General features: G+C 34.3%; 3 protein-coding genes across 4 annotated transcripts in view; 1 reads left to right on the top strand and 2 right to left on the bottom strand.

Moving 5' to 3' along the window:
• Window positions 1-4,576: 4,576 nt before the first annotated feature.
• LOC147079477 (uncharacterized) lies at window positions 4,577-68,466 on the bottom strand. The gene is made up of 19 exons (XM_085941383.1): window positions 68,205-68,466; window positions 65,879-66,059; window positions 64,163-64,325; window positions 60,268-60,396; window positions 57,954-58,092; window positions 57,528-57,619; window positions 56,081-56,211; window positions 54,397-54,586; window positions 53,332-53,413; window positions 53,002-53,130; window positions 51,748-51,929; window positions 46,918-47,090; window positions 45,814-45,979; window positions 44,022-44,188; window positions 42,752-42,890; window positions 40,701-40,821; window positions 39,389-39,505; window positions 37,694-37,771; window positions 4,577-4,813 (listed from the first exon to the last, which is right to left on the bottom strand). The coding sequence occupies exons 1-18, from the start codon at window positions 68,352-68,354 to the stop codon at window positions 37,727-37,729; spliced, it is 2,496 nt and encodes an 831-aa protein (XP_085797509.1). The 5' UTR covers window positions 68,355-68,466; the 3' UTR covers window positions 4,577-4,813; window positions 37,694-37,726.
• A 5,937-nt stretch (window positions 68,467-74,403) lies between these two features.
• Window positions 74,404-89,890, top strand: Arp3 (Actin-related protein 3). The gene is made up of 9 exons (XM_085941364.1): window positions 74,404-74,565; window positions 74,644-74,824; window positions 77,315-77,471; window positions 79,848-80,005; window positions 82,486-82,634; window positions 83,999-84,141; window positions 84,999-85,243; window positions 88,170-88,253; window positions 89,641-89,890. The coding sequence occupies exons 1-9, from the start codon at window positions 74,522-74,524 to the stop codon at window positions 89,734-89,736; spliced, it is 1,257 nt and encodes a 418-aa protein (XP_085797490.1). The 5' UTR covers window positions 74,404-74,521; the 3' UTR covers window positions 89,737-89,890.
• Window positions 89,891-97,086: 7,196 nt separating this feature from the next.
• The window catches only part of Nulp1 (Nuclear localized protein 1), a 14,341-nt gene continuing 4,184 nt past the window's right edge, over window positions 97,087-107,243 (bottom strand). For both annotated transcript variants that reach the window (XM_085941357.1, XM_085941350.1), the window contains exons 4-10: window positions 106,841-107,034; window positions 105,698-105,792; window positions 104,473-104,639; window positions 103,505-103,919; window positions 102,597-102,756; window positions 101,376-101,604; window positions 97,087-97,336 (exon numbers count right to left, since the gene is read on the bottom strand). In XM_085941357.1, the coding sequence (XP_085797483.1) occupies window positions 97,262-97,336; window positions 101,376-101,604; window positions 102,597-102,756; window positions 103,505-103,919; window positions 104,473-104,639; window positions 105,698-105,792; window positions 106,841-107,034 (1,335 nt within the window). In that variant the 3' untranslated portion in view covers window positions 97,087-97,261. The remainder of the gene's footprint in view (window positions 97,337-101,375; window positions 101,605-102,596; window positions 102,757-103,504; window positions 103,920-104,472; window positions 104,640-105,697; window positions 105,793-106,840; window positions 107,035-107,243) is intronic.

The raw sequence follows: 107,243 nt of genomic DNA, 5'->3' as shown, positions 1-107,243 counted from the left end.
AAGAATGGCAGAGGAAAATATGTAGCTAGAGCCACAGATAATATCCATACAGCCGAAAGTAAAGGAGTCTCAAAAGGAAATTTTGGACTCTCCACCATGAGGCCGTACTTCAACTGATGCGGGACCCAAACAAGATAGACCCACTCTCAAGTCTGCATCTATTACGTTTTGAAAATGAATTATAAGTTATGTGCTGCTAAAATGCGAATATATTGAGTGAATCCAACAGAGGTGAAAAAATAATAAAACAAATTTCATCAAATATACGAGGGTGGGTCAATAATTCCTTAGAAAAAAGCATTAAAACAGTTTTTATTTTTGTATTTTTTTTTTATTTCTCAACATAATCTCCTTGGAGCTCAATACACTTGGTTAGACGTTTCTCAATTTTTTTTAAACCGTCAGAAAAATAAGTTTTCGGAAGGTCCTCAAAATAAGCATTTGTCCGATCGATGACTTCTTCATTTGAAAAAAAATGTTGTCCACTTAGCCATTTTTTTAAGTTTGGGAAAAGGAAAAAGTCACTGGGGGCTAAATCTGGCGAATACGGTGGGTGGTCGACCAATTCGAACTTCAATTCTTCAATTTTAGCCATTGATCGTAAACATGTGTGAACACGGGCACTGTCCTGATGAAAGAGGATTTTTTTCCTGTTTAAATGAGGCCGTTTTTCTTCAATTTTGTTTTTTAGCTGGTCCAATAAAGATGCATAATAATTCCCTGTTATTGTTTTTCCTTTTTCCAAATAGTCAACGAAAATAATTCCACGTGCATCCCAAAATACAGTAGCCATAACCTTACCAGCTGATTTTACGGTTTTCGCCTTTTTTGGACATGGTTCGCCTTTCGCAATCCACTGCTTTGACTGTTCTTTCGTCTCGGGAGTATAGTGGTGTATCCATGTTTCATCTACAGTCACAAAGCGACGAAAAAATTCATCCGGATTGCGTTGCATGAGCGACAACAGGGCTTTAGAGGCCACCACCCTATTGCGTTTATTGTCGACTGTGAGCAAACGCGGCACCCATCTTGCAGAAATTTTTTTCATGCCCAATTTGTCATGTAAAATAGAAATGACGCTACCTTTTGAGATCCCTGTAACCTCAATTATCTCACTCAACTTTAATCTTCGGTCACTTAACACCATATCTTTTTATTGATCATTTCTGGTGTAGTCACCTCTACAGGACGTCCTGAGCGTGGTTCATCCTTTGTTGATGTACGACCACGTTTAAATTCATTTAACCAGTTATAAATAGTTGCAAGTGAAGGAGCAGATGTGCCGTGAACTAAATCCAACTCATTTTTTATTTCCTTTGCTGTTAACCCTTTTATATTAAAATGTTTAATAACAGCTCTAAACTCAATTTTCTCCATTTTTGTAAACAAGCAAATTTTTTTTTTTAAATGTACGAGAAACACACAACAACCCGACCAATCTGATTGAAACTTCGCAGCATACTGAATCGGTAGTGCCGCTGCATGAAAACAAACCGCTTACAGTACTAGTCGCGCCACCTGTCGGCTTTTCTAAGGACTTATTGACCCACCCTCGTATTTATATAAGTAATTGTCGCGATGAATTATCATAATACTATTTCAAAATAGAAAACATCCGTGACAAAAATGTTCAATTATTCTATAATTATTAATGACTGTACAAGCGTTGAATTTAAGAAACAAGCCTGCAGCCGGACTTATTTGCACTTGATGAACTTTTGAGGGCCTTAGTTGAAATTATCAGTATTTTCAAATTATTTGTAAAAAATCACTAGTTCTACAATTATTATGATCAATAAATATTTTTAAATGTCAACATAATAAATGTAGGTACCTATGTAGATTTTTGCTATAAAATTATATTTTAAAAAGATTTTAATAGCTATATTTATTGATAAGCACCTATTTCTGTTTTTTTTTATGTTTAAGAAATACCGGTATTAATACGGTATTCAACAAGAAATACCGAAAAGCCGGTATTGAAATTTTCATTCGGTATTGCAATCCCTAATACGAACAGTGAATAATTTTATTCACAAAACATTACCAATAAACTTTTCCCAAAACCAAGTTACAAGTGTGCAGTCAAAAACTATAAAAACAAAAGCAATTCCACGCTATGTCAATGTTCAGTACAACATTTCAAATAAATCAAATAAAGATACTGAAGGGAAAGGGTAACATGAGCCATTGAAATTTGAAAGACAAGTAGATATATTATATGAAACATAAAAGACAGATAGATATCTGATATATTATGCGGCCATTTAAATTTCTAAAACAAATAAAAAAAACTAACGCAACCTTTTACGTATTAATTAATCTCAGGTTACGCCAACGGTGTCAAAAAGTAGCTATTACCTGGCAGCGAAAGCGGGATGCCTCCACTATGAGCAAACACACATATTATCTGTTTGACTCCTGACTATCACACTAGTCAATTCTTAACTGGGCACGGTGGATTCGCCACTATCATTGAGCTTGGGCTTGTCACCCGACCAACATGTCCATGTGGCGGAGAACTACAGGATACAAACCACATCCTCTGGGAATGTCTGAGAATGTGCTCCGAAAGAGAAGAGATGCTCAATTTGGTCCAACCAGCTGTTGGGCCTATCAGGCCGTCTAACCTGGTACCACAAAGGCCGACTAGACTTTTTAAAAATTTGCAATGTATTATTGCGGACGTGAAGATCTCTTCACATAGTTTTGTATGGCCGTATGTAAATTAATCAAAACCATTTATTTTTGTTATTTCTCCGTGCTCTTCTCTCGCATGGGCACTTTGATTAAATCATGTCTCGGTAAATTCAGTCAAAACACATTTGAGTGGATGGCAACCTCAGTCTTGGGCATCTGCTCCCGAGACATTCCCAGGCATAAAAACAGCTGCTGATGCTTCACATCAAACGTAAGGCGTCGTGATTAGGGAATCCAATCCCAAGCCAAAATCTTGATCCCAGGATTTCAGGATTACAATTTGACGATCCAGGGATCCCGGGATTGGCATTTTTTTCAATAGTCAATATTTAATTTTTATATATACAAATAACGTTGAAAAAATCGGTCAAAAATAAATCTAGTATAATTATTTATACTATTTAAGACATTGGTTTAATGGAGTAAATAATATTGGAATATAAATAATAATGTGAAAGTAAAACAGTTGTGAACCTATTTTGTTGACAATAAATACTATACAACAAGATTTAAGTCATTAACACATTATTCTGAATATGCCCAAAGTAATACCAAAGCATCAAGTGTTTCGTCATTTGATCTGGATCTAATTTTGGTTAGTACCCAGGCATATTTTCAAATTTCAATTGTTATTATTTTAAAAGGAGATAATAAATAAACATTTTATTAATGACAAATGCATTAACTTCCCGGATGTTATGATAGAAATGCATTTTACATCCATTAAAACATTATGAATCACCTTAAAAGAGCAGTACGTTTCTTCAAAATGTTTTTATTCCTATATCGTAATAAATACGTCAATTAAAAATAAGTGGCATAACTATTATGGAGCATTAATACATAAAGATCGAAGAAACAAACTAAAAATAGAATGGAGTTTTGAATTTAGCTGTTATAGTTATTATTACATTATTTGAATATAATTAACTATTTCTTTTATTCAACGAATAATTCACAAGATTTAAGAATGTACCATTCTGATTATTGAACATACATAATTTTGAAAAACACTTTCTGAGAGAATATATTATAACCAATAGAAAAAATCTTTGTTGAAAAAAGAAAGCCACCCCGGCCGGGACTCGAACCCTGCATCTCCCGGGTTTACGCCCCGTCCGTCGCATTTACCAATATGCTACGCAGTGACATACTAATTGCGACAAATTTTAACTATTGGCCTTTTCAAACACCCACTCATCAGTGTTCTTCGAAATCAAGCTACTTTGGCAATCGGTTTTTGTTTTTATTAATCAAAGGAGATACCTATTACTTCAATTACTAACCGACGTCGTGGATTTCTCCAATATTTTTTATGATGTAACTTACTGAACTTGCTAATAATTTATAATTAACTATATAGATAACATGTATCGATACTTTTGTTGATACTTGAAAATATCATTACTTTTTTTCCAATATGAAGTACTTACATACTATGGACATTGTTCGGTACAATACGGATAAGTACCAAGCATCAATACTTTTTCTTTCAATGACACCCCTTCTCAAGTTGTGTTGGGTTTTTGAATTTCTAATACCTAGTCCAGACCAAGATAGATCTGACTATAAACAATTGAATATTGTATAAAACTGTTTAGTATTCCACCGCGGAACGGATATGCAAATGTATTGACAAATAACGTAATAATGACAATGCGGTAGCTTTGAGTATATTATCTATAATGTTTGTGGATGTGTTAATTTCAAATAAATGTTCGTGAAACAACACAAAATGGATGTGTTTTTATGGATAGATATATCTTGGTCTGGAATAAGCATAATGTTGATATAAAACATCTGATCTCCTAGTGCCGTTATAATAAATATGAGTACTAATTAGGATTCAAAAGGATGGTAAACAAAATAAATATCTACACACATTTAAAATTAATAATTTTATTAACGGAATAATGTCCAATACCTTCTCTATATGTATTTCAATAATTTATAATCTTACAAGTAAATACACAAAATACGTCCTACAAAAATTGTTCAATAATAGAAAACAGTACTTTGTACAAACATATTTTTCTATTTGTGGTGATCCTTTACCCATCTCCAATTATCTTCTTTCTTCACTGGTTGCACCATCACATGGATTGCAGAGCAACTACAAAAATCGTTTTTATTATCCATTGCAAATTAAAATAAAATTAATAATTTATTTATTGTGTAAGGGTAAATATTTTTAAAGAGCCAAATGTAAAATAATGTATCAACAAGCTAACAAGAATATAAATATCACTCAAAGATCATGCAAAAAATGCATTGTGAAATTTAGTTGACATTGAAAGAATCAAATTTTGAACAGACTGATGCAGATATTTTTGTAAATTTGTGTGTAAAAATGTTCCATTTTCGAAAATATTATTATTGTCATAGTTTTATGCAATAAATAGATCAGGGGTCGCCAATTTGTTTGTTGTTGCAATCGATTTGTTACACTTAAAAAATAGTTGCAAGCAATTTGCAGAATGTCACAAAAAAACTATGCTAAGAAAATATTAAGTATAATAAAAATTAAACATAACTGCATACATTCGCATTATACATGGACAGGTGCATATTAAACAAATGATAATTACTTATTACATACAATTAAAAGTTTATATGACCACATTTGACCCTCTGCCAGACTTCCATGGCAAACCAAGCACCGACATAATAATTAGGCATGACGCTATTAAATTTATAAAGTGTGACTCGCACAAAGAATACCCATGCAAGTAAATCTGACCACATATTTCATGTATGCCGAACAAAAAGTGAATTGAGGCTGAATGTAAAATTATTGTGATATGATTTATGATTTGTTTATAAAAAGCAGATACATCAACATAACAATGAACATATTGGCACTTATTTCAATCATTTCTAGTCATGGGTGTGAGTTCACAGAAGGTTTAATGTTATTATGCTGTTTATAGATAAAACTTAAAAAACTTTCGCAAAACATTATGAGGACACTCAGACACACCGGTGCACGATGGCAGATCAATTGAAAAACACCACTCTAGTTTTTTGTCCATATGGAACATATTCCCACAGCATATTATATAAATTTGATTTAAAAGGAATATAGGTAGGTACTGAACAGATTGCTGCTTTTCAGTTTTCTATTAAAGTGAATAAATAAGATATTGCCAAATTACGAGTACGGGCGCGATTTCTTGGCCATTCCTCCCCAATACACAGTATTATTTCAACAGTTTGGACATAATATAAACACAGGTCAATAAATATGACAAATGCACATTTTTACAAAGAAAACTTGTGAAATGGTTAAATTACACAGTCAAGAATCAACGCAAAATAATCAAGAATCGAAAAAAAAAATACTAATAAAAATTGTTTTTAAGAAAAACAAAAAAAAATACACACTTAAAAGACAAAAAACCAATTTTAATATATTTGTGTATTATGGCGCATTGGCCAATAGCCGTAATGCCATAATACTTTCTGGCTTACAGTTATTTAAATCCGACTATTATGTACCCACAAAAATTTATAGTAAAGTACACTCTCAGTAATCCGCCGATCGATTATCCAACAACTACTATAATCCGCCGTTATTTTTACTAGTTGAAAGCACAAAATCAAGCTCTATAATTCGCCGGTATTCGATTGTCAAATTCAATAGTCCGTCACGGACAAGTATACAACGCAGAGACGGGCTTATTTTGGAAACTTCTCCTTTGTAAAATGTACGTTCATCGCAAAGAAAGTATTGTGCCAGGGAGGAAAGTGCCCAAAGACCGCATCACAATTATGCCGTGCTCCAATGCAACCGGGACACACAAACTGAAGTTTTTGGTGATAGGGAAAGCCAGGAATCCTAAGCCATGCAAGAATATTTGCCTCACTGAACAACTGGTTGTGTCAAGTGATTTACTGTTTAATATTTAGTTGATAAACTTTGTTTATAAATATGTATAATTTAGTAAATACTTGATTTTGATTATCAATAAAACCGTAATTTGCTAATACAAATTTCTCAAAAAAACTATTTTTTTGAAATAGGTACCTACCTGTTTTAATTTTTACCACATGTTGTATGTATGCACTATAATCCGCCGCTTTCACTAATTGGACACTTGTCTGGTTTTTGGGGTGGCGGATTACTGAGAGAGTACTGTATAACTTTAGCTTTTTTCCGAATCTCAACATTCAGTTCCCAATCAGTTCAGTTTGTTAGCGGGGGGGATAAATGCTCGACTGCAAACATCGGACATGTGCCAGTAAATCCAATGTGTGATGACGCAATGACTAGTGACCCCATGCGTAACTGTTAATACCTACTGTTGTTGAAAATTTGTTGTCGGATGAATATAATTAGTGTCAAAATGATATTGGCAACCCCTTACCTTCAATATGTATCCCGAAATTTCCATAAAATACACTGAAAAATCATGGATATTATAACAGTGATATTTCTTTACAATCAAAACACTGATTTCTCAATTAACGATTCAAGACAAGCTAAAATTAATAACATGATATGAGGAATTTAATGACAGACAATAGCCAAGCAAGTCATCAAAATGAGGAATGCTTATAGGTACACCATCATAAATCGTCTGGTGTTCAAATTTATAACTAAGCTCACCACAGTATAAAAGCTATTGACAAAAAATGTTAGCATGTGACACCCTCACCCAGCGGACAACTTATACTGGTGGATCTATAGTAAAAATGTGTAACATATTGTGTCAAAAGTGAAAAATTCCATATGGATAAATTTTGAAAAGTTGTCAAAAATAATCTAATAATTGCAAAATTTTTGAGAAAAAAGCCTAATAATGACACATTTTTTGACCCAGAGTTGAGGATATTTTGAAAGTTAAAATCTTTGATATCTTAGAATTCGAATTTTATTGTTCAAAGTATTATTGTTTGATATTTGTATTGTTGACAAATGACAAATTGTTGAAGCAGTTAATGGAATAAAGAACAGACAGAACATAGTGGATTTACAGCCATATAATAATATATCCCTTAAACAAAACCAGGATATTCAAAAATCTGCCTAGATATTCTCCTAATGAAGATAAGGATTATAAACAAATTAATCTGAGCTTACTGTCATTTTTAAAACAAAGTATACAGCCAAGCGCAAAAACAAAAATGATTTCTAATAAACAACTGCCGAGTGCTGATTGCACCAGATTGCCCAGTTTCATTTGAAGAACTTGATTCCTTACCTCAAATTAAAATACGATGAGTGAAACGCATTGCCAAAACAACTACATCAGAAAACAAGAAAAATTTGCATTAAACATTGCACCACCGATCACTAAAAGACAAATAACAATACTACAGGAGATCGTAATACCAAGACAAATAGTATTGAATAATCATGAGTTATTGTCGTTGAAGGAGTTTGTTCAAATGTTATGTTACGTACACATAAAACGAGAAGCAAGGGATTGTGAAATATGCCGTAAATCATTTCACTGGCACTGTATCCCTGACAAAAATAAATAAAGCATTTCTGATAGTGAAGAATTTGATTTTGTTGTATGTCACTATGTATGTTTATTTTTAAAATGCAATTAAACGCCGTCTAAAGCAAACCATAATAGATATTAGATAAAAAATGTTCAGATAGACAGAAGTCTATAACATATCTAAAATATGACATTAAATCAAACATGATTTCAGATATTTTAGTTAGAAGAATATTTTTTATCTATTATGGTTTGGTTAGACAGGGATTAATTGAATTTTAAAAAGTCATCTTCAATTTGTATTCTTAAATCAATGAAAACAAAAGTGTGACTGACAAAGCTAAGTATGCACTATTTGTGTCGAATCTCCACAGCCTAATTCCACCCTTCGGCACTAGTATAGGAGGTATAGACGCTAAACCGGATGTCACGGAGAGTTAAAACTTTCGAGATGTGGTTGGCTGTCTAGATACATCCTCAAAATTCCCTGGAATAAATTTTTGTCCGCGTTGGCGTTGTATCTAAACCAGTAAACTACAGTACCTCAGCCTAACTTGATTCCAGTTTTTGATTTCGCCGCATAAAATCGTATATTAAATATTGCACCATTCATAATAATTGTTATTGTGTATGTATATTGGAGTACAGCAGTGTATCCTGATAAATCTTGGTATTCTTTAAAGTATTTTTTTTTCATTCAGACGTTATTCGGTAAGCTCAGATTAATTGGTAAGTGAATTATTGAAATAATTTTGCACGCTTTTTTTCAGTAACAGAACATTATTAAATTATGGTAATAGAAAATGAATTACAACTTCCCTTTTTATGTTTCCTTTAACCAAAGAAAAAACATCAGATTTAAGTATCTATTAATATTATTGATCGACTGAGAAATGAAAAATAATAATAATTGTTAAATATAGGCTACCCACTCCCCTATAAACAATTTTACAACCCCTGGTATACATACATACTATAAAATGCCCACTAATAATAATTGCAGTGTAGCCATGTACCCTACAATGTTGAAAATATGATCGTCTAACTTTTATGCAAATGTATAGAAAATAAGAGGTGGGTAAAACGAATGAAAATATTGGAATTTAAAAAATACTTCTGAATCTGAATTTCATAGTAAAAAAGCATATGAGATAAACCTCTAACAAAAATGATAGTCTCTTTATTTCACACTGCATCCATAGTATATTCCAAAATTATGGGTATTTTCTCAACTTAAACTTCATTTCACTATGGTCATCAAATTATTTACATTTTTAGATTTAAAAAAAATCTATTTATCTTGACATGTATGAATAATTTTTTTTTGTTGAGCATGATTCATTTTGAAGATATAATTGTAACAAACTTTTCATATTAATACAAGGATCAACGCATATATTCCATACACAAGACTTCTATTGGCGGTTATCGAGGGTAGTTCATCATATGTTTGAATTGAGGTATTATAATTCTTACAATAAGTTAGCCATCTAAACAGTCGAAACTGTCTATCTCGCTTTAAAAGTTAGCACGGCCTAGAGAGGTACTGTTAAAACATAGCACTTATTGTAACAATTACAACAAACTTATTGTAACAATTACAACAAACTTATTGTAAAAAATATGAAAAACTACCTTTAATAGCCGCCGATAGCAATCTTGTGTATAGAATATATCGAGAGTATACTGACAGAACGCATTATTTCAGTTTTTGCTGTTTTTCTGTTTTAAATGCCAAAATGTATACAATTTTACGCTCTACGTCCTGGTAAAACGCACAAAGGCATAGGATATAATGGTGAGAAAATAGAAACATTATTAAATCAGATTGTTATTTTTTAATTCTGATAGAAAGCATGATGATGACCTAATGCGTTCTGCGTATACAAAATACAGGACTTGTAACATGTCGTATACTGTGTTTGCCATAAAGGTTGCTCTTTATAAAAAAATGAAAGTCCTTTTTGCGATTATCTCAGAACTTGTTTTAATTAGTTAATGCTTTCTGTCAGTATACCCTCGATATGCGCAGAATTGGAAAAAAAGTTATATAGAATTTCTAAAAGTGATGTTCAAATTAATGGGGTTATACTGTGTTACTGTGTCATATTATAAATACATAACAAAACTAGCTTGTTGAATCTGGTGTGTGTAAATTTTACAATAAAATACATATAATCATGTATGTACTCATGTATACAGTAATAAATAATTGAACTCATAATATAAAACACCTAAAGGTGCTGTGCTATAATGACAAAAAGTTGATTCTTTACATCAGTGGTATATTATTTTCGCTTGCGCACATACAAAATTCACAACAATACATATATATTGCAATTTACATAATGCAGCATAAAATATTAATTGAAAATTTAACATTGTCTTGATAACCATATTTTTAGCTCGGTTAAAAAAATTAAGAATGAGATTTGTGAGTACAGTAATACTCCGGATAGGGCGATTCGTACTTGGGTTGTTGCATGCTCACGTGCGTGTTGCTAATTTAAATGTTTATAATTAATACTATCAACCGATGGCACTTGATAAAACTTGAATTTAAATTTTAATGGATAGTATTCCATTTGAGTCGTTTTTGGAACCAGGTTTCGCCTTTCGGCAGCATCTCTAAGCAATATGCGCTCTCACCAATAGTAAATACGTACTGGCAATGAATACAATTAATTCTAACATATATAATAAATTAATACAATTAAGTAGGTAAATTTAAATTTTTATTTAATTATAACCTACCTATTAAGTCAAGGGTCAAGTACAAAAATAAAATATAACAAACAAAATTATGAATAGTTGAAGTGTTTGTAAAAAATCCCTACCTGAGAGATAATTAGATACCTAATCACTAATAATACATTCAATAGGCGTATAAATTGTCAATTGGAAAACAACGGTACTGGGTAACTAACGCATTGGGAATTTATGGAGTTCATTATTTATTTATTTATTTAGAAAAGAGTATTATGGCTTTACAGCGATTGGCCAATGCGCCATAATACATAATAAATACAAATTTTAAAAATGACTTAATTACAAATAACAACCAATATAACAAGAAAGTATGTGCTTATGTAGATATTAAAGTAAAATGACAAATACAATTATAAATTTAACCTATTTAACACGTCCACAAACATGATAAAGATAATAAAAAATAAATCAACCTTTACGGTGCTATAAGTTAATCGCACGATACACAGCATCATGAAACATCACAATCGTCCTGCGACGGGGTATCATGAAGACCGCAGAGTTACGAGTGATATTGGTGGGAACATAAAAATTAATATTTGCCAGTATATACGGATTTTGTATGGCAGCAAGTGAGAGGCCGCAAATTTGTTAGCAAAAATAAACATTTTTTTTTTTAAATACATTGCAAGTTTATCATAAACACTTACCAATCATATGCTAAATGTCTCATTATTGGACCAGTATTCTTTCGAATTTTAAATTATTCAAAACAAACACCTGAGGCTGGCATTCTGTCTTCAAAGAAAGGCGAATAAGTTCGCGTTTTTAGTATTGTTAGTTTTTAGTATTATTAGTTTTAGTTTTGAGTACTTCGGTAGATGAACTAGCCGGCGAGGGAACAGGAGTCCAGACTATTATAAAATTAATTATAGAAAATATCTAATGCCGTGTTTACATCAATTTGTTCATATCAACTGTGTTTAGGAAAAAAGGCGTAACGCTCGATTTTTCGAAAAGTGCTTTTATTAGATATTAACAATGTATACAACTATATACACGTTCTGTAAAAAGTAAGCGGCAAATGAAAAATTATTATCTAAATTCATGTTTAAATTGAGCTTTAATTAAGTTTTAATTTCAGGAAAAAAGCATTAACCCTCAATTTTAATGATTTTTCTGTAATAACTTCTTTAATTATTGTTAGATCGAAAAGATATTACACAAAATCATCAATCATCATACACCCAATGTATGTGCATATTTTGTTTTTAATATTGAACCAAAATCATTAAAAAAACGTTTTTTGCCCCTCCTGTAAAATTTGTTCTGTGAGGGTTATGCCCTTTTTCCTAAACACGGTCGATATAAAGAGGTCCAATCTGTAGTATGCTAAAAAATTTCCATTTGAAAAATTCCATTGTGGATTATTATACCCAGTAGCGGCTCATCCATATGCACTGCGGAACTGCAGCACCCCCAAGCAAATTGAGAGAAATGGAATATTATAATATACATAAATGTATGTATATTATATGAAAATATCAATATTATTTAAGCGTGAATTAAGCTCGCCCGCACACCGATATATCAAATAATAATCATACACCGAGGTACTGCAGTACCGTTTTCAAGCGAATATGCTCGAATTGGCACAGGAGGGTTGCTGGGAGCTTGATCGGTACTGCAGGCCTGACAGTGTATCGCGCTTCCTGCGTTCGTACGTGAGCATGCGCGCAACAGCAGAGGAAAGAAATATAGCTTTAATGATTTATTAACATTGTTAAAATTTATTTCTGCAAGCAATTTATGCAAAGTTCTTTATTTCAATTACTTATTAATATGATTAATAATTTATATTTAATTTTGATGTGAATAGTAAAATATAATCCAAATAAACATTTTTTTTATTTTTAATCAACCGCAGCACCCCCAGATATCTTATCCACGAGCCGCCACTGATTATACCTATTCAGTGGAGGAATCGACGTATCATTTCTGTGCGATATATGCTTAAAGATACAATTGTGCAAGTAGAAGGATGATAGGCATCCTCAGGAACGAGAGGCTCGTCACATGCACTGACCACCGTGCAACCAACGTTAGATAGCACCAAATCTAGCGTACGGCCGAAACTATTTTTTACAGAAGAATGTTGTTTTAGGTTAAATAAATTATTGAAGCTGGTATACTCAGATTCAATCATACCAGCAGAATACAAATTAAAATCTCCCAAAATAATTAGTTTTTTGTTGGGCAATACCAAATTTTCTATAATTTGAAAAAAAATCACTATATGTAGTTGCTGAGCTGCCGGGAGGAAAGTATACAGCGGCCTAGTACAGTAAACCAAAGTTAAAATTTACCTTCAACAAATTAAAATCGAAATCAGGTTCACTCTAATTTGATCCTAGTGGATATAAAGTTTTTGTGGATAGTGCTACCCCATCTCTAATTGCTAACAAAAACCCCCACCTCGTCTACCATTTCGACGGTCTGTTCTATGCACAGAAAATTCACTGCCAAACAGCTCGTTGGCCGATATGGTATTGTCGAGCCATGTCTCGCTAAGAGAAATTATCGATGGACGTGCACAAAAAATACCTTCTTTAACCCATTGGTGACAGGGTGAAAAGGCACAATGATTACTAAAATTAATATAACTTATTTATTATTCATTTAATTCAAATAAATCCTTTAAATATTGTATATGTATAAAGTATTGAATTCTTCTATTGTTTACTTATATTTTAAGTTAATTTTGTGTATCAGTGGAATCAAGAAAACATGTCAATGTTTTTGTGTTTTTTAGCCATTTTTTATACGAAATGACAAAGGTAAAAAGACTATGACACAAGTAAATGATAAAATAAAGACATACTATAACTGGAGCAAAATATAGTACTTTTTAAGATATTTAGAAAATGGAGGGTCATTATTTGTTTTTTACTCACTCAAATGCCTCATACCTACCAAATTGATCATTATTTTGACAAATTTAAATAAAAATAGATTTTATGAATCAAATACTTCTTAAAAAATATATCAGACTCTATATAACTAACTAACACCATAAAATGACAGCTAAGTCTATAATCAAGTAATTGTAACTTTTAAAAAAATCAAATTATGATTAAAAATGTTTGACTTTGACCATGTCCTGCATCCTGTAACAGCGGCGCCAAATTGGTGCCGATTGTCTACAATGAGTAAATATATTTACTTTTGTCTTTTGACCATGTCCTGCACCCTGTAACAGCGGCGCCAAATTGGTGCCGATTGTCTACAATGAGTAAATATATTTACTATCGTCTTTAAGCCTCTTACATTTTGATAATAAATCTGGCATGACCGAGGTGCGGGGGTTGTTGCATGTTTGTTATGAGCTAGTCACACTGTGGATGGGTGAGGGATTTCATTTGAGTAGTCCGTCATTGATAGCTCCCTCTGTTCCACATACAGGCGAGCCGGACATGTTGCACAACGGGTCGGGTGGTCATATGGCCGCTTGTGGCAGTGGCAGGCAACGCATTTTGGAGAGGCGTCCTTCACGAGGCAGTCCGCACGGTCGTGGCCTGGTTCGGCACAGTGGGAACATGTGGCGTCTTTTGCCGAGCATTTTTTGGCCATGTGCCCATATGAGTGGCATTTATTACATTTGGTTACCCCCAGATGGTTCTGGAGTGGAAAAGAGTCCCACCCCATGTACAGCCTGTCATCCGCAATGAGAGCAGACCATACCGCAACAGGTACATAAGTGACATAATGGCATCTGTCCTGGGACCCGTCTTGTGGCTGAGGCGTACGGCCTCTTCAGGTAGGCCCATCTACTCTCTCGTAGAGTTGTAAATCACCTCCCGAAGCTGGGGTTGTGTAGTTGAAGCCGGCATATTAAAAATGATAACGCGAGGCTGCTTTTTTCTCGCAAGTCCAACTCTCAGGGCAGTCTCCGAGGTCCCCAGAGCGGTGACGATACGCTTGGCCCCGTCCTCAGAGCGGGGGTGTACAATAACACCTCTGTTTTTGACGTTTCTTATTGCCGTTATTTGTACCCCAATATCCCTGGGATTAAGGGGACTTCTTGAGGCTCTTGAGGGAGATTCTTTTGTCATTTCCAAGTGCTTTTCTCTTTCTCACATAGGAAAGAAGAGGACTCCAAGCCTTGGTGCTAGCGGCAACTGCGAAGGAAATGCTGGTCCGGTATGGCAGGTGCCGTGAATGGCGCTGCTGCCGGGCGCTGCCGTCTTCTAAATGCAGTAGCCCAGGTGGTAGTAATAGGGGGAGCAGTGATGGTAGGCTAATAATTATGGATTTATAAAGTGGCGAGTGGAGAGTTTTCGTTTACTCACTTAAATCAGCAATGGCCAGGTTTTGATTTTCGATATTTGATTGTGTCACAAAGTTGCAACTGCAGGCCTTTAATCTCGCATTTCTGCGCTACTTTAATTTCCAGCTTGGCCATGCATAAATTCTGCCTTCCAACGACCTCGGAAAGGCTTAGTAGGGCATTATATAGAATTTCTTTAGAATCAGCCTGTTTGCCCCTAAGGGAGGAGTGCACTTCCTATAAGCGCGTTTGAATGTCATCGTAGATGACATTATTGTCAGGCTCGGTTGTGAGTCACTTTCGACATCAAATTTACCCTGGGGTGCAGGCTGGTGGCTTCTTTGTTACGTTCTTTATTGCTTTGGCTCTCTTTCTCCATCTTCAGCGGTAGAGGCCTTATTTTTTTGTGATTTAGTGGTCTTTGGTAAGCGTTCCTTTTTTGACCGCTCGCAAACGCGTATTCTGATTCCAGAAGCAGTGTTCGCAGGGCCTGAAATGTCCGCTAGCGATTCCCCACGAGAAGGGGTCCGCTTGAGCGACATAATACTATGCTTTTGCTGCCAATATGGTTTAAGTGTCTGAACGGTTGGTACATAAGTTGTTGCAAGACCACTTAGTTTTACCAGAGGTCTATATAGGTCCTTATAACTAAACACAAATTACGTTATTAAATTGTTGCCTTAATCCATAATAATAAGAAATTACACTATTACAATATTAAACTATCCCGTTTGGTTATAAACTATGAAATAATTATTAATAAATATAAGATGCACTAAATCGAAACACTTTGTATAACGTTAACAAATTATTACGAAACACCAAATTTAATAACTAGCTCAACACTAATTGAGCGTAGTTATACGCAAAGCAGCCATTCCACACCAACTTCACTCAGAGATAGAAGCACTTTTATATAAAGTGTGTTTCTTTAAATCCACAAAGCCTGTGTATACTGTTTATATATTTTGAATGATAGATGTTATATATATATATATATATATATATAGATATCTCTTCTCGTTCTAAGTTGATCTTACGCGACGGCACACCAGGTATTTGTTGAACATTTTGTAATTGTTGATCTACCCTGATTTGTTGCTCCATTGCCAAAGATGACATACGAAATTGATCCATTTGGAGCAACAAAAGTCTCGATCTATTAATAGAAGCCCCGCCCATTTTCCCCTCCCATATACATTTTACTCTTTTAGCTTCTGTTGATCCAATTTGAATGAACCAATCAGAGGGCTTCTTGTTCGGCATTGGTTTGAATGCATGTGACGCATTTGTTTACTCCTAAAAGATTCGTTCAAGAACATTTTTATGATTTGCACTCTAATGAAATCAATACAACCGCGCAACTAATAAATAGATATTTGCGATTGCAATTTTCAAGAGAATCTTCGCTGAGATTTATTCTATCAGGGGTCATCCATATATTATGTCACGCTCTAGAAGGGGTCTAATTTATTATAATGTGATGATTTCTGACGAATGTGGCGGGGGAGGACATAATAAAAACAGAGTGGTAAAGGTTGTGACGATAGGCGGGGGGGAGGGGGGGGTGGGGTGCTAAAATAGCTAAAATCATGTGACGTCGTATATGAACGGCCCCTTACAGTTTACTTGATAATTTGACTTGGTAATTGTTCTAAGAATAAATGGGAAAGGCTGATGTGGGTTGACACCAGTAGCGAAGAGCGGAGGTAGGCTGTAAAAATCCGACATAAATAAGACATATTATATTAACTAATAATTGTTCTAAATATAAATAAAGTAGACTGATGTAGGTTGACACCAGTAGAGAATGGTGGAAGTAGGCTGTTAAAATTAGCCACAAATAGTGCACACTCAATTTTGTTAACTAATAATAAATTGTTCTTAATACAAATACGGTAGACTGATGTGGATTGACAACAGTAGCTAAGGGTGGAGGTAGGCTGTTAAAATCCACCGTAAATATTGCACACCGGTAGCGATGGGTCGAGGTAGGCTGTTAAAATCCACCATAAAGAGTGCACACCAATAGCGATGGGTGGAGGTAGGCTGTCAAAATCCGCCATAAATAGTGCACACAATTTTTTTTTAACTAATAATTTTTCTAAATATAAATAGGTAACAAACTGTTTTGAATGTAAATAGGGTAGATTGATATGGGTGGACAACAGTAGCGAAGGGCGGAGAAAGGCTGTTAATATCCGCCATAAATAGCGCATATTAACTTTTCCTAAACTAATAATTGTTAGTTATGGTGTAGCGATGGTTTCAGGTAGGCTGTTAAAATCCACCATAAATAGTGCACACTGGTAGCGATGGGTCGAGGTAGGCTGTTAAAATCCGCCATGAATAGTGTACACTAAAGTCTGTTAAACTAATTGTTCTAAATATGAATAGGGTAGACTGATGTAGGTCGACATCAGTTGCGAAGGGTGGAGGTAGGCTGTTATTATCCACCATAAATAGCAAACATCAAATATTGTTGAAGTAATTGTTCTAAATATGAATAGAGTAGACTGATATGAGTTGACACTAGAAGCGAAGAGTGGAGGTGGGCTGTTAAAATCAGCCATGAATGGTGCACACTAAATTCTGTTAAACTAATTGTTCTAAATATGAATAGGGTAGACTGATGTAGGTCGACACCTGTCACAAAGGGTGGAGGTAGGCTGTTATTATCCTCCATAAACAGCACAATTAAATATTGTTAAAGTAATTGTTCTAAATATGAAAAGGGTAGACTGATATGAGTTGACAGCAGTAGCGAAGGGTGAAAGTAGGCTGTCAAAATCCACCATAAACAGTGCACACCAATAGCGATGGGTGGAGGTAGGCTGTCAAAATCCGCCATAAATAAATAGTGCACACAATCTTTTTTTAACTAATAATTTTTCTAAATATAAATAGGTAATAAATTGTTTTAAATGTAAATAGGGTAGATTGATATGGGTGGACAACAGTAGCAAAGGGTGGAGAAAGGCTGTTAATATCCGCCATAAATAGCGCATATTAACTTTTCCTAAACTAATAATTGTTAGTTATAATGTAGCGAAGGTTTGAGGTAGGCTGTTAAAATCCACCATAAATAGTGCACACCGGTGGCGATGGGTCGAGATAGGCTGTTAAAATCCGCCATAAATATAGTACACTAAAATCTGTTAAACTAATTGTTCTAAATATGAATAGGGTAGACTGATGTAGGTCGACACCAATCGCGAAGGGTGGAGGTAGGCTGTTATTATCCGCCATAAATAGCACACATTAAATATTGTTAAAGCAATTGTTCTAAATATGAATAGAGTAGACTGATATGAGTTGACACTAGAAGTGAAGGGTGGTGGTGGGCTGTTAAAATCAGCCATAAATAGTGCACACTAAATTATGTTAAACTAATTGTTCTAAATATGAATAGGATAGACTGATGTAGGTCGACACCAGTCACAAAGGGTGGAGGTAGGCTGTTATTATCCTCCATAAACAGCACAATTAAATATTGTTAAAGTAATTGTTCTAAATATGAATAGGGTAGACTAATATGAGTTGACAGCAGTAGCGAAGGGTGAAGGTAGGCTGTGAAAATCCGCCATAAATAGTGCATACTAACTTCTGTTAAACTAATTGTTCTGAAATATACCCTATAAATATAAATACCCTATAAATAGTGTAGACTGATGTGGGTTGACACCAATAGCGAAAGGTGAAGGTAGGTTGTTAAAATCCACCAGAAATAGTGCACATTAAATTTTGTTAAACTAATCGTTCTAAATATAAATAGGGTAGACTGATGTTGGTGGACACGAGTAGCAAAGGGTGGAGGTAGGCTGTTAAAATCCTCCGTAAAAAATGCACACCAGTAGCGATGTGTGGTGGTAGGCTGTTAAAATCTGCCATAAATAGTGCACACTAAATTCTGTTAAACTAATTGTTCTAAATATAAATAAGGTATATGAATGTGGGTTGACACCAGTAGCAGAGGGTGGAGGTAGGCCGTTAAATCCACCCTGAATAGTACACACTAAATTTTGTTAAACTAATTCTTCCAAATATGAATAGGGTAGACTGATATGAGTTGACACCAGAAGCGAAGGGTGGAAGTAGGCTGTTAATTCCGTCATAAATAGTGCACACTAACTTTTGTGAAACTAATTGTTCTGAATATAAATAGCCTAGACTGATGTAGGTTGACACCAGTAGCGAAAGGTGGAGGTAAGCTGTTAAAATCCACCAGAAATAGTACACATTAAATTCTGTTAAACTAATTGTTCTAAATATGAATAGGGTAGACTGATGTTGGTCGACACCAGTCGCAAAGGGTGGAGATAGGCTGTTATTATCCGCCATAAATAGCACACATTAAATATTGTTAAAGTTATTGTTCTAAATATGAATAGGGTAGACTGATATGAGTTGACACCAGAAGCGAAGCGTAGAGGTAGGCTGTTAAAATCCACCAGAAATAGTGCACAATAAATTTTGTTAAACTAATTGTTCTAAATATAAATAGGGTAGACTGATGTTGGTGGACACCAGTCGGGAAGGGTGGAGGTAGGCTGTTGAAATCCACCGTAAATATTGCACACCAGTATTGATGTGTGGTGGTAGGCTGTTAAAATCAGCCATAAATAGTGCACACTAAATTCTGTTAAACTAATTATTCTAAATATTTATAGGGTAGACTGATGTAGGTCGACACCAGTCGGGAAGGGTGGAGGTAGGCTGTTATTATCCGCCATAAAGAGCACAATTAAATATTGTTTAAGTAATTGTTCTAAATATGAATAGGGTAGACTGATATGAGTTGACAGCAGTAGCGAATTGTGAAAATTGGCTATTAAAATCCGCCATAAATAGTGCACACTAACTTCTGTTAAACTAATTGTTCTGAAATATACCCTATAAATATAAATACCTTATAAATAGGGTAGACTGATGTAGGTTGACACCAATAGCGAAGGGTGAATGTAGGCTGTAAAATTCACCAGAAATAGCGCATATTAACTTTTCCTAAACTAATAATTGTTAGTTATAGTGTAGCGAAGGTTTGAGGTAGGCTGTTAAAATCCACCATAAATAGTGCACACCGGTAGCGATGGGTCGAGATAGGCTGTTAAATCCGCCATAAATATAGTACACTTAAATCTGTTAAACTAATTGTTCTAAATATGAATAGGGTAGACTGATGTAAGGTGGAGGTGGGCTGTTAAGTTTAGACATAAATATTACACAATAAACTTTGTCAGTCATGCTTATTTGTATTAATTGAACAAATAATACAAATTGCACATAGTGATGGTAAGTTTTTAAAATTCAATTAAACCATGCATATACCAAACCATAATTGGAGGTAGGCTTTAAAGATTTGAAAAAATAATGCACACTTTGTCAGTCATTTTTATTTGTTTTCATTGAACCAAGAATACAAATAATTACAGATGGTACCTACCTTTTGGTTAATTTTTAAAAATCAAATAAACCCTGCCTAAACCAAAACATAATAGATAATAGTAAAAAATACTCGTCATATGGACAGTGTGGTAAAAGGTTGTGACAATGGGGGAAGGGGGCTAAAAAATAGCCCCAATCATGTGATATCATAGGATGGACGGCCCTTTAAGAGCTGTAAAAATATCCCGATCACTTGATAATAATTTTGTAAAAATAATTGTATCTAAGTACTACTTAAATATAAATAGGGGAGCGTGATGTGGGTTGACACTAGTAGCGAAGGGTGGAGATAGGCTGTTAAGATCAGCCATAAATAGTGCACATTAAACTTTGTTAGTCATACGTATTTGTTTTCATTGAACTAAGACTACAAAGTGTAGATAGTGTTTGTTACTTTTTATTATCTTTTCTGTGGTTTTTAATATTCAATACATTCCATACAAATTATTACGTATTACAGAACAACTCCAATGGTACTGTTCGGTTATACGGAATACAGCGGAAAACGCATTTTGAAAATAGCCGATAAACTGGATTATTTGTTAGGTTAACCTTAATTAACCTAACAACTAACCTTTAATATTACATTATTGTAATGAATCTGTGATCTACCTACATTGACACAGAAACTTAAACATGTGAGCTAGAATAGATTGGTTCTAAGCAGGCGATATGTACCGATTCTGTATTCAACGTAAACAAACATGTATGACTGAAAAACTGCAGTATTTTTGTCGGATAGCCCATAGCATACTTAAACTATTATGGTTTGGTTTTGGCAGGGTTTAATTGAATTTTAAAATCTGACCAGCACCATCTGCAATTTGTATTCTTAGTTAAATAATTAAAACAAATACGTTTGACTGACAAAGTTTACTGTGCACTATTTATGTCAACTCTTAAAGCCTACCTCTACCCCTCGCCACTATAATACACCCATGGTAGCTGACTTGGTAGAGTGGTTGTATGTAAAAAATGGGTTCAATTCCGTGACTGGACAAAAAATACATTTTGTTTTTTAAATGTGTGTTAATCCAACGTAAAGACCAAGATTGGCTAACAAGTAGTAATATTCATTATTCGTTAAATGTTTGTGGATAATCTCCATTCTGTGCAGCCAATGTGTTCCGGACTGGAGCAATAATGTTAAGTACTAGGTACCTATATAAATAATATGCTGTTTATTAAGAAATACACTCAGTTGTATTATTAATAGTTAAGTAATAATATTTTTTTAATGTCTAAGAGGTTTGTTAAACAATAATTTTTGTGCACATATTAATAGAACTAAGTGAAAGTGGGTAGGAGTAAAAAATAGCCAAAACATTAAATTGTGCTTACAAAGCATTTCTTGTCTACAAAAAGGTCGGCAGTAGGTATAACACCTAATAATTGTTTATGTTTAATGAGTTTTATGACCCATTTATCAAAAATGGTCCGCTTTTATGACAGCTCGGACATTTCAAGGAACCATAAAATTAAAATAAAACCAATGAATCAATCGACACAAAATTTGTATAACTTTATTTATTAGCATTTTATTCTTCATCATAAAACATATTATTATTAAGTGGTTGTATACAACATGTTTATGCTTATAACTACAATAATTAAGCAGGTAAACACTTATTAACATATTTTTATTGAAGACAATAGATAAGACCAATAATTAAGAATCCAAGACTCTGTATGTATGATACACAAATTTATAATTTATAATTGTAACTGGACTTAAAAAGGAAATGTTGTTGAAAAATTATCGCATGTAACTAGACTTGCCAAGATGAAAACTGATAAATTTTGTTTATAGGTACTAACTTATTTGTTTTAATCAACATTATTTTTTAGATAGCCGTTAAGAATATAATACTTATTATAATGGTAAAAAAACAGCAATTACCTACTTACTACATTGTCATAGAACATAAAATATTATTATAATCAAGCTTTATTTTAATTTGTTTTTGTAAATGTTATTGACATAAGTATTTAACTGCTCCCAGGAGCGTTTATGTAGTGTAGGTTCTTTCTTCAAAACTTCTAAGCATTTTGCTTTTCCTGGATTTTTTTTCTTTAAAATATTTTTTCACAATTTGAATTTCTTCTTTTGTCCATTTCAAGTGTACCTTTTTCCTTCTCTTCGGTACTTTTTCTTCTTCTTCAAAGTCATTGTTTTCACTTGTGTCAGAGATCAGGCGTAGACGTTTTTTTTTATTGAATTAAGTCTACAATTTACAGATGGTGTTGGTTGTTTTTAAAAACAATTAAACCCTACCCAAACCAAATCATAATAGCTTTAGTATAGTTGTTTGATTTAATAAAATACAACATTTTTTTGTAGTAAGTACTTATTCCACTGAGTTTCAAAATGTCCCTCTGAGGCGGACGAAACCGGTCCAAATTTATTTATTAAAGTGGAATAAGTACTACAATTTTTTTTAAAAAACAACAATACAATGCAGTTTTACCATGCATTGACAGTTAACAAAATAAAAGCTTTAGTATACTTTGGGTGATACGAAAAAATTATGCACATTTTTTCATTCATACTTATTTGTTTTCGTTGGATTAAGAAAACATATTACAGATATTGTTGATTAATTTTTTAAATTTATTAAGCTCCGCCTAAACCAACCTATAATAGAAAAAATATTATTCTATCATTAATATTAAAAGTTATTTATGATTTTAATTGCATGATTTTAAATATTTTATAGATATACGAGTATTTTTTGACTATTCTCTATTATGGCTTGGTTTTCGCAGGGCACCTATAACTGAACTTTAAAAACAACTTAACCAACACTATCTGTAAATTTTAGTCTTATTTTAATCAATGAAAACAAATACGTATGACTGACAAAGTTTAGTCTGCACCATTTATGGCGGATCTTAACAGCCTACCTCTGACCTTCGCCACTGCTAGGTAGATACTTCTTAAGTGGAGGGATCGTGTGTTTCATTGACAGTCTGGTGAATAAGTGTGTTTGAGATATTGTTTGAAATAAATAACAATACGTATTTAATTTAATTAATGAATATAATTACTCACCTCATTTTTTTTTTCATTATTGCTCAAAGTATCATTATTCATTCATTATCATTGCCATTGGTTTTGAAGTTCGGCGAGGATGTTTCAGCGCCTTGATACGGCGTCATATTTCGAGTTAGAATAATAATCATGTACCTACCTAATAGATCTAATATCTATATTGTCGTTAATTTTCTACAAACACGTATTTAAAAAAACACAACTTTTCAGGAGAGGCAAATAAAAACTTTATTCACTCAGTTTTTAATTCAGAAATAAATTTTCTTCTATGAAATATCCATTTAGAATAGTTACAGATATTTTCCTGAAAAAAAATGTTATGTTTCTTCAATCTATCGCACTATACTTTCGACCGATCAGTCATATTGTCGGAGATACGAGAATGCTTTGCAAATTTACTGTGAGTCATTCCACAATATTACTGCAGTAAACACGTATCTTGACGAGAAAGTGCTTCTGTATAATCATCTGTCGGAGTTCAGTATTCTGTATAGTTACAAACACCTAACTCAGGATACGAGTTTATAATATTTATAAAAGTCTTGTATTGTGATACGAGTTTTTTGCCATTGCTTCAATCTATTAGTTTATAAATAAAGTATGTTTTGAGATAGGTACGTGTTCGTGGAATATGTACGTATTCAAGTTCTGAATTCACTGCATCAAATAACTCAAAACTGAGATACGTGTTTGTAGAAAATTGACGACGATAGTATGTTATTCTAATTATAAAACGCGCGTACGGGAGTTCACCGCGATAAAATAGCATTTGAAAAAAAACAAAAGGGATTTCCCGACCGAATTGCAGATTTCTTGCCGTAACCCTTTGTCTGCTACGATTTATTCCAACGTGTATGTTTCTGAGATTTTTCAAAATAATGTTATTTCTATAATAAAAAACCTTGTGTGTATTCTATATTGATTAAAAAATATAATTTCATCATCATAAGTAGGTACAATAACGTATGATTGTTCGACATGAATATTGTAGGTTAACCGAAATTAAAACACTAATATATTATATTGTAAATAAATAGTAATTACATTATATTTACAATTCCTTGTGTATACTATATTGTTATTTTGAATTGATAATATTTATAAGTAAATACCTATGTCTGACTAAACTAAGTCACCCGCACGCTGTGAATGGCTTTGAACCATGGATTGAGGAAAATAATGATCCTAGCTAATAAAAAATTCTATACATAAGGGTTTTGGCTTTAAACTTGTATAAATAAAATGCTTTTGGGTTTAATATATAGACATAATTTAAAAGTATTTTGGAAATAGTGTAAATAATTATAATTAATTGTTATTCGAGAAATGGATACAGTTAAGAAGGTTCTAATAATTGATAAACTGTAAATTATTCTCATCATTAATATTTGAGACTTTCATGGTTGTTTTTTTATCGTAATAGATTTTTGGGTTTCCACCGTGTGTACTTCTTCCTTCTTTCCCCGGCGTTTAGGGCTCGTTGTAGATAATGCATGATAATGGCTTCTGCAATGAGCCCGAAACGTCGAGGAAAGAAGGAAGTACACACGGGGGAAACCCAAAGATCTATTACGATATTCTCATCATTGACCGGGTTATCCTTTACTACATTAGTATCAATTGAGCTAGCTATGAATAGATTTTGATGTCCGCTTACAAAACCACTATAAAGTTTAAGCGATACCTATAAAAATTAAAAAAAAAAACATTTTTCAGAATTAGGCTTTGTCTAAAATGAAAACCTGAAAAATGAAAGTGCGGAAATAATTTTTTTATCGTTTTTAGGTAAATTGCACTGCAATACAATTGCAGTGTATTCACGTTCTTTTAATGCTGAAATTTTGGGAGTCCAATGTCACATAGTTTTCGAAATACATACTTCTTAAACGACGGTAGACCAATTTATACTTTAGACCTGAAAGAGTGGATGTCCATTTTAAGTCATTTTTGCTTTGAGCTATAGCAAAAAGACTTGCAAAAGTGCGGAAGTCCAATATACGGAGTTTTAGTCCGAATGCGAGGGAGTATTTTTTTAAAATAGATTAGGAATGCTGAAGTGACACTTGGACTGCATTATTGGCTATCACCCGCCTCGTCGAATATTGTAGTCTGTTGAAGGTTTAAAAATTAAACTACAATCAAATATTATTTGGCTTGGTTACGCAGAGTTTAATTATTTTTTTCAAAACTAACTACCACTATCTGACAATTAATGGAAACAAATTCTTTCGTATGGCTGGCAAAGCTTAGTGTCCACTATTTATGTCGGATTTTAACAGCCTGCCTCCACCCTTTGCCAGTCTCAAACAATATTCTTTCAAGAAGGGCATCCCTTATTCGGGAAGTGAGGGAAAAACTTAATAAAGGTAAGTTATCGCCAAGAATTCCTACATTTTCAATCATTCGTTTATTATCATGTTCCTAACTTTTGTTTACAGATAATGCTAATACTAATAACCAACCTAAAAAAATGGTGTAATATTTCATGAACTAATCAATAAGGATGGTTTACTATGTTATACAAGTTTGATTAATCAAGGCTTGATTCTATATTATATAATATCATACACCTTTGTCTTTCTATAGTGGTGAATGGTGAATTTAATTTGTAGCTAGCATCTCAACTTCGATGCAGACTAGCGATTTGAATGACAAGACTACATTGCTCATTGCAATGATACTGAAAAGAATTATCAGATTCTACGTAGTCCGAACTTATATTTATTTTTTTGTTTTATAATACTAAAGCTTGTTTTTACGTCTACTGATAACTTGCACTTACAGAAAATCTTTCTTCTTTGACACCATCTCTCAAATTTACTAATGGATTACTATGCTTAATTCAAATGAACATGAATCGATGGATTTATAAAAGTGTTTGCCAATACCACTGCTAAGCAATAGTTAAAGTTTCTACAAAAGAAAGCTAATAAATTCCCAATAGGTACGTTGATATTGTTCACAGTATTGACGATTTCACACCTCTTGAGTGAAGTATTTTTATTGAATAAAATATTATAATCCGATATCTGATATTATGTCCGTGGAGACAAAACATTTTGGTTGAAAGCACAATACAATAATATGTCCTATACCTAAACTTTATAATGCAAAAAATTTCTGCAAATCAAAATAAATCAAATTTATACAATATTACACAAGTGTTTTGTTATTTTTTATTATTTTTATATTTGCATTGTGTGTAATGGCTTAAAATATACCTATGATGATTATTATTACAAAAATATAATTTTAATTGATATTATTTTATCGTTTTATTACATATTCAAAAGCCCAAGTCTTAGTATAGAAATTATACAAAAGACAACTTAGAGCAGCTGAAGATAATTTCCCAATTATGAATTAAATAATTAAAAAAAGTCTAACCTTGAATGGCCTTTACAATTTACTAATTTAGCAAAATAATCAGAGATATCTGAAAAGTTTCATTTGTAGACATTAGACTGATTTTTTTGTTTTGTTGATTGATTTGTTTTTGGTTAAAACTGCTCTCCTGGAAAATATTGAATATGTGATTTCCAGACTTTCAGCTCTAATTTACAGTTACATTATGTATCATAATATGCATATAATTTTCTAACGTAAATGAAACGCGCATATTTATAAAGTATGTATGTGTTACTTAGTAAACGAAATACAGTAGGTAGCTAAAATAAATAACATTTTTGCTCCAAACTGCAACACATTGGGCTAAACAGAATAGAGATTTCATTAACAGACCTTTTACGAAGAATGGTTTTAACTTGTTAGCCATTCGCCCAACCCATTTTGTATTTTCGTTGTATTAACAAACATTTAAATTGATTGGGTCCACTTTTTGATAGACAATCGCTCCAACAACTCGGGGTCACCAAAACACCAAACACAATCACTGCTGAACTTTTAATTACCCTTTAATTATCACATTGAAATAACACGTTAATTATATAAATATACCTACCCTAAATAACTGGATAACTGCATTTATTTAATTCATTTTGGATATAATTGACGTTTTAAACTTTATAGAAAGGTACGTACTATATGTACAACTTAAACATATTCTGATAATACACCGGTGGCGAAGAGTGGAAGTATACTGTTAAGATCCGACATAAATAGTTAAGACTAAACTTTGCCAGTCAAACGTATTTGTATTCATTGAACTAAAACAACGTGTAGACAGTGTTGGTTAGTTTTTAAAATTTAATTAAACCCTACCTAATCCAAGCCATAGTAGGTTTTAGTAGAAAATATTAGTTTATCCATAAGACATATAAAATTAAACCATACATAATTTTAGATACTTACCTATTTTATAGATAGAAGAATATTTTTTTATCGATTATGGTTTAGTTTAGGCAGGGTGTAATGAATTAAACCTGATTGAAATGAACTAACAAGCACCATCTGTTCCTAATATGTATTCTGAATTCTACGAAAACAAATAGTAAATATGACTGAAAATGTGTGCAATATTTTTGTCGGATCTCCCATAGCATACTTAAACTATTATGGTTTCATTTAGGCAGGGTCTCATTGAAATTTAAAATCTAACCACCTCCATCTGCAAATTGTATTCTTAGTTAAATTTTTAAAACAGATAAGTTTCACTGACAAATTTTACTGTGCATTATTTACGTTGAATCTTAACAACCTACCTCCACTCTTCGCACTAGTGTCAACCCATATAGGCCTACCCTATTTATATTTAGAACAATTAGTTTAACAATATTCAGTGTGTACTATTTATGGTGGATGTTAATAGCTTACCTCCACACTTCGGTACTGACATCAACCATCATCAGTCTACCTAATTTATATTTAGAACAATTAGGTTAACAACATTTAGTGTGCACTATTTATAGCGGATTTTAACAGCATACCTCCACCCTTCGCTACTGGTGTCAAACCACTTCAGTCAACCCTATTTCTTCTTCTTATTCCACCCTGGCATGTCCTAACATTGGGGCATAGGGCAAGCACAAGTTCGCGCCACTTCCCTATTTAGAATAATCAGTTTAACAAAATTTAGTGTGCATTATTTATGGAGGATATTAGTAGCATTCCTACACCCATCGATACTAGTGTGCACTATTTATGATGGATTTTAACAGTCTACCTCCACCCTCCGCTACTGGCATCAAGCCACATCAGTCTACCCTATTTATATGAAGAAATATTATTTAACAAAATTTAATGTGCACTATTTACATATATTTAGTTTAACAAGTGTGCACTATTTATATTGGATTTTAACAGCCTACCTCCACTCTTCGCTAATGGTGTCAACCCATATCAGTATACCGAATTCATATTTAGAACAGTTATTAGTTTAAAAAAAATAATATGCCCTATTTATGGTGGATATTAACAGCCTACCTTCACCCTTCGCTACTGGTGTCAACCAACATCACTCTACCGTATTCATATTTAGAGCAATTATTGGCTTAACAAAATTTAATGTGCGCTATTTATAGTGGTTATTAACAGCCTACCTCCACTCTTCGCTACTGGTGTCAACCCATATAAGTCGACCCTATTTATATTTAAAACAATTAGTTTAACAGAATTTAGTGTGCACTGTTTATGGTGGATTTTGACAGGCTACCTCCACCCATCGCTACTGGTGTGCACTATTAATGGTGGATTTTAAAAGCCTTCATCCAACCTTCGCTACACTACAACTAACAATTAGTTGAGGAAAAATTAATGTGCGCTATTTATGGCGGATATAACCAGCCTACCTCCACCCTTCGCTAATGGTGTCAACCCATATTAGTCTACCGTATTCATATTTAGAATAGTTATTAGTTTAACAAAAATAATATTTCCTATTTATAGTGGAATTTGCCAGCCTACCTTAACCCATCGCTATTGGTGTGCACTATTTATGGTGGATTTTAACAGCCTTCATCCAACCTTCGCTACGCTACAACTAACACTTAGTTTAGGAAAAATAATGTGCGCTATTTATGGTGGATATAACCAGACTACCTCCACCCTTCGCTAATGGTGTCAACCCATATTAGTCTACCGTATTCATATTTAGAATAGTTATTAGTTTAACAAAAATTAATATGTCCTAATTATGGTGGAATTTGACAGCCTACCTTCACCCATCGCTATTGGTGTGCACTATTTATGGTGGATTTTAATAGCCTTTATCCAACCTTCGCTACACTACAAATAACAATTAGTTTAGGAAAAATTAATGTGCGCTATTTATGGCGGATATAACCAGCCTACCTCCACCCTCGGTAATGGTGTCAACCCATATCAGTCTACGGTATTCATATTTAGAATAGTCATTAGTTTAACAAAAATTAATATGTCCTATTTATGGTGGAATTTGCCAGCCTACCTTCACCCATCGCTATTGGTGTGCACTATTTATGTTGGATTTTAACAGCCTACATCCAACCTTCGCTACACTACAACTAACAATTAGTTTAGGAAAAATTAATGTGCGCTTTTTATAGCGGATAATAACAGCCTACCTCCACCCTTCGCTAATGGTGTCAATCCATATCAGTCTACGGTATTAATATTTAGAATAGTTATTAGTTTAACAAAAATTAATATGTCCTAATTATGGTGGAATTTGACAGCCTACCTTCACCCATCGCTATTGGTGTGCACTATTTATGGTGGATTTTAACAGCCTACATCCAACCTTTGCTACACTACAACTAACAATTAGTTTAGGAAAAATTAATGTGCGCTATTTATGGCGGATATTAAAAGCCTACCTCCACCCTTCGCTAATGGTTTCAACCCATATTAGTCTACTGTATTCATATTTAGAATAGTTATTAGTTTAACAAAAATTAATGTCCTCTTTATGATTGATTTTGACAGCCTACCTTCACCCATCTCTATTGGTGTGCACTATTTATGATGGATTTTAACAGCCTACATCTAACCTTCGCTACACTACAACTATAAAATAGTTTAGGAAAAATTAATGTGCGCTATTTATGGTGGATATTAACGGCCTACTTCAACCCTTCGCTAATGGTGTCAACCCATATTAGTCTACCGTATTCATATTTAGAATAGTTATTAGTTTAACAAAAATTAATATGTCCTAATTATGGTGGAATTTGACAGCCTACCTTCACCCATCGCTATTGGTGTGCACTATTTATGGTGGATTTTAATAGCCTTTATCCAACCTTCGCTACACTACAAATAACAATTAGTTTAGGAAAAATTAATGTGCGCTATTTATGGCGGATATAACCAGCCTACCTCCACCCTCGGTAATGGTGTCAACCCATATCAGTCTACGGTATTCATATTTAGAATAGTCATTCGTTTAACAAAAATTAATATGTCCTATTTATGGTGGAATTTGCCAGCCTACCTTCACCCATCGCTATTGGTGTGCACTATTTATGGTGGATTTTAACAGCCTACATCCAACCTTCGCTACACTACAACTAACAATTAGTTTAGGAAAAATTAATGTGCGCTTTTTATAGCGGATAATAACAGCCTACCTCCACCCTTCGCTAATGGTGTCAACCCATATCAGTCTACGGTATTAATATTTAGAATAGTTATTAGTTTAACAAAAATTAATATGTCCTAATTATGGTGGAATTTGACAGCCTACCTTCACCCATCGCTATTGGTGTGCACTATTTATGGTGGATTTTAATAGCCTTTATCCAACCTTCGCTACACTACAAATAACAATTAGTTTAGGAAAAATTAATGTGCGCTATTTATGGCGGATATAACCAGCCTACCTCCACCCTCGGTAATGGTGTCAACCCATATTAGTCTACGGTATTCATATTTAGAATAGTTATTAGTTTAACAAAAATTAATATGTCCTAATTATGGTGGAATTTGACAGCCTACCTTCACCCATCGCTATTGGTGTGCACTATTTATGGTGGATTTTAACAGCCTACATCCAACCTTTGCTACACTACAACAAACAATTAGTTAAGGAAAAATTAATGTGCGCTATTTATGGCGGATATTAAAAGCCTACCTCTACCCTTCGCTTATGGTGTCAACCCATATTAGTCTACCGTATTCATATTTAGAATAGTTATTAGTTTAACAAAAATTAATGTCCTTCTTTTGATTGATTTTGACAGCCTACCTTCACCCATCGCTATTGGTGTGCACTATTTATGATGGATTTTAACAGCCTACATCTAACCTTCGCTACACTACAACTATAAAATAGTTTAGGAAAAATTAATGTGCGCTATTTTTGACGAATATTAACAGCCTACCTCCACCTTTCGCTAATGGTGTCAACCTATATCAGTCTACGGTATTCATATTTAGAACGGTTATTTGCTTAACAAAATTTAGTGTGCACTATTTATGGTAGATTTTAACAGCCTACCTCCACCTTTCGCTAATGGTGTCAACCCATATTTGTCTACCGTATTCATATTTAGAATAGTTATTAGTTTAACGAAAATTAATATGTCCTATTTATGGTGGAATTTGACAGCCTACCTTCACCCATCGCTATTGGTGTGCACTATTTATGGTGGATTTTAACAGCCTACATCCAACCTTCGCTACACTACAACTAACAATTAGTTTAGGAAAAATTAATGTGCGCTATTTATGGCGGATATTAACAGCCTACCTCTACCCTTCGCTAATGGTGTCAACCCATATTAGTCTACCGTATTCATATTTAGAATAGTTATTAGTTTTACAAAAATTAATGTCCTATTTATGGTGGAATTTGACAGCCTACCTTCACCCATCGCTATTGGTGTGCACTATTTATGGTGGATTTTAACAGCCTACCTTCAACCTTCGCTACACTACAACTAACAATAAGTTTAGGAAAAATTAATGTGCGCTATTTATGGCGGATATAAGCAGCCTACCTCCAACCTTCGCTAATGGTGTCAACTCATAGCAGTCTACCGTATTCATATTTAGAACAATTGGTTTAACAAAACTTTATGTGCGCTATTTATGGTGGATATTAACAGCCTACTTCCACTCCTCGCTACTGGTGTCAACACATATCAGTCGACTCTATTTATATTTAGAACAATGAGTTTAACAGAATTTAGTGTGCACTGTTTGTGGTGGATTTGACAGCCTACCTCCACCCATCGCTACTGGTGTGCACTATTTATGGTGGATTATAACAGCCTTCCTCCAACCTTCGCTACACTTCAACTAACAATTTGTTTAAGAAAAAATAATATGCGCTATTTATGGCGGATATTAACATCCTACCTCCACCCTTCGCTACTGTCCACCCATACCAATCTACCCTATTCACTTTGAAAATAATTTGTTTAACAGAATTTAGTGTGCACTATTTATGGTGGATCAAAATTTGCGCATATTGTTTCATGAGATACACACCTACAAATTAACACATTGGCATTTATTGCAATATCAACTAAAGATACGAGATAAGAACTAGTCAAGCATGTATTTTTTTCAAATCGCCTTCCACTACTTACAATTAGGTAGGTACCATCAATTTCTGATTAGCAAAGTTCATATTATTGTTACTGCATTCTTTCGGTCGTCGCAATAAAAGTGTCTAGTTACCAATTTATTTTGTTGTTGTCTACCTACTACACACACATTCCATTCTGGATCATCTTTAGTTTGGTTTTGTGAGAATATAAATAGAGCCACGAAATGTCAACCTTCATACCAGATACATAATAAATATATTCATTTCTGGATCATCTTTAGTTTGGTTTTGTGAGAATATAAATAAAGCCACAAAATGCCAACCTTCTTACCAAATACATAATATATATTAACTTCTGGACCAACATTAGTTCAGCTTTGAGGATATAAATAGAGCAACAAAATGGCAATCTTTGTTAGAAAAATGGCCGTTTCTAGAACAATTTGAGCATATTTTTATGGCGAGTACATCGACTGGAATTAGTGGCAAACTGGCAACCTAGGAAACTATTGAAGCGATGTTGTCAATTCGCGCAGACGTATTCTATTTCAACGAAGATAAATGGCTATAAAGGTGGATCAACACCTCCTCTAACTTCTTACACGATCAACAAACAACGGGAAGAGTTGATTATATATATATATATATATATATATATATGATTTTGTGTAACTTTTAAAAAGATAGAAAAAGCATAAAATCTATGAAATTATGGTGTTTTAGCAGTCCAGGCTGTTTTGTGCAAAACCGTTTTTTTAGAATGTTCATTCTGGAATGCAGCCAACTCTTATTTTTGTAAGAAAAATCTTAATTTTTGCAACTATTTTCTTTAAAAAACCTTCCAAGTTACTCAAGTATTATGGGAATTTCAAAGTTCTGAAAATATTTCGAAAAACTTGTAAATTATAAATTAATGGTTAGCTGCCTGGCACTAATTTTTACATTATATATTTTATATATATAAAATGAAAAACATATAATGTAATTGAGAAAATAATGTTTATTAATTGAATGTAGAAAAACACACCTTACACAGTTAGGATTTTAATAATTAGGTACATAATATTATCATATGGTTGCTTTACACAGATCGAAAATGGAATATTTTTAAAACGCATTTATATGACATTTTTGTATGACAGCAGCTTGGTTACTTTATGCAGATCGAAAAAGTCATATTCTGCGATTTGTAAAATCTTTAAAACGCATTTATATGAGATGTTTGTATGACAGCAGCTTGGCTGAGGCCGATTTGTGCAGAACGTAAAACAAAGTGTGAGATTATAGAAATCACAATAACACATTTGCTCTGTGTATAACTACACTCAATTTAACGACTTATAATGATTACGGGCGAACCTAAGTGATTATTTGTAATTAGACGGGAGAAATAATTTTATTGAAGACACAACTGTTCACGCCAAAGACTAAGACTAGATAAACAATAAAGATCCCATAGAATTTAAAAATAACTCTGTTATTTATAAAGAATAAAGTGTTCACCTACTTTATTGCATTAATTTATTATATAAGTTAGAATTAAGTAACTGTATTCATTGTCAGATGTGTCAGTGTATTTGAAGCACCTAGTTTCGGTTTTTGAAAAATTTTGAATTCGATATGTATTCAGATGGATATTTTTTTTACCTATATGATGGCCAAAGATTGGACTTCCAAAAACCCCAAAAACCGTCAATACATATGATCAAGAATTAAGAGTAAATTTCAAAACCCACTAAAATGGTTGGGTTTGCTTTTCAGATACCCCTAAAATGGATATGCCAAAATACTCTTTATAACGTACGAATTAAATAATAAATACATAAATTTCACAGATTTATGATTTACTTATGAGTTTTCCAAAACTAACTAAAATCGTTTTAGGGGGATTTGAAACTAGGCACTTCATTTACCATTGGTGGGTGAGTGCGCATCATATTGCCTGAAGATGCTGAAAATCGAAACCAAATGGAATAGTACAAAACTTAATTCCATTAGAATTTAAATATTTTAACAGTTAAAACGCAATGACAAACTAGAACTACACATCGTATTGCTTCTGTGTACTCCTGTGTCTAGTTGGATTCAACGTTGAAAATAAATTTACGATTACAGTCAAACTCGGTTATTACAATCATGAATATAGCGAGATCTCTGATGTGACGAGGAAACATTCGTTGACATTTTAGTTTATGATTTTCTCCATACATTTATTCACTTTCACAAGACCGTCAAAAATTTCTTAAAACTGTCAATGTGTCGATCGTTTAAAAACATTTCAACCCTAAGCAATAAAATCCGACCGGACAGGATGCCGCCGGGATAGGATTACGTTTATGACACCCGTTAAGTTTCTAAGTACTTACCTAAATGGTGTTTTCGCCGACAATATTGAAAAAGTATCCACGCATATGGTTGAAATGCATGTAAAAAATCCAAGGTTTGTGAAGTCAGTAGGTACCTACCAGCGTTCATTACAATAAACAACTTCTTTTGTAGTTTATGAATGCCATGCTTGTTTCAGGAAAAAATTCTAATTGTGTATTTTTGTTTGAATCGCGACTTTGTGTTATGTGACCGCTCATTTAAAAATACCTATTCTCTGATATAACGACTAACGCTTATAATGAGCAAATTCAGTCGGTCCCATCTTCCTCGTAATAATCAAGTTCAACTGTATTTACAAATATTTTATGATAAATTAATACAAAATGTACATTGCCTTTCCCTTTTTATAGCGCCTGTACACCTACTTGTACACATGCTTGCACCTGCATGGATTTACTGGTACCAATAGTGTGCATTTTAAACTATCGCAATAATAACTGTTTACACATAAAAATGCTGACTGTCTCGCCAATCTATTCAAGCGTAAGCGAGACGCGATGTTGTCTCGTCACTATCATTCTACTGCGCATGCGCATATCTCACAAGTTCCAACTTTCGCGTGAAAATTCAGAAACTTCTGAACTTTTTTGATTCATGTATGCAATCTTGCAACTTGCATGATAACATGTGCATTTTCTTGTTATGGCCACAATAATAATATGTACTGTCAGCAGTAAATCCATGCATATGTAAATGGCTAATTGGCAGATTTTGGAAAGGAAACTAAAAAAATTAAACTCTCAACTTTGTTTCTGGATAATTTTTTTTTTTTTTGTGAAAAAATTGGTTAAACTGGAAAAAAATTACAAGATAATATATATTTTTAAGTGCATGTAGTATAAATTTCTTAAATGTTTTTAAATATGGGAAGTTTCCTCCCGTAGCAAACTCCCATTAACCAAAGACGTGAAAAAGTAAATCATACCTTGATTTAGGTTGTCAACTATGAAACCACCTACAACGTTACTTTGGGGTATTAATTACTGTACATACTAAAGCACTATTAAAAACACAAATATGTAACTAAAGCAAATTATTGAGCCATAAAAGTACACTACTTGCCACAAAGCCCATTTTTGTGTTTATTATTGGTTAATTTTTAAACAAACTCTTTTGATTGAGCATTTTGGAATAAAATAAATGGTAAACAGTATCGCTGCATCACATTATTTATAGAGATTACGGATTTTGAAACAAACGACTCGTATAACAGACACCTCCTAATGATGTTCTGAAAAGACTGAAATATGTTACAGTGCGAAAAATATATGAATTATTATCCAAATGCAATGAATGGTTACCTAGGTACCACAAGGGATACAATCAATTCTAAAATGACAACATGAAAACAGCATTATAAATTTTTTTTTAAATCTCTTTTGTGCATCATGAAGAAAAAACAAATAATAAATAAAAAATGAATGATCTTAATTGCCATTGTCTCAATTATAAAATTGCTTAAATAAAAAAGGACGGTACCATAGTTACCACAAAACTATATATATCATAAATAGAAAAGCTGTAAAGAGCCGGCCCGGCGAAAGTAATAATTTATTAGCAAACATATCTGTAAAAAAAATCAATTGTCTAATCTGATTCGGATGTTAAAACGTCATAAGTGCATGCGCAAAAAATCATATCTATTTACATACTGTTTCTACCATTATTTATCAGGAATATTAGTATCACACATGCCTCAGATAAAAAATAAGACATGTCTTTCTGGGCAGTGATTATCATACATATATATACAAATTTTCTTTAGGATAGGTTTAAATTTAATATAATATCCATGTAGCTTTTGCTATAAACTTAAACCTAGCTACATATTTACAGTAATAAATATAAGTAACAAAATACACTTTCTCTTCATCAATTCGAAAAAGACAGTTCGCACCGTGAGTGTGTAACCAAGACATGTGCAAATTTTTCAATTTCGAGATAAAATGCGAAACAACCACAAAAGACATGAACTTGATAATGTACAAGTGAAATAACTGAAAGAATATGACAATATAATGTAGATATAAACCAATTATTATGGTTTTATTTTAGAAACTCTATTTGTCTTGACAAAATGAAGACTTCAAACCCTAATATCTCCAAAATATGTCTTTTGCACATGTCTTGGTTTTACACTCACGGTGTGAGTTGTTTAACACATTAATATTTTCGAATTTTTTAATACTTACATTTACAGAATTTACAGCAGTATATTATTGTGTTCAGACATTTTCATTAGTGATGATTGTTGATGGTTCGACAGGTTGCTGAAAAAACATAAAATTATATTAATCAAAATGTGTCAATAAAAATATTTTCAATTTTATTATATGAAGAGGAAACTTGACTGCACACAAAAAATCGTAGGGTTTTGGTGGTACAAATAATATTCCAATATGCTAAGAACCCTACAATTACAAAATTAATCCGCAAGACTCCGTCCATATTCATCAGCGATGCTTAGCACGTAGAGTAGTATGTCAATATTATATGTATATCTAATATTATTCGGCTATTCAGTGTAGGTACGACCACTGCTCTATAATGTACATTGAAAGATGGCAGTTATTAGCAGTAAAGTTGGTGGCCAGTTCAACATTTCATTATTATACACATTATGACATATTATGCAATCTGTAGCAGTAGTTCATCTTCTTCATCATCTTTTGATTCAAATCTTTGAAGTTATACTTCTTTTGGAACGTAGTAAAATTGAGAAACCGTTACAGAAGTGGAAATGACGTCGGCCGCGTAATCAAGATATACCAACTTTGCGAATTAATATGCTGTCCTGTTATGGCGGCCACCTACTCCCATAGATAAAAGACGTCTAATACGCCCCGCCCCGCCAATAATCATGTATTTTCACATGAAAAAAAACGCATCCACGAGTGGATCCGAATCGCCGACCATTAGCTTGGCAGCCGAACGCGCTGTCTTCCGAATCCGTATCGCAGTCGGGGCTCCAAATTTTGATTTGGTAATAATACCTAATGTATCATAATTGTATTATGTACTTTCTTACCTAATAAATGTTGAATATTTTTTTTTTGTTATTTTTGTTATGCCAAAGAAGTATAACTTCTAACGCGCATACAAAAGTACACACAATACTCAATCAATTTAATCATGTGAAATACAAAAAACTATCAATAGGTATGGTTTGTTGTACACCCGATTCTCTTTTTGCAGCTAAAAAGAATAAAAATAGGTATGTATGTACATATTTATTGAAAAATTGCATTGCACTGTTGTCATACATATATATGTACATACATGGCGCTACTAGTCAATCACTTTGGGTTCATTACGAGAGGATATGCCGCGTGCTTCGGTGTCAGCGTCATTAAGCCAAGGAAAAACAGCAGTAAAAGGGCACGTTTATTGTCAGGGAGCGACACTGAATGAATATATTTATTTCTCTATGCTAAATGTAATTTAAATCGAAAACTATGTATTTTTTATGTATACATATTGTTATGTATAAATAATAAATACATTCGATTTATTTTTGAGTTCAAGATTTTCGTATTTTGAGTTGATTTTAAGTAATGGAACCTATCTACCATTTTTGTATGGGCACCTTATCTTTTTTTACATGGTTTTGTTTTGCACGGTATGCACGAAACGTATCACCCGTGCAAAAAGAGGATCGGGTGTATTTCACTACCTATCCATGTACAATAATTGACTTAGTTTAGAATATAGAGCGATTTTTCCAAAATTGATCTTTTTGGCATGGTAAGGGGACTTGCCCATTACATATTAATAGTCTTTTTCAACTTCACATCATATAATTAAACTCCATCTTTAAGAGAAGAATTTTCTTTTTATGGTTCCATAATAAATATATATAAGAATATAAAATTAAAACTGTATTATACCTGAAGCTCAGTAGGTAGTTTTACAGCCATCTGAGCGGCTAAGAGATTGGCTTGGATTTGGCTTGCCCCGGGACCTCTTCTTTTGGTAGGTATATGTGGTTTGATATCTGGATTAGGCTGGAATTATCAAAGAATGTATGTAATACATTAGTTATCCAAATCTTGAAAACAAACAAGACAGCTACCCACCCTTTTATATAGTTTTTATTTTACAGCTACCATGAAAAAAATTACTACGCAAGGGTTAGTTGTTGAAAATAGAACCAAGGTTTAAATTTAAAACATAAGGGATAATTTTTTAAAAAATGCATTTTATTGTGTTTTTAAATACACAACCTCTTATTACACATGCCTGTATTTCAAAAAAATTAAATTGCTTCATTTTCGAGATATTGAATATTATATACCACGGGTACTTTCACTGTTCATTCATTATATCTTTGGTACTCAAAGGTCTTAAGAAAACAATTTTTCCATTATCAAGTCACTGCACAATATTGATTATCATAGAAAAGTATGTTGGTATGTTACTACATATCTAAAAAATATGTATGGGTGGGTAACATGTCATTCGAAAGCACCGCTGTTTTTAAAAAAACAAGAAGAACCTCGAACTCGTCAGCAGCCTGTAGAGTGGAAATGCGGCGTTCTTCACACTGAAGAATCTATTCAGATCCAAGTTACTATACAAAAAGACAAAATTCCGGACAATACGTGACCGTCAAACCAATCCTGAAACCCGGAGCCTAGAGGAGGAACGAGAGAAGGTCATCCAAATATTCAAAAATAAAATTCTCCGAATACCAGTTAAAGAAAACCAAAGGTGGTATGGTACATTCATACGTATTCTAAACTCTGCAAACAATTTAAACTCAGTAAATATAGGTAATGTCTTGGGGGTGCGAACACTCAGATGGGCCGGCCACATTGTTAGATGCGATGGATCTAGACATTATGAAGGAATCCCAGCGCCTGGGCCACCCCAGAGAAGATGGACGAATAATGTCGAGAGCGATGCAGAGGTTGAGTGTAACCCACTGTAAAGTAATTTTGGGATAGAGATGTCCAGAGGACGGTTGTAAAGTCGGCCATGGATCTGAACGATCTGTAGCACTAGAACTAAAGAGATATTTTTCTGTGATGGGTGCAGGATTGAATCCCGCTTTGACTAAAACCACATGGTGAATTAGAAGAATTATTGTTACCAATAATAAATGATATCAAACTATCTGGCAGGTACTGGGAGGCGCTGAGTCCACCGTGTAGGATATAATTTTTAACAAAAAACAATCGCATTGAAAATATTACTAACCTGAAGATGTTTCTCCACTCGCCGTATGTGTGAAGAGCATTCGATTCCATGCACACTTCGTTTGTGTTGAGTCAAATGATATCCTTGCAAGAAGCCTTCTCCACAGACCTCGCAGTTGAACCTGAATGAGAAATAATATAACATAGACACAACATGATTGCAATACCATCATTAAATTTAATACTAGGTGAAATACCGATCCAAAGTCGTGGAGTGTCTTGCCTGTTTGTTCGGTTATAAGTTATAACTCAAAAACTACTAGACTGCGGCAAGTTTAACGTGAAGCGTGGCCGTTTCGAGAACTACAATACTGACAATCCTTTCATAATATATCGCGGTGTCCCTTTTATGGACCCTAAACGCATAAAGAATGTGTCCCACACACAAAATGCAATAAAATGCCACACGCAGTCATAACTTCGATAACAAACATGGGCAATGCAAAATCACTCACTACTTTACTAAGACGCCATTGTAGCTAATCGGAGCTCTGCGTAGATGAAGTTTTTACACTGCCCGATAACTATATTTTTTCAACTCATGAATGATTCCATGCAGTCCTACTTGGATGAAACGTACGAAACGGTACGAAATGCGCAAACGCACAAGATCATGCATCGTTTCAAAACAATATACGCCCAACAGTGAACTACAGTTCACGAGTTTGAATATCAATAATTATGAAATTAAACATCATATTTTTGACATGTGTACAGAGATGGCAGTAGCTGGACAAATCGCCCGATGTTTTAATAAAATTGGTAGTATTCAATACAAAATATTTCCTGGATTATCGAAAATTCAATTCAATTATAGAAAATATTGGGGAGATCCGTGACGTCAGTTAGTAATTAAAGTAATAAATACTTTAATTTATATTTCAAAAATCGGTTGCCTACCGTGACTCAATTTGGAGAGCACTAATGAGCAGGTATTAACAAAAAACCCAATAGTTAAAATTCTGTCGCAATTAAGCATGGCAGTCATAGCATAGTGGTAATGCACAGGGCGCGATACCCAAGAGACGCAGGTTCGATTCCTGCCGGGTGTCTTACTTTTATCGAAAAAGATTTTTTCTATTGGCTATATTTTTTTATGAGTGTTTTCAGAATTATGTATGTTCATTTCATTATGATCGATATTTTTGCTCTCTCGTGATCTGACATCTCAGCAGTAGCGGTGGCGGTTGTGTGTACTAGGTTGAAAAGTGGCTGACACACCGTAAAATAGTATGAACTCTGGGGCATAGTAGTAGTGACTTTTTGAACTGCGCACAAGTGACATTCATGCTGGGTACTTCTGAATATGTTGATTGCGACAGTAAACGTTTTTTTCAACCAAAAATATTGTATGGAGGCTGTGTGTTTTGTGAATGCCAGGAAAATGACATTGACAAATTAAGACTTGTTGCTGTTGAGACGAATTTGTATGTGCAGCTTAGAGTACGTTGTTGGTACCAATTTACTTTACTTGGTAGGTATGGAAACAGTTTCACCGCATTTTATAATATTCATGTTGCTCAACTATGAGAGATTGATTGAGAAGAACAGTAGTAAGTACCAACAAGCCCAACATATCTCAATGTCAATTCATACCATCAGTCAAAGCTTTTAGTGAACTCAATTATTATGTTGCAGTTTTCAAATATAATAATGGCATCAAATTCCAAAAACCGATTATGTCCACAGTTCAATATTCATTGTAAATGACATTTTCTTTCAAGGGAACATGGTTGGTTTTAATGTTAGTTTCTTTTTTCAAATGGAACAATATGCACAGTTTTATTGGCCGATGATCCCTTATTAATAATAAAATATACACAACGTTAAATAATTGAACATGACAGAATTGGTTAATATATTTTTTTAATAGCAGTTTCAGTAAGTCGTTAATGAAATATTTTTTTGGTGTACTTTTGAAGGATTTTAGAAGTTACATAACATTACATATTGTGGGAAATTGTAGAAAATTTACATATAATTTTTTGTTAGATTTTGACCACATAATATAGGCTTTTGAAGAAAATATCACCACGTGTCTTTTTGGGTTACCTTTCTCCTGTGTGCCGCCGAACATGTGACTTTAAGTCATTTCCTTGAGCAAAAGTCTTGCCACAAAACGAACAGACATATGGCTTCTCGCCTGTGTGTACTCGTAGATGGACTTTAAGATTATACTGCCGTTGGAATCCTGGAAGTTAAAGAAAAAAATACATACAATCAACGAACCGCAGAAAAACACTTGACTTGCATGGAAATTTCAACAATAACAAAATAGAAACCACTGTTTTACACTTTACCGTAGTACGGTAAATACTCATTATGTATTCGAAGCATCAAGGACAAGCGATAATACATATATATATACCTACTTTGGCTATTTTGTCTTTTACATACCTATACAAATATGTCACAAAGATTATGTAACTGATGACTAACTTTATGTATATGCAGAGAATCGTAGTGGAAGTAAAGATGGGATAGTTTAGTGATGACAAGAAATCCATGCATAGCTGCCATACATTGATGATGATGTTGTCGGAGATAATGAAAATGGAGAGCAAAACAAATATGTGCTCACCACACATTCCTTTTTTTTCATGTTTCTTACCAATGTGTAAGTACGACATAATATACCGTCACCATCGTGGTCTGTTATTGTCAGATGAGTAATAATTGTTTGTTCTTTGTCACATTTAATTTTATTAAATTCAAATATCCCGCCATTTGTGTATGTGGGAATGAACGGGTGTGTGGAGATAAAGTCATAGTTGCTCGGATAACTAGAGAGTTTATTATTTATCGACACAAGAATAAATAAATACAATGATTAAGATGTTATAATCGCATAAATATGTTATATAAGATTGACTATATTATTGAACTGACTGGCGATGTACAGTAAAACCTCTTTAATAAGAACACGGATAGTACGAAATTTGCCATAATTCAAAATATTCGCGAAAAAAAAGTCCCTTGGCTCCCGGCTGGCGATATATCTGATCAACTTTTTGTCACTCAGTCGACATTTCCCTCACTCAGATATTTTAATAATGCAACAACCCCATTTTCTGTGGAGGGGGAGGGTTTTCAGACCCCCGCTTATTTTTATCAACATATTATATAACTGTAACAAATTATATTGATAATATTTAATGTGAATCCTGTTTTTAAACAAAACTATTGATACCACAAGGTAACATCCATTTTTAAATATACCTAAACTCCCTCTGCCATGAAATATCACTCAACCCTGCCATCCTTACGGAGGCAGCTTGACGTTCAAGTAACAATACATATTATAATATTAAAAAAATAATACCTTTTCCACAGATCGTGCAGAGATGAGTCTTTTCCCCTGTATGGTATCTTTCATGGACGTTAAGATCGGTAACCCTGGGGAAACCTTTTCCGCAAAATCTGCACTTGAAGGGTTTTTCTCCTTTATGTCTACGCATGTGTATGATAAGATAATCATTTCTGATAAACCTGTTCAACAAATACAATCAACATAATTAAAAAGTTTTTTTCCTAGTGTGTCATTTGCGTTTTATTATAAATTAATATTCATCCCATATGCACCTCATAAACATGCCTAATAGAAAACATATTTTTGAAAAATGTATGTACCGAGCGAAACTTGAACCTGCATCCAATGCATTCCAAACAAGGTGCAAAAAATAGTTATTAGGAAATTCTAGAACAATTAGTATTGTATCGGTTGCTTAATTGCTATAACACATTGTCCGGAATGTGATACAGATTCAAGGCCCGCTTAGTACAAATATTTTTTATTTATGTTTTTCTAATAGGTGTGTTTCTGATGTGTTATGAAAAATTAAATGTATTTAATTAAGAGTAGGTACTACATTCTTAAACCTTGTGTATTTATTATTCATTTGAATAAAAAAAACAAAGCCTATTATGCAATATATAATAGCAATTATGCCTAGTCCAGATCAGGACAAAATTGAACAATATAATATACAAACAGTTAATTTATAAGTTATATCAAAATCATTTCCGAGCAGTAAATATTATGTTCTTAGAGGCATATGCATAGAACAGCAAACTACATTCAAGCTAATTAATGCAAAATTGCATGCATGAACCTAAATCGAGTCCATTGAATAGTGACGTCACGTCACTGACGACATACGCGTCATGGCATGACTAATATTACCAACTTTTAAATTTTGATTCCCCGATAATTAATTTAAAATTTTGAAAATAGGTGTAAAAATGTGCAAACGGTACCATATAAATTTAATAATCATGAACTTTAAATAATTTATTAGTTATAATATCATATTTATTTTACACTTCTAATGCACGAAACGATTAAGTATTCCCAATAAATATTTATTTAGTAATAGAGTGGCCACACTCACAGGTCTCGCAGCTTACTTCATTTCTGTTATGAGATATGATATTATGAGATATCGTGAATCAACTTTGGCACAATTCCGTCGTTCAATACGGGAAATGAACCAGTGTGTTTAAGATTTTTGTCTTGTTTATTAGTTTAGGTGATATTTTGAAATAATGCAAACTGCTTCCAATTGCATAATATATTTTTAAATAAAGCAGTAAAAAGGGTCGCATTTTATCGTAATGTTACATAAATCCATCTTATTCATGGGAAATACTGCATTTTTATGACATCTTTAGTGAATAATCGAAACGAGCATTGTATCTAGACCAGTCATTCAAGTGGTTCTCACGTGAAATTTAACTGTGGCCGCGCAATTGACATTGACAGTTCTATGAAAAGGTCTGATGGCCGTACCAAATTTCACTTTTGTTATGATTGAAATAAATAAAGCTTAATTTTATTTACCAAAAAAAATGGATCAATTTATTTATAGATATAAATATTATGCAATTAGTGAAGATAAAAATCATGTTGAAATGCTTGCAGTTTTTTGACAGATGTGGACTATAAAAGTGAAGTTTGCTACAAATGCATATGCAATGCAAAGTAACTTGCAGTTAATTAAAACATTAGTCCATTAGCCGTATGTCTAATAGAGAAGGTGTTCTTCAATATTTTGGGAATCATTTATTTTACCATTTATTAGATTCTACAAATTAAATTTATTTCGATTACTAACCTTTGGCCACACTCCGAACATAAAAATGGTTTTTCATTGGAGTGCCACTTGCTGTGTTCTTTAAGGTGCCATTTAGAGTCAAATGTTTTATCACACAGTTTGCAAGAGAATGTTTTGTCAGTGTGCATCTGCATATGTGTATCCAAATATTTTACAGTTGTAAAGCCTGGAATGAAATAAATAAAAGTAAATTTTTATTTTTAACACTTTTAGCCAGCTCTCACATCTAAATTTGCCTTGTCTGCCGCAACTAAACCTTCTAGGAACGTCGTTTCGATGTTGCATATGAAGACGGCGCAAATCTACCTAGGGACAGTCGCATGTAACCTTTCGAAATACATAATTATTTGGATGCGTCAACCGGCGAGCCAGTGTAGGAATGACTAATTCATAGATGTGCGTATACGTTCTGGCATCTTCGACCCACAGCCCGAGAAGCATGCAATTTGTCGATAACAGCACTAGATGTCTTTTTTCAAACTAAAAAGTCGCATTCGACCAATCTGCGGAGCTCCATGTGGCAATGTGTTTTATGAATAACGATGATGTTACAGCGACATATTTGTCACGTTGCACACGAGAGGAGTTTTGATGTGCGAGCCGGCTAACATGGACAACTTTAAGCGATATCATGTAGAAAACAAATGGTGAAACTTATGAATTTATTATAACATTATGTGCTTCCGAAACTCAAGTTTTGAGGATCAAAAGTACAATTGGATAAGAACGCCATTTGCTATATCCTTAAAATATAATTAAATTACGTAGACAACTCAAGAAGAATTGATCAATATCAGATCAGATTATTTGCTTGAAGTGAAATTTAATAAAAAAAAGTATTTTAGAATTTTAGATAAGGTAAATATCCGTATAGTGCAAAAGCAAAATTACAAATGTTAATTAATTAATTACTTTTGCGACAAGATATGTACTTATAAGAAATTGCTTTTTCGTTATTTATTACTCATAATAAATAATAATAATAAATGACACGGTCATGCCTTTCAACAGAGACTGGAGATTCCCTGTGAATTATCATTTCTTACATTGAGCCTGATACTATTGATTTGTTATGTAAAAATATGCAACCACGTCTCAACATACCTCTATTACATATCAAACAGAATGCTGTCTTAGGATTTTTCTCTTTTCCGGAATGCACAGCAACTTTATGCCGGTTGAGGTGTTCAGCTCTGGAGAATCCTTTATTACAAATTTCACACTGATGAGGCTTAGTTTCCAAATGCATCCACAAATGTTTCTTCAAATGATCTTGCCTGGAATATTCAAGAATTTCCATATGCAATTTAAATACCACAGTTTTTACTTTTGTTTAGAAATATATTAGAGACTAACAAAAATACAATAAAAATCAATTAATTATCTATATATTATCATTTACCACATTTTGCCAAACAAAAACAAGTACGTAGCAAAACAAAAAATGAATACAATATTAAAATAAACAAATATAGGGCTAACTGTGAAGACGATAATGAATGGCCACTTTCCTTTGAAATATGTACATGATCATTATAGGCTAGTCAAGAAAATGAAAAGTTCTCATCCAAGAAACACAAAAATAACATGACATTACATTTTGAAATTATTGTTTCAGAATCGTTGGGTTTTTGGCTGTGCAGAACAACAGCAGGCGATGAAAATTTATAATGAAATCTTCAGGCTACACATAGGTAATTAAAGTCATTAATTTGACAAGGAGGGCTGACAAATAATTACCACCAACGGTCGGAGTGCGTTACGATTATTATGATTATTATTGTCATTCATAGTGAGTTCTTTACTTACGACTGTATTTTGTTCCGAGATCTAGGTTGTAAGTCAAATTTACTTACAATAGGCAAGTGCTTGCTGAAAGAGGCAGCATATCTTCGAAGATGTATTGGTGTCCCGAGTCCATATTTTAAAATTTTTGAATTGCATCATTGATTTGGCTAAAAGCTACAGCCAAGTTTTTTAGCACAAATTTTTTGTGTGGTTCTTCAAGTTCATCTAGTTCTTTTAGTGCTATTAAATTTTAAATGCTGTCTTTTTCATCGCAATAGATCTTTACTTCTGGAATTAAACAGTTGTCAAAACAGTCTTGAAAAAGGCATTGTCTTTCATGCCTCCAATGATCTTCCACGGCGCTACATCCCGGGGTGGGATTTGGCCTCCTCCACAACCGCTCTCCACTCAGTCCGGTCTCTTGCCACACTTCTCCAGTTACCGGGTCTTCCTATCTGAAGCCAGTCCACTTCTACGGTGTCAGTCCATCTCCTTCTTGGACAACGTCTGGGTCTCTTCCGTTGGGGTAGCCACTTCGTCATGATCCTTGGCGCTCTAACTAACTTCAGGCATTCTCTCCACATGTCCCGCCCATCGTAGTCTTTGGGACTTACAGTATCTTATGATTGTTTGCTGTTCAATCAGCTCTTCCAACTCGTGGTTCATTTTTATTCTGTAGTTCCCTTTTTCCATCGTGGGTCCAAAGATTTTGCGGTGTATTTTGCACTCGAAGACACCTAATTTGTTTTCCTCGTTTTGAGTTAAGCACAAAGTCTCACAGCCATAAGTGACCACTGGCCTTATAATTGTTTTATAAATTAGAAGTTTACTTCTTCAGCCTAGAATTTTCGACCCCACCAGTCGCTTGCAGGCATGCCAGCATTTATTCCCGGAGATAAGGCGGATTTTTATCTCCTCTGCTGTCTTATTTTGGGTATTTCGGCTGGATCTGAGATACATGAACTTGTCCACCCCTTCATATGCATACTGTCCTATGTCTATATTCTGCAGCGGTACCTGATCGCGTGTGCTGACCATATACTTAGTTTTTGACTGGTTTATTTGCAGCCCAGCGTTTTCTGCTTTTATTTTCATAGTGCCACCATGGTCGATCATCCTGTTTGGATCAGCTTGTAATTCAGCATGTAGCATAAGCGCACATCTGCGTTGTACTGTTATCTACCCATCCTCTTATGTTGGTTTCACGAGCTATGGATTCCACCACAAGGTTAAATACCATAGTGGATAGCGCATCCCCTTGTCTCACACCTGATTCGATTTTGAAGCTTTCAGTTTGCTCATTTTGCACAGTGACAACTGCTTGAGTATCCGTCAGTGTGGTCTTTATTAGCCTTACTAGTTTTAAGGGAATTCCCAGTATTTTTAGGCTTTGCAGCATCTTATCCCTATTCACGCTGTCGAAAGCTTGTTTAAAATCAATAAACAGGTGGTGGAGTGTAAGATTGTATTTGTGCGCTTTCTCCATAGTTTGCCTCATGAGATGGATGTGATCTATGGTGGATCTATTTGGTCGGAAGCCGCATTGGTATTCTCCCAGGATTTCCTCACCATAGATCATTAACCTGCTATACAGTACAGATGAGAAAACTTTATAAGCTGTGTTTAGAATTGTGATCCCTCTGTAGTTATCGCACATTGTTTTGTCTCCCTTTTTCAGAATAGGCACGATTATACCCATCTTCCATTCCTCAGGTAGAATTTCTTTTTCCTAAATATTGAGAATTATCTTGTGGATATTTGCTTCCAGTGTTGGGCCACCACTCTTTATCAGCTCGGCTGTTATCCTGTCGGTTCCAGGTGCTTTATTGTTTTTCAGCGTTCTTAATGCTCTTCTTACTTCAGGCAGAGTAGGCTCATCAATAAATTCCTCAGCAGTGTGGTACAATACTTCTTCCGTTTCCTCATGACCATTACTATAAGCCTGATTTAAAAGTGTTGTGAAATAGCCTTTTTCAATCTTTCCATAATGTCCTCCTTTTCGATCAGCATTTGTCCTTCACTATCCTTACAGGAGTTTAATCTGGGTTGATAGGATTTCGTTAGATTTCAAAGAGTCTTGTAAAATTTTCTGGGATCATTGTTTCTTCTTTGACATTCCATGTCTTGGAGTATTCTCTTGAGCATCATTCGTTTTTTCTCTCGACAGAGCTTTGTTGCAGTTTTTCTCTTTTCTTTATAAGTTTCGTAACTTTGGCGCGTTTCTCTTTGTACGCATTTCTTCCTTGCTTCATTTTTTTCAAACAGTGCTTTGCTTGCCTGCAATCATCATCAAACCATCCTGCATCTATTTTGGCTTTGTTTTCCCCCAGAATTTCTGTGGCACTCTTGATTTTTTTTTGTATTTTTGTAGTTTTTTGTATTTTCCCGTCCACATTCACATCATCGGATATTAGTCATTTTTAAGTTTGTTTCTATAGATTCCTGGTATTTATCCAAAATTTCTTCATCCCTCAATTTTTCAGCTTTCCATTTAGTTCATCTCTGGCCTTCTTTTTTCAGTATTAAGGAGATTTTTTGTTTTAATTTTGCTCTCACCAAGTGATCAGAATCGCAATTGGCTCCTCTACGGACGTGCACATCCTCCACTGTTGTCGCTCTTCTTTTCGATATAAGAATGTGATCTGTTTGGTTGCATGTATTACTTCCAGGTATTTTCCAGGTTCCTTTGTGGATATTTTTATGTTTAAACCACTAATTATTAAATTATTTGCAGCCGCTAAAAAGCATAGACGTTCACCATTATCGCTTGTCGTTTCATGCAAACTGTGCTGCCCAGCTACTTCTTTAAATGCTTCCTCTTTTCCAATTTTTGCATTGAAGTCTCCCAAGATAATTAGAGCATCATGTAGGGAAACTTTTTCGCAGGCTCTCTGCAGATCTTCATAGAATCTATCCTTAATTTCCTCGGTCACATCGTCAGTTGGGGCATAAACGTTGATGAACGTAATATTGAAAAGTGTACCTTTCAGTTTAAGTTTACATAATCTCTCACTAATTGGCTCAAATCCTAGTACTGCCCTGCGGATATCAGAGCTGATTAAGAACCCAGTTCCATAGCGACCCTGTGTACCTGCAGATCCACTGTAATACAAAGTGTAGTTTCTCTTGTTTATGAAACTTGCGCCCTCCCATCATATTTCCTGCAATGCAGTCACGCTCATTTTATACTTATGCAATTCAATTGCAACCTCCTCCATCTTGCCTGGCTGCAACATAGTGCGTACATTCCATGTGCCATATTGTACATATAATCGTTTGTCCTTAATTCTTTGCTTGGGTCGTTGGTTTACGGGGAGTCCGGGGTTCAAGGCAGTTCTTTTGGTGTTCATAATCAGGGTTTTTTTACCGTGCTGGGTGATTAGCCCTACGACGAACCCTCCTCCTTTATCCAGGCTTGGGACCGGCCATAGCGTAGGTAGAGTCGTTCCCTATTACTATAGGCGGAGTTGCCTCCAATGATATTGTAGCGATAAAGAAGACGTATCGATTCCTTTGAAGGCTTTTGACTTTTTATAATGATAAATCAAAAATGGTTTCAGTTTATAATCAGTGACATTTCCACCCAACAAATGAGTACACGATCTTTACATGCTTTAAAGCCGGGCATGCACATAGCTTCTATTTGAATGTATCTTCAAGTTGTGATAGCTTTCACGTTTTTTAAATTTAGAAACCAACTTAAAATTTTGGTTACAGTTGTCACCCTTTCTTTTTCAAATCTTAGTAATAATTTAATTTCCCGTGACAAGTCTGACACGGTTTTGTCGCACTCATGGTGTCTTATTATTATCTTTTTGAGTCTATTGTCTTTTTTTTATTTTTATCACTCTTACTAACCATTTTGGGAGTAAAAAAATCACAAATAAATTAAAACAAAGTAAAACTTCAAATTTAAACCTCCAGTAAACCACATGTTTAAAAAATTATGAATGATGCAATATCTTATTTATGCCAGCAAGGTGACAAAAACTTCAAAAAATGGAATTTTTTACGATCTTTTTGATTGTTGTAAGTGCTTACGGTCATAAGTCGAGAACTCACTGTAATGTCAATATAATTATCATTGCTGGCACCAGAAGAGTAAAACAAGCATCAGGGTGAAATTTCAACCTGAAGTTTCTTTACCTATTAAAAGATTTCCCACAGGTGTCACATTTATGCCTCTTGATTGACCCATGTATCAATTCATGTCGTTTGAGATGATTTGACCTGTTGAATGACTTTCCGCAAACCGAACATGTAAATAGTATCGTTTCTCCAGTATGCTTCGATTGATGTATCTTTAGGCCAATATTTGAAGAAAACACCTAAAATCAAACAAAAATGTGTTATCAATAAAACTTGTATTTCACAACCCCTTCGGCTGTCTTTTCAGTGCAACCAATAATTTGGCTGACGGCTATGACAATCATTTTTAAATGACATCTATAACGATGACAACCATAATATTAACAAAATGTCATATTAAAATAATATTTATGAATATTGGAAGTAATAAACGTCTTGTCCGGGAAAAACTATATAAACAATCTACTCAATGGTGGCTTAGTTCCAAACTGACTCAAAATCTTCTTCTTTCGTCTTCTATCAAAGGTATCAACAAAATTACAGTATTCTCCCTCTAGGGTCTAGGCCAGACTTTTCATTGTATCTAAACATATTGGATACCATAGCGTCGCTATAATATTGGTTTGTCGAATATCCGTTTTTGTCAAAATCGACCTTTTAATGCAGAATGATTTTTTGTATCTAAATGGACCAGAACCATCCTTTTCTTTTAATTGCTTTGTAATGAAAACAGCATTAATATGCTGTAAAAACAACAATTTAAATACCTTCATGTATTTAAATAAAGGATAATCAAATTTGTTTTTCGTCTCCTGAACATTTGACATTTGGTCTATTCGACAAACCAATCCTACAGCGACGATAGTTCAATGTGGAAACAACTAAAAAAAAATTATTCCCAGATTTTAATTTGGTGGTAATTTTTTAAGGTGGCAGACGGAAATAGGTATGTATTATTTTATTTAGTGTAAAGGAATTTAGCAATGCACAGTAAATTTTAGAGTTTTAGAAATAATCAACCAGATCAGGACATTCCCGTATATAATTAAATCAGGTAATGATTAATTCCAACAAGGTTTATTCAATTTTATGATTCATTGAAAAATTATTTGACTATATTTTTATTGAATCATAAAGAAAATACATTTCTATATCAAATGATATCTATTTATTAACTCAAAAATCTTCAAAGTTCGGGTTATTTCCCTATCTAGGGGATCGATAGAATGGATTATTAAAAGTTATAATAAATGCATCGTATGAACTCATAAACTAAACTATTCAGAGATAAATTATTAGTGAAAGTCTTACTTTAGGACACATATTGCAGGGGTACTTTTCTCCAATAGAATCGAGGCCAAGTGGTTTTTTGCGCGGTCTACCCACCTTTCGTTTCAAACTAAGCAGGGGTTTTGAACCGGAATTATCTGACTGGAAATCCTATAATCATAGAAGGCACAGAGATAATGAAGAACCAACCATACTCAATTAAAATAATATATTGATTCAAAGATAATTAAAAAGAATGAAAATAAGCCCAACTAAATTTCAAGTATTATAATAACTATTTTGGCTCTATGAAAATTGTGAGGACTACTAACATTTTAATAACTAAGATCGGGTCAAAAGAATGATACATACATCTAAGCTGGGCGGACTGTTATCGTGATCACCAAAGGCATCGGCAAAGCTATCATCATCATCATTCATACCGTGTATTTCTCTGTAAACAAATGTACATTTAAGATATTTATTAGGGCAGTGACTGAGATAGGCAACAGAAGCATGCGACAGGTCAGTCAGTTAGAGTCCCATATGCTTTCATACTAAAGGGTTATCAAATAAGAGATATATATTTTTAATTTAACTCTCAAAATCGTCTTATTCATGCCAGGAAAAATCAGTAATCACGCTTCCGTAGCATTCTCCATTGCCATGTACGTTTTAAAAAAATATGAGGTTCAATTACACCCCAGACTATAAACCAAACAAAACTGTTAATTTTTATGGATGTAAAGGTATTTCAAGAATAGAATGTAGGTTTTTATTACTCAAAATGTGGCAATTGTGCTTATTTAGGAGTGAGCTTCATCGCTGAAGATGATTTTTTCATGAAATAATGGGTTCGTTTCAAATTGCTCTAACGCCCAATAGCAAAATTTTGACACATCAAATGGTCATTCGGTTAAAGTTCTTGTGTTAATCGTGTTTTATACGCCTTCAAACGCAAATCTTTATGAAGAATATTCCATGTAGTGCCATAAGAAAGTCCAAGTTCTTGAGAATGAGGTGTAATTGATTGCTCTGGATTTTCATCTACACTTTTGATTCACAACATCGATACTTTCAGCAGTATGTTTACATTTTTTACTTTTGACGAGTTGGATTCTTCACATCACAAACATCACCATTTGACTAGAATTTTCTGATTAAATTACGAATGGTAGGCCCAGTAAGTTGATTATTTTGACCATAAATTTCACGTAATGCCAGAAACATAGCTCGATTCATTATTGTTGTAATAAATTTTAACAATTTGTATACACTGTACAACTGTGTATCTTTCCATGATGTCAATTTGGGTGGGAATGAAGGAAAAAAATGGCTGCTGTGACGTTTTAAAAATCCATAGTATTAATTTAATAACCCAACAGTAAACTTTTTTTATATTGTACAAAATACATAATATTCAATTTCGAAAATCACCTTTCTGCCTCTTCTAGTAATTCTTCTAATGGTTCTTGTTTTATATTAACCTCCGGATTTAATAAATCTAAGCTTGGTACCAATAATGGTTCGTAGGTTTTATGTGATGTGCTATTTTTCTTGGAAATATGAGGCTTAGGTGGAACTTCAACCGTGATTGGCGTAACAGTATTTGTGTCATCATCGGGATCTGTAAATTATAATAAAAGTAATTAACACAAAAAAAAAAATCTTTTATGTAGATAGAAGACTAGGATTGTCTCCTCAATCAGACTAGCAACTTAACATACTTCTCAATAAATTACTAAATTCTAAGGATACAGTCTCTTTCGAATAGTTTGTCTGTTGACATGTTCAATAGGTCCCAGTACGGCGTTCGCTCCGAATGTAGATATACTCAATTTGGGTTTTATAATTTTATATTTTCATTTTTCAAGTAAAAATATAAATAATAAAAAACAAACAAAAACATATTTTAAAAAATACAAGGATATGTCTGCAATATTTGGATTCATTCAAAGGGTTGCAAGTTCGCCACCACTGCTCCGAAATTTTGAATTGTTTCATTCCATCCATAGTTTTGCTATATTTAGATACAAAATAAATACGTAGGTATAACTAAACAACTTAGAAACGGGCCTGCGCAGAAGCACACGTACTTTCGTGCGTATATAGTAGGTGTGTAAATGCTGCGCCTGCGAGCGTAAACGCTGCGTCTGTGTGTGAAAAGTCTGATTTACATGATACAATAGTATATTTACAGTTTTACAATGAATACCCCATCTCGATAGGAGTATTACAAAGAATCTTTACGAAGACAGGCACGAGAAATTATTGTTTTTAATGTGACAGAATGTTTAAAAGTGATGAAAAAACAGTACACTTATAATGATAGGTATACACAGTATGCGTTTTATGACAACTTTACTAAAAATACAAATTATTAAGACATTTGAAAATTATAAAAAAATGTGATTGGGTCATCCATATATTTAATATGTATACTGTTCACTTCTACTTATTAAGTCATAATTTGTGTTCTCATAATTATTTAATTAATGAATACCTGCAGCAATATAATCAGTTAATGTGGGTTTAATGATATATTTATTTCCATACTCAATAATTACCCAGTATTAAATAACCTAACTATCATAATACTAATAATTAAGAGGTGTAATTATTTTAATTTATTTTTCTATTGTTAATTATCGAATAATAATTAGGCTTCTAAGTGAATTACTGAGAATAGAATTGTTATAAATTAAAAACTTAATTCCACTAGATTGGTGATCAAAAATCACTCAAAAAATGACAACACAAAAAATTTTCTACGCATGACTATAGCGACTTTCGATTATAGCCGAGATCGTGTTGTGGACAGTAGTTTAATAATGTATTCATATATTGAAAGTAACTTTGACGATTTTCTACGTGTAATATGGTCTGTTTCCTTCGTAGACACTCGTGTACTGGCAGAAAATAGCCGAACACAACCGAACATCAAAATGTTCACAGTTATATTGTTGGAATATAGTATTGTTTTAATAAATACAAAACCAAAAACATGTTTCATTCATATTTACGGATATTGGAAATAGCTGGCTCATATACAATCTAATTTGGGTTGAATAAAATGACTTATGATATAATAATATGTTGCAAGTCGCAATAATTAAAATACCTTCTTTCTTCCCATGTGCTGTTTTGTTATGAATGATGAGTGAATCGTGCTTTCTAAACGTCTTGTCACACATTGTGCATGAATAAGAACTCCCTTCACATTGTAATTGATGTTTTTCATAATTATTATATCTAAAACAAATTAATTAAATCAATATTTACATATAGAACAGAAGAATAAAAGTCTCCAGTAAATGGGTATATTTAAGTATTAAATAGTGTACGCATCATATTCATATGCCAGATCCCTGTAGTATAAAGTAAAGTTCTAGAATGTAGAGAATCATTTATGTACATTGGTGTTTAATTCATTATTGTTAATAGTAGTCCAGGGAATTGCAATTAAAATGCATTTTGTCCTATTAAACTTAACATGGCTCAAAATAAATTTGGCCTGCGTGGGCACAGATCCTTTAATTGTCCACCACTGTCACGGCAAGTGAAAATTCAACCTGTAGAGCTATTTCAACTGGTTAACACGATAACACATTTCTGTTATTTTTCTTGGTCTGAAATGTGACAGATATAACTCGAGTCAATTCTGTATACAAGGCGGTTATCTAAATTGCATGTTAACACGTAACATCCACTGCAGATTCGCTACGCATGCGCAATGCCACTGACATTTTTTTTATATTATGTCACTTTGACATTTGACGGTTCATATCCTAGGATAATTAACTGCCCGAATACAACATATCATATTTATCAGTATTTTTATTGAATTTGGAATTATGTAATATGTTAGAATAGCTGACTTACTATAATTACTAATAACCCCACGGCCTGTAGTGTCGAGGGTCCCAGGTTCGAATCCTGGGTCTGGCAAGTACACATATTGTTTTTCAATTTATGTATGAGTCAGAGTATAATAGGTTGAGAAAGTGACTGACATCCATTTCTCGTAAAAATAAAAAATCTGCTAATACAAACCTCCACTCTGTGGAGGCACATATGATCCTATTAGGATCGGACATGGTCGAAAGAAAGAAAACTATAATATAATTATGATAAAAATGCTACGTATTCTATGCTTTTAGTATAAAATAACACTTTTAACGGCAGTTCCACCAGGTATGTTCAAGTTTTTATTTTATTAAGTTAGCAATAGTACGCCATTGGACTGAGCAAACACAACCTAACCTGGAGTACGAGTTCAAATTTCTGAGCGAAACATGGGTACTAGCTGCCTTATATATAACCGCAGATAACCGTTTTGCACACAGAATACATCCGTAACACATTGGGGTTATCTCGGACCTCGGAAATATACCGAAATAGTCTTATTGGGTATTATTGAATAAAGTAGTTGAAATAAATCTGCAGAGGTTGTTAATATTTAATCAACAACACATTGGAATTATGGTATTTTAATACCATGCGCATATGGCAATATTAATGTACACTAAGGCATGTTTATTGGTAGTACCGATATTTAGTGTTCTTACTTGTTAAATCCCCGTTCACAATGTTCGCAATTGTATGCTTTTTTCTTACTGTGTCCCAAAATTTGCTTTTTTAAGGATTCCAAACTTGATGCCTAAAAATAAATATCGGTGAATATCTTGACTTTACACATCTCATTTCATACAAATTTCTGTATCAAAATTAATTTAATTTTTGTAATTATAGATCCAAAGTGATTTACCATTCAATTTTTTTTGATAAATAAATGAAACATTAATACTATCGACCGAAGGTACTTGATGGAATTTGAATTTAAATCCATTAGAAATAAATGAAACCATCAGTTGTTGGAAGAAACATAATAAAAAAGAGAAAAGAGATAACTTACAAAGCAAAAATTGTCTCTGCGACTTTTGACCATATTATAGGATAAATGTAAAATGTAAAAAAAAAAACATTCAACTTACCAAAGATTTCTTTGGTGGGCTTGATACATGTTCTTCCACCATATGTATCTTTAAATGACCAAGGCTTGAAAATATTTTTTCACACTGAGAGCAAGCTACAACATTCTTTTTCAAATGTTTTGATATATGATGAGTTAACCTAAATAAAGAGAAAAAAATATGAATACGGCTTACTCCTGGTTACAATAATCACTAGCTTTGATTAGGTAATGTGATAAAAACATACCATGCAAGACATTGTCTAATGCAGGGGTAGTCAACCTTTTTATACCTACCGCCCACTTTTATATCTCTATTAGTAGTAAAATTTTCTAACCACCCACCGGTTCCACAGTAATGGTTATTTATAAAGTAGGGATGTAACTTTACCATATAAAATTTATAAACCATAGTTACAGCAAGTTAAAGCATATAATAACAATTACTTACCAAATACTTAATGTCAGACTGTCGCTAAGTTTGGCAGAATAAATCTTTATAAAACAACTTACTGCAGTTAAATCTATCTTTTTATTTATACTTTGTATTTATAGAAGCATGAAGTCTGATGAAATTACATTTAATCAATGAAATTATTAATGAGATCCCTGAGGAAATTAAATTATCATGGGGAATTTTATGAAAACATAATGAAAATGTTTTTAAAACCCCTACCGCCCACCACGAAAGCTGGAACGCCCACTAGTCGGCGGTAGTGACCAGGTTGACTACCCCTGGTCTAATGCAAGGAGGTGTTAGCAGTCGATTTTTGGATGGTTTCACTTTATGTATCGTATGGTGCCCGAAAATGCACTGCATATTTCTAGGGAACATATCTGAACACATTAATATAGAAACTGTCAACTATAAATGCGTGTAACATTACCACCTTCAAAGGTAGAAATAAAAAATATTGAATGTCAAATTTTGTATCCAAAAACAAGGTCAATTTTATGTAATTTTGACTTTAAATATGTATCCAGATTTAAGAGGTTGTAAAAATCTTTTTATATAAAGATGGAGCCTAAATGTATTAAATTTAAGCAAAAAAGATTCATGGTCTACTGATTAATAGCAGCTTCAAGCCAATCTCGCAATTTTTCAACGGGGTTGCATTCAGACAAAAAATCCCATGACTTTTCAAAGTTCTACGACGCCGAACGAGGTTGTTTTTAACACATACTTTTCCGTAATGATACTTTAGCTTTGGGCACTTTTAAAACGGTAATGTTTCAGTTACTATGCACTTCATCATCTTCATATTTTGACTATTCCTAGAATCATCAATTTCACATAGAATAAAAATGTTATAATTTTCAAAATCGATAGATAGCGTCCAGTAAATACTTAATATTATAATTGACAGATATTCTTCAGGTTTCATTTACCCGACATAAATCAAAAAGGCACATTCCAAAAAGAGCTGCTTCGCATTCTTTCACGTGCAAAAGATATCAATCTAAATGAATATGCGACAAAGAAAGAGGTACTCTATTGTGACAAAGAGATATAAAAGTAAGTGATATAAAGTATTTTTGTAGGCTACCAACAAGGATATGACCATTCAGTATATTTAAGGAAATGATTGACATCACTGGCTTGAATGCTTACCTTCTATAGGTAAAAGTATCCTGATTAGAAAAAAAATGACCAAGTCAGAGGAAAAGTTCTATCACAGCACTAAGCATGGAAGAATAAACTACCCCTAATGTAGAGCGCTTGCTTTGCGCACTACTCTGAGCATTAAGTGCATTTTACGTCTCTCGCGCAAACAAAACTATCCTTGCATAAGTGACAAATCAACAATAAAATCATGCCAAACTGACATTAGAGTGAAAATCCACCCCAAAGCAAAACCGTGCTGGAAAAATCTAAAATACCTATTACAGTGAGTAATCAAGGACCCCAAGTTAAAGTGTATCATTAATATTAGATTTATTTCATTAAATTAAAATCCACCACTATGTTTGTTAGGACACCAATCCAAATATATTGTCTAGCCAAGACCTTTTCTACTTTTTCTTTTTAAGCTTCACTACACTCTCATAATTAAGCCGTTTTCCAAAAAAACTGTGTTATCGTGATAAAGTTTCTTGTAAAACAGTTTAAATTACAAGCATTATTTAATTTCGACAACAGACTAGACTGCGATTACATTGCGACACGGAATACATATCACATGAATTTTAAACTGGCATGTCGTTTCAAATTCTATTATCTAAAAACAAAGATGCCTGAATAACATTAGTTTTCTGGAGAAGGGCTCAATTTTATTGTTAGTTATGCATTCATATTGACAATAATAATAAATTAATAACAAATGACCATAGCTTACCCAAGAAGGGTGTTAAAAATCTTTTGACAGTGTGGACAGTTGAACAGTTCAGCGGTATGATCCACCAAAGTCTGTGTAAACTTTTCATTTGCATTCATCGGGCTGAAAGGGCCATTTCCATCGCTAATGCTAAAAAAATAAAATAACACATCTTTATCTAACTGAACTAAGTGAAACACTGAGGCCCGCAAATCAACCAGATCAAGACAACCGATTTTCCGTGTAATGTGCCCGATGATGGCAAATTATATGTAATAAAATGTATTGGCGTTACGTCGCGGAATTTCCGCCTAGTGTAGCGCTGGCCTTAAAAACAACATGGAAACACAAAAATCATATTTATATTACTTATTGGAAAGTGTTAAGATATACAGGACCGGTCTTAGATTAGACTGATTGGCCTCTTGCCTAAGTGACTTTGAGCATCACAATATAAAAAAAATCGGTGTGTGTACTTATGTACACGCGTTTGAAGTTATACTTCTTTGGCGTAACAAAACAAAATATTATTGCAGAATGTACCTACTTTGAAAGAAAAATCTCAAAACCTGTGTTTGAAAAATTTTGCAAACTGCTATTTCGACCATCTTTGCTTAGACAGATGACTGTACAGCTATTTTCGTTAACAATAATAATTTATTACAAATCAAAAGTAAAACATAACCTATGCCCTATTTAATGGTTTAACTGAAACGTGATTTTGGCTTTTGTCATGAAACATAACAATTATTATTGTCTTCAATTATTATAAACTGCTAATAAATAAATTGACATGGGATATACGACAAATCAGTAGCGATCGGTGAGTTATTTTACTGGGAGTTCACTTTTTTTTAAAGTACCTATGTTATTGTTCATTTGTATGAGAAATCCGTTCTTCTGTTTTTCATCGACACAAATTCATTCTTTTTTGGATACTGAGCATATATAAAGCCTTCAATCTTGGTTGCGTGATGGTGTTTCTGCTAAAATACTTGATCCATTTGAGTGTGGAAAAACATCTTTCACTTTCCACTGATGTCATCGGAATAGTGCAAATAATTAAGTTTAATAGTAAAACCGTTTTCGTAAATGTCTCAATAAGATTTTTTTCTATTATAATGTTAAATAATGCTGAGGCAATATCAGCATTATAAAAAATATCCAAGCTGTAATATGTAATTATTAATTAAAAATACATATTAATAATATGAATCCGCTTTCGGGAGGTTTTACTGGGCGTCTTACGAGGCCTGAGCGGCTCGCGCAACTCAGACGTGTAAACCGTGTGTGAAAATGTTCGTAGACAAAGTCTTTTTTTGGTTATACGGTTCAAGTATGGAACGCGCCTTGGCGACATTGAGTGGCGCTCGAAGAAGTATTGCTATCTCACGCTATCACCTACAGACGAATATTATTGCTGTCGCACTCATTCTCATTACAAAGCATGATTGCTTGTGCGATCGAGGAACTCGCTCCCGAATAGCATTGCATTTGGCAAAGCGAAACCACACGGACGATGCCAGCGCGACACGTGAATTATTGTATATTATATTTAAAATAGCCGGTTAAAAACACATACTTATTACAATTTGTTTTTGTATATGAATTAATGACTACGGTAATAGATCAGAACACTTTTAATAAATGAAATACTTATTTAAAAAAAAAATCTTTTCGCATAAATTGAGTGGGTAGGTGTTTTTGTATATGAATTAATGACTACGGTAATAGATCAGAACACTTTTAATAAATGAAATACTTATTAAAAAAAAAAATCTTTTCGCATAAATTGAGTGGGTAGGTGTTCACCGCTCCAGCGCTCTCAAAGGCGCATCGCCACTGCGACAAATATTATTATAAACTGTAAAAATATGTATTTTTTTGTACAAAGTGTCTAAATATTGTAAATTTACAACATACCATTGTTTGAATTATTTACCAACTCAACATTCACAAAATTTATTCATTTATTGATATATAATTTTACTCATAAATAAAAGTTGCAACATTCAGTCTTTACCCAACCGGCCCAAGCAACAGCTCTCAATATCACAGCTGAAAATTACAATCCTCCAGCATTTAGAACACCCGAACGTCGCTGCGCAAAATAAATTATGTTGCATCGGCGGGAAAAACTTCCGTCCCACGCCAAATTAATGCGTTACATTTGCGCGCGCAACTTCATCCCATGCCAAAAATACACTCTGATCTGTTTTCCCAAATGCGCCTAAAGAAGTATAACTTCAAAAAAAATTAACGATAGATTAATATTCATTTCAACTCTTGTGAAAAATTTTTCAATGCAAGGACTTTGTGCAGTAGAATCAGTTCTTGGCAAAATCAGATCAACGTGTTTGTTTCTAATAAAGTATGTTATTCATTGATAAAATACGTTTTTAAAAGCATTCAATCAAAATAATCACATTTGCATCATGGAAGATGAAGTACGAAACAATATTATAAGACAAATAAAATAGTCATCTATTTTACTGTTACACAATATTTTCTGTTAATCGTTAAAAAGTTTTTTCAAGTAAACTATTCACAACTGATAAGTAATGTCACTCCCCCATAAAACATTTTTTTTAATGTTTCTTTTTGTCACTGGCTAAACAGGCCCTCAGGTTTCCAAGAAACTACATATAGAAAACAGCATAAACATGGAGGAATCAAGCGGGAGATATCGCATAATAAAAATATGTAAAAGATAAAATCATATATTTCACCAGATGAAACATATTAAACAAGTGAGTTGACATGATTTGAGTCACCCCATCTTCACCTGTCTTCTTCCCCACCTTCCATGACGCTATGAATGTGTCAGTATGAAAAGATTTTAGTGCCACACTTCCTTGTCCCGAAACGAAGCTGCACGGGACTGATGTAGCAACCATGCACCTTGGTGCTTAAAGAAAGAGTTCAGAAAATAAAGGAAGAATCTTGACCTGCTCTTTTGTTATTTATGACATTAATTTATGTCTCTCTGCTGAGACAGAGGACATGAGTTGAAAGTGATGAATCTAAGGAGGGATCGAAATTATTGCATTCTGCATATGATTTGAAAAACTTTTCAAATGCCTCGAAATTGGCCTTGGTTGATATCAAGTCGGCGTGGCCAATTGGGCCCACGTGTGGACGGACCCTGATAAACAGCTCCACTCAATCGGATCCCATCAACGGGTAGTCCCAGAGGATATGTTCAACATTTTGATGGTCGTGCCCGCATATGCATTTCGGCCCATGTCCTATCAAGTCGACAGCCATAAGTCGGAAAAACGTTATTAAAAGTTTCATAGTGAAAAAGCAAATTGAGAACATACCAAAATCCATCCATAGCCAAGTTTCCTCCAATGTGAGAGAAACCATTAGAGTAATAGTGGTAAAGGGTCTGAACCCCTGTCTCTCATTTGCTCATGACATATTGCGATGTAACTGTCAATATAGGGATTCCTAAGCCCAGTCGCACATTGAAAATCATCTTGACTGGGATAATAGTCATAATTCAAAACTGAGCGCAACATACAACTTTCTTATGTACCTATAGCAAGGACTTGCAAGGACAGTGCCGTCACTAGGCAAGCCAAAATGAATGACGAAGTGTGACATTTCGGGATTATACTTGCGCTGCATGTCGGGTCAAAATAGTAGCATATGCCTACAGATGTTTTTTTTTTACTAAAATGTTTTATTCCGGCAGTGTGTGTAAGGCCACAAGATAACATGTGTTTTGTAAATAACGATGAAATCACATCGACGTATTCGACACGTTGCAGGCGAGACAAGTTTTGATGAGAGAGCCAGCTTAGACATCCGGATAACCAAGGTTTTACTGTATATAACCTTTCATTGAATATAAACCACAGAAAATTAAAAATCATATATTATCATAGGTTTGTCGGTCACAAATATTCACCTGATAACTGCCTTCTCGTCATGTTCATATCCCAAATGTTGAGACTCCGGATGTTCCCGTGCTTCTACCTTGATAATTGGTAAATCCGCATTAATCATCGTATTGAAGTCAATAATTTCACTATTTCCAGGAAGAGTTGCGATTGATGATTCTTGCTTGACACCTGAAAATCCAAATTCTTAAGATCCCTTCATTTAGCACAAAATATTAATAAACACGTCTTTTTCAAACAAGTCTCTTTTTGTTTTCTGTTTCATATCATTTAGCTAGTTGCCACATCAGGCCCTCAGGCTAGAGCCCTATCAGTCCCCCCACCCCCTTGTGGGGGCCATGGTTATGACTAGGGAATCCAATCCCGAGCCAAAATTCTGATCCCGGGATTACAATTTGACTATCCCGGGATCCCGGGACTGGTCCCGGGATTGACATTTTTTCCATTGTTAATAGAAAATTTTTATATTTACAAATAACATTGATAAAATCGGTCAAAAATAAATCTAGTATAATTTATACTATTTAAGACATTTATTGTTAATATTGTATACGTTCAATCTTGGAAATACACAAGTTTAATGGAGTAAATAATATTGTAATATAAATAATAATGTAAATTTAATATGAGATTGTTGTTTCTGATAGTAAAGACATAATGAATGGATTAGCGAGATTTAAAATAGTAAAGCAAATAATCATGGCGTACTTATGGCCTTTCCGCGTCATAAATCTAATTAGTCAGCCAAATATGAAACTGCCGTAAAACGTATGATATCATGGTAGAATTACTTTGTTAAAAGTGCGAAGCATTGTTTTTTCCCAATCTTTCTCATTTTTATAATTCATGTGAAAAAATAAAATGAATCGGCAACCTACATATGGGTATAAATCAAAGTTCATTCAAACTCAGTTTATTTCTAATGTTTATTAAAAGTATTTTTTCTGTTTTATTTTCCATAAAAATTGATAAAAAAATCAATCCCGAAATCCCGGGATTATGTTAATCAATCCCGGGATTCATAGGTATCGAAAATAGCTCGGGATCCCGGGATTGGAATCCCTAGTTATGACACACTGATTTGTAGGCAGCGATGATAACTGTACTCAAAAACATTTATTAAATTACGTCATAGTCAATTTATAAATCTGATACTGCATATACCTATTTAGCGTGTTATTTTAAATAACATTGAATTATGTATAAATAGATAATTGGAATAGATTCATACTCTGCTGCGAGGGGTGACAGGGACGGTCTCCACTGAATCAAATAGGGCAATAGGCATTGCTTCCATTTAATGTAATATTTTTAATTATCACATCACATGCCCACCTGTGGTGTATAGTTATTGGAAAAAGGTTTAGCACCTGGCTATCACATGAATCTTTTTGATAACAATTTAATAAAAACCTATACCAATTTTTTTACAAATATCTAATTTTGCAAGCCAATATGTGATTGTAATTATTTCTCCTTGGCCAAAGATTTCAAGTTAATGTTTGGATAATGGATAGATAATATGTGATGTGGGCTTTTCAAACCCATTTTTTGGACTAACACATTAATCTTCAAGTTTTAATACATAATCACAATGTAGATTGATTTCAATATTTCTTTGGTTTACAAAGATACTATTTTCCAAGTAAAGATAATAACTAATCCTGTCTGGGAACAAAAAATTGAGCAGAAGGCCAAAATAACAAACCCTAATTAATAGTTACCTGTTCCACTTTGGTCTCGGTGGCAAACGCCGGTAGCATTAGGAGCTTGGTGAATTTTCGAAACATATCTTTTGAGATTGGCATCTGAGCGCTCGCACATGTGTTTGAAAGAATACGCTGAGTACAACTGGTGTCTGCACAACTCACAAATCTGACATGGCAGTCCATCATTCTCTGTTACCTATTACACAAAAATGAGACAATTCTATATTTCTAGTATTCTGTAGTTATTTTTTAATTGGTTCTATAACTCATTAGCCCTTACAACTCCTATGTCGAGCTGGACTCGACATCTTATTGCATTATGTATAAGTACAGCAATATCGAACTGCATTTGACATTATCACAGCATATTGTATCAAATCGCGCAGTAAATGGCATAATACTATTTAGCTAGTCGGTATAATTATGAATTTATGGTATGGGAGCGGTTCCCCTTATGTAAACAATAGAATGTCTATAATCGTCAGTGAAATATCTAATATAATAATTTTTTTATTAAGTTAAATTAAGTTTTCTTTCGTTTCACATGATGAAAAAAGCTTAAAAAGCTTATTATTATAGACAATTATAAGTTCAAAGTAACTCGCAAGTTGTGTATCTGACCAATCACATTTTTAGTTGAAATCTTTTAATTTTTTCTTTGGATTAAATACCTAATACCATACTATTAAAAAATTTCCCAAGCAAAGAATTTGTCCTAAATGAACAGAAGAATTTCCGCAACTCTACAATCACAAAATAAATATCAACGGATGAAATCTCGATGGCCGAAATAACGAAGGCCATAACCTCAAATGGCAAAAAACCCGAATGGCCGAAATCAGAAAAATGAAATCCAAAAATAAAATGCAATAAAAACATATATATTGACAATTGTGTTAATTTCTGGTAAAACTATTAAAAAGGCCATAATATATGACAACAATTTAACCTCTCAGGTACATGTATTGTACACAATACAGATGTAATGAAATTGCATATTTGGATACAAAATAGTAAGGATGGCTTATGCTTACATTTACATGTCTTTTTTGTAATTTGACCATTTGGATCCAAATATGTGTCACCCAAGTAGTGAGATTTTACTATATGCTCAAAAGGAAACAACAATACTGTAAAAACCAGAATGCGGATTTTCAATTTAAACCTTCAAGGTTCGCACAGACCAATCCAAAACACTAGCACTGCCATGGCTGACAAAAACTACACACAGTCAATTTAGCGTGTAACATCTATTTCAATTATATCCATAACAATTTGAAACATTTCTAGGTATTTATTACCTTTCCGCCATCGCCATTATTTACAACTTGCGAAAATTCGCACGGCATTAAAAAACGCAGTCGACTACTTTTTACTTCGCAATGATTTTTTATATTACTTACAGATTCGCACGCTCGATGCAACATTGTCGCGCAAGTTTAATGCAATCTAGATAAAGTTAATTTTTCAACCACACAGCCGCAAGTCAATGGTTTTAACTATATTTGCCGTTTCACAATGGCCCAAGTCAGTCTAATGTTAGCGCTCTTTGATGTGTGTTGAAATACTGACCTGTCAATAAATGGTGAACATTTGCTGGCCAACGTGTATGTCAGCCTCTTCATAATGGTGAACAGCACATGCCCACTAACATTTAGGTGACTTGGGCCATTGTGAAGACCAGCACAATATGATTTTTGTGCTTCCTCATAATAACTTCATTAATGTATCATTGTATGTTTTCAGCAGTTTTTTAAATGAAAAACTAATGCAACAGTATACTGCAATTGGTAATTGTATCGGCAGTTTATATTTGTACATATTTCGATACGGTACGAAAATGCAGTTTTAATTCTGTGAACACACTGGGCTGGGTTTCAATACTGCACCACAGACAAAAATTATAGAATAAAAAATAGTTTATCGCCTGGTTCATTATTGAAAATGATCAATATATTTCTTTTATTAAATTTATCTAATATGTTTACAATATTTCCACGACTTGACAGAAACTTTACACCACGATTCTGAACATTTTGTGACAATACAAAGCCAAAATATATTGGACGAAAAGTAAAATCCGTTCGATTATATCACTCGATTACGAAAACTTCACTGATTTCTAACAGCGACATTACATTTTTTCAACAAAACGGATTTGTGTCGCCTATGAATTTGACAGCTCTCCCGGTGGACCTGCCAACATTATGAGATGCCCACCCGAAAAAATATTGTAAACATAGGTGTGATAGGTAATATTCTTGAAAATAACCTGGAAACACAAACATATTTACCTAATGGCAAAAAACTGATGAATGTTCATAATAAATATATTAATAACCTGAATTTGAGTACTCGCAATAAGCATTTGGTCGAGTCGCTGTTTGTCTTGTCCGAGGCCTTCGCCGATAGCAAATAAGGATTTCATCTCGCCGTCTTCTCTCAGACAACTACGGCACACGCGATCTAGGCGAATTACTTCATGGGCCATGTTAATATAAATTTAAACCATTATTTAAACGAAAAAAAATACATTTATCACAGATAATGTTCCGAAGTAATCGGTGACGCTTTCAGACAGTTCGGTTGATACCAGTGTTGCCATCTTTTTGTTACCAAACCATAGCCATTAGCCATAAGCCAGCACTCAGCAGTCAAAAGCACCAAATAAGTGCGAAATCTTTACCGTGATAGGCGGCGGCTTAGAGAACTACATCCCCTCCTCTCGCGTTTCAGTACAACTTACAATACTTCGAAATCTAAAACCATAGACAAGATACGACTCGAGCGCCGGCGCCAATTTCGCAGTCTACTACTTCTGCAACATCTTCTTGGCTACGCTTCTAGGCGCTGTTGTCTACTAAATGGGAGGAGCTTGTTAGATTATAATGGAAGAGCGGTTTAAAATGGGCGGATCATGTTAGTTCACAGTTTTAACAGGTAGCCAAGAAGATGATGCTGATGTAGTAGTACACAGTCCAAGAAATTATAGTATTTCGGCAAAAATTATAGTACCTACCAACGCGTTATCATCACTGTCGAAAATGTATACCTACCTAGTTTTTTTAAACCCAACTTAACGAAGAATTTGAGAAATTCCAAGGTCCATTTTTATTTAGATACCTAGGTACTTCTTCCGACCGAAAATGCCTACCGGCGAAATAGGGAAATTCAATTTTCCGGTATTTTTTTCTCGGCTCACCAAATTTTTTTCTATTACAAATGTAGGTACTTATAATATTTTGCACCAATCTCTAGTAGGTACCTACATAATATGGAAATATCTAAATTTTAATAAGCTAAAAATTCATTTTTTACGATATTCAAAATTACCTATAGTATTTTGGACGTCGGGTACCTAGGTACTGATACACCCTGGACACTGGTCGGTACTGTTCGGTTAAAGCGGATACAGCGGTAAACGCATTTTGAAAATAGCCGATAAACTGGATTATTTGTTAGGTTAACCTAACCAAACCTAACCTAACCTAACCTAACCTAACCCAACCTAACCTAACCTAAACTAACCCAAACTAGCAAATAATCCAGTTTATCGGCTATTTTCAAAATGCGTTTTCCGCTGTATCCGCTTTAACCGAACAGTACCCACTGGTCCTTTACCGGTGTCCATGTTAGAGCATTTCCGGAGACCTAAACATTTAACCCGATCTTAATAGTCAATTATTAGCCTAGCGAAACACATGATCAGATTCCTTGGTTAACTGGTAGAATAATCTTTCAGAATGGTCCCACGTCTTATGCTTTAGAAACTGTCAGCATAGGACGTGGATGTTAGAACGAAAGAGAAGAATGCAAGTAGACTAATAACTGTTAGTATGAATAATTAAGACCTTTTTTTATCAAGTTTGTGAACCGCTGGACTAATAAGAAAATGTTAGATTTAGAATACTAATTATAATAATTATGTACCTATCACGTAGCTACCAAGCAAGGCATCTGCCTGTGTGGCTTTAGCCTTTGGGTAGGTACTACAAAGAGATTAATCTCATTGGGGTACCTACTATAAATTTCTTTTATTGTACTCCATGATAAATAAATGAATAAACCTTTGATTCACGTATATCGGTATAATCTCACAAATTATATTAAGTAAATACATGTTAAATTCCAAAGTAATTAGTATTATTCGAATTTGACTTTGAAGTCCTTAAGATAGGGTTTGCTCTTTCTTCTTCGCGTGAGGTTATATTCTACTAATTTATTTTCCTTTTTCTTGTCGTTGGTCATTCCTCCCTTTTTATTTACTGGTCATACCCGCGCGTCTATTTTTTATATAGGAAGTTTGGGACCCCTTTGTCTTCATTCTGGATTTGGCTTTCTTATTGTTTACATGTTGCGTTTGACAGTTCATCTAACTATCAAAAAAATTATCTTGGATGAACGTTAAGTGATCAGTGATTATGGCGCAACATCTGAATGACCGTGAGGAGGATATTCTAAAAGCAACGGACACCAAACAGCGAAGCAGAACTGCTACAGGAAGAAAAGTTCAACGTACGAACGTCGATTAAGATGCTGATGTTTGAGGTATCCTCGTTATGTACCATATTTCAGCAGGGGGACCGGCAAGGAGTGGCACAACACCCAAAAAACAATTCTTGGCGGCCCCTACGGTCGTAGAGTTAGGTCTAAATGACAAGTTGCGTCGGTGCGACCACTCGTCGTCAGCTAACCATCTGACGGAGAGGACCATCGCGGCCCTACAGAATGCGAGACTTCCCAACGGGACAGCTTCTGGAAGGGTATGCAATGGTTAGTGGATTGGGCAACCAATCCTCAAAACATCATAACAGCGATGGGCCTGTACCAAAAAATCGAAGAGGGTTTTGGGGACAACGCATAATAAAATTTGCGAGAACATGACTCAGATCCTTACCGCTTCACTCGGGAGGCACTATCAAGTACTCCTCCGAGCTCAGAGTCCCGGAAGGCCCTCGAACTCACATTATGGCCGGGGTACTCCCAAGGGGCGACGTCCTGTGGGAAGGGAGTTCTCCTTCGGAGGTACGGGCTCCACCAGGGATCCGTACTCTAAGCGGAGGTGATCGCATCTGGACGACCAACAACATTGGGGGCCGCCTAAGAGACTTTCGGGGAGTCTGGATGGCGTAGTGTACCACCCCCAACATTGGTAAAAATAATAGCCATAGCCCGTATACCTTTTGTGCGGACACCACCATTGGTAAGTCCTTTACTTTTACGGAAAGAATTTCAAACGCAACAATCAGCAGAGGTCACTCTCGAGATCGAGGACTTAAAGAACTCAGGGGTTCTAGAAAAAGCGGGTCCAACCCCCAGTTTTCTCTCAACCCTGTTTCTGATCAAGAAACAAGACGGGACCCTATGCCCTGTTTTCAACCGAAAGCGTTTGAATGCGTTCCTACAGCCAAAGCCATTCAAACTAATTCATCATTACGAGGTTCCAGCCGTCTTACAAACAGAAGACTGGCTAGTAATCATAGATCTAAGCCACGCGTACCTCCAGGTACCCATGACTTCTCAACATCGTCGATTCGTTCGACTAACCTACCAAGGGGAGCTCCTACAATTCACGCGTCTCCCGTTCGTGCTGTCACCCGCTCCGATTATGTTAGCATCCCAGACCAATTGGGTCGCCGAACGCCTACGAAAGAATGGCTGAGAATATTCACTTACCAGACGACTTCTTAGTAGCCAACCAATCCGAGAAACAGTCTCGGTCCAGGTGGAATACAGGATAACCTTCCTACAGTCTTTAGGGTAGTTAATAAATATTAAAAGATCCTGTCTGAACCCAAGCCAACAATTCCTGGACATCATGTGGTACACACACAACAAGCGGAGGTTTCTGTCGCCGGAGAAGTGTGTAGCACTCCGTCACCATCTGCTAATGCAGGTACAAAAAGGCAGTTTGTCCCTCAGACAGGCACATAATTATCCAATCCCTTCTGGGGCGACTCAACTTCACATCCTACCTCTACAAGAAAGGTTGCATTGCCGACGGCTACAACGCCCCAGTCATCAATATGGCCGAGGTCCCATCCTCGCCAATTGATGGCAATCCAACCACAGGCCCGACAGGACATCATGTGGTGGCCCTAGGCGATAGGATCATCAGATTTGACACAACGCAGGTACAAAAAGGCAGTTAGCGCTAGCGCACCTGAACTCAGCAAAAGGGAAGTACTTACTAGTGGCACCGAGCTGGAAACAATGCTTTAGGGGAGTGGACTTACGAAAAAGGGTGATAGTACCTCCTTATACAATGCCTCACCTACATATTAAGACACTAGTAGGTATGGAAGCCAACCGTCCACCTCCAAGGACCCAGGACCTGTCCTTTTAACTATGGATAATTTTGGGTGGGGTGAAATAACATCAAATTGAATGGTGGAAGAAAGGGCACTCCTTACTTCCAGATGGCGGCTTTCGACTCTAAAAACTTACAAACCAGCTTGGAACAAATGGAAGACAATGACATGGTGTAACATGAACCTAATGGATCATAATAGCCCTCAACCAATGGAATTGGCCAGATACCTAGTCTACTTGCACAACATGGAGAGTTTGTCGTATAACACCATCCTGGTGCATAGGTCAGCCATAGCCACATTTTGCAAACCGATTATCATTGTAGATATCAGCATCAACGTGGTAGTACAACACAATATGTTACAGGCAATTTCGGTACATAAAACGAAACCTGTCAAACCATCGGTTTGGGATCCAGGACGAGTGGTAGATCATCTTAGGAAAACAACACCGGTGGAGTACAACCTATTCGAAACGTCTCGCAGGACAGCTACCTACTCGGCTGCTTCTTGCATCGGGACGAAGGGTTCATGACCTCACACTACTCAGTAATAGTAGACAATGGATTAGTGGATACAGGTGACCACATAATTGTATGGCCAATGTTTGGCGCAAAGACAGATACCGCCAATCATCGTCAATCGGAATGGAAGCTAAGCGCTTCCGCGTGTCAAAACATCGACCCAGTATTCTGGTTACGGAAACTCGTCTGCACGTCAAACCCAAGGAGAGAGGAAGGTGGAGATATTTCGGAATTATTTATATCTTCAAGAGGACCACCAAAACCAAACACCAGGACAGTTAAAGGGAATTGGATAAGGTCGGTACTGTTGGGAGCAGGGGTACATGAACCACCAGGCAGTGTCCGCACTGTAAATATACCCAATAGATGATATATTAAAGAGAGGTAACTGGCGTAGTGAGTCGACATTTCACAACTACCAGAGAACGATGGATACACCACCATCAGAAGGGGAAAAGAACCCATTAACTTCTCTATTCAACCATATACATTGATAGTCACGATGGTCTATACCTCGTCAATGAATCATTGTCACATACAGGAATTTGGCATACCCAACACCAGGTGATAACAAACAGATATCTCAAGGACTTCAAAGTCAAATTCGAATAATGAAAGGAGTTTTACCTGCTAATAAAACTCTTATTATTCATGTTGACTTTGAAGTCCAGGTAACTTCTACCTGGTTCCTTGAGCCATATCATAATGAAGACAAAGGGGTCCCAAACTTCCTACATATAAAATAGACGCGCGGGTATGACCAGTAAATAAAAAGGGAGGAATGACCAACGACAAGAAAAAGGAAAATACCTAAATTAGTAGAATATAACCTCACGCGAAGAAGAAAAAGCAAACCCTATCTCAAGGACTTCAAAGTCAACATGAATAATAAGAGTTTTATTGGTAGGTAAAACTCCTTTCATTTTTCAGATCTAAATACCTATCTGACCGTTATATTGATTGTGTGAGGTTTGATAAAAAAAGTTAGACGGTCTTCAATCTTATGATATGTAGGTAGGTACCTACAATACTTATTTTTAAGCTGTTTCGCGTTTTTAAGCAAGGTGGTTTGTTTATTGGCTTTCACAGCTCCTAGAGCTAACTATATTTAGGCCGTGACACTGAATCGCGAGTTACTATCACCGTACCTACCATCACGATAGTGTTGATAAAATATTAATCTCTGGTTAACGTAATATGAAGATTATTTCGATTACATATTTCGTAAAGATTAGTTACCTACCAAGTAGGTAGGTATTACCATTTAATTTAATATAAAACAATTATTATTTTCTACCAAAAAATATCCATATTGCATTCGAGGTTTGAGAAATAACTACCACTACAATCGAAGTTTACAGTTCGTGTCACGATTTGACTTCATGACCTACACGCTAGTGTACCTTGTAAGCTCGATCTCCTGGCTTTAGTGTGTAGACCTACAAACTTATCTGGAGAATGGCCAAAAATAAAACTACGAACTACCATAGGACGCCATATTGAAAAACGTCATTCGAATGACAGGTTTTGCCACTTACAAGTTGTGATTGGGTAGTTTTCGACAGTGGCTCTACCACCTCATTTTCCAGATAAGTTTGTAGGTCTGTAGACAATAATTTTCAGAAGAATGGCAATAATGGCACCATTTTGGCAATTTATAATACGTATCTATCTGCCAACACTGAACTGATTGGAACTGCTAGCTGACACATAGAAGGCGTGGTGGTAGATATCGGATAATAATTTGTTATAAATCGATTTTCACTAAAAGATTAGTTATATTTTATTTAAGAGGATTATTTGTGAGGATCTAGCTTGTCACCATGTCTGACAGGTTACCAGCATGTGTGATAGATGTGGGGACTGGGTAAGATATCTTAATATTAAAAATGCCGCAGCCTTATCAGTCAAAATAATTTAATTTATACCTACCATTTCTGTTTAGTTACACAAAATTGGGGTTTGCCGGAAACAAGGAACCTCAATTTATCATCCCGTCGTCGATAGCTATTAAGGAATCGGCAAAAGTTGGAGATCAGTCGTCTCGACGCTCAGCTAAGGGGGTCGAGGATCTTGACTTCTTCATTGGGGACGAGGCTTTTGACGCCACTGGCTATTCAGTTAAGGTAAGAAACAAGATTCATAATTTATGATGTGCAAAACTACATTAATTTAGAAAGTATTGGTATCATACGGAGCTTATCAATTGTTTTTCAGTCCTGCTACACTGCTAACCGCACACTTGGGCTCATTAAGATGTCACCTTTTATTTAAATGTAGCCTGTCGTCCCTATTAATATCGTCAGGGTTCCACTGTGATTTGAAGTTCTTATTTACCAAGCACATAAAGTACTTTTTATTCCAGACTAGTCTCAAAAGTAAAATTTGTGGAGTGTGTCCATGGAGTGCTATTCGGTCTATGCAATTACATGTGGAACAAAATATCATTTAAATGGCCTCCCCAGGACTTGCAGTTCACGATCTGCTTACGCCAATTTTCAATGACATTTTCACATTTTGAGCTCCATCTTGGCCATAGAGTTACGTATATTGTCCTTAAGCGCGTCAAGAGTTTGCGGATTATTGGGACAGACACTTCCTTTCATGTAATCCCACAAAAAGAGATCCAACGGTGTGAAATTACATGTTCTTGATCGCCAATTAAAGTCACTATGTCTCGAAATTAAATGGCCATTGAACTTTTCACGCAATAAAGCCAGTGTTTCATGAGCTGTGTGGCGTGTGGCCCTACCATGTTGGAATTGCATGTTTTCCAAATCGAAATCTTCCGATTCCGGCCACAAAGTCAGTTATTATTTGCCTATAGCAGACGTCATTGATTGTAGCGGTCGCTCTATTTTCATTTTCCTAAAAGTATGGCTCTCAGCCCAAAAACCGCACCAAACAGTAACTTTGCAACATGTAACAGCCTCTCTGAATCACTTTTTACAATTACAATATTTTTGAGTTGTGCGGTGGAGAAATGGTTTAATGATATGTCACAAGAGACATGAAATATTTGACAGGCTACAAATGACAAATGTGAAATTCATACCAGGAGTTTAACCCTGTAAAGCAGGGGTTCCCAACCTTTTTGTACTCTAGAGCACATTCTAAAATATCGGTAGGGTGGCGGGCACCACCTATTTTTAATCGACAAACTCCTTCCATAACTTCTCATTTTCCCATAATTTATTTTCTTATATTCATAATTTATTAATAAATAATAAACAAAAATGTTTCAAAATAATAAAAATATTATTCAAATTGCATACACACAGAGAAATGTATTTACAAAACGTAAAGAAAAAACACAAATACAAAGAAAACATTTTATAAAAAAATAGAATATCAATATGTCAATGTGATCTTTGGCATTGCATATCATTGGTCAGTGCCTCATAATTAGGAGAGTATGACGATAATCCTGTTAGCAAACAATCATAAAGATGCTCATCGGTGAGTCGAGATCTATATCTTGATTTTATTAAGTTCATGTTTGAAAACAATGATTTGCATAAATATGTCGAACCGAAAAATGATTCAATTTTATATGCCGCTTTTTTCAAAAATGGGAACTTTTCTTTGTCCACTGTATTCCAAAAGTCCTCTGATATTAAGGATTTAAGCAAAATATCATTCTTAAGCTCCAAAATTTCTAACTCTAGTTCTTCTGTCTTACCTTGAACAAAATCTGCAATACATGCGGCCATTTCCATTACATTTATTTGGCAAGTAAAATGATTGATACAGAAGGAAACAATTGGCTCGATATCTGTAAACTGCAAAAATCTCTCTTCAAATTGTTTTTTTAACACTTGAAGATGCTTAATAAATAATGACCCGTTTAATTCATTGTTACCTAGCATTTTATTCATATGTGGGAAATGCACGAGAGAATTGATCTGCAGATGTGATATCAACAAATCCAATTTAGCTTTAAATGACTTTACAGAGCTTATCATTTCAGATATGTTTTTGTCTGTCCCCTGCAACTCCAAATTTAAAGAATTCAATTTTTCCATGATGTCTGTGAGAAATCCCAAATCAATCAGCCAGCAAGAGTCAGCTAGTTCATCATAATTTTTAGCGTTCATCGGCTCAGTTGGTGGCGTTCGTTCACTTCGGGTTTTCTGCGTGTGTCAGGCTAGCGTGAAAATTCTGTCTCTGTCGAATAGTGGCGGGCACATACGAATCGTTCCGCGGGCGCCATGGTGCACGGGGTTGGGAACCCCTGCTGTACAGTGTATATTTTTTAAATCTTACTACAGGGTATGAGGCCCAATGTCAATAGTGTAATATTAGAAGTGAAATTATCACGTATACATTCAGGCTTTGAGAAAATCACAAATAAATATGGTAAGGTCACCGTGAATCTAACTCGGAGCCCCTGGCTGGGAGCCCAGACCATGAGAGCCGCCCTCGTGTCCAGTTACACACTTTTTAATTATCCACAAGGTCTACCTAATAGACTTCTTCTTAGACCTTGTAAAAGCTGAAACCATGTACAAAAACAACCGATTGTGAAAATCGCAAGTAATATAAATATTTAACTGTTCATGTAATTTAACCATTATTGTTGTCTTGTTAAAGTCTGCACATTTTTTCTTCTACAGTATCCTGTTCGCCATGGTCTAGTCGAGGATTGGGATTTGATGGAAAGGTTTATGGAGCAATGTATCTTCAAATATCTCCGAGCTGAACCCGAGGACCATTTTTTCTTGTTGACTGAACCTCCACTCAATACACCAGAGAATAGGGAATATATCGCAGGTCAATATCATGTTGCATTATTACACTCTTGTATTACAACAGAGACCGGCACCGTGCCCAGAATCTATACCTATTTATGAAATGACAGGTGAAACGGAGTATTTTAAATAAAATTGTCCTATGTACTAGCTAAGTCATAAGCTTTTAAAAATGGATACTTACTATTTTTGAACTGCAGAAAATTATTGCGGCCCAAAAATGTTCGCTGATCACCGGTTGAGAAACTATTGCTTAACCTATTAGGTCAATACTCACACATTAAAAAATAGCATGTGAATTTTTTTGTCATACCCGAGTTCTGAACCCGGGTCCCGTAGGCCCACACTCATAGGCAATTATTTACATTGATATTAACTGAATTTATAAATGAGAATTTTTGAAACCTCGAAGGCAATTATTATTACCATGAATGAGCGTGCATTTATGTATTATTCCATTCAGTAATGAAATTATAATGTGAGAAATTAGTATGAAATTATTGGATTAGCAATTGTAATTAATATTTGTATGACCATTGGTGATTAGTACCACACTTTAGAGAAATGCGAAAGATTAGTTTCTATACAAAAATAGTATTAGTAACACAGTTTGTTCTGAAAGTTTCGAATGTTTATTATAATCTTTTACATCCGACCAACAGGCAGTTTTCATCAATATATAATACATTATTAAGATGTCTACAAGCTCTATTTTGTTGTACAGATTTTGCATTCTACCAGCGGTGTTTGTTAAAGATTGGTGTTGCATTAAAAATCTTATCGCATATTATGCATATTGAGGAGAGATTTATTTTTGTTGTTTTTGTAATAAGATTTTTTCTTTGATGCATGATTAAAATGGATAGTACGATATATCGACTGTGGTTAGAAAAAAACAGAGCGACAGTTATGAATGTAAATTGTATGTATGAAATTGAAATTTGCATCCTGGAGATTTTATGGTACGGAAAAGAGAGATGAGTTTCAAAAAATTAACAGTTTACAAAATTCTGTTTCCGTTTTGATTAACTGTGCCTCATAGACAGGATGTGAGACACTTATACTATCATTCGCTTGCGTGACAGACAGTGTCTACCATTGATTTTGATAGCTAACTATCAGCTATCATGTTGGATATTTATAATAAAAAAAATATTGTGATAGAAGCAAAAAATAAATAGATACTTCAAATGGTGACATGATTTCAATGCTAAATCCAAATAAAACAATTAAGCTTTGGAAATTACATTTAAGAATTTTTATGTGGTGTGCGTGATGGATTATTCTAAATGTCATTAGAAAACAATCTGGAACTTATTTATTGATTGATGTTTTCATTCACTATATCGACGTGGAAAGGAAAAATGGCGTAATCCACACAAATCAAATTTTACAGGAGGCACAAAAACGCGTTTGTTATTGTTTTCGGTCAAAGTTAAAATACAAAGTAGACATAACCTTGAAGTGCATGATAATTAATAATTTTGTTTTTATATGCCTAATCTGATGTTAATTATTGAGTTCATTAAAAAAAAAAAAACATAAATGATGGTTAACCCATTGGAGACAATCGGTGCCAATATGGTGCCGCTGTTGACCAAGTGATTCTGGACAATTGGCGTCAATTTGACGTCGCTTGTCCTTGGTAAAAATGTTTTATTTTTTACATTTAGATATTTCTTGAAACCCTACAAATTTACCTACTTATTTAAAAAGATGAATTTAAATTGAATTGTTTCAATACTTACACAAGTTTTGAATAAAAATTAAAATTAATCATATAATATAAAAGTTGTAGCTGTTTCAGTAAACTCTTGTAAAATTGACTACAAAATTAAATCTGGCTGTTGGTCCAAAATTTTTCTCATTTTAATCTGTCTTCAATGGGTTAAGTTGTTTTTCCCACGATAGCTAAATTTAGATAATGCATTGGCATTTGCAGCTTACATCCTTTGGACACTATGTGTATTTAGCCGTGTACAAAGATATTACGCAATAAAACATTTTGAAAAACTGAGGGTTACGCCCTTTTTCCTTTCTACAGTTGATATCATGTCAATAACCCCTTTACACTGAATTTTAAAAATGCTACACAACTGAAAATCTCAATTTGAAGATAAAATACATAATATTCACCATAATAACAAAAACAATGATTGCCGTAAAATATATTTCCATCTATTTATAGCAGCTTTACCGTTATATCTTGGCTACAAATGTCATAATGGGGATCTGGGTAAGTACGGACCCCCCGCACTTTCAGGAAGAAATCTACACCCTGACCCCCGCTATAGACTGTAACACTGCATACAGCACTATAAAATCATAGCCAAGATATGATGGTTCTATTATAATACGTCAATACTTTTCATGCTAATTATTTTATGGCATATTTTAGAGATCATGTTCGAGTCATTCAACGTACCTGGACTTTACATTGCCGTGCAGGCTGTCCTGGCTTTAGCAGCCTCTTGGAAATCCCGCACAACCAGCAAATGTATTTTCACTGGGATTGTAGTGGACAGTGGAGATGGGGTCACCCACATCATTCCAGTTGTAAGTTATTGCGTATATCGTCAGCTTGCTGCGAAAAGTTGTCAAAATAGAAAAATAGCATTTTGAGCTTTTGATTAAACGAACAATACTTTTTGTTTGTTTGTATAATATATTTTGGCATTAACTTACTCTAGTATTGATTCAATAAATCAATCAACAGGGAGTGTCACTAAGATAACTCAAATATTCGTATGAAAAGATATCGTACATACCTAACATGGTGATATACAAAGTTAGTGATATTTCTATAATGATTTAAAAACAAAGTGTTTGGTTAATTCGATTTTATATTTCTATTACAATATTAGAAAATCATGAAAGAATGGTACATAATATGAAGTTAGATAAATATAACTTATATTCAACCTAATGTTAATTGGTATCTTTACACAGCGAGCTGACTACTATTTTACATGTTTTAAAAACAATGATGGATTTAAAAAAATATACGCACAATTTCTACTTTTATTATATGTAAATGTTATCAGAATGTAAAATTGCCCGAGCGTTTTAAAATGATTTTCACTGGCGCCTAATACATTTAAGTATCCCTCAAAAATACTAAAATGAGTGGGAATATAACTTATATTGTCGGCTGGATTGCAATCATTCTGAAGAATGTCATTTCAAGTTTAAGCCAGGAATAATCGTATAAATAATAAGAGTCGATGTGTTAATACCACAATAAAATTGTTTTTTTGGAATAGAATAAAAATACAATAAGCTGATTCTTTTGATGAAATAATATTCTCAAGTCAATGTTAACGAAAATCTTAGTGAAATATTATGTTGCAGTACGTTCATAATAGCACTGTGCACATTGTTCATGCCGCCTCATGAAGAAGTTTTTTTTAACAGATTTTTGTATCACAAGAAATTAATGTTGGTCACTTGCTCTACCTATTAGGTCCATACTCTGGGTCCAAACACATGTCGAAAAATAATATGTAATTTTCTACCAGACCTGGGATTTCAATCCAGGACTGACGACATTATAAGCGTAGCCGCTCGGCCATCGTTCATTGGTTTTTCAAATCATACTTGTATCAAATATGTGAATCCCCTCAGTTTGTATTTACTCTCAAGTGTTTGTTTAGACCGCAATATCCGAACACATATTAAGTTGTTTTCCCAAGTTTGCGCAGAGACAGTTAGTGAATAATTAAACTGAACGTTTGTGTGACTACTTGGAACACATAATATGGCGATATTCAGGGGACAGGAGTCAGAGGTAGTCAGTGGCAGAAGCGAGAGTTGAAATTGCAAGCTGTTTTCCTTAAACCCTTCTCCATAAAAATGAATAATTAATACAATGTCGCACAAATTATAAATATGCCTACGAAGTACCGAAAGTTTTTTCACTGTTGACCTGTTGGCTATACCTGCAATATCGCATTAGTTGTATAATTGCTATGTACTAAATAATATGTATTTAATAAACCAATACCTAAACATTTTGTGTATAAAAAATATAATATTATATTCCTTCTAAATTGTAGAATCGTTTTTATCATAAAAAAATGTTATCATTATTGCCATTACAAGTTGCCGTTCTGTTGACATTTGCAGGCTCTTTTGTATGTAGTTTTGGTAAAGATATCAAAATTTGGTCAGTAGAGATCTTATTTTGATTAGTATTATACATAGGACCACTAAACAATTTTTGATCTCCAGTTTGCTAATGGTTATTCATTTTATTAAAATCTTCAGATTTGGCAGAGGATTATAATGTAAACTTTTGTATTATAGTTAATTATTTGAGGCGTTTATTATCAAACACGGTCAAGTCAATTTCACTTTTTTTTGGTCAAAAAGTTGGTTTAGCTTTTTTTTCATGGAATTTTATGTTTTTTTTTCTAGCTTTACAGTTTCGTATAGGTAGGTACTGTAAATAATAACTTGAAAAAATAAAATTCAACTAAAGATGCCTAGTATCATCAGAAAATCAGTTTGAATAACGCATATAAGAAATATGCAGGCACTCATTTTCAATTTAATTTACATACGGCAAATTACTGAAAGATATTAAGTCAGCTGATTCAAGTGTTGCAATTTGATAGGCTCCAATGACTTGGTCATTTTGAAAACAAGATGGCTCTGACTTAACACTTTTGATAGTAAAACCATAATGTAAAGTTGATTTTAATACACTTCCAGTATTTGATATTGGAACATAATATATATAATAATTATAGTTTTTAAAATTTCCCACCAAGATAGATGCCTTATTTGTTTATATTATATAAGTACATAGAGCTTGAAGACGTTGAAAGATGATTCCCATAATCTGAATGTGTAATTTGTTAAAACTTAATATTGAATTTGCTATGGCGATATTATGAAAAATGTTTGTGTTTATTTATCTATATACTTTATTGATATTGCAAAGTTGTTTTTTTTTATTTTGTGTTGCATATTATATTCACCTAATTGGTACTATTTTGTGAAGTGATTGATGTGGTGTAATAAAAAATTCTCAGGCAGAGGGCTACGTCATAGGTTCCTGTATCAAACACATTCCAATTGCTGGGAGAAACATAACATCATTCATCCAGTCATTACTCCGAGAAAGAGAAGTGGGCATTCCTCCAGAACAAAGTCTTGAAACTGCAAAAGCCATCAAGGAAAGGTTTGTTTATTACGTATATGAAATTATAAGCTTATTTAAAGTAGATTTCAAATTAATAAAAATCAATATTAGTATTCATTAGTGAACAATTAAATATACTGCAATAATAATATTGAATCTCAGATAGCTTTGTCATACTTATATAATATTTGAGTATTTCTTCAACATAGACTTTGAGTTATGCTGCTAGTTAAAATTATGAAATTATACTAGTTGTGGATTAAGAGGACGTTCTACAGAATTGGCCTTGAGAATTGAAAATATGATTTTTTAACATGTGGTCCATAATATCTGGTCTACTAGTTAATATAAAAAGGTCATGTCAAAGTTGTTTGTGTTAATAAATTTGCTCTGTGACTGATCTACTCATATTTCACATTTATTTCATCAGGGCTGTCGAAGACATAAATCATAATATATATTTATAATTTAAAATTTTTATTTATAATATATATTATTTAAGTTTTGTGCATCTAATGCCGGGTCCACACTGGCAACAAGTTAATTTGCTGGCAACCTTGTTAGATTTTACGATAATTATTGTAAAATTTCTTAAGCAATTATGGTAAGTATCGTAAAATTTAATGAGGTTGCCAGCAATTTGTTGCCAGTGTGGAAATGGCTTAATATCCACTGTGGTTCACGTAGTGGCATGGACCTGGGGTTAGCTAATTCAGGAAGTCAACACCCATGATAGAATTTTTTTCCAGTTTTGGTTGCATTATATTCCAAAACTCTTCTGTAAAAATCGTTTCCGAGTTTATAAATGGAAATTTCTCGGTGTACATAGTAAACAAACCTACGAATAAAAAAAGACAAAAAGGAACATACTGATTCATCGCAGTAAAATCTGGTAATCAAATTCGCCATTTTGAAAAGCGACGATTTTGCGTAAACAAATATCACGTGGTCTGTACGTGTGCGGCAAACTTCGAATGTGTTTGTAATTTTGTGCAAAGTGCGAATGTAATGTTTTCAAATAATTGATATGGATTAATTATACCATCGTATTATTTTCTCGAAATCATAAACATACTATAATAGTATTTGAGTATCAACCTATGTTCAATTTGAATTGGGTTATAATAATAATATACCCGTATATATATCAATAGTATGTTTGCTACAAAATCCACCCAAGTTATCAGTACGTACTTGCACAGGTTTGATTAAAAACCATGATGAAATTAACATTTAAAAAATATGAATGCTTAATATTATTTTGACAGCCCTGTTTTCTGATCGGCTTCATCTCGCAGGTGTTCATAAAATAATAATAATTCTCTGCTTAGTGATTTTTGCGAAAAGACACGCCATATATATGCACTGACCCATAATAAATAATATGTACATTTTCTTTTCAGGAATTGCTATATTTGTCCTGACATTGCCAAAGAATTTGCCAAATATGATGCTGATCCTGACAAATGGATTAATAAATACACGGGAGTAAATGCCATAACAAAAAACCCATTTACTGTGGATGTGGGTTATGAACGATTCCTTGGTAAGATAACCTGTTTTTCATTAAACAGTTATGTGTTATTGTAATGATATGTTTGACAATATGTACCAGAATATTATATTTTGGGAGTGAGTGGGCTCATTGGCAAGTCACTAGCCCAACTAGCTAATGCTGAGATAGCGAGAACGTTTTAACGAATTAATTATTAATTCTCACGGAGCCCCTGGTACAGTTCATGGAGCCCCAGGATTCCGCGAAATCTGGCTGTGAATCACTGAATCAAATAATAGAATGCACATTACGGAAATTATAGCGGAATAGTTAATAGATCACCCGTAAGCGTGGGAGCGGATTCGATTGCATGTTAAAATTACATGGTTTATAGAAATACACAATTGGTTGGTGAAAGGCTAACCTGTATATTGTCAATTCCATGATTATATAGTTATACATAATAGTGATGGTTCTCAACTTAGTCTGCGTGAAATATATATATATATAGATTGAAGAAATATACTGATTCGATTTGTTTTTCAAATCAATGAGATACACAATGGTTGGATCAAGACGCATGCTCTACCCGCACCTCACCACACTACTCCACTTCTCCCATCTAACCACTTCACCTATATGTGATGAATTGTTGGAAGTGGGTTATTCGATAACGTTTGTACGGATGGGGCTAGGATGGTATTTTGGATGGAATTGGCTGGAACAGTTGGAAATAGAAAGGTAGAACTTTATATAAAAGAACTCAGTGTGTGATACACATCCGTCCAAGTCTGAAAGTTCCTATTCTAGGTATCAATAATAATTGTTTGATTGCAGTCTTGATCAATAAAATAGATATATACATACTAATATTTCTTAACAATATCAAGTTATTTTATTTGTTTCAGGTCCGGAGATATTTTTTCATCCAGAGTTCTCTAACCCTGATTTTACCACACCTCTCAATGAAATGGTTGACGATGTCATCCAGAATTGCCCAATAGACGTCCGACGAGGCCTCTACAAAAACATTGTCCTCTCTGGAGGATCTACAATGTTTAAAGATTTTGGGCGAAGATTGCAAAGGGATATCAAACGCACTGTAGACATGCGCTTGAGAACTTCGGAAATCCTGTCAGAGGGCAGAATAACGGTAATTTTTTTGTTATATTAATTTTATATTACGTACATAAAATATTGATTCAGATAAACTGGAAACTATGTATAATCAGAAGGCATTTGTCTTCTGGTTCCTCTCCATTTAGATATTGTCCTTTTAATGCACCTATTTTGAATGAGTTTTGTGTTGAAACTGAACCATTCTCGAAGGATGTCTATCCAACTAGCTCATCTTCATGGTGGCAAAGAAGATGAAATTTATGGTCTGACAAATAAATTTCAAGGATGTTAACAGGTTTGCTGCTGCCCAATATAATATAGAATTGACCCCATGTGCCAATTCACAAAAACGTAAAAATTAGGTCAAGGTAGATGAAAATAATAATGGCTATATTCATAATATTTTTTATTAGTCGATAACATGTACATATGTCAGCATAATATAATGTCACCACTCGGAGCCGGCCGGCACTGTGAACTTGAACAGTATTTGTTATAAACAAGTTATGTTATAACAAGTCGTAAATTATAAAATTTTTCACAGTACCTACACATTGAAAACATTCAAGTGGGTTTTGTGGATGTCAGCCCTTGTAAAATACTCCAAAATATTATGTTACGCAGTTTTGTTTTTATGGTTTTTTTTACGGCCTGAGATATCGATTCAACTATGATGCCAGATAAGAAATAAACCACTCAATGGTAGTGCCAGTGAAAGAATGACATTTTCGTGATTACTACACAGGTGGCTCTGATCGGATACAGCGGCACCGAATATAAGTGGCCGCGCGGCTCCGATCGGCGCCCTTGTGCCTCGCACTTGTGCTCTGGGATTTGCTAGCCAGGGCCACATATACATAAAAATGCCTTGGATTTGTGTTTCAAGCCTAAGTGTGTTATGTAATAAACATCACTATTTATATAAACAATCATATAAAATCACAAAAAGCATTATCTAACCAGGCTACTTCGGGAAAAAGAGTAGATGAATGTCAAAGGTTAATGCAGAAGAGTCTTGACGAAATGAAATTATTATTGGAAACTCGAGGCCTCAAAGTAGCTCCCAACAAAACTAAGGTGGTACTTTTTGCCAGAGGCAAGAGCACTATAATAGAAAGAGTAGACACTTATAAATTTTTAGGTATGAACCTGGACTATAGACTAACGTGGAAGCATCATATTAGTCATTGCACGAATAGCCTGACACAACCTCTGAACATACTCAAAGTACTGGCGGGAGGTGGGTGGGGCGTACACCCCATTCATATGAGAAGGTTATACACGGCATTCATTAGAAGCCGATTAGATTACGGGAGCATGTTTTACCACTCCGCTGCCGAAACTAATTCGGTGAGGCTAGACCGCATCCAGTCCAAAGCATTAAGAATATGTGGAGGATTTATCAGGACAACGCCCATTCACGTGCTACAAGCGGAACTCAGCGTACCTCCACTGAATGTCAGGAGATGGGCACTGGCTACCAAGACATGGATGAAGTGGAAATCTATAATAGATAACCCCATATTGGCAAAGGTGAAACTCCTATACGAGCTCGTTGAAAGCAATACATACTATGAGAAAAGAAAGCTCCCACTACTGGTAGGAATCCTTAAAGCCACAGAAAGTTGGGAGGTATTAAATACAAAATGCCTAGGTATGTATTCGCTGAGGAGGCCAGTTGGTACCTACGACCTCAGCTCTGTTATCCAACTAGATGTCAAAGGAATAGACAAACCAAAACGGAGCATAGTATCCGATAAAGCAAGAGAGCGTGTCAAAAAAATGCTGATAGAGAGGTACGCAGGATGGAGCCATCTTTATACAGATGGATCCAAAGATCAGAATAGAGCAGGAGCAGCTCTTGTGATACCAGAAGTAGGTATAATCAAGAGCTGGAAGCTAAACCCAGCAATACCAATAATGATACAATACAAATAATGAAGCAATTAAATACACTTTAAGCGATGATTTCTCGGCGCAATCCGCTGTCATTTTAACAGACTCCAAAAGTGCTTTACAACATCTTGCCGCAGCAACTCGCTCACATAACGGTAAAACCATAGCATACCACATCCTTGACCAGATCGACGCCAAGAAAAATAGAGGAGGAGATCTATGCCTTCAATGGATCCCATCGCACATGGGCATTGAGGGAAATGAAAGGGCAAATGATCTGGCAAAGGAAGCCGGCCATTCAGGGGTACCATATCAGTGGATACCAGAAAACCTGGACTGGTATGAGGCTATAAAGAAAATGTGCCATAGTGTGTGGATAGATTTTCACCATAGGGCATCATTAGAAAAGGGGAAATGGAGTAAGTCGATTCTACCATCACCACGAGAGGTGCCCTGGTTTGTAGAGTCTTCTTTGACGAGGAATGAGCTTAAGTTGATACTGAGGCTAAGAACAGGGCACACCATGGGCAAAAGATTTGATGTCCTCATGAGAAGAAGCGAATCGCAGCTCTGCGATGAATGTCATGTTTTAGAGGACATTGTACATATAGCACTGCAATGCCCCAAATATGAAATTCACAGAGTACAGCTGCGAATTGCAGATATCTATGAGAATGTCGACGAATTGAAGGGTGTCCTGGCGGTGGGTAAGACGGAAGAGCTAGGCAAAATTGTAAAGTTATTTAACAGAATAGGAGTGAGGATCTGATCGACGGATCCCCTTCTAGAAGAGAAGAGGCGATATGACAGCGAGTCGCAGTCAAAGCCTCTGTAAAATCACAAAAAAAAAAAACCAGGCTACTTAAGTGGGGCACAATTTTTTATTTACAAGAATGTAGTCCATTTAATATTGTCAAAGCAGAGATTATTAATTTTTCTATAATGTTATATAAACATAGAGTGTGATATGCACTCTCTATATTAGTCCAAACTCTTTCATTGATCCCTAATCCTGTGTTCCAGATTCAAAGCAAGGTTATTAATGAGATTATTAATATTTTTAGCCAACACCGATTGATGTACAAGTAGTTTCTCATCATATGCAGCGTTATGCAGTCTGGTTTGGTGGAAGCATGCTGGGTTCTACAGTAAGTACAATTTAATTAATAAACAGTTTCATTCTATATTAGCTTGCACGGATCACAACTTGTGAGGGTAGTCATGCCATGCTACTTCAAGGAGTAACGGATGGGTGACAGTTAATTGTACAATTGATTTACTGGTGGCCTGTAGAATAATATATGTCAAAAAGTGTAAACAATCAATTTAACAAGTTTCAATAAGTATCTGGGCAGAATTGTAAGAGAACCATTTATTAAATTACATACTCACAATTTTCTAACCGTTTAATGATACTTGGATATAATTAAAATAACAATATCTGTGTGCAAAAGAAAGTGTGAAAATGATAATTAAAAGGATTACATAATGGAGAAAAGGAACAGATCGGATTACCGCCACTGAATTAGTAACTTTGGCCATCCACTCACGTGAATACTCAAAAAGGACGTGACTGAAACTCCAGTATCTAGCTAATGTTTTTCAATGGTGGCTCACTGACAGCAAGACTGGAATCTCTCAGTTTCAAAACATCCGCTACCGAAAACAGAAGCGACACGACATGCTAGTCTCTCAGTCTCTCAGTTTACAGTCACCCATAAAACAGTGGTACAAATATCAGTAAATTCGATTAAAAATCATATTTTCTTACCAAAATTGGTAGCACTGAACTGAACTAACAAGCAATAAAAAGTGAAGACATCAAAATTAAAGATGAGCGAACCGATTTATAATTTAAAATATGTGGCAGATGTTGAGAAATACTCCTGCCAATATAATTACAGGCTGTCAGAATATTCCCGTAAAGATATTACGGAAAAGCTTGGAATGAAGTAAGAAAGGTAATGGGTTTGACAGTTTGAGGTTATGAGATTATTAGGTTTCAGTATCGCCATGTGCGAAGCATCAGTCACTGGCCAGTTTATGAGTTCCATCACCAACCAGTTCGTCAGATTTTAGTTTCTGCATGAAGAAGAAACATAGAAGTTGCAAAGTTGTGCCATGCTTAAATCTTCTCTTGACCAGAAAAAACAATGATTTTTACCTATCTCTGTTTTTCTTTCGCATTCAGGAATGATTATTTTACATATTTAATAACTTAGAATGAAGAATTTCAACTCAAACATTTAATAATTAGAATATATTTGTCATCATTATTTTTGCCAGACCAAAGTTTTGAATTTTTTAATAATATGCTGTATACATAAAAACTATTTTTGATGGATGTAAAAATTTTGGTAAGTCACCAGATAAGCACATAATAGAGTGCAATTTCACACCGCACTGAATTTTATGAGTCATTATTACTATTACAAAACTCAGTTCTGTTTGAAATTCGACTCGGCTTGTGCATCCATCTCATGTTTAAAATTTTTGTATTCCTCAATATAATACATTGTTGTTGATTGATTTCAGCCGGAATTCTACCAAGTATCTCACACTAAAAAAGATTACATGGAGTACGGGCCAAGTATCTGTCGACACAATCCAGTATTTGGCACAATGACATAACTGAAAATGCAGATAATAATAAATGAAACTTACTTTCGCATAATAATATTCATTCATAATAATTTAAAAAAATGAGATATTCATAATAATGATTTTCCAAATATACTTCTTTATGCAATACGTATTATAATTTAAATATATTTAATATTGATTTTAAAATGAAATTGTGTTTTTATTATGGAGGCCTATATAAGTTACAAAATTATCCCTCAATAATGTATAACAAGTAGTACCAATGACATTAATATGGACGAAGCATCTAGAAAATAAAATGACACTCACTTTGTGTTGGGTCTGCCGGATGGCGAAATTCATATTTTAATATCGGTATCCTACGCTCAAATGAACATTCTGCTTGCAAGCGGTCTGGCGACACCGCTGGGTCTGCCCATACAAAATTTCTGACTGTCAGGTTTTGACTCCACCGTTATTATTGTGTTACAAAATGCCAATGTGCCTAGTTAAAAATTGTAAAAAAAATCTACTAAACACTCCAAGAAAGATGGGATATCACTTTTCATGTGTTAGTATTATTTATTATTTATAAAATGCCATTTTAAGATATTGATGAATGTTTATTCAATACAATTGAATGACAGAAACCATTGGACAGTCGCCTGTGATGCGCTGGGCTCACTTGCGTCTAATCTCCGAGAAGTCGTAAGTAACCGAGAATCTGTTTCTAACGCAATGAGTCATAACACTAATACGCCATTACAATAAAGGTTATATTACTATAAATTCTCGAAGCTTGTATCGCATAATGGAAATGGAAACGTCATATGGTCACGTGACATCTACCAATACATCTGTGAATGACTTTCATGCACAATTTCTCGTGCGCGCCGGTATGAAGTGAGTTGTCCATTTAATATGTCATTAAGTAGTACACTTGGAAAAAATTTACACAATCACTAATTATTAGATTAGTCGTGAAACTGGAATTGGCGATTGTAAAACAATACAGACACACTTGGAAAAAATTTACACAATGACTAATTATTAGATTAGTCGTGAAACTGGAATTTGCGATTGTAAAACAATACAGCGAATATATTATTACTTTTTCAATTAAAACCATACTCAATACTATATCATATAGTCAGCCCAGGATCAACGAAATATTAAAGTTTGGTAAAATTACGTGGCAGTGAAGAACGAGGAACTGAGAAGAGTAAATTGAGCTTGAGGAGGTCTTCATCCACTAGTGTATTGATACAGACTGATGATGATGCAAAGAATCATATATGATTTTTTGCTTTGCTTAGTAATATGTACATACCTAAGCTGGAGCTACAGACCATTCAGGTCCATGGCCGACTGCACAATTGTCCTGCAGTTTTCTCTGTCCCGAGCTCTTTCTCTCCAGTCAATCACACAGTATCTATGTATGTATGTCTTTTTTGACATTATCCGCCCATCTCTTCCGATCTTTGCCTTATCATCTGCTACCTGGAACAGTTCAGCAGATCTGCACTTGTACAGATCATGGAGGTTCTTAAGTCACAAAATGTGGCATCGTTCTCTGCTATAAGATCCACCAGTATAAGTTGTCTGCTAATTGAGAGCACTTTGATGACAAATTGTGGAATGCTGTATTGTTGTCCTCTTATGTGGCCGAGGTACTACGGTTTTTGATACAACACAGAACTTCTCGGTCCTTTGCCATTCAGTCAGTCTAAGGAATTTTCAAGATGCTTCTCTACAGCCACATCTTGAAAGCCTCAACTCTCTAGGTTTAGCGTCTATACCTCCATACCATAGAAAAATATTGACGGAACATAACAACGAACCATACGCAAAATCAACCTGAGTTAAGATTTCGATTGCTAAGGAGGAGTCTCATTTTGAGAAAGGCACTCCATGCGATCTGAATTATAGTTTTTATTTCTTGTAAGTGGGTGTAGGACAAATTAATTCTGCGTAATGTGTCGCTTATTAAGTTGTGAGTCTCGGGTTTGAACCCCAGGTTTGGCAATTTCACATGTTTTTCGGTTTATTTGGATCCAGAGCATGGACCTAGTAGGTTTAGTAAGTTGTTAAGGGGGGACATGCTCGTCGAAGGTCAAAATTGAGTTTTTATTGTATTTTCAAACCATGATCCTGGACACTCCTTAAACGTTGTAGATAATCTATTTATATAATTTTGAAGCCTTATTATCCTTTATAGTTATTTTAAACATTTGATGACTGCATAAAGTATTTTTGTTACATAAAATCACTGGCGGCTCCCTCTATAGGTCATTCGGTCATTGACCTGCCAAAATAAATACCTAAAAGTGCGGCCACACCGGCAACACGTAAAATTTAACGAGTTGTCGCGCGACTTGTTTTCGGTGTGGACCCGGCATTACAATCGACATAATAATATTAATAATATGTGCAATGTCATATATAATAATATTAATAATAATCGGTGGATTTGAAATTATAGGGCGCGCGATATTGTGTCAACCCAGTCTATTGGGCTTTTTTTGTTTGGGCGATAATTCCCCGAACAAAAATATTGTGTTCGCCGGCAGTCTGAAAATTGACCCAAATTGAATATTTTTATAAAATTTTCTCTCTCGTTTCTCATACATAAGACAGAGATCGATATAACACAAAATACGAGATCGAAGCTTGTAACGGTGCGTGAATTACTGTAATATCGGCAATGCCCGAGTGTGAGACAAAAGATTTTTTCACCTAATTAAATGAAACAGAATGATAACACTGACTAGATAATTGGTCTCAAGACGCAACTGTGTATGCGGTTCGGATTCGTTGACAGGTTTTGACGAATGCCTTTGGTTATTTTAATAATATATAAGGAGTTTTTGGTGATTTATAACATTTTTGTGAAGCAGTTAGTACGCACGCAGTAGCAATTGAAGTCTGTGATACAATTATAATGGAAATGGAAGCACGATTTGCATCCAACGATCATCTCATTATATCCGATTTGTTCAATAAAGAAAATTACACTGATTTTAAAAATAATTTTCCCACACGTCAAGTAAATTTGGTAAAACTGTTAGAAGAAATAAACATAATCAAGTTAAAAAATGAATTATTGGTGTTTTATCAACGAGATGATTTGCATGGCGCTATTAGTGCAGTTTCTCTTCTACATTTTTTACTCAGCAATAATTTCAACGAAACATTTTCCGAGTCGATCAAAGTTCTCCAATTTATTTGCGTCATACCAATGACAACAGCTGTTGAAAGTGAAAGATGTTTTTCCACTCTCAAAAGAATAAAAACCTTTCTACGCAATAGGGCCAGGATAGACTGACCGCTCTTGCAATGCTCAGTATTGAAAAAAAATATGTGGGAAAAATAGACAATTTTTATAATCGTGTGATTGATGATTTTTCAAAAAGCAAAGAAAGAAAAGTGGACCTGATTTACAAAAAATTATAATGCGTTGTGTGCAATTTCGGTTAACGATGGGTTGGCGTTATGAAAAACGGACATTTTTTGAAGGGTTAGTAGGTACCGACCTATAACAATTTCTAGCACTTATTCTATAATGTATAAAAAGTCAATTTGCAATACGTCTTTTCAGTATACAACGAAAAGGCAAATTAAAATAATATATTCAAAATTGACCTGCTAGGTTTTTCCGGATTAAGCCGCCAATGCATAAAATAGTATTCTTTTAAACCTCTCGCTCTAATGTTTTAGAATATAGTCATATTTCGGTACATAACTGTGCAGTGGTGTTAAGATTTTTTACGTTTATTAATTTTTAAACGCATTTATGAAACCATAAGTATAATTTATTACGAGATAATTTTTGTAAAATATTCACGATAAAAAATTATATTGATAATCTCTGTGATCCCAAATTTGACAAGAATTAGGCATTTTATTATTCAAAAAATCGGCAAGATTAACACATTTGAAGATAATTCTAAAGATACTTATTATAAGCTATGTCTTTGACCATTCAAGTGTGATAAACATCTTATGAATAATGATTGCTTTATAATAATTATTGACCTAAGAATAAGGTAGTGTTTTTTTGAAATACGCCATTTCTTTTGTCATTCCCTAGTGGTTAAGCTACAACATACGGCCGTAGCCATAAATTGACAAACTATAATTATATAATAATAAACCATAAAAGTGGCGTCATCGGCAATTTTAAGCGCCCGTATTCTTAGACACCCCATCCTCAGTTTTGACATGATGATCGAATTTTTACATATTATCTAGTTCAACGCCGAGATAGGTGACTTTATTGGATACTTTAATGCTGGTATCTCCCATACGGACTGTGGGTGTCTACTTCATTAGTCTCCCTGGTCTTTTCAGGATAATGGCTTCAGTTTTATTTGGTGCGAATGACAGTTTAGTTGATTTCCCCCAAGCCAAAATACATGCTAAGGCTTCGCCGACAGCAGTCTCAATATTCGCCCTGCTTTCGGCTTAGCGAGATTTTAAGCAGATCATCGAAGAGGACGTTCCAGAAAAGGAGTCTCTTTACTGTAGAGTAGTGCTCCGCAACCGGTGTGCCAGGTGCATTGCTTCAAAAAAAAAAAAAAAATTGTATATCATACAATACTTACTTAATAGCCAAATTTGCATACATGGCTGGCAATATTGTATTTGAGCACCTGCATGAACTTAATAAAACAATGCAAGGTCAGAATGAAAATATATTGACGTGCTCTGATAAATCAGGAGTTAAGACAAGGATCTCTACAAATGTACCAAAGGACCTACCAGACCACCATTGAAAACAAGCAATTAGTTTTGGATCCATCTCAAAAACATTTAACTTGAAATTGAAAAATACACTCTGATCCGTTTTCCTAAACGCGCCTAAAGAAGTATAACTTAAAAAACAATATATTCACCTGCATAGGTTGTATGAGTGCCTAGACATTTTCCAGTGCCTTTATAAGAATGTGGAGAATATTCTCAAAGTAAATAGTATCATGATACCTACTTTTGTATTTCATAAACCATCTATTACCTACACTCTACAGGGATTTTATGAGAACCTAATACATTCGCCTAGTATGAAAATAACATTCATTATTTATTTACATAAATTTTTGTTCATATACATTTGAAAAACGTTATTTTAGAGCATCACACTGACTTTAACCTTAGCGATAACAATTCAATCGATCTGTTGAGAAAATAACTCTGAAATGACGCGAACAGATTTCCTGGTAGTCTCTTTAGCCATAGCCTTTGAAAAATAAGAGGCAATAAGCAATGTCCAGGAATACTCACTAATATGGTTGGAATTTTCAGCGTCTTCAGTTGACTTGCCTTTTCTGAATCTAAATCGATTGTCTGAAAGTGGTGCTGTTTCTGCCAGGTGGATCTCAATCCTGGCGCACAAAAGTTTCTCCAATACCTTGCCGAGGGCTGGCAATAGCGTTAGAGGGGGATAGGCTATGGGGTCCGATGGGGCACGACTGCTTGCTTTAGGGATTACTTTAAGTAAGCCCTGCTTCCAGCAATCGGGGAAGATGCAGCTCTTGATGCAGTCACAAAAAAGATTCGTAATCTCTGGCGCAGCGTGGGTCAATGTGAGCTTGACAAAAATATTGTCAATTCAGTCCGGACCTGGTGTTTTGCCAGGGTTTAACACATGGATGATTTTATTGACTGTAGCATTTTATTGGCAGCGATGAATGATCCGTGTCGATAGGAAAAGCATCTTAAAAGCGGACGAGTCTCGTGGCCGGCGTCATTGTCCAAGGATAAGAACCATAGCCATTTCAGATTCTGTACTGGTATGTCTACCATCTGGCCGTTCGATACCGTACATAATGCTGCTTGGTCTGAGCCCAAACTTCATTGCGCGGTATGGAGGACCCCAGGGGTTTGAGCCCCCCTCAATGGCGACAAGGTTCCACCAGTAATCCTTTTTGGCTTGGAGAATTGCCTTCTGGTAAGTGTATCAGGCAGAAGCATGCATGGCGGTGAGGAGTTCAATAGAGGGGGAGGCAGGCGGTTGCTCGGAGCGTTGTGCGTTTTTATGGGCCTTGCAAGCTCTCTTGAAGAGTATATGCGTCCACCACGGCGATTGGCCAGGAGGCTTCATTCTGCAGCGGCCGAGTGATGAATCGACAGCACCGGTTATGTCTGCAGTTAATCGAGAAGCGACTGTGAGAAAATCCGGTGCTCGGGTTTTGGCTATTCTATCGAGCTTTTTGGAGAGCGCAACTTCAAACTTTTCCCAATTCCAATTCCAAACATGCGTTTTAGAATGTGAGAGGGGATGCGTCGGGTTCACCATCGTTTGAGAGGCCAGTGCTTAACTGAAAGGTGATCACTCATGGAAGCATCCTCATGGACTCTCCAGCCGCTGATCCGTTTCGCAATGGACTCAGTGGCCAGAGTGATGTCAATGTGGCTGCTTCCTTGATAGTGTGACAGAAACGTCGGCACTCTACTGAGGTCGTTAAGGACCACCAGTTTATGTTGGTGCACCAGCTCCTCAATGGTGTCCGCGTCGCCCGAAGGGTGGTCCACTGGTGCCCAAAGTGGTGACTGCGTGTTGACATCCACGCAGATGATATCTCTGTGATTCAGCATACGCAAGATGCCATCAAACAGCCGGATCACGTATTCCTTCGTGCTCTGAAAGCTGAAGTATGCGGTGATAACCACCGCATTGCCAATGTTAATAACAGAATGGATATTTGGATTTATTTAACCAACTGCACTTTGTGGCATACGAGGCTGTAGTGTCTATAGCCATATCGGGTGAGAACGGTGACAAAACAGAACAGCCAGTAGAAAAATAAAACGTTCATTTTTGTCATATCTATTTATTAATTAAAAACTCATAAAACTTGTTTATAAAATATATATATATATAAATAATCACCTCATGTTGGCCATTCGGCATAAAAACCTCAATTTATCTGCTTGATTTTGATAATCATGCACAATTCCACAGAATTATTAAACACATTATTTCATTGTACCTCGTCACATAAGCATTTTGAACATATTAGATTAATTAAGACGGGATTACCTAGCTTGCCGGCAACACCGAGTTGGGCCCTGTTTAATTGAGACTTTCCAGCGATTAGAAATGCAGAAAGGATATAATTTGTTTATTTTTACGGCGTATTTAAAACCTGTGTTATTAAAAATCTGTACAACATTTATAGAGATACAACAATTTCAATATCAAATTAACGTTATATTTTTACGGATATGTTATAGTTTTGTTTTGTCACCATTCTGTTTATTCATGGAACCTCAAAGATGGTATACTTTCTAATGCGTTTGACAACTTTACTGCTGACCAATATTCAAAGAATTTATTTATAGGTGACCGATTTTTTCTTGCCAAATATAGTGTTTTGTGATTCAAGTAAAACTGCAAAATTGTTTAATAGATGCTTTTATTTAGTTTTTTGTTACATAAAAATGATTCTTATGACAAATGTTTAGTAACACTCAATACACTATTAAATGAACGGAAACAATAAATGAGTGTAATTCAAATAAACATAAAACTGAATTAGAATTGAAGGGTTGGGCGGAGCTCGATAAATTCTTCTTAAGGAGTGGCGATGTCTCTTGGGGTGTGCGGGGGATACGGGTTCCACGGGCAGGTTTCTGTATGATCTGTGAACTGCAAAAAGACAACATTTCAACATCGCATTCTTGTCTGAAGAATCTTTTACATATAAAATTAAATAAAATTAAGTATGGATAGTCAGACAGAAATAAACAAACATTACATAATATAGTAAACTCAATTTATTATCTTTATTCCCTGTGTGATTCAGGTTAGTTATATCATAGAAATTGATGACCATGCTATTTTAAGATTTAAATATCTTTGTGGCAGTTTCTTAAGGAGTAACTTGGAAAAAGTGGGTCAGAATAAATTCTGTTTTAAGATATTGAACATAATTACTTTCTACAGAAATGGAGCCTAAACATGAAAGTTAAGGAAAAAAGACATTTAGTGTACTAAATTTCATATAAAAAAAGAGAAGAAATCAATTGTTTCATAGGAAAATGGCACTTATAACAAATTGGAACTTGCTCCAGCAATTTCGATAGCGAAACCACAGAAAATTCCATTTTTTATAATATGCAACATCTAGTATAAACTTGCAGTGATAAAACGTATTTGTCTTGCAGCTTCTACACCAGTGGTTCTCATGTGCGGCCCTGGTGGCCGCATGTGGCCACCAGATGATTTTGCCAAGGCCACCAGCGCTTTACAGAGTAATATTTCAAAAGTTTATTTATAAAATTGGTTGAATACACAAGACTTTCCTTAAATTTCTTTTCATGCTCAAATGATAACTTCGCCTTTTCAAAAGATGACAAATGAAAATTTCATAGGACTACAAACGAGATTAACATCATTTTCAGTATTTAATTTAAATAACTGGGCTAACGTTAAATATGCGTTATTGGAAATGAGTCATGACCAAATACCTTTAACATTTTTAGTATTTATACCATTTTAATAATACCACGGTTGAAAAATATTGGTCGAAGTTATATGTTGACCAAGAATCAAGTCAATTCAAAGAATTGGCAACAATTGCTTTATTAATATTGTCGATTTTGTAAGATCATTCAGTGTAATGCACTTCATAAAAAACAAATATCGATGCCAGTTGACAGATGTAAACTTAAAAGCAGCCATGCGGCTCGCATTGGAAATAAGGAGTGCTTGAGGAATTTCCATTTCAATTATTTTTAAATAAATAGATATGAACTAAAATGTTCAAATGTCTTTTATTAAATGGACTTGTCTATAAATAAATTGATCTATTATTTTAGAAAATAAAATTTAGTTTTAATTTTTTCAATCACAACAAAAGTGAAATTTGGTGCGGCAACCAGACGTTTCCATAGAACTGTCAATGTCAATTGTGCGGTCACAGTTAAATTTCACATGAGAACCACTGTTCTAGACGCATAGGGCATGGGAGTACTACTGCGTAGGAGTAACATAATTTGAACCTGTCAGTGGCGAATACTCTGTACTAGGTGATTATTTGAAGCCTGCCCTAAGAAAAATAGATTTTAATAACCCAAAGATATTTGGAAGCTAAAAAAATAACAGCAGTCATCTGTCTCTAAATATTGAATTTAGGATTTACATATATAGATATACTGCATTCAAGTCTATCGAATCTTAACACATGCAAACAAAGACTTGGGATGATCCATTTTTTTGTGTGTAGTTTGAAGGTATTTGTCCTTGAGATCTTAGTGCTGTGTGGTTTATTATGCGGAACAAGTCATGCTCTCAGGACAATGCCTAACTACCTTTGCACATTGGCTATGTTATTTTCCGCACAGTAGGCAAACTCCAGATGACCTACTGACAAAAAGTCCAACTAATAATGTCATAGAATTTTTTTCCCAAGTTTGATTTCCGGATACGCATCACTTTTTTTAGTAAAATACCTATATTAGTGCATGTTGTCTTTTTTAATTTTTAGAAAAATATATAATTACGTATATACATATAAATTCTTTTTAACACTACAACAGGCCATGAGACCCAATGACAGTAGTGTATTTAGGAATAGAAGAGAAACAATCACAAACACCCAGGCTTTGAGAAAATCACATAAATATATTGTGACCTCACGGAGAATCAAACTCGGGACCCCGGATGAAACACCAGCATATTGCGCACTGGACTATGAGAACTGTCCTCCTTCCACATTTAGTGAAACATCTATTTTAAAAATAGTAAATAATGATGTTTTATGTTCAGTAAATACTGAAGATAAAATATTCAAATTTAAGTCCCGTGAACATGGCTATCATAGGATTTTTTTCAGTTACCCACTACAGCTTATCTTTCTTCAACAGGCACCCTTCGCCACTGGAGTTTTTACGTATAAAATAAACTATTAATCATTCATAAATTTTGGCTGGATCATCGACAATTTGCGATCCTTCGAAAAGTGTTATTTAACAATCAACAAGCTGTAGATCTTTATCACTTCCAATTCCACTGTTGACAAGTCATGATACTTGATTTTGATGATGACGTGATGGTGATTGAACAATGCCATCAACTAGCCATGACATTTGAACAAGTGAATTTCTAATACTTAAATCAGTACAATTCTCTAGATCTTCAGTTACTTAGACTAATATTTTGAAAATTCAATTAACCCTTTCCCGGCGACCGTATTCCAGTAGGATACAGCTAGTACGTAACACATGGGCGACCGTACAGCAGTCAGATACGCAAACCTTGACCTGTGGATAACGCAAGAAATATTTTTCATGCGGCATTGAGAATTTTATTAAAAAATAGCCCGATCCATCCGCCTACTTCCACCTATATAACTTTGTCAAAAATATGTTGTTTTAATTTCATAAACATCGATCTTTCGAACCCTCTCGATCTATTGAGATTCGCCGGTACGATTGCATCAGTTCAAATCTACGCGGTATTTTTTAGCGCCTGCGCACTAGGTATACAAAATATTTTCATTCGAGTTTGAGTGTGCGCCGAGTGATTTATCGTGTCAAGTTGAATATTCACCGCGATCTTTACAACACCATGTTTGCGGGAATAAAATAAAACCAAACAACCGAACCTGTGTCATCAAAATATTTATAAATATGTACTTGAACTTGTGTTCTGGATTATGTCATTTATTTTTATTACTCATGGTCATGTCGTCATGTGTCACCCCAATTGTTTGAAAGTCATAAATCGAGCTCATTATTGAAAGTCGTAAATATGTCGTAAAGATACGTCCACACGGAATGAAAAAATATAATATATTATTATATTTTAGTTAGGACGATTGCGAGTTTTACCAATAAATTACGAACTACTATGAAGGAATATATAAAACGTATAAATAAACGTAAGTATAAAAAAAACACACGGGTATACAACATAATATAAAATGTAAATCATGGAATATTGACTTTTCAACTATATTACATATTATCTTTGTATGCAATTTAATGTTTATGAAATTTTAAAACCTCACGCAATAAATGTTTTTATAGCACTTTTACAAGCACGCAGCAGATTTTACAAAATAAATATTGTTTTTTTTATAAAACATAAAACGACAATCACTAACATAACACAATGCTCAATAAAACTGAAAAGTTTAATCTAGTAAAAATCCAAATTACACTAAAAAAAGAACACAAGAAATTATTACAATATTTCAACCACTGTGGACTCAACTTTACGCGACCCATAAAACTTGTAATAATATGCGACACAATAAAAGCTATTATTTTCAATATTTTTAACGGCATTTTTAAGTGTTTCTAACATGACTAAAATAAAATTAGTGTCAGTGATTTATTTCTTTTCATAGGCGCACAATCTCAATGACGCGTTTTTACGTCACAAACATGGCTGCGTATTTTTTCGGTACAAGGGACTATGGACGATTTTATTCAAGCATTCACAGCTAAATTCAACAATCGATTCTATTTTTTAGTGTGGCACTTCGAACCTTATGTATCTAGGCATGATAACAGTAATACCAGCTATTTTTAATTGCCGTATTTATCATAATATAGCGAAGCATAGCATTTAGAAAAATGGTACCGCAGAGAGAGCCCCTTTCATATTGAAACTGACGCGGCGGCCGGGTTAACACAAAGAAATGCCAAATTTTGACATGAAGTAATTTATTAATACTAACATCAGAAAGGAGTTTGTTGAGGTATATATGTCGTTTAAGACTCAATGGTATAGTGTGCTGTACTTTTTCTCTGATTTTGCCATAAAGCTCAACATCTTTGTGTTTTTTATCAACCATGTCTAGAACATCAATTGCATTCTTCATGAGCCATTTTAGTGGTTTCTCAGAAATCCATACTTTGAAAGTCCCCTTGTAGTATATCTCACACAGTTTAACGACGACTGGAGACCTGGAAAATGACAAAGCGTAAAAATTAACTTAAAAAAAACTGAAAATAGTGCATTATTTCTTAGCCTAATGGTGACAGCTGTCACATTTATTTTATGGCCTACTGCATATTCTACCTGTTGATAACACAATCAAATTTTAATATAAGAATCTTTGCAACTTAGCTATTTTTATTCATTGTATCAACTCATTAATTAATTTAAAGGGTAAACAAAAGTAATTGAATTAGAATCAGACAAGAAATAGGCAATACCGCAATAAGCAAAAAAGACATATTTCATTTTCGGGATTTGGTTACTTTAGGAACATTTGGGGAGCTGAAAACAATTAAATAAATAGAATACAGCCCAATACAGCAAGTGTAAAAATATGATGCAGGATTTTAGAAGTGTGAGTAAATATGTGAGCGCACAAAAAATCGACCGTAGCGAAACATACAGAGCCGCATTATTGGTATCTACTTTTCATTAGAAGCGTTTCATACGTAACATATAAATATTACTAATATTGATGTTTTATCGCGTATTTTAAATTAACATACTTATTTAATTTACACTTTTACACGCAATTAGTTAGGAAATACTTTCTAGAAATTGAAAAAAGGATATAATTGGATTTTGTAGTTAGTATAGGTATTTATATGAAATGAATGAACATAAAGAACACATTGTACAAAATAATAATGCAAAATATTAAATATAAAAATCTCACCAAACGTATACATGACATATTTGAGATTAAGTAATAACAAGATACAGCAATATTTACATATAACAGGCAGTTCCCTGTTAACTACCTATGAATTTTTGGTTAATATAAATTATATTAATTAAAAAAAAATCACAATACTGTAGTAGGTACTATTGTTGAACAGAGAGAAATTTATATGTTAATTATTGTTCATTTTTTCAAGAAATAACTTAAAAATTAAATTAAAAATTAATACTTGCCAGTATAAACGGATTGCAATCATCTTAAAAATGTAAAACTTACATATTGGTGTCGAATTCGTTGAAGAATTTGCTTCCAATGAGCTCCTGGTGTTGGTTTAAACTCTTTTTCAATCCACAATTTCTTAAAAGTGGTAATAAAACCATAGGGTAGGTTAGAAGTCCCTTTTTCACATAAAACTCTGCTGCTGATAAGTCCCCTCCTGAAATAGTAAAATCATAGGATGTATTAGTTGTGCAGTAAGGATGTATTGGCGATTATATATTATGACACAAAACAATGCCGAAGACTCAAAACTAAGCGATTGTTTAACGTTTACCTTGGCTCATAAAAATAATATAATACTATAACCATAATATGAAAATTCTTTGAAATATAACATTATATAGATGGCAATCATTGCACACTTTTTTCTGGTAGTGAGAGCTTACTGTGAGTGCACATGAAAGTATGTGACATGGTGGTAATGTATTCGCCCCATTAGACGTTTCAGCCATTTTACACCTAAGCTATTTTCTTTTTATAGAAGGTAAATTATTGCGAAATACCATACAATGTTATACTGAAGACCACCGTCCGCCACTATACCGTCCGCCACTATACCGTCCGCAGGTATATTACAACTAGGGATCGTATTGAAAGAAAGAAATTGGAAGAAGTATCAGTCAAAAGCAATCAATATTTGCAAGTATCGGTATCAAATGACACTTGTCTGCGAGGATTTTTTAAAAAAATATCAGTTAATAATAAAATTGGTATCGAAAGAAAGTAGGTATCATTTTTTGACAGACCTAATTATAACATATTAATCACTGTCTAAATGTTTATTGGTATCATTTTAATTTGTTACAATTGTTTACCTCCGTCCAACAGCCAGTCTTCTCTACTGACACAAAGAGTTGAGTGAAGAACAAGAGAGTTTTATGATAAGATGGATAAATTTAACTCACCTGTGGCCATTCCAGTACGGTAGTGAGCGAGTGCCATGGAATACAGTATGTTTGGCATCCATTCAATTGGTTGATACCGAATCCACTCTTTTACAAATTCCACAAACCATGAGAATTCCTTTGATTCCAGTGCAAAGTAGTCAATCAAGAGGATAAATAACAAAGGATCTGAGTGGTCAAAATTGATTGCCAGTTTGCATATTTCCAATGCATTGCGGTAGGTCCCCTTTTTTTCAAATTGCAGTACTCTTAAGAAGAGTAGAATTAAAAAGCTTCTGTTTTCAATGTTACCATAAGGAAACCGAATGTTCAAATTTGTCAGATTAAAGTCTTTGTGAAAACTTCGTTCTATCTGATATAATGCTCCATCCAAAAAATGATCAATCTTAGATTCTTCTGTGGTCAATCCAATGGACTAAAAAAAATACTAATACAATTAAATATACATTCATACATACAGTTACCTAATTATGTTCAACTCTGTCATGGGAATATTTTCTACAATCTCACGGATCAATTTTATTTTGATTGTAGAGTTTTTGAATTTCCTTTTTAAATATCTTTGAATTTCCTTTTGAAATAAGACCTCAAATAGTAAATATTTTGGATGTCTGAATATCTTAGTCTGTACCCCCTTCTACCCAAATCCATACGATAGTAACAGAAATACTTCATGCACAACAAAGCCAGAGCGTATGTCAGTTGACTACGGAGGATAGATAAATTTCTCAATGGGATGATGCGAGATAACAATTACAAAATCTTGAACTCTAGTAAGGATTACCCTTTCATGTGTCTTTAATTTGTTGTTCTGTTATGTTATTTATGTTTGCACACAAGGTTATAACCAACCCTAACAAGTATTCTGAGAGATCATTCTTTACTATTGTTAACAATTCTTGAATAAGTGAGATGGGAAATAACTTTTAGTATATGAGTTATGTTAGTTTAGTACAAATAATAAGAACCTTAATGATATTTTCCAGGAGAAACTCGTTAACCTGAAACTGGTAGTAAGTGTTTTCTTCCGGAGGTGATCTTAAGAAAAACGCGCGAGAGACAGCGTATGTATCAGCATACTTAAAAGTGAAATATTTCAGCCCCTTTTCTTCAAGATATATTATCATATTGAGACCTAAAAAACATGAAAATCATATAATATAATATAAAGCTAATACTATTGACTCTACTTAATGGAATTTAAATTTCAATTGATTAAGTTTTTGACTATTCCATTTTAGTCATCTATTATATTATTATGTGCACTAGATATTATAGTTGCTTCCTCACTAAGAAATAATGTTTTTACATTTCTTTGTTGGATTAATTTGTTACATAAATGAGAATTAACTGTATTCTGCTGTGTCAGTGCGCATAGTGCCTGAAGATGCTGAATGTGAAAACCTGGGTTGGAAAAAAATACTCAAATAGAACAAAAGTTAAATCAATTGGAATAATAGTATAGGTAAATGAAATTGCACATATCGACTGCTTAATTTGCAAACCAGCGAACTGCACTTTTGACCAAAAATGAGATTTTGATGGCATTTGGTTATAAAGCATGTTTTCTTATGCTCATGCAAAATTTCAAATTCCCAAACCTATAAATAAATGCATTATCGTTCTTCACACAAAACAGCCAACTGCAGGTGCCAAATTTCCAATATCGCACATGGAACCACTCCGCTCTTTATATATAAAAGGGAAGCTAAAATAGGGTATTGATTCATAGTGCAGCTTATTTGCAAAAATAAGCGTATTTTTGGAAATATTGTTAAATTCCGCTCGATAGTTTAATTATTATGTTTTTTTCTCCTTCCTGAACAATTTGCCCAAATGGAGTTAGCTGGTTTGCAGATTAAGCAGTCAATATCTCAGATTTAACATGGACCTCAAAACCTATTGGAGACAGTCGCCGCCAATTTAACGTCACTATTGACCAAGTGATTCTGGACAATCGGCGCAAATCAATTAGACGCTGGTTATCCCTGGTAAAAATGTTTTAATCTATATTTTTAGCTATCTTTTAAAACCCAACAAATGTACCTACATAATATGTATTTAAAAAACGAAGTACATATACGTTGAGGTAAACCATTGTAAAATTTACTACAAAATTTTATCTGGGTGTTGTTCCATTTTTTCTCCTTTAAAATCTATCTTCAATAGGTAAACAGATTATTTTTCACATACCTGGAAGTAAAGGAACATTCTCCAACAACGTAAGGAATTCTCCCCCAGATACAAGTTGCATCCGTGTACCGCAGTGTCGTCTGGTCTTTGAAGGCCTGAAATGCAATATAAACATATTGTTCAAAAAAAATTACATTGCCATATTTATAATTTAAAACTCCTATGTTTAGCTGGACTTGATATTATAGAGCAATGTTTCTTAACCTTTTTACATCCGCGGACCACAAAATAATCAAAAAGTGTTTTGCGGACCATCAACATTGGAATAAAATAAGAAATATTTACATTTACACTAATTTTGAAGCAATTGTCGAAATACAATACAACCCCACTTCAGATATTGGGTTTCTAGGTAACTATTTTTGAACTGAAGAAAATTTTTGCGGCCCACCCAAAAATCTTCGCGGACCACCTGTTAAGAAACTATGTTATATAGTACAGTTTGAAACGTTATATTAATTATAGAATATATCATATTGCCCATCTAATTTAATTACATAATATTCATTCTGTTGATTCTTAAAATCTTTAAATTAAGTAGTTTGTAGAATGAAAAAATATATATTAAGAGATGCAAATGGTTAAATATAAGAAAGTATTAACATGGTAAGTTGTCAAATAAAATGAATCTTAGTAAGTACTTATATAAAAAAAACAAATTAATTATAAGCTTTGTTTTAATCTGAGTTAAGTACCCAAAGTACAATTGTAAATTAAAATATTACTAGCAGAACCAGGTAGCGACAGTCAGCTGTATCGCTTGGTCTTACAAACAGCTTGGCGTCCTGACGACACTGTGGTGGATTTTATTATAATTAAGAAGTAAATAAAATAAAATATATGCATTGATGGTACCGTTGTTTTATCTTTGGTATGAACTTTCACTCACCTAAAACAGTTTGACATTTGGCTGATTTGCCACTTTTACGATTTGCAAGTCGTTAATGCCAATATAAATTTGGGGGCATATGATATAATCATATTGGGGCATATTTGGGATTTCGGCCTTCGAGATTAGAAATATTATAATCAAAGGATAGAGATGATGGAAATTGAATTGAGTGCAAAGGGTTAATGATGATTTCTCAGAATTCTAATTTATTATAATAAGGTCCAAATTTGTAAATAATGAATCTGGTTTACGCTGGAGGATTAAGAATCCGTAGCACAATCTTCAAACTTCGAAATTCTGGGGCGTTTTCGAGCAATTTTTCACGTATACGCTCGGTAGGTTTACTATGATCTTCTACCACCTTGTTAGCCGAACCACCTTCTTGTGAACCACAGGCTAGATTTTCAAAATTCAATGAACTGCAAGCATTGTCCTCAGCTTTGTCCTGCAAAAAGAATTTATTTATAATTTACAATAATTGATTTACAAAAACAAAATTATTGCAAAAGTTTATTCACCACCTACATAATGATGCACCCAGGAGTTAGTGTGCAATCACCCGAGTTTGTTAACGTAGGTAGTAAGTAATAACCTAATACACAGTATATTATTAATGTAAGATTTCCGATAATGAAAAAATTAAGCAAATATTTT

The sequence above is a fragment of the Rhyacophila brunnea genome, unplaced genomic scaffold (genome assembly GCF_057557595.1).
Source record: "Rhyacophila brunnea isolate RB1 unplaced genomic scaffold, BYU_Rbru_1.0 scaffold_1, whole genome shotgun sequence".
NCBI classification, from domain to species: domain Eukaryota; kingdom Metazoa; phylum Arthropoda; class Insecta; order Trichoptera; family Rhyacophilidae; genus Rhyacophila; species Rhyacophila brunnea.
This window is presented reverse-complemented; position numbering and strand designations above follow the sequence as displayed.

Coding starts and splice junctions, on each gene's coding strand:
- LOC147079477 (XM_085941383.1), bottom strand. CDS start 68,354: ATGGCCCATGAAGTAATTCGCCTAGATCGCGTGTGCCGTAGTTGTCTG. Junction 54,587..56,080: donor AGCACATGGGAAGAAAGAAG/GTATTTTAATTA, acceptor TATAATTTACAG/ATCCCGATGATGACACAAAT. Junction 53,414..54,396: donor TTACTAGAAGAGGCAGAAAG/GTGATTTTCGAA, acceptor ATTTGTTTACAG/AGAAATACACGGTATGAATG.
- Arp3 (XM_085941364.1), top strand. CDS start 74,522: ATGTCTGACAGGTTACCAGCATGTGTGATAGATGTGGGGACTGG. Junction 74,566..74,643: donor GTGATAGATGTGGGGACTGG/GTAAGATATCTT, acceptor ATTTCTGTTTAG/TTACACAAAATTGGGGTTTG. Junction 82,635..83,998: donor GCAAAAGCCATCAAGGAAAG/GTTTGTTTATTA, acceptor TTTTCTTTTCAG/GAATTGCTATATTTGTCCTG.